At 41.4% G+C, this 144,179-nt stretch overlaps 1 protein-coding gene and 1 long non-coding RNA gene across 5 annotated transcripts; one reads left to right on the top strand and one right to left on the bottom strand.

Moving 5' to 3' along the window:
* The first annotated feature begins 48,951 nt into the window (after positions 1-48,951).
* On the top strand, positions 48,952-84,997 carry faap100 (FA core complex associated protein 100). 4 transcript variants are annotated; one of them, XR_011954842.1, is made up of 10 exons: positions 48,952-49,174; positions 51,337-51,449; positions 62,632-63,620; positions 64,516-64,672; positions 65,145-65,968; positions 69,070-69,212; positions 69,530-69,646; positions 73,515-73,601; positions 78,664-78,777; positions 84,341-84,448. XR_011954842.1 is itself a non-coding variant. In XM_072558597.1 (9 exons), exons 1-9 carry the CDS (start codon positions 49,010-49,012, stop codon positions 84,470-84,472), a joined length of 2,643 nt encoding a protein of 880 aa, XP_072414698.1. In that variant the 5' UTR covers positions 48,954-49,009; the 3' UTR covers positions 84,473-84,997. The 4 variants fall into 4 exon arrangements, 3 of the variants coding, with proteins under 3 accessions (XP_072414698.1, XP_072414697.1, XP_072414699.1); XM_072558597.1 differs by lacking the exon at positions 78,664-78,777 and having other exon boundaries at positions 48,954-49,174; positions 62,632-63,536; positions 84,341-84,997; XM_072558596.1 differs by lacking the exon at positions 78,664-78,777 and having other exon boundaries at positions 48,956-49,174; positions 84,341-84,997.
* An 849-nt stretch (positions 84,998-85,846) lies between these two features.
* LOC140464230 (uncharacterized) lies at positions 85,847-120,107 on the bottom strand. Its single transcript, XR_011954888.1, has 3 exons — positions 120,005-120,107; positions 107,378-107,462; positions 85,847-86,711 (listed from the first exon to the last, which is right to left on the bottom strand). It is a non-coding gene; the product is annotated as an uncharacterized lncRNA (long non-coding RNA).
* Between the last annotated feature and the right edge of the window lie 24,072 nt (positions 120,108-144,179).

Raw genomic sequence — 144,179 nt, 5'->3', positions numbered from 1 at the left:
ACCACAGGACTTGATAGAACGTAGAAGAAATGGACAGTTTTGGTGACAGGAATTTGATGTATTGGGACACCATTAATATGCAGAATTTGATTCAGCCAAAGTGTGAACCTCAGTATTCCACTATAAAGATTGTTCCATCACTGGGTAAATCCTCCTGCTTAATTTAAACCAGCCACAGAAAAGATTTATCCAGTGCAGTAATCTGTGAATATTTGAGAGTCCAAGAACTATTTAAAGTAAAAGTTTAACAACTTTATTTAAAGTATAACAGAATAATTAAGTAACAACTATTTACAACTCCTTCCTCTAACCTATCTTTTACCTTCCCCTTCTGCAATACAAGTCCAATTAAACCCCACCCCCATTAAGATTTACCAAAATGTCCAGTTTTCAAAACCAGCCAGATGTTTAATATTCTCTTCCTCTGTCATCTTTTCTTCTTAGGGATTTCTGTTTCACAGGTCACTGATCGATAAAGGTACCTTTGAGAGCGCTATTCTCCAGGTGGTATGCAGATGCTGGTGACTTGGCAGTTCTCTCAACTGTTCAATTTCCCCCCATCTTATACCCTCAAAGCATCTGATTGTGTCATTGGCATTTAAGATTGTCAATATACTAAATTCAAACTTGATTGGAGTTTGGTATTTTTCGGGGTATAACTTAAATTGATTGGCCTAATTCGAATCTGTTTTGTCAATTCCAGAAAACCAACTACTGAACAAGAAGATACATTATATCTTGTTCAGAACACTTGGCGATGTGTCAGGTAGTTCTGCTAACATTTAACTCCAAAGGGTACAATACACCCACATCTTCATAACACTTCCCCATTAAGAAAAAATGAACCATCATAATGAAAAGATGGCTTCATTGTTTTTTCCTGTTCTTCAAACACATTACTCTAACATACCTATGTTCACCTTAACTTCTTCCCAGATAACTATATATATATATACAAATCTCATCTAAACTTTAAATCCGGGATAATGCATCTGTGATTACATTCTTATGACCCACAATATGTACAATTTTTAAATTAAAAGTCTATAACATAAGACTCCAATGATATAGTCTCATATTCTTGTCCTTAAAGTGTTCTAAGAATGTAAGCGGATTGTGATCAGTGTACACCACCATCTCTGACACATTGTTCGTGACACACACAGTAAAATATTGTACGGCCAGTATCAAACTCAATAGTTCTTTTTCAGTCATGAAGTATTTCCACAGGTGGATGTAGATCTTCTTTGAAAAGTAACCAACTGGCAGTTCAATCCTATCCTCATCTTTCTATTGGAGTACAGCTCCAACTCCTATGTCACTAGTGTCGATGGTGACTTTAAAAGGTTTTGAAAAGTTTGTAGCTAAAACTGGTTTGATGGTTAATATAGATTTCAAATGGTCAGGTGCCTCCTGGCAATGTTCTATCCACCAAAACTTTGTGTTGTTCTTCTTCAATCAATTGGTTAATGGTGTCACTACACTGCTAAGTTTGTGATGAAGGGCTTATGCCCGAAACGTCAATTATCCTGCTCCTCGGATCCTGCCTGACCTGTGCTTTTCCGCACCATATTCTTGACTCTGAAGTTTGGAACAAACCTCTGACAGAATCCATTGAGTCCGAAGAGAGAGGTGCTTCAATTCTTCGAGGTTGATTGTGGGAATTCCTCGATGGTCTTTGCCTTTGTATTCGTGGAGGTCAACCTTCTATGACCGATTTTATATCCCAAGAATGTCACCTCTGCTTTCACGAATTCAGGTTTGTTTAAGTTTGTAACTAGTTTTGCATCTTGTCATTCAAAGGGCTGTGCCAACTGTATCATGTGATCTTTCCAGGACTTGCTCAAGATCACTACATCGTCCAAATAGACTACACAGTTTGTTAACCCAGCCACAACTCTATTCATGAGTCTTTTGAATATGGCGGGAGCATTCATCATTCCAAAGGGCATCATCACTTTGAACTGATACAGCCCATTTGGGGTTGTGGAGTCACAGGTAGATAGGATAGTGAAGAAGGCGTTTGGTATGCTTTCCTTTATTGGTCAGAGTATTGAGTACAGGAGTTGGGAGGTCATGTTGTGGCTGTACACGACATTGGTTAGGCCACTGTTGGAATATTGCATGCAATTCTGGTCTCCTTCCTATTGGAAAGATGTTATGAAACTTGAAAGGATTCAGAAAAGATTTACAAGGATGTCGCCAGGGTTGGAGGATTTGGTAGGGAGAGGCTGAACAGGCTGGGGCTGTTTTCCCTGGAGCGTCGGAGGTTGAGGGGTGACCGTATAGAGGTTTACAAAATCATGAGGGGCATGGATAGGATAAATAGACAAAGTCTTTTCCCTGGGGTGGGGGAGTCCAGAATTAGAGGGCATAGGTTTAGGGAGAGAGGGTGTTTTCACACAGAGGGAGGTACGTGTAAGGAATGAGCTGCCAGAGGAAGTGGTGGAGGCTGGTACAATTGCAACATTTAAAATTGAATAGGAAGGGTTTGGAGGGGTATGGGTCGGGTGCTAGCAGGTGGGACTACATTGGGTTGGGATATCTGGTCGGCATGGACGGGTTGGACCAAAGGGTTTGTTTTCATGCTGTACATCTCTATGACTCTATAAATGTCTTTCACCATCTCTGATAAAGGTACCTACCAGTAACCATGCATTAAGTCCAACTTGGTGATGTAACTGGCGTGTTCAACTTTCTTCATACAGTCCTTCAATCTCGGAATTGGATATGAGTCCAATTTTGTAACTGCATTGACCTGATCATCCATGCAGAATCGTTGAGTCTCGTCCAGTTTGGGAACTAAGACGAGTGCCGAACTCCACTCACTCTGGCTTGGTTCAATGATATCCTCGTCGAGCATGGCCTCCACCTCCATCTGGACCTGTCTGGCTTTGAAAGAATTAAGCCGATAGGGGTGTTGTTTTTTGGAGCAGTATTCCCTATATCTACTTCATGTACAATACCATTAGTCCTCCCCATCTGATTCTTACATATGTCTTCATACTGCAGTAACAAATCTTTTAACTGTGTTCTAAACCCCTGAGCCAGATAGCTCATAATCTATCCCACTCCTCAAGGACTTTATTTTTTATTCTATATTGAGGCACCTCAAAATCCACATGTGGATTTGATTCCTCACTCGGGGCAGTAACTAACACTAACTAACTAACTAAATCATTGGATTAACCTGTTGCAAATCCTGTCACCTTATTACATTTGATTGGTCTTTTCTTGTAATTAAGGCTGTACTGTCTCGTAAAACATATAAATAATGTATAATTTTTTAATGTAATTGCGCAATTTTGACACAGAAGCTTTAACCTCTGTGTTGCTGGACAGAATTGCGTCAAGGTGCCTTACTTTAATAAACTGATAACCTTGTTTTGTATAGCCCGCATTCCGTTGATTCTTTTGACCGATCTCGAACCAAAAGACCCCTTAAGAGGGGTCTAGATCTTCATTAACTTCATGTACAATACCATTAGTCATTAGACAGTAACTAACACCTGTTTCTCCAATTCTTTCTCTCTAGTATAATGCGGTTTCAACACGTTCACATGACATACTTTTTTTTCCACATCTGGAATTTTCACTAGATAGTTCATCTGACTCAACTTTTTCTCAATTTGATAGGGACCAGTAAACCTGGCTTTGAAGGGATCTCCTATCACTGCTAACAATAATAACACATCAGCCCCTCAGGAAAACAATCCTTTATCTGCCATGTGCTTCATTCTACACTGTGCCCTCCTTAGCTGCTGTTTAGCTAACTCACCTACTTGATTTAGTCTCTCCCTCATCTCTGATACATAATCTAGTTGTGAGATCTCCCACTTTGGTCCTGTCAATTTTTCTTTAATTAATTTCAATGAACCTCTCACTTCACGACCAAATATTAACTCAAAGGGAGTGAACTGAGTAGATTCATTTGAGCATCTCCCATGGCAAACCATATGAATAGGATACCTTTATCCAATCATTCAGGTAATCCTGACAGTATACTCTAAACGTGGTCTTCAAGGTTTGATGCCACCTTTCTACATTTCCCTGGGATTCAGGATGGTACGCACTGAAGTTTAAGTGCTGTATACCTAAGCTATCCATAACCTCCTTAAACAGCCTAGCAGTAAACTCCGACCCTTGGTCAGACTGAATCTCTCTGGGTAGTCCATACCATGTGAAGAAACCTACTAACTCCTCTACCACCCGTTTTGCCTTGATACGCTGTAATGTAATTGCCTTCGGAAATCTGAAGACACATCCATTATGGTTAACAAGTACTGGTTCCCAGTTTTAGGTCTCGGGAGGGGACCTACACAATCAATTATAACCTGTGTCAAAGGTTCTTCAATTGTTGGAATTGGCAACAAAGATGCTGATTTTATTACCGCCTGTGGCTTCCCTACCATTTGGCACGTATGACATGTACGGCACAAATTAACCACAACCTTTTGCATTCCAGGCCAATAAAAATATTTTTGTACCTTAGCCTGAATCTTTCGTACCCTTAGGTGACCTCCTACAGGTAGGTCGTGTGCTACCCGTAACACCACCTGTCTGTATCCTACCTGCAACACAATCTGGTGCTCTTTGGCCCATTTCTCCTCTGCACTAACTTGCCTTAGGATTTTATCTTTTAGATAATAACCCTTCAGAATATTCTCTGCCTCCTTTACAAAGGATACACACATATATATTTTTTATCACCTTGTCTTGCTGTTGCATTCTAGTATTGTAGTCTTTCAGGACTAAACACCTCTGTCTGACCCTCTGCCTGTTCAGGTGTTTCCTGCACCATTATATCAAGCATATCTGCTAATTGAACCTCACCTCCTTCATCTTTCTCTTTAATTTTAGTTTGGTGTTATGACTTATAATAGTGGGATCTGGTTACCACACAGTCAGGGAAACAACCAGGATATTTGTTTTAATTTCTCCATTTCTTGGTCTTCCTTGGGCTTCTCCACAAGGGGAGTCATTCCCACCTTGGATCCTGTCAAATCTTTCCCAAGAACAAACTGGATTCCTGGAACTGACACTCTGTGAATCACTCCCACTATAACTTCCCCAGTCTTGAGTTGGCACTCCAACCTGATCTTACATAGATGAGCGCTAAATTTGTGTCCATCTCTCCCACAAATTACCACACTCTCGAATAACAGATTAGAAAAAGTGCATATTCGCTCATCCCTTAATATCAGCAGCTGGTTAGATCCTGTATCTCTCAAAATTATAACTTCTTGTCTTTCTCCCCCTGTTCTTTCTGAGTACACTTCACCCACAGAGGCAAATTCTTTGTAGAGATCAGGTACTAACTCCATACCCAGCCCCTGCCTAGGCTGTGCACTCTTATGCAGCTCCTCAGCTCTTCTTGGGGTCTCCTTTACTACTTTCACTAGTGCCACTGGCTTAGCTTCTTTTACCACATCTTTTCCCACAGTGCCTTTCTTTAACAACCAGCACTGTGACTTTACGTGTCCCATGTTACCACAGTGGAAACACCTGAGGCCTTTCACCTTCTTTCCACCCTCTTGGGTTTCTTTTTTATCCTGTGGTAAATTCTTACCCATGCTCTCTACTCTTGGTTTCATAGTGTAAGATCTCCCCTTCTCCCAACTTCTATCCATTACAGGACAAAATTCTGGCTAGAAGCATGTCTTATGCACCAACGTATATTCATCTGCTAATTCTGCTGCCCTTTGCACATTCCTGAACTTTCTGTTCCTCCAGGTGAATTCTTACCATCTCTGGAAGTGAGTTTTTGTACTCCTCCAGCACATTAATCTCTCTTAGAGCCTGAAAGGTCCTATCTATTTTCAATGCATGCACCCATCAATCAAAATGACTGTTGAGTTCAAAAGAATTAAACATAAGTCTGACCTGGTTCCCTCTTGTGTTTCTGAACCGCTGTCTATATGCTCCTGGTACCAATTCATAAGCACTTAAAATAGCATTTTTAACCACTTCATAATCTCTTGACCTTTCATCTGACAGTGTAGCAAATACCTCACTAGCTCTGCCTACCAGTTTAGTCTGAACTAGCATTCCCTATAAATTCTCAGACCACTCCATCTGCCTAGCCAGTTTTTCAAATGAAATAAAGAAAGCTTCAACATCTTTCTCATCAAAATGTGGCAGAGTTTTGACATTTATATCTATCACTACCTTCTCTTTTAATCTCCATCCTGTTAACTTGACTTTGCTGACTAAGTCTCAACTTCTCAAGTGCAAATTCTCTCTTTCCCTCACCCTTTCTTCTCTCTCTTTGCTCAGTCAAGAACCTTCTCTCTCTCTCTCTTTTCTCTATCTCTTCTCTCTTTCTTCTTTCTCTCTTTCCCTTTCTCTCTCCCTTTTGTTTATCTTCTAACTCCATTTTCCTCAATTGTAATTTAAGTTTTTCTACCTCAACTGCACTGTCTGTCTGGTCCACTTAGGTGTTTGAGTAATTCCCTTACAATTTCAGCTTTACTTCTGTCCTTGGTTGAACCCAAATCTAACTTATTTACTAATTCTAAAAGTATAGCCTTTTTCGTTTCTTCTAAACTTTCTTGGCAAATTTGCAAATCATCTTCAAATCCCAGAACCTCTTTAGCAATTTTAAGAGTCATTTCTCTCACGTTTAATTTAATCAATTAGTAGTCACTGAAATTTAAAAAATTGTCTCACCTACATTGTATTCAAAGGTCTAGGATACTAACCTGCAAGTGTTTAAATCTGCTGGGATTTTCTTATACCCCCAAATCTATTCAAATCTGTCTAAACCAGTTCAATTTACAAATCTAAGACCTAAACTGTTCAAATCATTGACAAAAGCTCCCTAACCATTCAAATCCTAGTGACTAGCCCCCAAACTGTTATGTCATGGGCTAAACTCTCCTGCTTAATTTAAACCAGCCACAGAAAAGATTTATCCCATGCAGTAATCTGTGAAAATTCAAACGGACAACGACAATTTAAAGTAATAATAACTTTATTTCTTAAGGTATAACAGAGAACAATTAACTAACAACTATTTACAACTTCTTCCTCTAACCTATCTTTTACCTTCCTCTTCTACAATATTAGTTCGATAAAACCCCCCGCTTAAGATTTGCCAAAAAGTCAAGTTTTCAAAGCAAGCCATATATCGAATATTCTCTTCCTCGGTGGTCTTTTCTTCTTCTTATGGATTTCTGTTTCACAGGTCACTGATCGATTAAAGGTATCTTTGAGAGAGCTATTCTCCAGGCAGTCTGCAGATGCTAGTGGCTTGGCAGTTCTCCTCTCAACTGTTTAATTTTCCCCAGTCTTATACCCTCAAATCATTGGATTGTGTCATTAGTTTTTAAGATTGTCAATGTACTAAATTCAAACTTGATTGGAGTTTGGCATTTTCCAGCATATAATTCAAATTGATTAACATAATTTTAATCTGTTTTGTCATTTCCAGGCAACCAGCTACCCTAGCTACTGGATAAAAAGGTTATATTATGTCTTGTTCAGAACATTTTGTACTGTGTTAGATAATTCTGCTAGCTTTTAACTATCTTAAAGGTGGAGTACACCCACATCTTCATAACAAGACGATAATATGGGGTGAACTGTAGACTTGCCAATGCTTAGTCAAAGAAGGTTCTAGCTTATTCACAACAATCAGAATGGAGCATGTCGGAGAAGAGCTAATATTGAAAGCACATTTAGGAATAACACTTGCTTCTTGGCAACGTTGTCATTAAGCTCTGTACAGATGAGCAGCAATAAGGGACCAAGGATAGTACCTCAGAACACAGCAAAGCAAGGAGAAACTATTGTTTTTTTTTAATGGAAAATCAAAAGTAAATGAAACTAAAAATTAATGTGATCATTGAGCTACAAATGCACTGATATCATTTGATGTCACCTCTTTTGGCAAAATGAACATTTAGCTGTTATGTCCTGGGTTGAAAACTTGATCAGTTCTTCATTTCTTTGTAATCCAGCTGAATTGGTATTTGCTTAAGGTGGCCATTAAACTGTAATATTCAAAGGAACTTTGCTCAGTATAGCATTCAAGTGTCAGTGTTAGATTATTTTCCCAAATCCTGGGATGGGTTGCAAAATACAAAACCTCTGATTCAGGGAATAAATACTACCAACTTAGCTAAATAGATTATATAACTGACCAAACTCCAGAGGTATGGAGATCATGCAACCACCATATGGGTGACGATTGAGTTCAGGAATGTGTTATTCATCACAGGAAACAGATGCATTACATTACAATAACATGTACAACTATTATTCATTTATTTTTAACTTCAGTGCATTTTGCAAAATTTTCTTCAATGATCAACATCTTATTTTAATTTTGGAGTTACTAGAGCACTTCAGCTTTATTAACCTTTGTAGCCAAGGGTCAAAAACAATATAAGATTCTAACCCTTTAGCAGATCAACTATTTTATGAAGTTTGCACCTTTTGTTCATAGTGTACACAGCGCAGCAACAGCATTTGCCCAAACTGCATGGCTGGTCAGGGAATTGGTAATAATTGCACTGTACCATTAAACCATGTTCAGGAAATGTACCTCCCACTGTCAGGAACGTGAACACTGAGTTACTTATTTCTAGCAGCTGCAATCTGGCCACAATTTTAGGTCAGCAGAGAGCAACAAGTTAGGTCTAGGAATATAGGAACTGGAATAGGCCATTCAGCCCTTTGAGACTGTTCCACTGAGACTGATGAATATCACATTCCTGAACTCAGTCGTCACCTATATGGTTGTTGCATGATCTCCATACCACTGGAGTTTGGTCAGTCGTATACTCTATTCAGCTAAATTGGTAGTATTTATTCCCTGAATCAGAGGTTTTGCATTTTGCAACCCATCCCACGATTTGGGAAAATAATCTGATACTGACACTTCAGTGCTATACTGAGTAAAGTTCCTTTGAATATTACAGTTTAATGGCCACCTTAAGCAAATACCAATTCAGCTGGATTACAAAGAAATGAAGAACTGATCAAGTTTTCAACCCAGGACATAACAGCTAAATGTTCATTTTGCCAAAAGAGATGACACCAAATGACATTCAATGAGCTCATGGCTGATCTGTGGCCCATATTTCTTAATAACTTTTTTAAGCAAAGGTATCTACTTCAGATTTAAAACTGTCAACTGGCACTTGTGGAAGAGAGTTCCAAATTTCTAGCCCCTTTATGTTTAGAAGTGCTTCCTAACATCTTTTGGAGCTGACCAAGTCAACACCTCTGTTTCAACCTCTCTTTATAAAAGAAAGGACAAAATACACCACTTAAAGCTGTAGTGTACAAACACAAAAGTCACAAGTACAAAGGCTACAAAACGTCCTATCTTCCTGTGCACAACTGAGTTGTCATGTTATGGCGAAAATAATCCTGAATTATGGTCCCAGTTTCAATTTAGTGGTATTCTGCTAAAACATAATTTGTGAGTACACTTAGTGAAAACAGGATTGGGTTGAAATACTTTGCCTGCATGAAAAACATCTTGCATATTGTAAAGTGTCACTTGGGAAAAGCACTTGAGAGCAAAATGGTGCCTATGGAGCCATAACAGCAAGAGATCAGGCTTTCCAGTAGAAGAATGGAAAAAAAATTTGGTATCAGTCTTTCTGCTCAGGTCAGGATGCCAAACACTTTTCAAGTTTTACCTCAACATCAAACATGCTATGGCTCTATACCCATACCCAAACCCTAAGGAACATAATGCCACAGATGTTAAATCAGTCTTGTGTTTCCACTAAATCATGTACATCGTGAATCATGTGGAATGCTTAATGATTTCCCATTTTGCATGTTTTTAAAAGTGTTTTAATTGCATAAGTCCAGTCTGGCTTTCTGCATTCTGCTGCTATGTTTCTGAGCTGTGTGAATTGACCTGACATCTTTTAAACACATTTCCACAAAGTACAATATTATTGTGTGTTCTCAGAAAGGACATAACATTAACATTTTACTGGATTCAGAAAAGCCCCTTGTCCATTTTGTGGGTGAGAGAAAACTGTCAGCAAAATTTGTGCAATAATAAAATAGTTTAAAAATAGCAGCATGCCAGCTCAATAATGTAGTGCATAAAAGTAGATGCAATGAGTCACATAGATCAGAATGTCCCAGATTCAATCCCTAATCTGTGCTAATTCAGTTAATCCTAACTAAAGTAATAGTTGGGAACTGCAATTAACATCAAAACATCCTTGAGTACGTTCATTTTTTTATTCATTCATGTGAGATAGGTTTTGTTGTGAAGGTGACGTATTTATGTTCATATCAATTGAATTTATGAAATCTCACTCACTGGCAACTGAGTTAACAAAAAAAAAGAGATGTTTTTCACTCTGTTACTTGATCATCTGCCTTTGCTTTCTAGGTTTGTCATTTCCTGTAATTAAATACATTGTGTAAAGACGGAGGTGTTTTTGATAAATTCAGTATTCCAAAGCAACAGCAGATCAAATTATCAATGCATGATTCCATTATCCTGAAATATTGAATACCTAGTCAGGTCTGTGTGTTGGCAAAGATTCTCACTGGTTGGACTGACTTCAGAAATAAATTAAAATTTTGGACTTGACCTGCCTGATATTGAGATTTAAATGGTGCCTAAAATTTGGCTTGTTGAAACTCACTCTCCTGCAGTCATCTCAGGTCTACAGATTGGTTTTACCTCACTGTTACTAACTAACTAGCTAACTTACTAGCTAAAGATTTCAAAAATAGATATTTGAGCATCACTCTCAAGTACACTTTAAAGGCAACAATGCAAACATCCCAATTAGAATTTGAAGAGGACACTCAGCCCCTCAAGCCTGTTCTGCTATTCAATGAGATCATGGCTGATCTGATTACTCCTCATTGCCATCTGCCCCCATTAATCTTTCATCCTTTCTTTAACAAATAACTTAAAAATATTTAAAGACAGCTGTGTTTTCATAGTTTTTGAAGAAGAAAATTACAACACTCACCACCTTCAGTGAGAATTTGTTTCCTCCTCATCTCTGCATTAAATGGGCAGTCCCTCATTTTTAAATAGTGAGCCTCCTGGTTCTAGGTTGACCCACAAGAGAAAGCATCCTTTCCTCATCCACCCTCTCAAGACCCCTTAGGATAGTATATATTTCAGTCAGATCACCTCTTATTCCTGTGAATACCTCCCGGATTCAAGTCTAACCTGTCCAACATTTCCTCATTAGACAAACGCCCATTCCAGGCAGAATTCCTCTCACCTTCTTTCTGGCTGTGTAGGCCTCCACTGTACATGAGATGAAGACTTTCAGAACAGGAAGTCAATGCTGCAGGTGGCATGCCAACGCCAATCATTGTGCGCAGAACCTTGAAGTGGCTGTACACATGTATAGTTGCACAACTTAAAGGGAATGTTGATTCCAGATATTGTCTTATAAAAAACCTTCTCTGAACTGCTTCCAATGCATCTGCATTCTTTCTTAAATAAGAAGACCAACACGGTACTGCAGCTGTGATCTCCCTAATGCTTCATCCAACTGAAGGATAGCCTCTATACTTTTGTACTCAATTCCCCTTGCAGCAAGTCTTAATATTATAGAGTCAGAGAGTCACAGAGTCATAGAGATGTACAGCACAGAAGCAGACCCTTTGGTCCAACTCATCCATGTTGACCAGATATCCCAACCTAATCTAGTCCCATTTGCCAGCACTTAGCCCATATCCCTCTAAACCATATTCATATACCCATCCAGATGCCTTTTAAATGTTGCAATTGTACCAGCCTCCACCACTTCCTCTGGTAGCTCATTCCATTACATGCATCACCCTCTGTGTAAAAAATTGCCCCTTAGGTCCCTTTTATATCTTTCCCCTTTCACCATAAACCTATGCCCTCTAGTTTTGGACTCCCCCACCATAGGGAAAAGATTTTCTCTATTTATCCTATCCATGATTTTATAAAGGTCACCCCTCAGTGATCGACATTTCAGGGAAAATAGCCCCAGCCTATTCAGCCTCTGCCTCTTGGTCAAATCCTCCCCCCCGGCAACATCCTTGTAAATCTTTTCTGAACTGTTTCAAGTTTCACAACATCCTTCTGATAGGATGCAATATTCCAAAAGTGGCCTAACCAATGTCCTATATAGCCACAATGTGACCTCCCAATTCCTATACTCAATGCTCTGACCAATAAAGGAAAGCATACCAAACACCTTCTTCACTACCAAAAGAGAAAATGCTGGAAAATCTCAGCAGGTCTGGCAGCATCTGTAAGGAGAGAAAAGAGCTGACGTTTCGAGTCTAACTGACCCTTTGTCAAAGCTAAAAAAAGGGGAGAAATAGGGAGGTATTTATATTAGGCTGAGAGAAAATGCTGGAAAATCTCAGCAGGTCTGGCAGCATCTGTAAGGAGAGAAAAGAGATGACATTTCAAGTTTAACTGACCCTTTGTCAAAGCTAAAAAAAGGGGAGAAATAGGGAGGTATTTATACTAGGCTGAGAGAAGGTGAGTCATGGCTCCAGAAGCAAAGGTAGCAATAAAGAAATGATAATGACAGTGCATAGAGAGATTATCGGGAGATTAGGAGCTGTGAATGACCAAGGCTGAAGCCAGTGCTATGTGACAAAATACATGAGGGATGGGGGGAAGGGTGAAGCAGAGGCAAAATTGAAAACAGGGGAGAAGGGTAGCAAAGGGGGAAGAGGTGAGGAAAAAGGTGATGAAACTGGGGAGCGAGGGAAAGAGAGACAATCAAGAAATAAGAGGTACAGAACAGTGAAACAAAAATATTTTTAAAAATACAATAAATGAAATAAAATTATCTGAAGTTGTTGGATTCAGTGTTGAGACCGGCAGGCTGTAATGTGCCTAGTCGGAAGATGAGATGCTGTTCCTCCAGTTTGCATTGAACTTCACTGGAACATTGCAGCAGGCCAAGGACAGACATGTGGGGATGGGAGCAGGATTGGGTGTTGAAGTGGCAAACCACGGGAAGGTCCGCGACCTGATTGCGTACAGACTGAAGGTGCTCAGCAAAGCGATCACCCAGTTGGCATTTTGTCTCTCCGATATAGAGGAGACCACATTGGGAGCAACGAATGCAATAGACCAAATTGAAAGAGGTACAAGTGAAATGCTGCTTAATCTGAAATGAGTGTTTGGGGCCTTGGATGGTGAGCATGGAAGAGGTAAAGGGGCAGGTGTTGCACCTTCTGCAATTGCATGGGAAGGTGCCGTGCGTGATGGGAGAGGTGTTAGGTGTGATGAGAAGGTGCCGTGTGTGATGGAAGAGACGTTAGTTGTGATGGGGAGGTGCTGTGTGTGATGGAAGAGACGTTAGGTGTGATGGGGAAGTGCTGTGTGTGATGGGAGAGGTGTTAGGTAAAATGGAGGAGTGGACTAGGTTGTCCCGGAGGGAACGATCTCTGCGGAATGCATACGGGGAGGGAAGGGAAGATGTGTTTAGTGGTGGCATTGTGTTGGAGTTGGTGAAAATGGCGGAGGATTATTCTTTGCGTGTGAAGGCTGGTGGGGTGAAAGGTGAGAACAAGAGGGAACCTATCTTTGTTCTGGGAGGGGAGGGAGGGGGTGAGGGTCGTGGCGCAGGAGATGGACTGCACGTTATCGAGAGCCCTGTCAACAACTGTAGGTGGGAAGCCATGGTTGGAGAAGAAGGAGCACATATTAAGAGCACTACTTTGGAAAGTGGCCTCATCAGAACAAATACGGCAGAGGCAAAGGAGCTGAGAGAAAGGGATAGAGTCCTTACAGGACATAGGGTGAGAAGAGCTGTAGTCCAGATAGCTGTGGGAGTCAGTGGGCTTGTAATGGATATTAGTGGATAGACTATTGCCAGAAATGGAGACAGAAAGGTCAAAGAAAGGAAGGCAAGTGTTGGAGATGGACCAGGTGAAGGTGATGGAGGGATGGAAACTGGAAGCGAAGTTTATGATTTTTTCCAGGTCAGGATGAGAACATGAAGCCGCACCAAAATAGTCATCGATATATCGATAAAGCAGTTGTGGGAGGGGAACCGGGTAGGCCTGGACCAAGAAATGTTCCACATACCCCATGAAAAGGTAGGCATAGCTAGGACCCATGCGGGTACCCATTGCTACAACTTTTATTTGGAAAAAATGGGATGAGTTGAAGGAGAAGTTGTTGAGAGAGAGAAAACTATCCTATCTATCTGCGATTCTACTTTCAAAGAGCTATGAACCTGCATTCCAAGGTCTCTTTGTTCAGCAATACTCCCTAGGACCTTACCATTAAGTGTATAAGTCCTGCTAAGATTTACTTTCCCAAAATGCAGCACCTCACATTTATCTTAATTAAACTCCATCTACCACTCCTCAGCCCATTGGCCCATCTGATCAAGTTCCCATTGTAATCTGAGGTAACCTTCTTCACTGTCCGCTACATGTCCAATTTTGGTGTTATCTGTAAACTTACTAAATATACCTCCTGTGTTCACATCCAAATCATTTATATAAATGACGAAAAGTAGTGGACCCAGCACTGATCCTTGTGGCATTCTACTGGTCACAGGCCTCCAGTCTGAAAAAACAACCCCCTATCACCATCTTCTGTCTTCTACCTTCAAGCCGCTTCTGTATCCAAATGGCTAGTTCTCCCTGTATTCCATGAGATCTAACCTTGCTTACCAGTCTCCCATGGAGTACCTTGTCGAATGCCTTACTGATATAGATCACATTCACTGTTCTGTCCTTATCAATCCACTTTGTTACTTTTTCAAAAAACTCAATCAAGTTCATGAGACATGATTTCCCATGCACAAAGCCATGCTGACTATCCCTAATCAGTCCTTGCCTTTCCAAAAACATGTAAATCCTGTGCCTCAGGATTCTCTCCAACAACTTGCCCACCACCGATGTCAGGCTTACTGGTCTATAGTTCCCTGGCTTGTCCTTACCACCATTCTTAAAAAATAGTGCCATGTTAGCCAACCTCCAGTCTTCTGCCACCTCACCTGTGACTATCAATGATACAAATATCTCAGCAAGGGGCCAAACAATAACTTCCCTAGCTTCCCGCAGAGTTCTAGGGTGTACCCGATCAGGTCACTGGGGATTTATCCACCTTTAGGCATTTCAAGACATCGAGCACTTCCTCCTCTTTAATATGGACATTTTTCAAGATGTCACCATCTATTTCCCCACTTAGCTTTCCTAATTACTTGCTGTACCTGCAGAATAACGTTTAATGCTTCATGCATTCAAACATCTAATCCCTCTGTATCTCTGAAATATCTCACCCTTCAGATAACATGCTTTTCCTTTATTCTTCCTGCCAGAATGGACAATTTAACATTTTTCCGCAATGAATTCCATTTTCCAAATCTTTGTCGACTCACTTAACTTATCTCTGTCCCTTTGTAACAACCTTACTCTCTTACCTATCTTTGTGTTGTCAGCAAATTTAGCAACAATCCCTTTGGTCCCTTCAGTCAAGTGATGTATGTAACTGATGAGGACCCCAGCACTAATCCCTGTTGTACACCACTTGTTACATCTTGCCAACAAGAAAATGTCTGATTTCTGCATACTCAAGTTTCTTGTTATCTATCTGGAAGGCAAGAAGACCAAGTCTAGGGTGCCACAATATTCACAAACCATAGTAAATGAAGCATCGATGGTGTGATTTATTAAATGTATTTAGGATTATGAAAATACTTGACAGAATCAACACTTAAACACTTGTGGGAAAACCAGAATTGGAGGCCATAAACATAAGTCTAAAATTGTCTTCTATTTGTTGCATTTTGTGTTTCTTTCCATAATGAAAGTAAATCATCACACAAACTCGATAACAGAATATTATCTTTTGAAGGAGGTGATCAGGCAGTTTCCTTTAGGGAAATCATTCCATATGCTCACACATTAATTACTTCACAAAACATGCTCTACATTTTGAAATTATAGAAGAATGAAAACTTTCAGGTATCTAGGTTCAAGCATTCAAGGTTCATTATTAGATCAAATTATTCGGCATTCAAAGTACATGGTGGGAAACCAGGTGAACTTCCAGAGCTCAGCACTAGAGAACAAGGCATAGTAGCTTGCTGCACATGGCAAAGGTGAGGACTGCAGATGCTGGAAATCAGAGTCAAGATTAGAGTGGTGCTGGAAAAGCACAGCAGATCAGGCAGCATCTGAGGAGCAGGAAAATTGACATTTCAGGCAAAACCCCTTCATCAGAATCAGTGTTGATTCTGTCAAGTATTTTCATAATCCTAAATACATTTAGTAAATCACACCTTCTCATTTCTGATGAAGGGCTTTTGCCCGGAATGTCAATCTTCCTGCCCCTTGGATGCTGCCTGGCTTGCTGTGCTTTTCCAGCACCACTCTAACCTTGAGCTTGCTGCACAAGTCAAATTCAAAAGGTCACTGAATGAAGAGTCATGACTCAAAATATTAATTCTGTTTTTATCTCTATGGATTCTGCCAGATCTGCTAAGTTACTCCAGCACATTCTGTTGATGTCTTAGATTTCTAACATCTACATGCCCTCATTTTAAACAAGAGGTAATAAGTTTTCAAATGCAAGAGATATGGATGGGCTTTTCATTGTGAATTGAAAGAAAATGCATTGGTGGCAAGTGGTATCTTCAGATATGATATCTTTAAATGCATTTTTTTCTTAAATCAATATTTCTGAAAGGCATGAGGATTATTCATAATGTTCCCCAATGATATGAGAATCATGGAGCTAAATTGTGCAAAATCAATTATAAATTAAAAAAAGATTTCCAACAAGTAATTTCAGAAGATTCTCCCCAACTTCTCCAGGATCACCATTAACAACAACAACTTGAAATTTAAGCCTTTAATGGATCACTATTTGACACCATAAGGTGATATTACAGCAAATGATCTTAGGGTTGGACATGGAGATGGGACTTTCGGAGGAAAGCGAGATCAGGGAGAGAATTCCAGAATTTAGGATATTGGCAGCTCAACCTCCAGGATAACATGATTATCTCAAATTGGGCTCTTGGCAGTGGATTATTGGAGTAGAGTGCTTCTAATAATACCCTCTCTATCCTGATGTCTAAGGACTTTTTGAATTGTTGAGAATAGACCACTCAAGAGTCCCAACACAATGACTTGTCTTGAGGAGCTTGTCTTGAATAACAAAGTATGTTTTATTGCTTGCGAGCAATATGTGAGCAATATGTACAATTAACATTGTATCTGATTAATCCAGGACAACCGCAATGATCTGAGCCAAGTATGCTGTGTCTGTCTCTATTGGGACCTTGTGCATGATAGTTTCTCCATGCAAAGACATTGTCAGATTGGGCATAGCTTCAACAGCCTTTCAGAATGATTACCTTATACAACAGGTTAAAATCAAGGAGGAGAACCAGAATAGGAGAAACCTCAGTGGGTTGTGCATTTGGAAGGGATTATGATGATAGGAAGGATAAGAATGTCGAGGGTTTGGAAAACAATGTTGATCATTCTAAATCCAAGACGTCTCTTAATCAGAAACTTGTCAATGAGCACAGGAGGGATCTATGAAGGGGTGTGGTTGAGACCTAAGGACAGCTGGTAGCAGAGTTAAAGGTCACCTCAATCTTGCAGGAGGGCAGAAAGTGAAAGCCAGCTAGAGGTATGTTTTGTTTTTCTCAAGTGGCCAGTCACAACTCCAGGGTGTTGGTGGACACCGCGTGCTCCTTCTCCAAGGACACACCCGGGCCCTAACGTAAATCTCCTGTTAATTTTTTTTTTTACAAAAAACAGTTAACATTTACAGCTGTACACAACAGCAATTTTACAAGGGAGAGGAGCAGCAAAACCAGGCCCCAAACCCTACCGTTCAACCAGTTTACAGGTAGATGAGGAATCTCCTGTTAATTTTTTTTTTAAATCCTCTGTTTATATATTTTTTTTTCCCTTAACCCCCACACTACCACCTAAGTGCGGTAGTGCTTATTTTTTCCCCTGCACCCATGGTGTGTGTGTGTGCGCAGGTGTGAAACACAGTGAAAGACACAAGGTGCATGAATCTTTATTCAATTTCCACCACCAGGAGGGTAGGAAAACACCCGAGTGGCCAGTGACAAGCACTGCCCTTCAAACCACAGGACAATGCTGTGTGATCAAAAAGGTGAAGGGGAGGGTAGGGACTAAATCAAAATAGAGTTGGACGGGGAAATAATGCACTCCACTCCCTGCGGCGCCCACCTCTCCCTGAACGACTCCAGGGTGTCGGTGGACACCGCGTGCTCCTTCTCCAAGGACACCCGGGCTCTAACGTAACCCCGGAAGAGGGGCAGGCAGTCGGCCCTAATGACCCCCTCCACGGCCCGCTGCCTGGACCTGTTGATGGCCAGTTTGGCCAGGCCCAGGAGCAGACCCACGAGGAGGTCTTCGGACCTGCCCTCCCTCCTCCGTACTGGGTGCCCGAAGATCAGGAGCGTGGGACTGAAGTGCAACCAAAAGCAGAGGAGGAGGTTTTTAAGAAAATCAAAAACGCCCACAAAGGTTCCTTTTATTCTACGTGGTCATAATAATGTGTTCACGTTGGAACTAATTTCTAAAGAACTGCAAGAAACATTGCCTGGGTCTTTACACCGTAGTTCCCTAGAGACACGTGTTTCATCTGAAGAGAGTTGTGCACATTTTCCACGGGTATATTTACATTGGCGGCTCTCCGCCTGAATAAATGAAGCGGAACGGGGAACTCGAGCTGAGAGAAGCCGGGACTTGTACAGCTCACAGAAACCTGAGGGTAGAAGGTCAGCAATTCCTTCCTCAACAATGACCTTTCACTCAACGCAAACCGGGGCTTTGTACTTCAGCTGAAGGAGGGGGGAGGGTGTCATAACTGGGCTAACATTTTTTTTAAAAAAGGCTTTGAAGTAGTGAAACAGCAATTACAGGCGAGCGAGAATTGTTCAAACGACCTCTTTTTTTTGTAAATCAAAGCTGATATAATTAGAGAGCAGACTTTGGGGGTAGGTGAGTGTAGTGTGAATGAAAGGTCACTTGAGACCGGCTGTGTGTCTGGGAGGGATGTTGGTGGGCTCTGTCTGCAGCTCTGAACTCGATGTCAGCTCACTAGCGACTCCGTGTCAGTGGGTGAAGCGCTTCGGAAAGATTGGGTCCAAAATCCGCTTGATCCGGACTGTTCCTCTTGCAGGGTCAGATGGAAAAATTGGTGTTGGTGCTGCTGCTGGCTATGGCCAGCTCGGCGCGGAGGAGCCGAGAGTGGGATTACAGATCGGAAGGTAAGGGGAGATCGGAATTCTCAGAGCGGCGGCTTCTTTCACCGCAAGGTATCCTTTTGAAATGTCATTCCCAGAACAAAACAAACCTACCCAACTGATTAGGTTTGCGGTCACGCCACTGAATTGGGCTGTTTCACTGCAGGGAACTTGAATCTGAAAACTGGAATCGCCAATTGTTAATGTAAGAATTCTGCATCAAGGGTTAATGAAAGTGGTGAAAAGAGGGTCGTCGGAATTGTATTAACTACATCTCTCTTGGACCACAGATATATTAATTTAAAATGTAACTTATTTTGTTGCAGGCCATACGCACGGTTTAATAATAAGCGGCAATTGAGTAGGATTCACTCAACTCTGACTGATTTGGGTGTTGATCAGCGGGAGACACACGGCAGAAGTGACAAAGCAGGCTCTTCCCCATGTCATGTGAATTGGCGGTTATGTTAGAAATGACTAGCATGAAAAGGAATTCTTTGTTTTTAACATTTCAGTTTCCATATCCGTGCGTTTGTAACAAATGTTAGGTCACAATTAGTAAGGAAACACTGTGACTGCCCATTTATTTCTTTGGGGTGAATTCTAATCTTATTGCCAACTGGGGTGCTAACTAGAAGTGAAAAAAAATAATTTACAGTTCCAATTTCCTACATATTTAGGATTTAATAGAGTATACCTCAGGTCTGCTATACATGGACTATTACAACATCAGCTCATGTGGGATAAGCAGGGGATCAGGCTGGCAAACTCTGCCTTCTCGTCTGGGATTGCCAACAAGACAAATTCTGCTTTTTTGGGGGGGGGGGGTGGAATAAGGAGCTTGAACTAGACAGTAAGGGGGTCGTCAAAGTTTAAAAAAAATCACAACACCAAGTCATAGTCTGACAAGTTTATTTGGAAGCACTAGCTTTCGGAGTGCAGCTCCCAGACAGCTACCTGACAAAGAAGCAGCGCTCCGAAAGCTTAGTGTTTCCAAATAAACTTGTTGGACTATGACTTGGTGTTGTGTGATTTGTTTTTTTTTAAACTTTGTCCACCCCAGTCCCACACTGGCACCTCCACATGATGGACAGGGAGGGTACATTTGTCGGACTTGTCTTCCAGCAAGTTGCGTTAGGCATAGAATTCATTTCTAAATAAATCATTACAATCACTTCATGGTAAATTACACGGAATTTGAGTGCACTCAAGCTGTTGTGCTTAACAATATTTTGATCCACGTGATATTTTGGTCTTGAACAAAACCTTGCAACGGGCTTTGGTAACACTCAGTCATGTTTACATCAACTTTATTTTCAGTTGATCCTAATAAAACACCATTCATTATGAATGCTCCAATTTCTATGGTTTGCCTTCAGTTACCAGCTAATTAGTGACATCTACATTTGTTTCACACTGACTTGTTACAGTTACATAATTTGTTTATCCTGTTTACTTGCTCAGTATTGTGTAGAGGGTTGAGACACAGCAACAAGAAGTTGTCTAACATGTACAAAAGTTATCCTAGCTTTATATATTCATTCAGAGCAACAGATTTTGTCTTCAATGGAAATGATTGATCTGAATTTTTTGCAACTAAGAGTTATTCAGTACAGTCTGAATTTGTGAGATAGGATTGCATTCATTCCTAATCTGATGTTCTAGTTTTCTGGCAACATAAAGATTCAATCCTAATTTTGCACCAATCCAGCTCTTGCCTCTAGGAAGTTTTTCCCAATTAAATACAATATTCAATTTCAATTTGCTCCCTGTCTGAAGTTCAATATTAGTAAAAATTAATTGAAACAACAGTGATCTTCCATCATATTGACTCCAGTTCAATAGATGCATTTTTGTCCCACTATCTATTTATCTCAGACCTGAGCAATTTCTGTGTTTTTTTTTATTTAGTTCTCCAGCATCCAGTTTTTTATTTATTTATCAACTTGTTCATCCAAGCTTTGAATAACTGTTGTCACTTCAGCAATCTACCAGCCCGTAGGAAAGTGCCAACAACAATTTATTTATATAAGGCAGCACACAATGTATATGTAGGGAGTTCTTAACTATTTAACACAGTTTAACCAGTTAGGAGTAATAGTCTTCTTGCAGTGCATTGGAACTTAACCATAACACTTCCATTTACAATGAATACAATCTGGATTGTGGGCCAGCAACAGAAATTCCTAACAAACTGCAACTACTACGAATTCAGGAGAGGAGCCAAGTGCTTGGTCTCATTGTGGGTTCATTTTACAGCTCAGGAAGTGGGAATGACAAATATGTTTAATGGGGATAATGTGTGTGAGCTGAAAATGTGTTGCTGGAAAAGCGCAGCAGGTCAGGCAGCATCCAAGGAGCAGGAGATTTGACGTTTCGGGCATGAGCCCTTCTTCAGGATTGCTTTTCCAGCAACACATTTTCAGCTCTGATCTTCAGTAGCTGCAGTCCTCACTTTCTCCTATAATGTGTGTGAGATTGGTTATATTGTTAGACATGTAAGAGCACTTAATATGAGCTGAACATTTCCTACTTAAAAGCGTGCTATCTTGCTTTTATACATTCAAATATACAGCTGATAGCTGACATTGGGTCTGGTACCACCCTTGTTCTTCCCTCCCCCACCCCCAACGTGCACACATGCACATACAGGCACGACACACACACACACAGACACACCCACGCACGCACACACAGTTTTATACAGTGAAACAACCAAAAATTGGACGAGCAGACAGTGAGGCAGGTCTACTCAAATCTGAATCGGTGAATGCAGAGACTATGCTGCTCCATGTGTTTTCTCTCCAGGTTTATATATCCACACAAAAGAAAAAATAACTAAGTGCTGAAAATACTCAGTCCATTGAGAGAATGCACCAAGAAACTGGAAGCTTTGACATTTCCATAATAAAGTCTTTTCTTTGAACTATGTCACTTAGTTGCACTTCTCAAGCAGACTCTCAAATCTGAGTGATATACTCCCACAAAGGTCAATGAAATAAATGACTGGAGTTATCTGTGTTAGGTGTTGGTTTGGCAATAGATGTTCATCAAGTCAATTCCCTTGCTCTTCAAGTTGTGCCACACAAATCTTTCACATTTAGCTCACAGTCATTTTGGCAGCTGAAGAGAGTACAGTACTCCTTCAATCCTGCAGTGTCTTGTCCGCATCATTCATACACTTTGATTTTGGAAGTCTGGCTTGAACCCTTGACCTACCAACTCAAAGGTACAAATCACACAACACCAGGTTATAGTCCAACAGGTATAATTGGAAGCACTAGCTTTCGGAGCGCTGCTCCTTCATCAGGTAGTTGTGTGTGAGCCTAAGGCTGTTCAACAAGGCATAGAAACAGACTCTGTGCACACTCACTGTTCCTTATGTGGTACCAGCTAGGGAGAAATGCTGGGATAAAAATACATGGAAAAAATGTTAGTACACAGGAATAATTAATCTATGGTTCACTGACTTTGTTTCGTTGTGTATTGACAAATACAAGAAAATGTATAAATGTGGAAAAGTTGTTTTCTCTTGTGGGAGAGTCAAGGACCAAAGGGCATAATTTCAGAATAAGTAGCCAGAAAAGGTCATCAAGATGTTACAAGTGCTATGCCACAGGGATAACTGCTGGAGCCTTAGCCATTTACAAATTATGCAAATAACTTGGTTGAGAGGAATCGAGAGTCAATAGCCAGAGACTTTTCCCCAGGGCAGGATTGACTGGTACAATGGGTCATAGTTTTAAGATATTAGGAGAAAGGTATAGGGGAGACATCAGAGGTAGGTTCTTTACGCAGAGAGTTGTGAATGCATGGAATGCGTTGCCAGCGGTGGTGGTGGAAGTAGAGTCTTTCGGGATATTTAAGTGACTGCTGGACATACACATGGAAAGCAGTGAGGGGTGCATAGGTTAAGTTACTATATTTTACATTAGGATTAAACCTCGGCACAACATCGAGGGCCAAAGGACTTGTTCTGTGCTGTACTTTTCTATGTTCTATGAAAGGAACTGAAGGTTTGGGAGGTAAGTTTGCTGATTACACAAAAATGGGTAGGAAAGTAAGTTGTAGATAGGATATAAGGAGAATACTAAGGGCTATAAACACTTTAAGTGAGCAGGTAAAGATCTTGCAAATCGTGTGTAATGTAGGAAAATGTGAAATTTCCATTTTAGAAGGAAGAATGAAAAGAAGCGTGTCATGTGAGAGGTTAAAGAACTCTAAGATACAGGAGGAACTGTGTGTCCTAGCACAGAAATTGCAAAAGATTACCATTTAGGTATAACCTTAAGGAATGTTAATAAAAATTATATTGTGAGGGGACCAGAATACAAAAGGAGGGAGGTTATTTCTCAGTTATACATGATATGGATGGGACGACCCTAGAGTACTGTGTATAGTATTTTATTTTAAGGGAGGATGTAAATGCATTGAGAGCAGTTCAAAGAAGGTTTACTGGATTAGAATTTGGAATGGATGTGTTGCCTGAGGAGAGGTTAGATAGGTTGCTATGATATTTCCTGTAGTTTAGAAGAGCCAGAGATAACTTGATTCAAGTGAAAAATCTTGACAGGGTGGATGTGGAAAGGATGCATGATCTGATGGATAAGTCTAGAACTAGGGTTACTGCTTACAGATATTGGCCTGCTCATTTTAGACAGAGAAAAGAGAATTTTCTTTGTCCAAGAGGATAGGGATTGGTGGGCATGTGGAGTAATCAGATCAACACAATTATATCAAATGGTGAAACAGGTTCAAAGGGATGAGTGGCCCATTCATCCTCCTAATTCCCATGTTCATTTGCAGATAAAATCTGGGCTAATGAAACACCAACTTGAATGATGCTATTGATTACATTGTCACTCTATTTGTACCTGTGCCCTACCACTTCCATTTTGTACTTTCGTTTACAAAGCATTGGTATTGAATGATGTACCCTGACTAAAAACTTCATCCTTTAAGCCAATGTCATCATTATGAAAAGAACAAAGAAAATTTACAGCCCAGGAACAGGCCCTTCAGCCCTCCCAGCCTGAGCCAATCCAAATCTAATGTCTAAACCTGTTGCCCAATTCCTAGGCATCTGTATCCCTCTGCTCCCCACCTACTCATGCATCTGTCCAGATGCATCTTAAATTAATCTACCATGCCTGCCTCTACCAGCTCTGCTAGCAACGCGTTCCAGACACCCACTACCCTCTGTGTAAAGTACTTGCCGCATGTATCCCCCTTAAACTTTTCACATCTCACCTTGAAAGCGAGACCTCTCGTTATTGAATCCTTCACCCTGGGAAAAAGCTTATCTCTTTCTACCCTGTCTATAAACCTTCAGATTTTGTAAACCTCAATCAAGTCCCCCCTCAATCTCCTTTTTTCTTATGTAAATAATCCTAACCTACTCAACCTCTCTTCATTGCTAGCATCTTCCATACCAGGCATCATCCTCGTAAACCTTCTCTGCACCCTCTCCAAAGTGTCCACATCCTTTTGGTAATGTGGCGACCACAACTGTACACAGTATTCTAAATGCGGCCAAACCAATGTCCTGTACAATTTTAACATGACCTGCCAGCTCTTCTATTCAATACCCCCGTCCAATGAAGGCAAGCATAACATATGCCTTCTTGACCAGGCAAAAGTGAGAACTGAAGATGCTGGAAACCAGAGTCTAGATTAGAGTGTTGCTGGAAAAGTACAGCAGGTCTGGCAGCATCCGAGGAGCAGGAAAATCAATGTTTTGGGCAAAAGCCCTTTGTCAGGAATCAGTGCCTTCTTGACCACTTGTGCAGCAATCTTCAGGGTACAATGGACCTGCACTCCCAGATATCTCTGCTCATCAACTTTTCTCAAGGCTCTTCCATTCATTGTATAATTCACTCCAGAATTAAACTTGCCTAAATGCATCACCTCACATTTGTCTGGATTGAACTCCATCTGCAACATTTCTGCCAACTCTCCAGTCTATCTATTTTCTCCTGTATTCTTTGACAGTCCCTTATGCTTTCTGCTACTCCACCAATGTTCGTGTCATCTGCAAACGTGCTGATCATACCAACAGTGCCCTCTTCAGATCATTCATTTATATCACAAACAACAGTGGCCCCAACACCGATCCCTGTGGAACATCACTGGTCATCTTACTCCATTTTGAGAAACTCCCTCTCACTGATAAGCTCATTCTTTTTAAAATATAAATAGATCCTATCCCTCAGTACCTTCTCTAGCAACTTTCCCACCACTGACGTCAGGCTCACTGGTCTGTAGTTACTGAATATCCCTACTACCCTCGTACAAGCGACAACATGAGCAACCTTCCAGTCCTCCGGCACCTCGCCTGAATTTAAGGATGCCACAAAGATATCTATCAGGGCCTCAGCTATTTCCTCTCTCGCCTCCCTCAGCAACCTGGGATAGATCCCATCTGGTCCTGGGGATTTGTCCACTTTAATAACCTCTAGCCAACCCAACACATCTTCCCTACTTATGTCAACATGATCCAGACTAATCAAACGTCTATCGCTAATCTCAAGATTCATCATGTTTTTCTCCTCCATAAACACTGACGCAAAATAATCATTCAGAATCTCACCCATTCTCTCAGGTTTGACACACAGCCTTCCTTCATTATCCTTTAGTGGACCAATCCTTTCTCTAGTTACCCATTTGCTTCTTATATAAGAATAAAATGCTTTGGGATTCTCCTTAATTCTGCTCGCTAAAGCTATTTCATGACCCCTTTTAGCCCGCTTGATTCCTCATTTAAGACTGTTCCTACTCTTCCGATATTCATCCAGGACCCATTCTGTTCTTAGCTGCCTGGACCTTATGTATGCTTCCCTTTTCCTCTTGGCTAGCCGTATGATTTATCCTGTCATCTACGGTTCACGAATCTTGCCTTTCCTATCCTTTAACGGGACATGCCTATCCTGCACTATCTTTAACCTATTTTTGAAAGCCTCCCACATCAAATGTGGATTTCTCTTCAAATAGCTGTGTCCAATCCACATTTCCCAGCTCCTACCTAATTTTGATATAACTGGCCTTGGCCCAGTTTTGTATTCTTCCCTCAGGATCACTCTCATCTTTGTCTACGAGTATTCTAAAACTTACAGAATTGTGGTCACTGTTCCTAAGGAAATCCCCCACCACAACTTCTGCCACCTGTCCTGGCTCATTCCCCAATACCAGGTCCAATATGGCCCCTTCCCTCGTCGGACTATTGATATACTGCTCTAGAAAACCCTCCAGGACGCTTCTTACAAATCCTATCCCATCCAGATCTCTGATGCTATGTGTATCCCAGTCAATGTTGGGAAAATTAAAATCTCCCATCACCACTACACTATTACCTCTACATCTTCCATAATCTGTTTACCTATTTGTTCTTTTACCTCATGGTCACTGTTGGGAAGCCTGTAAGACAGTCCCAACAATGTAACTGCACCCTTCTTATTTCTCAGCTCCACCCATAATGCCTCACTACCCAAGCCCTCCATATTGTCCTCCTTTAGCACAGCTGTGACATCATCCCTGACCAGGAATACAACTCCCTTTTACTTCCCTCCCTGTCCTGTCTGAAACATCTATATCCTGGAACATTTAGTTGCCAGTCATGCCCTTCCTTCAACCAAGTCTCTGTGATTGCAATAACATCATACTCCCAGGCACCAATCGAAGCCCTAGGTTCATCTGCCTAACACACAATACTCCTTACTCCTTGCATTAAAGTAGATGCATTTCAGGCCACCAGTTCTTTTGCATTCATCTGCTCTCTGCCTACTCTTCCCCTTATTAATGCTATCTTCATGTTTCTTACAGTCTCCAGTTTCCACCTTGCTGTCTACTTGTCTTCTCTTCTGGTTCCCAGCCCCTGCCACAAAATGCTGAGAAGTTTTCCTCTCTGCATGTGTTCTATAGGAGGTTGCAGGAGAAAATAGTGTTGTGTTGAAGTTAAATTGCCCATCGTATCCAGGGATGTGCAGGTTAAGCTGGTTAGCCATGGGAAATGCAGGATTATAGGGAAACTGTAAAGGGATAGGCCTGGGTGGGATGCTCTGGGTGCTGACTCAATGGGTCAAATGGCCTGATTTCATACTAAGTGATTCTGTGTTATTCTGTTATTCTCTGTATGTGTTTTTAACCTGAATAAATGGTTTTAAATGTTTTTGTGTGGGTTACACACGCTGTTCAAGCCATCCTGTTGATGCCTCCATTCAAGAAGGGAGGGAGGCAGATCTACTTGCCTACCATTTGTCATTGGGAATAATGTTAATGTCAGTTATCAAGGAGGAAATAACAGGACATTTAGAAAAATGCAATACAATCAAACACAATCAAGAATCAACATGGTTTTGCTAAAGGGAAATTATGTTTGACAAATTTGCTAGAATTCTTTAAGGAAACAGAGTTGATAAAGGGAAACTGATAGATGTGTGGATTTCAGAAGGCATTCGATAAGGTACTGCATAACGAATTATTGCACAAGGTAAGAGCTCATCGAATTCCGTAATCTATTAGAATGCACTGAGGAATGGTGAACACATAGGATACAGGATTGGTAGGTCTTTTACAGCTTGGAATAATGTAACTGGTGAAGTGCTACAAAGATCAGCCCTGGGGCTTCAGTTATTTATTATGTATGTTAATAGTCTGGAGGAGGAGGAGGAGGCAAAGTGTAATGTATCCAAATTTGTTGATGAAAAGAAAAAGTGCAAGGTCATATGAGGGACACTCATTTAAAACTGAGATGCAAAGAAATTTCCTCTCCAAGATGATAGTGAATGTATGGAATTCTCTACCCCCGAGGGTTGGGTTGGTTTGAGCGCACTTAAATGGGAGGTGGCTGAAGTTTTGAAATTTTGGGCTTTGAGGGCTATAGTTGAGCTGGCAGAAAGGAGTTGAAACCTCTGAGAGATCAGCCATGAGCTTGTTGAAAGGTGGAACAGGCTTGAGGAGCTGAATGGCCTACTGCTGTTCCTATTTCTTATGTAATACACTGCAAACCGCTTACAATATTAGCAGACTGCAAGAGACCCCTAAAGGCACTATAATTTAATTGTTATCCTGTTCTAAGTTAACAAATTACTCTGGTTCCCTATGGTGCAAAGATGTAAACAGGATTCCCTGTGCCACCATTTAATTAGTGTACTGTGCTATTATGTAAACAAATACAAAAATTGACCTTCAGTCCCCTTGGGTGCAAGAATTGTAATTGGAAAATCTATACGCTTAGTGTACACAACGATCATTTTTTATAACTACTTATATCTCCCAGTCCTCTGTTTGCGTACGTTTTTTTCTTTGCTTAAAACTGACTCTTAGGACAAAATTAAGAGCACATTATGTGTAGAACACACTCTTCTGTATGACAATAGTGGATTGTGTCTAGCATTCTTATTTAATATCTTTCCAAGAACTAATCAGAGTCATTTTCAGGAATAAATATACTGCTAATAAACAGCCATGAAAACAAGTGATTTCTTAAGTGACCTGGATTTGCGTGGAAATGAAGGGAATGGTGCTGCGACCTTGTACTTAGTTGGAAGTAGCCTTAAGCAAGCGATTCCTCATAAATAGCCAAGAAATAGTTGGTCTTTGAAAGATACCAAAGACACCTTAGCCTGCTTGGCACACCGTCCTCATTCCTGAAGAAGGGCTTATGCCCGAAACGTCGATTCTCCTGCTCCTTTGATGCTGCCTGACCTGCTGCGCTTTTCCAGCAACACATTTTTCAGATCTTTTGTAGGGTCACTATTGCGATAATTCCAATGATAGCCATTAATGATCAGCTATGATGTTATCAGGGCAGGTCAACTTGGCTTTAATAGGACAACCTCCAGTTCTTGGGAATGAAAGGAATTTTGTGGACATTTTCCTTTAGATTTCAGCAAGCACTTTGAAACTGGAGAGTGGTGTATTAGAGTGAATGTACAAAATAGATAATTTAGATCAGTTATTGAAGTGGGTTGAGAACTGACTGCCTGAAGGGAGACAGAGTGATTATACATGCTGCTGCATTAGAGCTTCAGGGATTGGCTAATGGGATGCCTAAGGTCCAGTGCTGGGATCTTTGCTCCGAAAACATTTCAGCAATTTGAAAGTGGATGCGGAGACAAACTTTACTGATTATACTGAGGTGGAAAGGGAGAATTCTGAAGGAATTTAATTAGTTTGAAAAGTTAGGTTTGGAAATGTCAAGCTCAACAGTGTTGATGTAGTTCAGGGGACATAATTTTGACTTTTGCCACTGGTTGAAAAACAGATGACAGCAATTTGTTAGCTCGCTTCACATCCCATCCAATTCATCCTATCCACTGAAAATCACTGGAGAACAAACTGAGCTAGGTGCAAAATGTCCAGCATCTGCATCTCACTCAGTAACAAGTGACTGTTGATCCCACTACAGAAATAGGGGGAGGCTATTTAGTCCCTCCAGCTTGCTGTACCCTTCAATGAGATTTTGTCTGATCTGTGATCTCATTCCATATCTTAGCCTTTGCCCTATACCCTTTAGGAAAACTGAGTTTCTGATTTAAAATTATCAATTGTAATTTGTGGAATGGAGTTCCAAACTTCGAGCATGTGTGTCGGCATGTTTCTTAATTGAGTTCTAAAAGGTCTGGTTGTAATTTTTAGGCTACATCCCCTAGTCATAGACTCCCTAATACATGGAAATACTTTCTCTGTATCCATACAATATCCCCATTATTGCATTTCAATGATTTTGGTTGATTAATCGTTTAACTCTCTAAATTACTAGAAATACAATGTTGTATTATCTTGCCTGGTAATTAACTCATGGTGTACAGGTATAATGTATGTAAATCTGTGCTGTACTCCCTCCAAGGCTAAAACAGCACTCTTAGAGGTGTAAGTTTAATGTAGTGAAAATAGAAGAATTAGTGGTTTCAGCCAATGGAATACAGTATGTGTTTTGACTGAATAGGAAGTATGAACTGGTTCCTTTCTTTGTCCTACTTCACTGACCACAACAAAATTAAAATTTTAGAAAAGGAGGTCACATCATCAATTAGCTATGTGTACATTATATAACACATATAGGGAATGAAACTTATTTCAGTATCAGAAACAAGGCAGCCCTTCAAGAGTTGAAAAATTTTTAAGAAATATTATGACCCCAAGCCTCCTGTAATTCTGAGATGCTATCATCTTTACTTGTCAATTCGAGAACCAGGGGAATCTATGTTGGGATTTTTGACTAGGTTAAGACGACTGGCAGAGGCATGTGCCTTTGGTTTAACCCTTACTAAGATGTGGAGAGACCGTTTGGTATGTGGGATTAATGATGTAACCATGCAAAAGCACCTACTGGCTGAAGTCTGATTGGACTTGAGCAGACACTAAAACTGGCTTTATGACTGGAAAATGTGACAAATGGAGCATATGAGTTGCAGGGTATTCTGATGGAAGTGGATATCCTCACCTGTTGGGAACACCACTTGAGTGAAAGCAAATCCATAGCCTCACTCAGGACATTTCCTGAACAGAGGAACTCTAGGTCACCCCACAGCAAAACCCCAAAACAAAGCCAAGTTTCAACGAAACTGTTAAATTTTCTTCAAGACCTGAGATGGCAAGCCATTGTAGTTGCTGCTGATATGTGGACCTGAGATAGCAAATGAGTCCCCCTAGATCTAAAGTGACTAAGAAAACTCATAGGGTGGTATCCAGGAGAGTGGACACCCTTGTAAGTCCACCTACACATGGTTTGGGACAGTTAAATTCCTGAGCAACATCCAAATCAGAATCAAGCAAAATAACCATCTGGTTAAACGATCTCCTGCTTCTGATGAAGATAGATACCAGCGGGGCCATTTCAGTGACTGCAAAACCAGTCTTTAACAAAATTCACTCTTGACTCCAACCCTTTTGCTCAAGCTTATGCAAGATCTTGGCTAGACTGAGGACCTATACCAGGGAATCTTTACAGATTTAGGATACAACTTCAGTTGTGCTCTCTTATGAAAAGCAGGTTTAGTTATCATTGATTTGTAGTAAACAGCCTGGGCCTAGGCTTGCTGAGGTGAAATTGGTTGAGAAAGATTCACCTCGACTGGTTCAACATTTTTCAATTAACAAATGGCTGCCTGAGGGAAGTCCCAATTAAATACCTGGAATTTTTTAGGAGGATCTAGGGAACTATCAAGGGCACTGAGGTCACCTTGCATGTTAAGCTGGAAGTGTTTCCACAATTCTGCAAGGTCTGCCAGTGCCGTTTATCTTACAGGCAAAAGTAGAGGCAGAAATCAAAAGGCTGGAAAGCTAAGGAATCATCAAACCAGCCCAGTTTGTGGAATGGGCAGCACCAATCATACCGATTGTGAGGCCTGACAGGTTTTGTGGGGATTTTAAACAGCTGGATAAATACACAATCCCCTGCATAGAGGATTTATACACTAAGCTGGGCAGGGGGGTTTGGGGTGGGAGGTGGGACTGTCCTTCATGAAGCTGGACATGAGCCAGGCATACATGCAATTGCGATTAGGTGAGGATTCCCAGCAGGATGCTACAGTGAATACCCATAAGGGTCAGTACCAATATTTGAGAACCATATCACCTGAACTATAAGAAAGGTTACAAAGCTAGATACGTTTACAATAGAGAAGAAAAGTTCAGAGACAGTCTTAGCAAGATGCAAAACATATTAGCAAATTGAAATCTGAGAACCAATTTATCGTGTTTCACAGAATGACCCAGAAAAGGGAACTGGGCTCAAACTTAGAAGATGGTTAATCAGTAGATTGAACCCTTTAATTATTTTGAATAAGAACAATGTTTGGAGTAGATGATCAAGAGAGGCCAATAACATGAAAGAGTTAGACAAGCATTTAAGGAGACAATCATCTGAGGGATTCTGCAAAGTGCTTCCTCAGTGAGACAAAGGTGGCATCTATAAGTTCCTACTAACCAACCAGCCAAAGATGAGAGCAGGTAACCAACCTGGCAGGTCAGGTAAGAGAATGATATAGGAGGAGGCTAAAGAGAGTAAATAAAGAAATTTATTACTTTGTTTTTTGTTGGCAAGACCGTGTTTGAATTTGATTATAAATATGTGAGTCTGTTTTTCTTATTTTTATTTTTAAAAAATATACGATAATGAGCTTTGAATTAAAGATTCAAGACTGATTCTGTGTGAAATGAATGACAATCTAGATTATACTGCTACGATTTAACTGCAATAGTGACCTTATGAGGAAGATTACATTCCTTTGAAACATGAATTATGTTGTGCCTTTAATCTCTAGCAAAGAAGGTGAATATGCGAGGCTGTGCAAACCTTACCAATGTTCTGGACAACTGGAAATTTGCCATCACGACTCAGATTAAAGATATGCTACTGTACGATCATCAGACTGTGCTACCAGACTACGGACGGTAAGTATTCGGTAAAGGAAGAACTCACATTTTTGTAGCATTTCTTTTACAACCGTGGCTGCAAAAGGTCTCAAGGTCAATGCAATACTTTTGAAGTGTAGCCAGAAAAACCGGGCAGCCATTTTTTTTTTGCATTATGGACAATCCATGTTCTTGGGGTGGCAAACAAAACACTCCAATGGTATGGGATGCCTCTAAGTGAAAGAACAAGGAATGCATTTGATTCTATCTGGGCCACTTTCACTGTTTCAAGTGAAGGTTCAGCAAACTCCACTTTAGCTGGGGAAACAAAATCAAAAGAGGCAGAAGCAGCACAATAAGTATGAAAGGGAAAAGCAAGATAAAAGGTCAGGCTTTTGGGAATTGAAGCATTTTTAAGTTGGACTATTTTCAGTCTGGTATTTTAAATGTATATTTATCCATATTTAGGCCTACATATTGATTTAATATTCTTTATTTTGTTAATTTCTCTAAACTTTTGACTTTTATCAGTAGATCCTGTTAATCACAGCTACAACTTAGCAGGAAGAACAATGTAACTGCAGCATCATTTAGACACAAGAACATATACTGTATATTAAAATGCTTTTATATTCAATCATTTTTACATCTCCTAGTTTTATCTAATTCATTTGCCAGACATGGCCATTTGAAAGAAAGGATAAGTAAAACCAATTCTTTGGCAATGTTTATAAACAGGCAGTTCCCTGCTCTCAAATCTGAATCCTTTCATTATTATACAATCTATTCATGCTTTTGGACAATATTTACAATGCTGCACTGCCTCTGTGATGCTGCTAGTTGATTAGGAAAAAGATGGATTTGCTCAGGCCTATTCCTCACCAGGTTACATTGTGAGCGATTGTGACCTCAATCCATTTGCCATTTCAGCTCCATTTCTCACGTTTCCTCTCGATATGAAGTTTTGATTCAACAGTTGTGCACCCATTCATCATATGGTGCAGACACATCTGAGCTTTTTTAGACATGGTGACAATCATTGTCAGACATGTACTGTATGAGGGAGCACTGTGCTTGACTTATCATTCCAGGCAAAGCCTCTTTGAACTACAGAAGAGATACATTTTTGGTTGGAAATTTAAATGTTTTTAAAAGGTCTCATTAACTGAATTATGTAACCATTGTTAAATGGTCACATTTTTCCCTCCTTTCACTGAAGCTACTGTTGACATGGTTGCCCCAAATTATGGCAGTATGTTTGACCATTCTGTGCACTTGTGAGCCCAGGATCCAGAATGAGCTGGTTACTCAATAGGGGCTGAGACAATAGCAGGAGACAAAGCATGATCCTGGTCTAATTGAACACCCACCCACCTTGACCTTCCACTAGTCAAAGGACAACCAGGAGCATGTCATCAGCTAATCCTTGTTGTGTTGCTCATTCAAGTGCATGGAAACAATTTGACCAACTGAGTCCAAAGCTGGGACTGAATCTGGGATTGTCCAGGTCTGTTTAACTTAGTAACACATCATTTCTCCATTAATCTGTTCAAGGAATATTGATCATATCCTTTATTTTGTTTGAAAATGAAATTCCTGCCAACATCTTCAGCCAAGTGTAGAGATCACCCAAGCCATAGTTAATGGTGTCCAGTCTCAGTGGGTCTATTTGCAATTTTTATGCATACTTGCTCCATTCCATCCAGTGATGGTATAACTGATAGGTTGAGGGGCAAAATAAAACACTGATATATTATAAGAAAAATTGCTTCAAGTTCATTTTGATAAAGATTAACAAATTGACTTAATCCAGAGTTGTGTTGCAGAATATGAACAACAGTGTTTCCTCTTTTCCTTTGCTTCCATGCAGGATTCATACACTCTCTGAAGCACTTGATGATCTCTATAAAGAGTTTAATGCTTTGAAGGAGAGATTGATTGAGCTGACCAACAAGTTTGAGGGAGTCGAGTTATTTGTGGATGAGCTAAAGGCTGCCCGACATGCCACCCGAATTGGTGAGAGGCGGGTGCAATCCACCCATGAGAAGCCGGGCAATGATGGGCCCCGCAGAACGCGAGTTGTTGTCCGTAAAGTGAAGAAGCCAGTTTCCAGACCTAGTACCTAAACCCAGTTGAAATGAAATCACACTCTGCTGATTCTCTACAAATAACCATTAGGACTTCTGAAGTTTCTTTATGTTCTGTCATGTGCCAGTATATTTGGTGCATGTTAGCGGAAACTTGGTTAATGGGGACATTCCTCTAAATGAGGCATTTTTATGTCTATTGTTTAATGCATTCAAACCAGCATGAATTTATTGTTAGGTATGCTTTGCTAGATGGATGATATTTCTGTCAGACTATTCCCATTTAAGTGGCTTCAGATGTATTCACTTAAAGCGAGAATGCCTATGACACTCCTAAGAAGTATTGTGCTTCTTTGCCAATGTCTGTTCTACCAATTTACTTTCATTGTATGATATACAGCTAATAAATCTGCTGTCATTGCTGTTTTAATAGATACCTGCTGTTGGTTTCCATAATTACTTCTACTTCTGATTTCCCCAACTCTTAATCCTGCAGTGTTAACCCTTTGTATGTTGACATGAACAAGTCAATGTTTTGAGCAGTATAGGAAGATTTCTGTCATTAATATTGCAACTATATGATTTCCCAAGAGTCAGGGCTCTGTACTTTAGAAAATGTTAATCATAAATCCCTGCTCCTTATTAATATGGTTTATACAATTATGCTCCTGAATTTAATAGTTCTCTGTTTTGGGGCAGATGAATTTGATACTAATCCAAATTTCACCCACTGGACTAAAGATAAGACTTGGCAGATTTCAACACCCACGCTTCTGTTAAATGTGGTCTGTTGACTTCTAATCTATTTACGTTGTGAAATGGTGACAATTCACTCGGCTCAAAGGCCAACTGTGAAAAGCAGGTGAATCAGTGGCTCGGCCATTACTGTGGGGATCCACATGATTACGGCAAGTTTCTGGAAGCCTTTTACTTCTATGATAGTGGAAACTTGGTTAATTAGGCTCCTACCTCTCCTGGTCGTGAAAAAGCCATCAAAATTAAAACCATCAACTTATTTTTTTTTGGGGGGTTGTTTCTGTCTTTAGTCTGATTCTCTCTTCGGCAGCCAAGCTGGGAATCTCACTTTTGTTAAGAAATGAAAGAACTGTGGTCTGGCAGCATCTGTGGTGAGAAATCCGAGTTAACATTTCACGTTCAGTGATCCTTCCCCAGAACTGATGATAGCTTAGAAAATGTCAGCTTATATGCAGAAAATAGGGTAGGGGGATAAGGAGTAAACAATAGAGCCCAAAAAGAAGGAAGGCTCAGGGTTGGAGGATTTGAGCTTTAGGGAGAGGCTGAATAGGCTGGAGCTGTTTTCCCTGGAGCGTCAGAGGCTTAGGGATGATCTTATAAAATCTTGAGGGGCATAGATACAGTAATTGGACAAGGTCTTTTTCATGGGGTGGTGGGGTCCAGAACTAGAGGGCATAGGTTTTGGGTAAGAGGGTAAAACTTTAAAAGGGACCTAAGGGGCAACTTTTTCATGCAGAGTGTGGTGCATGCATAGAATGAGCTGCCAGAGGAAGTGGTTGAGGCTGGTACAATTAAAACATTTAAAAGGCATCTGGATGGGTATATGAATAGGAAGGGATTAAAGTGATATGGGCCAAGTGTTGGCAAATGTGACTAGATTAGGTTAGGATATCTGGTCGGCTGTGCATCTCTATGACTCTATGAACAGTTAAACAGATAAGGGAGTGATAACGATCAGCTTTGGAGAGTGAATTAGTGGAAAATTAGTGGCTAATGATGTGTGGTGTTTAAGAGCAGACCATGTGATAATAAGGCCTGGTGTGTGGGGACTGGGGTAAGGAGATGAGAGAAGGTGCTTCAAGCCCTAAAATTGTTGCACTCGATATTGAGTCCAGAAGGCTGTCGAGTTCCCAAAAGTGGAAAACTCACTTTTGTTTCCTGCTCAGACCGGCCTGGCTGATGAGACTGTCATGCAAATGTTGAAAAAAGACTTTGCTTTGGGTAGATGGCCTTGCTCCCTGAACTGGAAATTGATCAGGTCAACTCCTAGTGCCAACATGACCTGACCATCTACAGCAACACTCTAGTATGAGGAGTAATATGTCTGAATCTTTATAGGAACTATTTATTTATACAAGTAATGTTAACAATCTGAGGAGAATTAATTGGGACCGAAATGCAGGGCATTTTCAATTGCATTAAGTGGAAAATCAGTCCTAAATTTCTTTGTTGGGATCTAATCAATCAAAAACATAGTGAGTGTTACAGGGAGTAACTTAAATTAAAAATACACAAAACTCAAAAATCATTATCTTCCAGTTTGATTCTCATTTTCTAAAGCTCAATCCCAATTAAAAAGCAAAGTAGGAGAATTTGGGGTTCACTTACATTAAAAACTTAAGTAAAAATGAGTAAATAAAATACAGTCGGTTCTGCTATAACACACGTTTCTTCAATGTGAATTGATTTTAACACAATTGAAGAGTTTAGACTGTTATTGTAGAACATGAACTTTCCTTACCTGTATTGGCTATAATGCGATTCTGGCCCCATTAGTTTAAATGGTGTGGCTATTGCACGATTTTCTTATAACGTGAGATCACACAAGAACGGAACTATCACGTTACATCAGAACTGACTGTAGTTAGATAATCCAAATTGCATAATCTAAGGTCACCAAATGAATCAGAAATGATATATTTGCAGGTTTTTTAGTCCAATGAGCACAAAAGGATAGAATTTCTAGTGAGGTGTCATATTTTAGTTGAATGGACCACCATTTCATTTCCTTCTGACAATGTTCTGTCTTCATTGTCCTGGTTTCAGAAGAATAGTCTGCCATTACTTTACAGAAACCATATACAGCAGCATGGAGTTATTTGAAATGATCAAACAAACTAATAGAAAAAAGCAATGCAAAAATTGGGAAAAAATATAAATTATTTTTCAACACAGAAGGCACTGTGACTCTGTAATTTATTCATATTCCATCCTGACCCTTCTAAGTGTCTGAATCCCAATGAAGATCAGAATCTTCTGTTTTTGGACTAAGTCTAGAAATATGAGAGATTAGCAGGAAGGAAAATCATGTAATCTAAACAAAATCTGCCTGATATTCCAGCAATTAGCCATCTGGTTGGCCGCTGCTAGGTGACCAACTGGGAATAAGACCCCAATTGAGAAAGTCTCATCCATTGAGAGCTGCCAGCCTGAGGAGGCCAGAGCTGTTGCCAGTACAACACTCCTAAACTCCCAGAGTGGAGAAGCAATCCAGGGATAAAGTTGCAGGGGGGGTGGAATAGGGAGCATTACAGGGAGAATGGAGTCATGGGGCTTGAAAGCAAGAGCAGGTGTGATACTCTGAGCTGCCATTCTCCTGCCCCTTGACCATGACCTTCATCAGGCCCACATGAGTTCAAATTGAGGGACTACCTACTCCACTCTTCTCCCAGCCCTCTGAGCTGACCCATCTCAGCTACCTGGAGCCGAGATTATTGCAGCAATAATTGATGGAAAATTGGCACTAGGTAAGAAAGACATAGTTTGAGCCTTCCTGTCTAGAACTGAATTCAACTTCAAACATTCTTTATAACTTTAATTTTATCCCAGTTAACACTAACCGGTAATTAATAATCTATGCATTAACTGCTGAAAATGCCATTAATAAGCAAAATGTCTCAAAATGTGCATGTTGTCAAATCCAATATGCTGAAAGATTTAATCTTTTGGTTATTTACACACTAACACTTAACAACATCACCTTCTTATGTTGGAATCTATTTTTTCATGAGCTCATGTTGTTAGTATATCCTTCAGAACTTTTTTTAAATTGATGAAGGTTTTTATTTTTTACAAAATTATAAAAATACAAATGATAGTATAACAATTCTATATTACAAAAAAACACTAACAAACTACTTACTCCTCTACACACAAGCCAAAACTATCACAAAAGTATGAACAATCTTTCCATGTTATAATTCGATAAATAATTGAACTTAGCAAATCAGTTTAAATTAGCTTAATTTATAATTAACTATCCTAACTTATCCTAGATTAAGTCCAACTCGACAAAATCAATTAAAATTAACTCAAACCAAATGAAATTAAATTTAATTAAGTGAAATTAAATTAAATTATACCACCTGGTGCACCTCCAGCAAAGCTCCCATCCATGGAAGCATCAAGTGTTATATTATTTATTCAAGTCTCCTCCCTGCAAGGTCCCCGACCGCCAAACCCAGTCCTCACGGCTATATAAAGGTTGTAGTCAATATGGCTGACAGGTACACGTCTATGTAATTTAAAAAGGGCTACCATGTATTATAGAATACTTCCGTTTTCTGGTGCACTGCATTCGTAAGAAAATCAGGGAACGTGCTCCATCATGAATCTATGCGACCACATGAGACTTGAGGTTTTCTGAGGTCCAGCTCATTAAAATGTTCTTCCTTACACAATACATGAGAATGTTGAACAATCTCTTCCCGTGCTTATCTTGTGAAGGCAGATTTGGCAATCCCAAAAGAAGGGATTCCGGATTCGTCCTAACTTCCATTCCGAGGATCTCTTCCATCTCATTCACTATGGCATCCCAGAACGTACGAATCTTATGGCACAACCACAGACAATGTGTCAGGCCGCCAGTACTTATCTTACATTTAGGGCATGTAAGATAAGGTAGGGCATCCTGGAGATGCTCCTTTCTTGAATTTTGCTAATCACTCCAGGGCCATATGAGGTCTGTGGAGAATCTTCAATTGCATAGCCTGCTCTTTATTGCATAGTGAGATCTTCTTCACATTCTCCCATATGTCCTCCCATGTTTCAGATGGTATTTCTACCCCCAGCTCCTGACTCCAGACTCCGTAGAGTCTTTCCATATTTTCCAAGGTCCCCCTCTCTGTAAATGACCGAGAGAATGTCCACACACCAGAGCACTCTTCTCTCCATGTCGAACTTGTAGGGCTGAGTTAAAAGTGTGGTCCTTCTCTGAATATAATCCCTAATCTGAATATAATGAAAGAGGTTCCTACTGGGTAGCCCAAACTTGTGATTTAACTGGTCATAAGACACCAGGACCTCACCCTCAAATAGATCTCCCAGATAGGAAACTCCCTTGACCTCCCACGTTTTAAAGCCAGAATGCATGGACCCCGGCCTGAAACCTGGGGCTCCAATTATGCAGGTAACCCCTGTCTTGCCGCATCATCCTCCATGCTTTAACCATGTTGATGACAATCGGGCTTCTACAGATTCCATTTCTATCCATAAACAGCAAGCTAAGGAGAGGATATCTTGCCTGGGAGGTCTTGATGTCAAGCCATATTGACCTTGGATCAGTCACTCACATAGGACAGTACAGTGCTTATTTGATATTGCTTAAAATCTGGGAGATCTACCTACGTCTTCCTCATTCACTGCCTCAAAGTTAGCGGCAACCCCAGCTCTCCCAGCCATAGCAGCCCTAGTTTACTTTTGCATTGACAAGCCAATTTACTTGCTGCAACAGTGGCCTCATTCTTCTTAGAAAGAATGTCAAATACAGCCCAAAAAGGTACAAGCCGGTCAGTGAGCCGCTCTTCAATCCCAGCACTGCTGGCACTAGCCACCTCTTGAACGGTCTTCAGTCAGCAGCTACCGTAAGGAGGTTTAAGCTCAAGGTAAATGGCTTCAGGGCTCACTGCGGCCAATCAGGTGAGCCACATTGAAGGGAGACATTTGTATGGCGTGGTTCTTTCAGCAAGGACACAACTAGGAGATCAGGTTTGCTCCCCTCCACCTGTACCTGCAGGGAGGCCACCAGATAATACCTGGCAGTTTTGCCACATGGGAGGTTGGCCATTCACCACTAACAAAATACCAGCAACAGTGGGATGACGCACTTTAGTTTAAGGCTAGGTGAACCACCCACCTCTGGTAAACTCCCAATAACTGCAAGAAGGTAATGGGTATGGCATCTCTGCCATTCCATCTTATTTTATCCCATCCTCCACCTCCTTCCTCCCAGGCTCACCCTTTTTAACCTCTTTTAGCCCATAAATTACGCACCACTGTTTCCCTGCTTTCAGGAACTATCTCCTCAAATCTCTTCTGTTGGTCTTAGTCTTCAAAAGCCTCGGTGAAATCTTTCACTTGGACCATGGCTAATGTCTCACAATGTTTTTAACGACTTGATGCTTATTTTGTTGGTTTTTCTAAACTGGGTTCTTTCATGGACAAAGTGTTTTATTAATGCAATAAATTAATCATGACAAAAATTAAATATTGTTGCATTTTGCTGCTCTTCTGAGTACCTGAGAGAACTGGTATTGTGCATCAGACAATACAAAGCAGCTTTCAAAATGTATGTTCGCAATGAAAGAAGTATTACATCTTCCTTGTCATTTTGTGAAATCATGTAATGGTAAATACAAGGGAATACACAGCACTAGCACTGGAGTTATTTAGTATCCACACATTCTGACAGAACCATTGATCCATTAATCATGGGTTCGAGAAGATACAATAATTTCTGCTCCGTCATTGCAATGCTCCTGAATTTCCCCTCACTGAGTCCATTTCTTAACTGCTTTGTTGTGATTATCCCCTCCCTTACCAATGCCAACTGCTGCAATGTGAAAATTTGCGAAACATTCTACACCAGTCCCAAATTGGAATAATCATCATTCCAGATCTCAGTATTAATTAGCTTTGGGACCATGCAAACTCAGCACAGTGAGGGGGATTTGTCACTGCAATGCACCATCTGTGATGTCTGAATCTAAACAAGGGGAATTTGTGATGAAAGTAAGTGTAGGATCAATTCACATTATTCCATCTGATCAGGCATTGCTTTTTCCTCAGTTCCCTGCATCAAGTGCTGTAAAGTTCTTGTTGTGTGAGTAATCAACCCTTTTACAATTAAATTAATACTTTTGGGTGTCAGCTTGAAATATAGGTACATTTTGGCAAGAATAGCAATTGGCATTCCTTGGTAATATAGCTACATCCTAAAGCTGGATAGCAATGAATATTGTTCATGACCTTTCATCATTTATGTATGTACATTTATTTTCATATGGTTTTATCTGTACAGAACAGTAATTCCATTCACTGGAAGGTATATAATGTTATTTTTGCAGTATGAATGTAGTAGAAGGCCACTTTTTTTTTCCTAATGATGATAAATTCTCTCGCTTTCAACATCCAAGACCTGCTGCTTTCATGATTTTTAAATGGTTTTGCAAATCATACTTTGCAAAAAAAACTTACTCTAATGCCCAGTAACCTGACAGTAAAATACTGCACATTCAGTTAGGAGAGTCAATACTTTCTCCCAGCCTTGGCTCTCATTCAAGAAATAAAGAAGAATGTGCAAGTACAGGAACATTGAAATAAAGGCAAAGTACTGGAAATATGCAGCAACTTGGATCTGTAAAGAGAGAGTTTCATGTTTCATTTGGGAAATGTAATCCTACACGCTCTCAATGTGAAACAATAAACTCTCTTTTCAGACATGATGGTCCTATTGCATTTTTGTTACTATGCTTCACATTTCCCTCTGGCAGTTTTTATTGTACAATCCTTCTGTGGGAAAAAGTAGGATGCAGTGGGAATGAATTAATTTTTGTTTGTCATTGTTGAGCCCACTCACATAAATTGTTGGGAATATTCTATTCACTCAATTGCCTTGGTTAATTCCGTTGTGCCTCCTAGTTTGATGTCTCTACAAATTTGACTAATTTGCAGACCTTTCACCTACCTCAAGTATCCTCCCTCCTCTTGAACCTCTCTCTCTGCCCTCTAAAACCCAGTCCTGGTCCTGAAGAAGGGTTACACCTGAAACATTGACTTCTTCACCTCCTGATGCTGCCTGGCTTGCTGTGTTCTCCCAGCCTCCTGCTTGTCCATCTTGGATTCAATCATCTGCAATTTTTTTGTCTCTAACCCACTACCGGCTTTTTTTTTCATTAACATATTTTTATTCATGAACCTAGTTTTCTAAACAACCTGATCAGAGATGTTATTACACACCTCTGGATTAGGTGGGCCTAGGAGTAGCAACACTACCACTGTGCCACAAGACCCCTCATTCTTAATCTTTAAATTGAAAACATTAGGTGTGACATCTGCTGTCTATTTTCTCCACTCCCCTCATTTAGCTCCTGAACTTGCTGCAGCCTGTTCTCAGATCTAACCTTAATACAGTCACCAAACTGGCTGACAAGGATAGTGTTGTTCTGATTATTGGGACAATGAGGGGTAATTAGGGTTCAAAGATGGGAGCCTAGAGATCTACTGTTCTCACATTGAGGTTGGGTGGGAACAGGAGCAGCACCCAATGCCTGTGATTTCAGTCCTATCCTCTGATGCTGTTGCTGTCTGGCATACTGACCATTTTGCAAAGACTGATCACCAACTCTCAGATGCTTCTTCCTACCTCCTCTTGGACTACACACCATCACTGAACATCACAACACCGTTTCTAGACTGTCATTGATCTCCTCCGGAGATTTACTTCTGCAGTCTCCTAACTCATTATTCTCGAACCACACCTTGCCCACTTTTACACTCTTCCTGAAATCCACAAACAGGACTCTCCTAATGGACTGATTCCCTCAGCCTCCTCCTGCCCTACTGATTGTATTTCTTGCTATCTTCACATTCTTTTTTTCTCCTATTGTCCAGTCGTTTATCAAATACATCTGTAAATTTATAATCACCATTTCAACGATTTCTAGTTTCTTCATTCTAATTGCCGACTCTTTACCACCAACATCTTTTCACCACCAGGACAGACTGAAGGCTAGAAAGACAATCAGTCTCCATCCACCACTGCCCTCCTCCTAATGGCTGAACTGTTCTTTTGATTGTTGAATTTCCTTTTTAACTTACTTCACTTCCTCCAAATAAAAGGTGTTGCTGTGGGTATCTGCATGAGCCACAGTTATGCTGGTCTCCTCTTGGGTTATGTAGAAAATTCCTTGTTCCAGTTCTACTCAGGACTCCTCTTCCCCACATTAATTTTCGGATACATTGATGACTGTATTGGTGCCACTTTCTGTACTCATCCAGAACTTGAATATCAGAAAAGACAGGAAGAAGGATTCTAGGAAGAGGATAAGCAACCCTTGGTTAACCGGGGAGGTTAAGTTTAGCAAGTCTTAAGAAGATTTGAGTTCAGGTTGAGATTCTGGATGTAAGTTTGCTTGCTGAGCTGGAAGGGTTGTTTTCAGATGTTTCGTCACCATACTAAGTAACATCAACAGTGAGCCTCCAATGAAGCACTGTGGTATGGTCTGCCTTTTATTTATGTGTTAAGGCTTCTTTGGGTTGGTGATGTCATTTCCTGTGATGATGTCATTTCCTGTTCATTTTCTCACAGGGTGGAAAATGGGATCCAAATCAATGTGTTTGTTGATAGAGTTCTTGCACATATCCCTGCTTGGCTTGTCTTAGGATGGATGGGTTGTCCCAGTCGAACTGGTGTTGAAGTAAAAACGAAACAAATTAGAGGAAACGTTCAAGATCATCAATAATATTCTTACTGGCATAAAATTCACTAAAGAAGAGGAAAACAACAACAAACTGCCATTCCTAGATGTCACAGTAGAGTTAACAGTCAATGTGGAACTTCAAACCAGCATCCACAGGAAAACAACACATACGGACCAAATACTGAACTACAGAAGCAATCAATACAACACCCACAAATGGAGCTGCATTAGAACATTATTTCAACTAGCCACCACACACTGCAGCACAGAGGAACTACGAAGAGCAGAGGAAAATCACCTATACAGTGTATTTGAAAAGAATGAACACAGTCTCCCGATTTCTCAGCAACAAAACCAAACAAGCAGACAAACGCGTCCAGAAACCCTAGCCACTCTCCCCTACATCAAGGATATCTCGGAAATGACTGCCAGACGACTCAGACCTCTTGGCATCGTGGTAGCCCACAAACCCATCAACACACTTAACCAGCAGCTAATGAATTTCAAAGACCCCATACAGACAACAAGCAAAACTAATGTCAGTTACAAAATACTGTGCAAGAACTGTAACAAACACTACATTGGACAAGTAGGTAGAAAACTAGCCACCAAGATACATGAATATCAACTAGCCACAAAAAGACATGACCCACTCTCACTAGTATCCTTACATACAGATGAGAAAGGACACCACTTCGACTGGGATAACACATCCATCCTAGGACAAGCCAAACAGGCACATGCATGAGAATTCCCAGAAGCATGGCACTCCAATAGGAACTCTATCAACAAACACATTGACTGGATTCCATTAACCACCCCCTGAGAAATAGAACAGGAAATGACATCACCACAGAAAATGACATCATCAACCCAACAAAACCCAAATACATAAATAGAAAGCAGGCCATTCCACCAGTGCTTCATCTGGAAGCTCACTGATGATGCTACCTAGCATGGTGACGAACCTTCTGAAAACAAACCTTCCAGCATAGCGAGCAAACTTACATCCAGTTAAGTTTAGCATTAGATTGAAAAAAAATATACAATGTGAAAAAGATTAGTGGTAAGCTAGAAAACTGAGAATGTTTAAAATCCAACAAAAAACAACTGATAACTAATGGAGAAAATAAATTTTGAGGGTATACTTGCAAGTAGTATCAATACTATAAGAAATAGGAACAGAAGAAGGCCTGCTCCACCATTCAATAGGATCAAGGCTGATCTGACAATCTTCTTGTCCACTCTCCTGCTCTTTCACCGTAACCCTTAATTTTCCTACTGATCAAGCATCTATCGCAGCCTTTAATATACACAAGGAATCTGCCCTCACAGCTCTCTGTGGCAAGGAGTTCCAAAGGTTCACCACCCTCTGAGAGAAGAAATTGCTTCTCTTCTCAGTACACATCAAGGCACATGGCAAGAGCTTCTTTAAATACAAATAACAAGGAAGAGAGAAGCTAAAGTGAACATAGACCCCTTTGAGAATAAAGCAGGGGAAATAAAAATGGGGTACCATAAAGTGACAAATGAATTAAACAAATACTTTAAATCAGTCTTTACAGTAGAAGATGTCAATTGCATTCCAAAATTACTAATTGTTCAAGGGACAAAAGGGCATAAAATAAATACAATAACTATCACTACAGAAAAAGTGCTAGGGAATGTAATGGAACTCAAGGCTGCTAAGTCCACAGGACCTGATGCATTCTAGGATTTTAAAGGAAGTAGCTACAGAAGTAATGGATGAATTAGTAGTAATCTTCCACAAATCCTTAGTTTCTGGAAAAGTTCCACAGGATTGGAAAACTGCCAATGTAACAACTTTATTTGATTTGCCATGATTTATTTCATTTGATTTACTTATTATCACGTGTATTTGTTACAAGTACAGTAAAAAGTGTTGTTCAGTGTCACCATTCTCCAGCACTATCCCAAAACACAGACTATAAAGCCATAAAATAAACCAATAAAGTTCATCTTATAGGCTTACCTCAATAAGGTTAGGTGGTCTTTGGAACAGCTCCCGCTCCTAGCTCAGCCACTGCCCTGGATCTGGGCTCCACCATCCCTTATGCTTCGAATCCCTGCTGTTAAACTGATGGCACTGCTGCAATCATGTTTCACTGTGCCACTGTCACTAGAACAAAGAGTTGCCACTTTCCTTTACCACCTCACCCTCACCAATGCCGCTGTCGCCATGAGCTCACCAAGGGTTGCCTCCACCAGTGTCGCAGGGTCCTGCACTGGGACCAGACTCGCCGCTGTGACAGCCTTTGTTGTCAGGATCCTGGCCCTAGCCGCAGACCTGGACAGACAGCTGTGAGTCTGGATCGGGTTTAAACCTGGGGTCTGCTCCTCACTCGGTGGGAGACCACAGGCTGGTGTACAGCTGCGTCTACCTCAACCTGGTATTGCTGCTGCCACTGCTGAACACCCCTTTTGTCTGCTATTCTGTTCAGGGCCAAGGGAAAATGGTCTTTTATTGGGAAAATGTTAGGGACTATCATAAGAGCATTTAGCATTGCATAACATGATCAGAGTTAGCATGGCCTCATGAAGGGAGATTCATGCCTGATAAATTTACTACAATTCTTTAAGGAGGTAGTAAGCAGTATAGTTAAAAGGGAAACAGTAGATGTAATATATTTTGATTTTCAGAAGGCATTTGCAAGGTAGCACACATTATCCTACTTAATAAAAGACCATGGTGTTGGAGGTAGTATATTAGTGTGCATCGAGGATTGGCTAATAGAAGGTAGAGAGTTGGCATTAGGGGGCATTTTCAGGCTGACAACTTGTAACTAGTGGAGTACCACAGAGATTAATGCAGGCGCCACAATTAAGTGAATGTTTGATACCCAAGTTTGTGGATGACATAAAAATATGTAGGAAGGCAAGTGGTGAGGAATACACAAAGAGTTGACAAAGGGATATAGGCAGAATAAGTGAGCAGGCAAAAACTTGACAGATGGGATATGATGTGGAAAAATATGAGCTCATGCATTTTAGAAAGAAGAATAGAGGAGCTGAATATTACTAAAATAGTGAAAGGCTGCAGAAGGCTACGGAACAGAGGGATTTGGGAGTCGTCATGCATGAATCACAAAAAGCTAGTATTCAAAAAAGTGGAATTTTGGCCTTTATTTCAAATAGAATGGAATATGAGAGGTAAGGAGGTTTTGCTACAGCTGTAAAGGTCACGAGTCAGACCACTCCTAGAACACTGTGAACAGTTTTGGGCCCTTCTCTAAGAAAAGATACAGTGGCAGTAGAGGTGATTACACTTCTCCACACCCTCCCTGCTGTAAGGTCTTAATTCTGTTGTCTCAGCTTCTCCATCTCCATCTCCGTCACATTTGTTCTGATGAGGCAACCACATGCTGTTCTGATATGTCTTTTTTTCATCAAAACTGAAGGTTCTACCTGTTCCCCTAAATGTGCTGGACCCATTTGTGCACTCTCATTTTGACTACATCCCCACCCTCCCAGAATGCTGGGAGGTTCCCTTTGTCTTTGCATTCTAACCCACCAGGCTCCACATTCAAAGATAAAACAAAGAACTGGAGGTACTGGAAATCTGAACCAAAAAAAATCCCAGAAATTGCTATCACTGGACTCAAATATTAAATCTGTTTTCTCTCCACAGATGCTGCCAGAGCTACTGAGTTTCTCCAGCAATTTCTGTTTTGTTCCATATTGGAAGGATCATCCTCTACCATTTCTGCCACTACCTCTCCCTGTCAGCACATCAAAGGAGGTTGTCACCATGACATTCTGGTCCACTCCTATGTTATCTAACTTCCCTCCTACTGCACCTTTCCATGCAATTCCCTGTCGAGAAGGATTTGGAAAACAGGATCCAGCAAATTCAGAGGGAAAAGCACTGGGACCTTCTTACTGCTGCACTTTGCAACTAATTGTGCATTGCTGTTTGAATTTATGAAACTCGACTGTCTAAATTCATACAGGTTCACCACTCTAACCAATCACGCTTCTGTTGTTTGAAAATAGCTCAGTGATGAATCAAATGGACCATTTCATCCTGAAATTGAGTGGAAGAAAATTACAAAAAATGAAATTCTCTGACACAAAAAACGTTTTTGTCTTCTTGTGAGTTTTGCCCCTGGCTGCCAAGGTATACTTTCATTACATTGCTCATTCCTGATGAACGGCTTTTGCCCGAAACATCGATTTTCCTGCTCCTTGGACGCTGTCTGACCTGCTGTGCTTTTCCAGCACCACTCTAATCTTGACTCTAATCTCTAGCATGTGCAATACCCACTTTCGCCTATACTTTCATCACAGTCAGCCCTCCACGATTAAACAATCACTTTTAAAGAATAAACTTTTAAATTTATTTGGAGGAAGAAAAATGAGAAAAACAACTTTGTGGGGGGTGGGGACGGGTTTAATTGGCACCACTTTAGGCTGTCACTTATTCGCAAGATTTTGTTTTCAAACAGCCATACATTAAAAATACCTTTACGAAATTCTGGAGTCTTGTAATTTACGAGTTATGGTTACACTCCCTAAATGTGTTTCTTCTATTTCCTTTTTTAAAAATAAGCAATAAAAAATGGAAAATGCCCAAAATCTATCCACTACAGGCGGTTAAGAACTGTGAAAAGGGAGAAGTTTAAGTTAAAGTCAAAAGTTATTTCTGCAGAACTGACAAATTCCACACCCGTGACATTATTTCCACTAGGTTTTTTTTAGCAGTTTCTGCTGTTCAAATCGATACTGCAGTTTATTTTAGGGAGTAGCAGGAATGGTTCCCATTCTTTTTCATACTTGGATCGACTGCCCTTGGGTTTTGTGGGGAGGCGGCCTGTTTTGATCTTCGTGGCGCTCCGTAGAGCGTCTCCCTCGGATTGGCTGCAGCGCTCGGATTCCGGGAGCTTTTGCAGAGATGGCGGGATGTCGGGCGAAAGCTGTCAGCTACCTGGAGCCCGTGAAGCTGGGTCCGGGGCTCGCCAGTGGAGGTGTGCGGCTGCTGGGCTCTCCGGGCCGCCCGTGCGTGTGGAGCCGATCGGAGTTTGTCTTCGTTTATCAGAGGGACAGCGGCTTGTTACAGGCGAGTGACAGCTGCCAATCACCGGCGTTCATTTCCTTTGTGACGTTACAGGCCGGTCCAAGCCGCTACATTGTTTCCGACTACTGTATCTTTTTCAAGCCATCACTGGGACATGGACTGGAGCCCATCTTTTATCCATTGCCATTCCCAAATACTTTATGGTTTCTGTTTTGGACCTTGTGCAACCCCTTAGGAGACCAGCTTGACAAATCCATGCTATGAGAATGAGTGGAATCTTCTGCCCTGTATTCTAGGCGAGCTTGATGGAGTGTCAGCAAACGTTGCTTCCAGAACTTCCCAAATAAAGTCCATGTTATTATGAAGGCTCTTGGGCTACTTTCTTGCCCTGATGCCAGTTGAGTGAAGGGGTGTTAGCAGCGCGTGGGAGTCTCACCATGAGGGAGCATGACAACCAACCTTAATGGATTTGCTTGCAGCTTCCTGTAGGGGTGGGTAAGTGTCTGGTTGAGGGAATGCAGCACTGAGTTTGAGGGACCCATGAATGCCAAAAAGACCTGATGTGGGACATGAACCTAGGGTCTTCTGGCTGAGAGATGACTGCCCACTGAGTCACTCCAGCTCCTTTTCACTAACGTATTATCAAATACAAATTTTCATTATGTCCAGAAGATGACATTAGGTGGTGGCCCAAGTTTTGCTCCAGGATGTGGATTGTATTGGATGCTGAAGGGATGATTGACAGGTTGAGATTCTTGGACAAGTAACAGTGACCAATCTAGCAGTGAGGCAATCTGCACCCAATCTATGCGAGTCTGGGCTACTGCTAAATTCATGGGGATTTTCTTTTTGCGAGTTATCAGTGACAGTCTAAAACTATCGTGTAAGCTCATTATGTATTGAAACCAGTGGCCTAAATTTAGTTTTAGTTTCTTTGCTGACATCGGCAACAATTGGAGTAGGATTCAGGCCTTCTCCACCCAGGATTCCTCTGGGTGGAGAAGGCCTGAATCCTACTCCAATTGTTGCTAATGTCAGCAAAGATACTAAAACTAAATTTAGGCCACTGGTTTCAATACATAATATGCTCTGGGACTGTCAAAGTACACTACAGTTGGAAATTCAAGATTGCCCTTGTAACTCTACAGTTCTTGTAATTCTCACCACCTGCCACTTACTCCCCTTTCTCTTCTGCCACAGACCCCTCTGAGATTTGTCTTTGGTGCTCAAGACTACCAGTCACTTCAGTAAAATGCAGAACTGCCTGGGAATGTGCAATGGATATCAGTGGACCATGCAAAATGAAATCTACAGTTGTTATTCTTGATAGTCATATCTGAACATGTACTCTTATAGACATTGAGCGAGAATGGAATTCTGAGTGGCTGTGATATCTACCATGGGCAATACTTTACTGACTGTCAATGTTTGGGTTTAGGATGAAGAATTAAGTCCTATCTGCTTCAATTGAAATAATTCTCACCTTTGAGTCAGGCAGTCCTATGGTCAAGTCCCACTTCAGAAATGTAAGCACATATATCTAGATTGACACCTCAGTACAATACTGAGTGACTGCTGGTTTGTTGGAAATGATGTCTTTGAGATGACACAGTAAACTGACTCCCCTCTGTCGTCTGAATTAAAAATAAGAGTTTCTGTTCACAATTTTGGAAACAAAAACACAAATTTTTCTTGGCAATTGTTTATTCCTCAACCAGCACTAAGAACAGATTATCTGCTATTTGAGGGAGTTTGCTGTGTACAAATTGGTTGCTCTGCTTCCTACGTCAGTTTAGATTAGATTCCCTACAATATGGAAACAGGCCCTTCAGCCCAACAAGTCCATACCGACCCTCCGAAGAGTAACCCACCCAGACCCAGTCCCCTATATTTACCCCTGACAAAATGCACCTACCACTATGGGCAATTTAGCATAGCCAATTCACCTGAACTGCACATCTTTGGATTGTGGGAGGAAACCAGAGCAACTGGAGGAAACCCACACTGACACGGGTTCCATAACCAGACTGCATAAAATACTGAGATTGTGAAATGTCTTACACAAATACAAGCTCTTGGATAAAATGGTGGAGGAGATGCTAATCCTTCATGAACTGTCACACTGTTGTAACCAGCAGCTAGAAGAAATTGGTGGGGAAAATGGAAAGGTTTAAAAATCTTCACTTTGTTTTTTGCATTACTAGATTGTGTACAGGTTCCCCAGCTCTGTATGGCACGTGGAAGTGGACAGTAGAAATGAGCGGTTGTTCGTGCTTTGTGCCGGAAGTGGAATATACAGCATATCGTTGAACCATAGGTAGGATATATTCAGTGTAATATTGTACTACTTAATCAAGAATAGATATAAATAAATACAGTAATATATTGCCTAATAGTGGTGCTGAATAAGGCAGAGTACACTGTTAATTGAACAGAACTCAATATTGCTATATTGTGATTGTTGCATGATTATAATAAATTTAAAATTTTCATCATTCTAGACCTAAAAATGCTTGTAAACTCACTCAGAAGCAATGAAATAATTGTATAATTTCATAAATTGTAGATTTTTCATTATAAGTTCAATATTTCAAGGATTTTATTCAAGACAGTCCTAACAATGAAACAAGGTTGAAAAGTTAAGAAGCTTTAGGTTTTTGAATATTTACTGATTAATATCTACATTGCTGCCATAATTTGCAACAGCATAACTCATTACTTAGTGCGCTAGCATTTGTTAGCATCTTTGGGTCTTAACCAATGTCACCAATATGCAGTATGTTATTGTTTTCTGCTACTGATAAAAATCCTTTAAAAATAGTTTTGCTATGATGATATTTAGAACTTAAGTGATTGTGCCAAAAATATCAATAAACACAGCCAAAGGTATTGTGAAAATGTATGCAATGGTCTTTATATGTTGAGAAACAAGATACAATAGGGTAGAAATCATGTTTCAGTTATCAAAAAATCTGCTTTGATCTATTGTGAGGATTTTTGGCATCATACCTGAGGAACCCCAGAGGGAATTTAGCACAGATTTACCGGAATAATAACTTGGACGCCAACGATTAAGCTTTGAAGATTAGGGTTATGTTCTCCTGAATTTAGAAGGTAAAGGAGATTTGATTCACATTTTCAAGATACTAAGGGAAACAGATGGTATTTATTGGGAGAAACCAATTCCGCTGGCTGAGGAATCTAGGACAAGGGGCCTTGGTCTAAAACATTGAGGCAAACCTTTTCAAAAGTGAAGATAGTGAACACTTCTACAAAGACACAGGGTGTTTGGAGTTTGGAACTCTTTTCCACAAATAGCAATTGGTGCTTAATCGATTGTTAATTTTAAAACAGAAATTGATCTTTTTTTTGTTAACAAAGAACAGTACAGCATAGGAACAGGCCCTTTGGCCCTCCAAGCCTGCGCCCACACATTCTGCCCTTCCATTCTAAGTCTGCCTTCACTTACACGATCTGTGTCCCTCTATTCCCTTCCTATTCTTGTATTTGTCCAGGTGCTTCTTGAATGACACGATTGTATCCATTTCCATCATCTCCTCTGGCAGCATGTTTCAGGCACTCACCACCTGGAAAGACTTGCCTTGCACAACACTTTTAAACTCCCCCCACTGCACCTTGAACCTGTGTCCCCGAGTAATTGACCCCTCCATTCTGGGAAAAAGCTTCATACTTTCCACTCTATCCGTGCTATTCACAATCTTATAAACTTTCGTCAGGTCGCCCCTCAACTTCCAGCGTTCCAGAGAAAACGAACCCAGTCTGTCCAACCTTTCTTCATAACTAAAATCCCCCATACCAGGCAACATCCTAGTAAACCTTTTCTGTACCCTCTCCAAAGTATTCACATCCTTCTGATAATTGGTGACAAGAACTGTATGCAATATTCCAGGTGTGGCCTAACTAAAATTCTATGAAGCCACAGCATAACTTGCCTATCCTTATACTCAATGTCTCTTCCAATGAAGACAAGCATGCCATTGGCCTTTTTTAGTACATTATCTACCTGCACTGCCACCTTCAGTGACCTGTGGATCTGCACACCCAGATCCCTCTGCATATCAATACTCCTAACAAATCTGTTATTCACTGTATAATTTCCACCTGTACTTGACCTTCCAAAATGCTTCATCTCACATTTGTCCAGATTAAACTCCATCTGCCATTTTTCTGCCCATGCCTTCAACTGATCTATATCCTGCTGTATCCTCTGACAATCCTCCTCACTATCTGCAACTTCTCTAATCTTTGTATCGTTCTCAAACTTACTGACTTGACCAGTAGTAGGCTGCATGGTAAGGGATATGGGGTAATGGTGGATTTATGGAGTTAAGTCACAGACAAATCATGATCTCATTGAATTGCAAACAGGCAGAACCCCCATTGGATGTTCTTCCAACTCAGAATACCGTCATGCAATTAAATGTCCTAAATGGAACAACAAGGTTTTCAAAATTATGCACGACATGGAATGATTGGAAGGAAAAGATGGAGATACTGAATTGGCAGGGGTAATTGTTCAGCTTAGTAATGAGTTAATATTTTAGTCATAGACTCATTCAGTGGGGCTGCGTTGGACAGTGAATGCATATCCAGTGTTTAATGTGGTTTGGTTAGTTTTTTTTTCATAATAATGATTGAAGTAAGGTTAAGGAACTTGAAAAATTTTCCTGCTTCAGGTTGTGCTTGACAAATGCTGATGCCACCAAAATGAGTGGTGATTCCCTGTAACCTAGCTGGGAATTTTATCAGCACAAACATATTGTCAATGGAAATACTCTTATAGTTGAGCAGGCATCTATGAAAAAGGCTCAAATGAAACTGACCAAGGAACACAATGGTGCAATTGTTTTGCATAAATCACTGGATTGGCAGTTTACACAATGCTGACATTTCAGAAGTTAGATATTATTAAATAAATCAAAATATTAAGCAGATGTTATTGGCGTCAGGAAGTAGGATTTTAAAGGAACAAAGGCTCATTATCTTAAAACTACATCAGCAGTTTGCCTATCATCTAAAGAATGCAAGAGTATCAGTATATTAAACCAATAGAAAAGATTAGCGAAAAATGTTATATATGTTAAAAAAAACCGTCATGGCCTATGATGAATCTCCCATTAACAAGATTGAAGTAACGGACTTGAAGATATGGCCGTAGAATATTTTCATCTTGCATTTCATAGACAATGGCAACTAGATTTAGTCAGTTTACAGTAATGTAGAAATGAAGAATATTAGAAGAGGCAATGAGGAAATGGATAGGGGCCAGATAGAGGCACTGGCTAAATTCCCAACTGACATTGGAGGGAATTTGCCAATCATAAATTTCAGAATTTGTATGAAAATGTGAACATTGGAGTATCAAGGAAAACGGCAGTAAAATAAAGTCTCCTCAGTAGTAGTGTGCATGAAAGAAATCACATAGCAACAGGTGAGGTGATTCATAAAATCCTAGCGATAAATCAAGTTTGAAATTAATATCTGTTCCAGTATGGGCAATGCCCACAAAGAAAATGGAAAATAGTTGGCGTCCATAATTTATATCAGTTAGCTTTAGGAAGAAGTAGGGGCGGCACAGTGGTTAGCACTGCTGCCTCACAGCGCCAGAGACCCGGGTTCAATTCACGCCTCGGGTGACTGAATGTGTGGAGTTTGCACATTCTCCCCGTGTCTGCGTGGGTTTCCTCCGGGCGCTCCGGTTTCCTCCCACAGTCCAAAGATGTGCAGGTCAGGTGAATTGGCCATGCTAAATTGCCCATAGTGTTAGGTAAGGGGTAAATGTAGGGGTATGGATGGGTTGCACTTCGGTGGGTCAGTGTGGACTTGTTGGGCCGAAGGGCCTGTTTCCACACTGTAATGTAATCTAATCTAATCTAGAGAAATTTCTTTGTTATTGGATGATTATCCACTAGTTTGGGAAGGGACTACACTCGGCTCAATATTGTTTCTGAGAACTCGAATGCCCTACATATTTGGAGAAAGCTTACTTGGAAAAGATCACTTACATCGTGAGAAAATAAAGCCTGCTCTTCAAAGGAAGATGACTTTGTACCCATGGAAGATCAGTTGCGTTTGACTGGACAGTTAACTCTGTTGTATAGTCAGACTAGACCCAGTGCCAGTTATGACGGATTGGAACTCAGTGCTGTGATGAAGCGTGCTACTATTAAGGAAGTCTTGAGAGTAAAAACATTTGTGAAATCTAATTCAGAAAAGTACAGGCTCAATTTGTCAGCCTTGGATAAGACAGAAAATAGATTAATTAACAGCATAGCATTTACAGAAGAAAAAAGAAATCCACTCTTTGCAATGAGCATCTGTGAGTTTTATAGATCAACTATTGTACATATGAAGTGACAAAATAGTAAATATCTAGTTGCTGTTTTATTGGGTTACTATGTGAAGCGTATGTCCTCAGTACTCAAGTTCTTGTTGATTTGAAGTACACAAAGATTGTTAAAATTGTGTGCATCTGAGAAGTCTATTCCATTCCAGTCTTGGGTTCATGAGCTCAGGTAATGGTAGCTTCAAATGTATAAGTAAAGCAAAAATCTCCAATTCTTTCCAGAATTCGTCTCCTCTCCACTTGATAGCCTAAGACATAGAAGATAAAGCGGTTATTTAGAATAAATGTGAATTATTATATAGGAATCAGACTATTCATGTGAAAGGTGAGCAGCTTTTAACCAAGTGCAAAGCTAACAAAATATGTGTTGTGATGGGGTGAGAAGGAGTTGTAGAATGTGATGTTGCTCATTGAATGGTTGAAAAAGACTTCTTCAATATTGCTTCATACCTATCATTTTAGGCTAGCAATGCTTGAAATATCGCAATGAAAGAAACATAAGGATGAACTATAGGGAGAGGCTGAATAGGCTGGGGCCGTTTTCCCTGGAGCGTCAGAGGCTGTGGGGTGACCTTATAGAGGTTTATAAAATTATAAGGGGCATGGATAGGGTAAATAGACAGGATCTTTTCCCTGGGTTGGGGGAGTCTGGAACTAGGGGGCACAAGTTTAGGGTGAGAGGGGAAAGATTTAAAAAGGACCTAAGGGGCAACTTTTTCACGCAGAGAGAGGGTGGTGCGTGTATGGAATGAGCCGCCAGAGGAAGTGGTGGAGGCTGGTACAATTACAGCATTTAAAAGACATTTAGATGGGCATATGAATAGTTAGGGTTTACAGGTATATGGGCCAAGTACTGGCAAATGGGACTAGATTAGTTTAGGATATCTGATTGGCATGAACGAATTGGACCGAAGGGTCTGTTTCCGTGCTGTATATCTCTAAGACTGTATATGAAGCATCACATGCTCTTCTCTGGGATGACTATTTCTGTGCAGCAGAGTTTGTCATGTTTTTGTTGGAAAAGAACAGTTTATGTGGTCAGTTGGCCTAGGAAGTCAAGAGAATAGCAAAGACAGTTAAAAGTAACTTTGCTGCTGAAATCTTGGCACTAATGTAAGCTATTGGTATAGGGGTATGTTTATACAATAATCTAAAACAAATGCTATACAAGGGACAATTTGAGAAACACAATTTAGGAGCAAATTACTACAGATGCTGGAATCTGTACTAAAAACAAAAAGTGCTGGAGATCACAGTGGGTTGGGCAGCATCCGTGGAGATAGAGCAAACTAATGTTTCTAGATGACTTTTCATTAGAGCTGCTCTGGTGAAGAGTAATCTGGACACGAAACATTAACTTACTGTCTATCCATAGATGCTGCCTGATAGATGCGATTCTCAGCATTTTTTGTTTCTGTACAATCTGAGAGATATTTAAAACCCGAAAGGACTGTGGATGCTGTAAATCAGAAATAAAAAAAACAAGTTGCTAGAAAAGCTCAGCAGATCTGGAAGCATCTGTGCAGAGAATTCAGAGTTAACGTTTTGGGTCCGGTGACCCTTCCTCAGAATGCTGAGTTCTAAGGAAGGGTCACCGAACCCAAAACGTTAACTCTGATTTCTCTGCACAGATGCTGCCAGACCTGCTGAGCTTTTCCAGCAATTTCTGCTTTTATTTCTGAGAAATGTTTACCCACAAAATTTCATGTGGGTAATTGTTCACTTTGGGGTAATGTATGTTCACTGAGTAAAGGTTGAGCATCGACCTTACCAACATAAAGGAAATCCTAGAAAGAAAATAAATTTCCAAAGCAAGTTACCAATTGTCAGAGATTTTCATTTTAAAAAAGGGTCTTTGCTTCAATAAATTGCTGGAGACCTTTGAAGAGGGAGGTTGATGTTATGAGGAATGATAAAAATACAAACAAATACTATTTCTGTCAATCTGTAATTAAGCAGTATTTTTTGGTTAAGGTAAGAAATGGGAACGTGGAAGGTTAATTGAATTATAAGTTATGAAATATGAAGAAAAAAATTGTTTAATATTTTCACTAGTTTTTGTTTAAAATTGGTTGTCTTCAATTGTTTGTTTAAGGGAACAAAGGGAAATCTTTTGTTATAACAAGTATGTAAGTGGGGTAAATTGATTAATTGATTGGGTGAATCCAAAGGGCAAATAGGAGGTTCTTGTATGTGGGAGGATCCATAGGATTGAAAATTCAGTAAGCTCTACTGAGTCTTGGCTTCCTTAATAAGTTGGCTGTGATTTTACATTGGTCCCTAACCACCAGCAGTTTGACATAGTTTCTATGGCAGTGTGATGATGATGTGGCATTACAAGGTGTGTTTTATCTGGGTTTCTTTTAGAGAGAGATTGGGGGACAGGTGCCTAGTAGTCTATGAGAAGATAAACAACGTAGGAGGTCCTGGGATTTTTTTAAAGTTGGAACAATAGAAGCAGCCTGAGTGGGTCAAGTTTCCCACAGATCCAGGATTTCTAGTTAGCTTTTGGCAGTTGTTGCTGTTGGTGAATTAATCATTTTGCTTCATCTTTCACAGGAGGTCGGTGCTGACAGACAAGTTGTTAGTCTATCAGCAAGGGTAGTATTACAGCGCTTGAAATGTACTAGGGGTCGGTTAGCCTAGTTGGCTGGGCAGTTAGTCCCTGATGCAGAGTGAAGTCAGCAGTGTGTGTTCAATTCCCATACCAGTTGAGGTTACTATGATGGTCCCTTCTTCTCAATCTCTCTCCTTGCCTGAGACATGGTGACCCCTAGGTTAAACGCCACCAGTCGTCTCTTTAATGAGAGGGCAGCCCCATAGACCTCTGAGCCATGGTGACTTTTGATATGTATCACTGTTGACTGCTACAACAAATTCTTGTAGCAAAAATCTCTATGGACCAAGTTGAATGTGATGTACAACATGGTTTTCATCTATAAAAATAATTGTTGGCCAAAATTATTGAATTTTTGCCAGTGATGAAAGGTAGGGTTACCATTCTATAAAGTTAGAACAGAAAATATGGTTTAGATTTGAAATAAGGCAAGACTGTAAGTAAAATTATTAAAGTGACATTGGTCATTACACTACAGCCAGGTATGGAATGGCCACAGTATCAGATGAAACTCTGTTTATTAATGCATAACATTTCTGATGTTGGGAAATGTGCGAGAAGGGAGAAGAATTATACTTTTTTAACATGTAAGTGGAGTAAAAATTGTAAGGGCTGAAAAAGTAAAAAATATAATGCTCTTTGAACACAAACTTTGAGAGGAAAATGGACATTGGTTTCATTAAAACATTCAATCAGTAGAATGAGCTTGGAATAATGAAATAAAGTGACATACAAAACTAAAATGTCCTGTGGATATAGTGTTCTGTTTTACATTGGAAGAATATTTTCTGCTCTTCATAAAACCTGCACCATAAAACATTTAACAGCTGTAGCCTGATAGCTGTAACACAGCAGCTGCCTTCAAACAGGAATCTCAGTCTAGACTGTCATTTAATGCCCAGACCTTCCCGAGGGGGTATGTTTCTCTGCATCAGCTCAATCACCTCAGGGAGGAAACAGAAAATGGGGAGGGGAATGTATTTCATCTATTGAGCACACCTCCCAGCTGGTTGATAAAGGATCCGCATCTGCTTGAAACCTGACTGGTAATGAAAAGAAAATGCAAGTAAGCACCTGAATTTGCAACTTCGAACCTCAGCTGATTTTTCATGTTTTTGACTTGTTGCTGGGTTCCAAATCTGCTTGGATTGTGTAAGTAGGGTAGAGGCATAGTCTGAAACCTTTGCTTTGCTGATTATAGCATTTCATGGATGTTTAAGTACACCCTGAGTAGGACAGGCAATTGGTTAACTATTGAGAGTTGTACATTGTCTTGGACTACATAACCCCAATTGTTTGTCATTTTAATTATTGACCTGAACCTAGGAGCAATATTGAAGAACATTTGTCTCCCTTTTGTTCTTCCCAGATCCATTCTCATTAGTTTCCTCCCCCACTTGTTACCCATTAATATCATTTTTCATTTCTCTAGTGAGAGATAAATAGTTCTTCTGGTCTTTTATCAAAATTAGTGTAATTGGAGAGTACGTCAGGTTATACATGTCAAGTGTGAAACTTTGCAGAATTCTGTTATTAAATGCTAGGTTATGTTCTATAATCCACAGAGATAGAAAAAAAAAATAGGCCTGCATTCAAAGTTAGGAAAGAAGAAATGTATCTTTGCCATGGCTAGTCCTTCCCTACTGTCTGCATACGTTGCTCTCTGTTGTCCTCCCAGCCTCTTTCTCAAAGTCCCAGTAAGAAGCAGCATTCCTCTCCTCTTGCCAAAGTATCACCGAGTTGGTCCTGCCAAACTTCCCATCCTGCTCAGCCCTTTCTGTATCACCTCTTCAACTCTCTCTGTGAATTGCTCATTGTCCCTCTCCCATTTCCTTCCAAACTGTTGATTCATTCATTAATAAGCCCCTGATGTCCACAACTATAGGGCAGTTCTTTAGGGAAGGAAATCTGCAATTTTTACCAGGTCTAGCTACAGGCCCACAGCAATGTGATTGACTCTTAACTGCCCTCTGAAATGGTCCAAGCTACTTAGTTCAAGAGCAGTTAGGGTTGGGCGATAAATGCTGGCCTTCAGGTGATGCCCACATCATGTAAGATTAAAAGCAAAATCATTCATTTGTCTGTAACTTCTCTCTTACTGAAACTGCCTTGGGTAATGTTCTACCACACACTCACCTGAACTATAATGATGTGCAGTCCTTTTCGGCAAATTACATACAGATCTTTCATTCACTGGACTTTCCCCTTCTTTGAGCTCCTCACTTTGTTCTGACCCATTCTTGTAAAGCACATTTTGCCTCCTATAGTTAAGGCCATCCATTCTGTTGACTACTGGTTCTTTTCTTCTAAATCTAGCCACTTGTGCAAAGCCCTCCTTCCTCTTCCTCACCATCAGTGTCACCCAGGCCTCAAACTCTGGAATTCTCTTTGGGTCCATCTGCCTCTAACTTTCCTTCTCCAAGATCTTCCTTAAATCTCACCCAGTTTTGGCTCAACCTGCCCAGTATGTCCTTTAATTCAGTATCCACTTTGTTTGTTCAGCCTCTTTGAAGGGCATTGGGACAATTTTACCTCCCTTAAGAACATTAGATAAGTTGTTGCTGTGATAGTTTATTAAAATTAAGACAACTGGAGAATAGATTAAGCCAAGCAGAGCTAGTGTAAAAAAATAGTTGCATCTGTTATATTGTGCAAAATATTTCCACAGAGGTGGAAAAGCATTGGGCCTGTATTCAAAGTAAATATATAGCTTGGTCTAGCGTTTGTGTACTCATGGTTGTCTAATCCTTGTCTGTGTAACTGCTTCCTTTGCACAATTGAAGCCACTTTTGAAATTGTCGAGTCATTTGATGGATTCCACGCCTTGTCAGATGCAATATCTCACAATCCAAAGATGAGCAGGTTAGGTGAATTGGCTATGCTAAATTGCCCATAGTATTAGGTGCATTAGTTGGAGGGAAATGGATCAGGGTGGGTTACTCTTTGGAGGGTCGGTGTGAACTGGTTGGGCCGAAGGGCCTGTTTCCACACTGTAGAGAATCTAATTTAATCTAAAAAAAATCAGAGGAATATGCACTATTCAGGGGAGATGATAGCCTTGTGATATCATCGCTGACTGTTAATCCAGAGTGTGGTGCTGGAAAAGCACAGCAGGTCAGGCAGCATCCGAGGAGCAGGCGAATCGGCATTTTGGGCTGGAGCCCTTCATCAGGAATGAGGCAGGGAGCCTCAGGGTGGAGAGATAAATGGGAGGGAGGACAGAGCTAGGAAGAAGGTAGCTAAGAGTGCAGTAGGTGAATGGAGGTGTGGGTAAAGGTGATAGGTCAGAGGTGAGGATGGAGTGGATAGGTGGGAAGGAAGATGGACAGTTGGAACAGGTTATGAGGACGGTGTTGAGCTGGAAGTTTGGAACTGGGGTATGGTGGGGAAGCGGAAATGAGGAAACCGGTGAAGTCCACATTGATGCCGTATGGTTGAAGGGTCCTGAGGCCGAAGATAAAGTGTTCTTCCTCCAGGCATCAGGTGGTGAGGGAGTGGCGATGGAGGAGGCCCAGGACCTTCATGTTCTTGGCAGAGTGGGAGGGGAGATTGAAATGTTTGGCCACGGGGTTGATTGGTGTGAGTGTCCCAGAGATGTTTTCTAAAGCGCTCTACGAGAAGGCATCTAGTCTCCCCAGTGTAGAGGAGACTGCATCGAGAGCAACCGATACATTAAATGACGTGTGGAAGTGCAGGTTATACTTTGATAGATGTGGAAGGCTCCTTTTAGAAATTGGATGGGAGTGGGGGTGATGGTGGGGGGGTGGGCGAGGTGTGGGCACAGGTTTTGCAATTCCTGTGATGGCAGGGGAAGTTGCCAGGAGGGAAGGGTGGTTTGTTAGGGGACATGGATCTGACCAGGTAGTCGCAGAAGGAACGGTATTTGTGGAAAGCGGATGGGGTGGGGAGGGAAATATATCCCTGGTGGTGGGGTCCATTTGTGTGTGGTGGAAATGTCGGTGGATGATGCAATTTATAATCCAGACAACCCAGGTAAAGTTCTGGGAAGCCAAGTTTGAATCCTGCCATGTCAGATGGTGGAATTTAAATTCACTAAAAATCTGGCATTAAGAGTCTAATGATAACCACGAATCTATTGTCGATTGTTGGAAAACCCCATCCTGGTTCACTAATGTCCTTTAGGGAAGGAAACTACCATCCTTACCTGGCCTGGCCTCCATGTCATTCCAGACCCACAATAATGTGGTTGATTCTAAACAATTAGGGAGGGGCTATAAATGCTGATCTAGCCAGCGATGCCCTTGACTCGTGAAGGAAATTTTTTTAAAAAAAGTGAACCTCCATTTCCTTGTAATTGCTTCACTATCTGTAGTGTTTAAGTGAATGTTTATCTAGTAATTCGAACAGGAAAGCACTTGATAGTTGGATTCATTTTCCAGATTCTGTCACTTCCCAAATTTTTAGTATATCATAATGTGTTCAAGGTTTATTTTATTGCCACGTATCCCTATATAAAAAGTTATGCGGTTTGCTTTATTCTTCCTTTTTTTTCAGCCTCGTAGAAGAGACAGAAGCTGGGGAATCGCTTCTTGCTGCTTCCCAGTCGGAATGTAACCGTGGGAGCAGTATGCCTCGTGTCTGTGCTATCAGTGCTGAGAGATGCATCATCAGGGATCCTGCCATCTGCTCCTTCATTGTGTCAGATGACATCGTTGTAACAGTGATAAAGGAGGCTCAGAAATGGAGGGTGACCTTCCTCAGACTCCCACCTGCAGGCTGCGAGCTTCAGTCATGCAGAAAAATTGAAGACATGGACTTTGCTTTTCATCCCAATTTCCCAACTTGTGAAAAATCACCCAAAATGATTTCCCAACCAGTGTTACGTTGCATTTACCCTCAGCCAGTGAAGGATTCTGAGAAGCAATTGAGGGACGATGATCACATGTCTCTTGAGCCATCGCTTTTTAGCTTGCTCTTTAGTGTGGATGCGAACATGCTGAATTCTCCCATCGTCCTCTTTGGGTTGCCAGATGGCCAACTTTGCTTTGTGCCAATCAAATGCATGAGCTCTGAGGTCAGAGGTCACGCATCACGAGTAACAGTGCTGCACCATCTCGAACAGCCAGTAGTTTTTATTGGGGCTCTGTCAATAAAACAGGATGGGAATAATGATCCTGGACACCAGCCACCATTGGACAAGCCGTCGATTCCTGATGGTGTTGTGGTAATCGGGAAAGGTGGCAAAATAGTGATTATCAAGGCCAGCCTTCAAATGGAGATATGGTTTCCCAACTTCATTGAGTATCACGTTCGAGGGCCGGTCACCAGTGCCTGTTGCTGTGCTAGTACCCTTTACTACAGCACTTGCTGGGATTTCTTCAGCATTGAGTTTGTCCAAAGAAAAACATCCTGTGGAGTATCTGGAAGGACAGCAGATGAGAGGATGAGCCAATCAGATGGTATTTTGCCATCCATCCTTACACCCATTAGTCTGAACATCTGTGGAATTGTTGCTGTTTCCACCCCGTCTTTGACACCCAATGGTAATAATATCTTAGCTAGGGATCTGGTTCTGATGAAACGTCATCATCCTGAAGCGTCGACTCTATTTCTCTCTCCACTGCTGCAAGACCTGCTGAGTATTTTCAGCACTTTCCTGCTTCTGATTTCATTGTATTCCTTACTCACTCATTGTTTCCAACATTCTCCGATGGGTAACATAAGTTCAGAGAATCTAAAGTAAGGAGTATGCATTGGAAGAAACTGACTGGAGTGTGGGATAGGAACAAAACTAAGTAACAGTCTGCGAGGATATGCCAGTGATGTAGATTCTGGAGTAGAATAGGCAAATGCTTAGCAGCAAATCTGTTATTCCCAAATCTCTCTCTTTAAAAAATAGTCTGGAATCCCTCAAAATCCTTTCCATTAAAGTTTTCCCAATTTGGCATTTTTGTTGCTATTAACCACAATCACAGTCTCGTGAAGGCCCCATTGTCATGTTTAGTATCATTCATGTAAGAGCCAGCAGATTGCTTGCTGACCATCAGTCACTATTTCTTTGCTGCGGATCTCCCTCACTGCAAGAGCTGCTACTGATTCTGTGGGAGGATAGTATCTGGAATTCATTCTACTAAGCGTTGTTCTAATTTACTTGCACAAGGATCTCACATCTCTTGGGAGTGGAAATATTTTCTGTTCTGTGTCATATTATTGCATTAACACTAACCACGAACTCATGTGTTTTAGATGAAGAGCATTCTGTGCTTGACAAAGGCACCTTCACTTTCTGTCTGCTTGAATGTTCTGGCTCTGATTCTGACACGGGTGGCAAGGATTTAAGCTGCCGAGTCACCTCTTGGGTTCTAAGACTGGGGTGCAGGTTTGCTGAAGTGGGTGGTGTAAGGTTTCTCTCTGTTCACAATTTGTGTCTTTAACCAGGTGACCTCAACTTTGTAGCACTGACTGAGAAAGGCAAGGTGATGACGTGTACTTTACCTTCCAGTTCAAGTGCAGTCGAAAGCATGAACTTCAAAGCACTTAGCGCAGGGCAACGCATTAAGGATCTCCTCGCTGGGATTGGCAGTGTCACTGACAGGTAGGAGGATAATATGAGTTAAAGTTTTTCTATGGATGCTCTGCCTGGTTAGTGCCAAGTCAGGTAGACCACTCATACAGGACAGTTTATAATGGCCAACAGTGGCCCTTGTTTACAGTGGGGTTGCTATTCCTGATCAGAAAATGAATGGTGAGTGACACCACTTTGGGTTTTGTTATGGCACCTTGTTGGGTTGCTTTCTCCTAACTCTTTTTTGAAGTTTTAGGAAGAATGGCAGCATAGAGACAGAGAGCCTGTGTCGATTCACCGCTTTCTCTATTATAACTTGAACAGTATTTTGACAGGAAATACCAATGAATGCCCCTTCCCTCACAGTTCCTTGCTGGCTCCTGGATGTTCTGATAATAATGGAATTTGTTTGTGGAACTCTCTCCCAGCAACCTCTGAAGAAGAGCGGATCAGGACAATAGTAAAATCAAAATTCACTTGTCATTTTTTTTCTCATCCCCAGAATCACATCCCTGAAGCATATCATGCAGCAAAAAGACAAAGCTTTAAAGGGGCTGAACCAGGACTTCAACATATGCTGTGGGCTGCTATCCAGTCAGGAAGACCAGGAGAAGGGAACGGTGTCTTCGAAACAACTAATCAGCTGTTGTGTCACTGCAAAGTGGAACCGCTTACTGCTGCAGGATTCACTAGTTGTTTCTTGCATTTTGGAGAACTTCAGTGATTGGCCACTGGAACACAAGTGGTCTCTTTGTGTAAAGGTCATTAAGCAGACATCTGCTTTGACCAAAAGCTCGGACAGCACAGCCTTTACTTACAATTTTCCCATCACTGAACTTGTACCTGGAAAGAAGATGGAGGTCACTGTCCCTTTGAACTCTGCGAGTGATGATTTTATTGCATTTCCTGTGTCGATTCACTGCTTTCTTTATTATAACTTGAACAGTATTTTGACAGGAAATATCAATGAATGCCCCTTCCCTCACAGTTCCTTGCTGGCTCCTGGATGTTCTGATAATAATGGAATTTGTTTGCCTTTAAACACTCATGTGATTGATTTGTTAGATTGCCTGCACATTAATGGAGGAGGAGCAGCTGAAGTGATACCAGCTCTGAACATCAACCGCAAATCCAGAACATCAGACCCGTTAAAAATATTTCTGCAGTCCTTGATGTGCTTTGAAGCTGACAACGTTAAAAACAGTGAAAAGTTAAAAGGCTCTTTCAGTGTTCCGGCTAGTGAGAGTATTGCTAAAGAACCTTTCTCAGCTTCCATCAAGTTGTCACCTGAACTGCTGAAGGCTGTTCTGAAAGATTTGGGCACAGGTAGGGAAGTTTGATTTATGAATGATGGACTGAGATCTGATCTGTCAACATGTATATCTGAGATTGTCTACCTGCTTTGATTTCAGGCACACTTACCTGTGGAGTGACAGCACCACCAATCTGTATCTAAGGCCTCTAACCATGGCTGTTCTAAGCTTGTGACCAGGTAGCACTGAGCAAGGAACTTGTGCACAGAATTTCCCTGGGACACTTTCTGGCCATTGTCAGTGTCTCTTTCAAAGACTCAGCCAAGCTTGGTCATTCCCACAAAACAACCCAGTGTACTAACCCACTGAAATGTTGGGAGGCTTTCTGAGATCGATTTTGACTGTGTGACAGTGCAAAATGGGCGATGACAAGTTGGCAGCCTCTCCTGACTTATTAAAATAGTTCATGATTTAATCAAAATCTTATGAGTTACCCTGCATTGGTTTGCTTTGTTCTGCATCTATTTTTCTTTCTCTTGGAGATACTGAGGTTAGTTCCACATTTAGCTGTTGACCTCTGGTATCTCACTGTTCATGTGTTGCCAGGTTATTCATTGGGAATCCAGCCTCACACTGCAGCTTGACATGTAGACTCTGCCCCAGGGTACGATTGGGAGTTGGCATTTTCTCAGGGTCAGGAATGAATTGTTGTTTCGCTAGAGGTGCCGTATATAAAACGGACAGTTGGGATTGGTGGACGATACTGTTGCAGTTTGTTCTCACTGGCATTGTGGTCACGAAAAATTCAAAACTGAATAGCTTGCAATCTTCTTGGATCTGCTGTGTGTCCCTCCTGGCAGTCTTCTATATGGAATTTTCTAGAACTCTCTCTGGCTGAAGCATCAGATTTTAAAAACCCATGAATGTTTTGACTAAGTTCAGCCCGTAACATATGCTACAGCTGATTTTATCATTAAAAGGTTTTTCTTTTGAGGGGCTGTTTTGTCACTAGGGTTTCATATGGCCCACTTAAACTGGAAAAACAAGCAGCAGGACCATCTCAAATTTTGGCTTTTTACATTCAAGTTGTGACTGAAGAGCACACAAAGTTGCCAGCTATGGTTGGATGCATGCCTGGAGGCTAATCACATGACCTTCTTGTGGCCCACCCAGTCAAACAGCCTGTTTTTCCATCTCCCAGTGTTTAAAGAAAACAGGGGAAAAAATGTACAATTTCCTCTCAGCTTACATTCAGAAGGAACATCTAGGTAATTATCCTTAATTCCAGGATGATCAAATGGAGCTGATAATGTAAAGGAATATTTGAGTGTTATGAAACCAGGGTAAAGTAAAAAAAAACTAAAAGTAAAGCTGTAGCGGTCATGAGTTCAGTGAATTTCATATGAAAAGTAGTCACTTAAAGAGGCTTCCTGTTTAATGGTACCAATGCGTTAAATTAGCCTGGTGTGGATTATTTGAGTTTAGGGTATCTTTATTTCTTCTGGGCCACAGTTTTCTTGATACTGAGTGGTGAGCTGGCAGGAGATGGTGGGCTTTGAGCCATTTGTACTTGGCCTCACTGATAAAGGTGAGCACGACTCACTGAGCATAGGGCTCGCTGTGGCAATGGTTACACAGATGAATTCTGTGGGGAAAGTGTCTCGTTTTGCTCTGCCGTAATAAATGTGGTGAAGCTGGTATCTAATTAAAGTACTTGCTTCTCATTTCAACATTTATGGGCTTGGTTTGGGAAAGGGTAGCTTGTTTAGTTTGGCAGGTTTGTTAACAGTGTGATTCAGAAGATACTGTCTAGCAGAGACAGGCCCTTTTTTACTTAAGGCCAGCTATTTCTTACTGTTTAGTATGTGACGTTGTATCTTCCTCCCATCAATACTTCCAAGTGGATTTTGAAAAACAAAATGATTTCAGGAAATAGGACAGTGCATTGTGCCCCTGTGTTTATAAGTTAAGTCAAAAATAGATAAGATTGAGCAAATGTGACGGAGAGATCGTTAGTCTGTATTTGGCATAAAATGTGCTTGATGCAGATCCCAATTTTTATTGACAGAGAGTCTCCACTGTTTCCAAGTCCTGCAGCTCCAATTCTGCCCATGGATTTATTCAAGATTAATGTTCAGCACTTTATTGTTCCAGTGCTGAAATTGTTGCTAAGTCAGGGAATGTGCTAGAGGCATCTAACAGCAGGCTTTGTTTACTGACTCCCTTGTCAGTTCAGTCTCAGACTGGTACTGCTGCAGGTACTAATTTAAAATAGAAGACTGTGTCCAAATCGAGAGATGTTCCATTGTCCTGAAAACACTGACTTCTCTGCCTGTAGCTAGATGATTAGAGCCTGGATTGGACAATGTGGGTTATGTGGGAAGATTGGCTAGCTTGGGGTTATTTTCCTTTTACAACAGAGGAGAGAGACTTGATTTAAGACCTGATTTGAAACAACATAGTGTCTAGTTAGAGTGGATAGGAAAATCCTATACTCTGTAGATGTGGTGACCAGAACAAGGGCCATAGACTTAACGCAAGCGGTAGCAATGTTTTTTTTGCTGTAATTTGAAGGAAATGCTTTCACCCAGACAGTGGTCGGAAACTGGAAGGTGCCGCATGAAAGGGGCTAGAGGCAGAACCCTTCCTAACATTTAAAAAGTACATGCATATGTTCAGAATTGCTGTAACCTGCAAAGTTACAGATCAAAGGCTGGAAAATAGGATTATGCTGGATGGTTGTTAACTAGTATGGATGTGATGGGCCGAATGGTTTTTGATATCCCTGCTATTACTCACTCAGATGAACTGCACTACCATTTTTTCAATTAAGTTACCTCAAAGTGGCCCCCTGTGATTTCCCGGGGACAGCTCCAGGAAAGCTAACTTCTAGTTTTCCGTTCATTGTTTTTTTCTACAGCTTCCTCTGGTGAGGACACAGCAGCGTCTCTATACAAGTAAACAATTCCGAAACTTCAACAAAATTCTATCTAATCTATTGTTTTACTCCAGTAATCAGTAGATTGCTGTGGAATCAGTAGATGAATTGCAAGGGGTTTTCAGTTATTCTGCTTTAACATTTTAATTGAGTGTCCTTTCCACGATTGACCCATAGAGCATTTCCACTGAGTTGGTGTTTTCCCTCTTTTTTTTTCTTTCCCCACCTCCCCCCAGGAAATGGTGCAATAACTGGATCTGATGTCCTTCAGTGGCTGTTCTCTGGCAATCCTGAGGTGGCAACAGTAAGGATGCAGCCTCTACCAATGGTGCACTGTACTGCACCGGACGACAGCAGGGTCCGGATACTTTCAAAGCAGGTGAATGGTTAATGCTTGTTCTGTCGGAGATTGTCAGTTAGTTAATGCTGGGTTTTGTGAACCCTGCCCACTGTTATGAAGGCCTATCTAGTGAGAAACAAGAATTTTCAAGAGCAGAAGTGACATTTGATAAAGTGGCGAGGGAGCTGGACCTTTAAATTTTAGTGTGAAATTAGAAAAAGATTGCAATATTGCTTATTTCCATTAATTGTACTACTTAATTCAAAATGGATAATTTCCCTCTTGTAGACAGCATTTAGGTGCATGAACCTTGACCCAGCCTTGCAGACACACTGATTCTGCTGTTACCCCTACAGGTTGCCATTGCCGATTTCTTTGTTGATGGACCACTCAGTGTCATGGAAATTGTGATGGAGTGTTCTTCGCTAACCACGCTTTGTTTCTTGCATCAGGCAATTACACGGCGTGTCCAGGTATGATGTGGACAGTTGTGTACTTTCTCCTTGTTTTCATTGGGGCAGTAGAGCTGTTAAATGGAGCTGATAAAGCCAGACTAATCTGAGTCATGTTTCCATCCAGCCATCAATGTCTTGCTCTTCTCATGGCTGATGCATGGCCCAACCACAGCACTGCTTTAAATGGCTTTACTGGAGATACAATCTGCAAAGAGGCGATCTTGTGTTCAGAATCTTTGTGCTGATAAGAATAAAAAAATGTTTCCCTTTAACTGCTTGTACCTTTTGATAGATGAGAGGACAATGTTTCGACCGTGTATCTGAATGTTGTGGTTCTGTTTGCCGAGCTGGGAATTTGTCTTGCAAACGTTTCGTCCCCTGTCTAGGTGACATCCTCAGTGCTTGGGAGCCTCCTGTGTGTTCTTCACAAGAGGCTCCCAAGCACTGTGGATGTCACCTAGACAGGGGACGAAACGTTTGCAAGACAAATTTCCAGCTCGGCGAACAGAACCACAACAACGAGCACCCGAGCTACAAATCTTCTCCCAAACTGTGTATCTGAATCTTCACTTTATCTTTGTTGTTCCTCAATTGTTTATGAATAGAATTAAGTTGTTCTGTTATATAAACAGTAAGGGTGGTGGGAGGATCAAGGGTGACAAAAGCATACTGTCTATGAAGCCCATCCCTGTAAAAGCCTGTGGATATTCTATCTTAATATCATGCTCTTGTTCTCTCCCCATATCCCCTTAATACCTTCTGTATCTAGAAATCCATTTCTCTCATTTTTAGTGATTTAGCTTCCACAGCCCTTCTGTAGTAGAGAATTCCATAGGCTCACCTTTTCATAGAATTCCTACAGTGTGACCCAACAAGTCCACACCGACCTTCCATAGAGTAACCCACCCAGACCTATTCCCCTACCCTATTGCTCTACGTATACCCTGACTAATCCACATGTCCTTGAACACTAATTTAGCATGGACAGTTCACCTAACCTGCACATCTTTTGGATTGTGGGAGGAAATCGGAGCACCTGGAGGAGACCCATGCAGACACTGGGAGAATGTGCAAACTCCACACAGACAGTTTGGAATTGAAGCCGGTCCCTGGCGCTGTGAGGCAGCAGTGCTCACCCCTGAGCCACCTGCCTTCACCAGGTGAAGAAATTTCTCTTCACTTCAGTCCAAAATGACCCATTGTGTATCTTGAGGTAATGACCATTTTCTCTGGACACCCTGATTAGGGGGATTATTATCACTGCCTCCAATCTCTCCAATTCTGTTAGAATTTAATACATTTCAATTTTCTATCTTCTCATTCTTCGAAACTCCCGTTTAATACAGGCTCAGTCGATGCTATCTGTCTTCATATGACAGACCTGCTATCACAGGAATCAGTCTGGTGAACCTTCACTGTGTTCCCTCTATGCCATGCATATTTTCCCTTGGGTAAGGAGACCAAAACTGCATACACTATCCTGGCTATGTTCTCATCAAGACCTTGTATACATGCTTCCTTGTTTACAAGCCCAGTAAGACTTCCTTGCTGCTGTCGTCAACTCTCGTGCAGTGAAAGACAACATACTGTTTGCCTTCCTGACTGCTCGCTGAACTTGTATGCCTGCTTTCTAGTCTGTGATGACACCAGATTCCTTTGAACGTTAGCATTTCCCAATCTATTGCCATTTAAACAATACTCTGCCTTTCTGTTTTGCACTCTGAGGTGTAAAATGCCACATTTATCCATGTTGTACTGCACGTGCTATGCATTTTCCCACTCATTCAACTTGTGTAAATCGCCCTTCAGCCTCTCTATGTCCTCCTCCTCACTCACAATCTGACCCAATTTTGTAACATCAGCAAAATATGCTGGAAATATGACATTTTGTTCATCATTCTAAATCATTAATGTATGTGCTGATTGGTGGATCCCAGGCACTGATCTCTGCAGCATCCAGTTGTCACCGCCTTTCCCTCTAAAAGCAAATCATTTATTCCGATTCTGTTTTCTGACTGTTAACTAATTCTCAAACCATGGCAAAGTGAGGACTGCAGATGCTGGAAACCAGAGTTTAGATCAGAGTGGTGCTGGAAAAGCACAGCAGGTCAGGCAGCATCCGAGGGGCAGGAAAATCAATGTTTCAGGTAAAAGCCCTTTTGCCCGAAAGGTCGATTTTCCTGCTCCTCGGAAGCTGCCTGACCTGCGGTGCTTCTCCAGCACCACTCTGATCTAATTGTTAAACCATGCCAATATATTACCATCAATCCTGTGTGCTTTGAGTTTGCACACTAATTTCTTTGAAGGATTTTATTTAAAAATCTTTTCTAAAACCTAAATATACCATGTTCACTGATCCTCCCTCCTCTAATAGTTATGCCCATTAAACAAAAATCAGTAGGTTTTTAAACATGATTTCCCTTTCATAAATCCATGTTGACTTGTGTAATCCTGTTGGTATTTTATAAGTGTCCTGATACCACATCCTTTACAGTATACTCCAACATTTTCCCTCCTACTGATATTAGGTCTTTAATTTACAGTTTTCTCTCTCATTTTTTAAAAATACTGGTGTACATTTGCCACTCCCCACTCTACTGGGACAGTTCCAGAATTTATAGAATTTTGGAAGTTGCCAACAGTGCGTCCAATATTTCCATGACCACCTCCTTTTGTGTCTTGACATGTCGATTATCAGACCCTGAGGATTGATCTGTTTTCTGCTCTGTTCATTTCTATTCTTGCACTCCTTTTTTTAAAACACTAATATCCTACAATTCTTCCTTCCCAACAGACCCTTACTTGAGGGGTATGGGCCAGGAGCAGGCAGGTGGGACTAGTAATTTTGGGATTAAGTTTGGCATGGACTGGTGGTCTGAAGGGTCTATCTCTATGCTGTATGACTATGACTCTGTCTTCTTCTATGAAGGAGAGCCAAATGTAGCTGTTTAATTGCTCTGCCATTTCTTTGTTCTCCGTTATCAGTTTTCCCATTTCAGACTGTAAGTGGCCTATGTTTGTCTTTACTAATCTCTTTCTTTTTAAATACCAATAGAACCTCTTACAGTCTACTTTGTGCCTTGCAAGTTTACACTCAATCTGTTTTTCCTCTCTTAATCAACTTCTTGATCCTCTTTTGCTGAATTCTAAACTACTTCCAGTCCTGAGATTTGCTACATTTTGTGCAAATTAATATGCCTCCTCTTTGGATCTAACATAGTAAATAAGAGAAGTTAAGATTATGTTCTTTCATTGGATTTTCTGTTATTATAGCTGTGGAACACTTGGCAAAGTGACACTGCAGTGCCGTGTTAGTGGATATGTACAGTGTAGGTCTATTTGGCTGTCCCAATACTGTGGGACCCTCACTGGTTCCTGCCATTGCAAGTCAAAATGATCTCCAAGGTGGAGGGCTGGTCGGTGGGGAGAGGAAATGAAGGCATATAGAAGCTTGCTATCTCCACATGGGAAAGGTGGCAAGATCCAGGGGAGTGTTGGCTCCATGAGGCCTGTCTTCACCACCGCATCCTCAAAAATCAGGCCTTCACTGTGGGCTACCGGCGTACCTCATTGGTTGAGAATTGGTCTCCTGCCTGGGGTTTTAGAGAGGAACAGGGTGAATCAGGAAAGAAGAAATAATAGCACATTTTTACCAGGGAAAAACACCAGCTAAAGCACTGGCATGGATGGACAAATCTTTACAGTTAAAGTAATGCTTAGTTGTAGAGTAACTGCTATTTCTCATTCAGTCACTGTTTGTAAACAGTAATGAAGTGTGAGGGATGTACAATGTAACCAGATGTTTGAGACCTTCATAGCAAACCTGTCATTTGACCAATCTTCTCAAATTGATTAATTGTACTTATGTTTCTTTTACACTGAACAGATGCTGTTGGAGCAGAGTTCTCCCAGCAGTGACTCATTGCCTGGCTTTCGAGTACAGTGTCTAAGACAGCTGATACACAATGCAGAGGTAAGGGGAGTGTAAAATGAACTTGGGAACTCTGCTGAGACTTGAGTGAGGGGCTCGGCAGATGCGGGGAAGGCAGATTGTGCTCTTGATTCGCTAATTGAAAACCTAAAGCCCAAGATGTATACCACATATATATTCCCCTCCCTCCGATCCCTCCATCATTCTTATAGTCCCTGAAGTCTGGCAAATTACGTGATAGCACAGTGTTGACTCTTGGAAAAGGTTACATCTTCAAAGTCGATCCTAGGATTATGTTTAAACCTGGATCAATAACCTGTCTGAATTATAACTGAGCATCTCCTGGATGCTCTCTCAGGCAGGAATAGCTGGGAGAAGGTAAAAATAAACCAGTGTGCATCCGATCGAAATATTTCAGTTACCAAAGGTAGAAATCATTTAGATGAGTCCTGGAGGCAGCTCCCTAAAAGGCACTCATTTATTCTGGCAACATTCTGTACAACCAGCCACATTGGGACTGGGCACCACTGGTCTTACTGGTTTGCTGTAATGTGTGTGTGTGTATATTCTAAGACAGGGATGAGAACATTAGTAACACCATCTGGCCTTGTTTCCTGAGCACCCGGCTACGGCTTCTCAGTTGCCAGCAAGTCTGTGCTATGTCTTTAACATTGTTAACCTATTTGAGCCTATGTCAAGGTTTATGAATGAGCTGTTTTCTTATTGTGCTCAGCAATATCTTAGGTCAGTATGATACTTCCTGCTAGACTGGAGGAATGTTTGTTAGAGAGGCTGGCACTGACAAAGTTGTCACGCAGTCAACAGGGTCCCAGGTTTGATTCTCAGCACTTTTTTTTTATTTCAAAAGTTTATTCAGAAGAAAATCTTAAATACATACAAACACAGCTTGGTTCTGTACAGTAGCATATGAAGGAACAAGCAAACATTGGAGTTTGACTTTGTACAACAAACAAGATTATGGCATTTCTTACTGGTGTAAGATTATATTTACATTTATTTGAGGCACTGGAAGGGTCCAATAAGTGAACAAACCTCCATTTAACTTCAGCAGGAAGACCTCATACAGTGGTCTTCCTCCTCTGTGCCTTGCCAGCTGCCCCAGGCTTTCATGCATCCCCCAGCAAGTAGTCCTGGACCTTGGAATGTGCTAGTCTGCGACACTCAGTCAGGGTCAACTCCTTGTTGTGGAAGACCCACAAATTTTGGACACACCAAAGAGTCTTTCACTGAGTTGATGGCTCTCCAGGTGCAGTCAATGTTTCTCTTGGTGTGCATCAGTACTTTTTCTTAACTTCAGAAATATACTTTATTCATAAAAGAAATATTTGTTTACATAGTCACAAATGCACTTCAGTTCCGTACAGAAGCATATCAAGGAAACAAACATTGGAGGTTGACACTATCCAGCAAACTAAAGGCATTTCTTACTTGAACCAGACTAAATTTACATGCGTTTGAGGCAACAGGGAGGGTCTGTTAGCTGAACAGACCCCCATTTACCTTCAGCAGGAAGATCTCAGACAGTAGTCTTCCTCCTCTGTGCCTTGCCAGCAGCTGCCCCAAGCTTTAGTGCGTTCCTCAGCGTGCAGATCTGAACCTTGGAATATGCCAGTCTGCAACACTCAGTCGAGGTCTGGAAGACCAACCTGTTTCAGGCAGACCGAAGAATGTCTTTTACCAAGTTGATGGTCCTCCAGGCATAAGTACTCACCAGTTGGCTGATACCTATTAGAATAACAGGAGAGCCATTCCAGTTCAGTATCCCTGTGTTCAGGAGGGGAAATGCTCGGTCAGGTTCTGATGACTATCCATTGACTTCTTTTGGAGACTGGTCTTGGGTTTCAGATGGAAACAGAATTTAAATTTGGTTGTGCTGCTCACATAGAGTCACACAGCACAGAAACAGATTGTTTGATCCAACCATGCCGAACATAATCCCAAACTGAACTAATCCCACCTGCCTACCCCTGGTCCATATGCCTCCAAACCTTTTCTATTCATGGATCTATCCAAATGTCTTTTAAATGTTGTAATTATACCCACATCCACCACTTCCTCAGGAAGTTAATTCCACATGTGAATCCCACTCTGTGTAAAAAATATTGCCTCGTGTCTTTTTTAAATCTCTGTTCTTTCACCTGAAAAATGTGCCCCCCTAGTCTTGAAATTACCCATCCTAGGGAAAAGACAGCTACTATTCACTCTATCTATACCTCTCATTATTTTATAAACTTCTGTCAGATTGCCTCTCAACCTCCAATGCTCCAGTGAAAAATATCTCCACCTTTATTTATGACACAAACTTTCCATACCCTGGTAAATCTCTTCTGAACCCTCTCCAGCGTAATATTCTGCTTGTAACTGGGCGACCAGAACTGGATACAGTATTCCAGAAGAAGCCTCACCAATGTCCTGTGCAACCTCAACATGACTTCCCAACTCCAATACTCAAAGGTATGAGCAATGAAGGCAAGTGTGCCAAACAATTTTTTAACCGCCCTGTATATGTTATGCACAAGAATTATGTACTTGCACCCCTAGGTCCCTCTGTTCTATAACATTACCCACAACCCCCACTAGAAATTGTGTAAGCCAACATACAGGATTTCCTCTACAGGGTGACACAAACCATGAGATGGGTCAGAGAACACATATATGCATGATGTTTTTCACATCGGATGCTATATAAATGATCACCATTGGGGCTATTGTTTAAATGAACAAGAATGTCAAGCAATTAGTAAATAAAATACAGACAGCCAAATTTTGAAAGTACTGTTCAGGCTTGATGAGAAGTTCTGATTCAAAGTTTTAAATGAAAGGAAATTGATTTAATCAGAGATTTTTCCCATCACTTATTCTTGTTGCTGAACCTGCTGAAAAAGGGTGAAAATTAATCTTTATTTTGATCCTGACTATAAGAATCTACATCATAAACCAAAGGGCAGTGCAACTCAAGAGAACCTGCCAGTGAATCTGTTAAGGCATGTAGAGACCTATTTAGGTAACAGTAGTATGCAATGAGAACAATTGACTTAGCTACCTCCAGTTGGTGAAGAGCACAGTGAATATTATTTTCTGGAACTGAATAAAAATTCTATCACTTGGGATGTGCTGTCATCTCTCAATTCTACACTCTGCCATTCAACAGTAATTTTCTTACTGAGAGGTTTCTCAGTCGGGCATAAATTCAAAAATGCAGTGCATGTTCAGTTAAGACTAGGTGCTGATGTTATTATGATCTAACACACTATACATGGCAACAAAGGGCAGAGAGTATCTGATGTTGGCTGTTGCATCCAAATAGGCATCTCCACAGGGACACTTGGAAAATCAAAGGTCATGTGAAAAATTCGGAGATGATTTTGCATTGGATGCTAAATGGTTTAGGACTTTAGAATTGGGGGCAACATTTTCAGGAATGAAAAGGCGAGGATGAATTTCTTCCCACAGAGGGCTGTGTATCTTTGGAATCTGCTGCCTCCAAGAACTGTGGCTACTCAATTGAGTAATTTCAGGGTTGAGATCAACAGACTTTGGGACAACAGGGAATCAAAGGTTATTGTGAACAGGCAAGAAAGTGAGGTTGCATGAGTGGTTAAGTAGCTAGTCAATGCACACTGTTTCTGCATCTGTTTGATGACTAGTATGTGACGTAGTGAGGGGCTACCATCACCAATGCAAATCTAATTTACTATCCGTTTCAGTGCTTAATTATCCAGATCAGTTAGTGGTATTGTATTGTGAGCTTTTTGCTGGGATGTTGTTAACGATAGCTCTTGATCTCTTCCTGACCAGTGAACCTCAGCTAATACAGGTGCAGAATACAATTTCCTGCTTTATTTGATTCAAGCACTTTAATTTGTAAAGATTCCTCTTCGTTCTTGATTACTTCTGCAGAAAGAGGCTTCAGGCCAACATGTATGTTCAATTTTGTATCTATTATATGCTCAATCTGCAAAAATAAATTTATTCTGATCAGAGCTGAAGTTGGTTGGTTAGCAAAATTGGTCAAATTGTACACCTGGATCTTACATCTTAAAAAGGAAATCTGGAATTGAATTTGACTAAGTAAAACAAATCCGATGAGTTGATGCTTAAGGAATTTCTAACTTAACCACATTTTATTTGGGACACCGATTTTGTTTGTGGAATTGAATCTGCCTTCTAGTCAGATTCTGTAGGCCAAATTATGCTAAGACTGTTTTTAAAAATGACCTAAATATTAGTGTCAACTATAAGAAAAATGCCTGCTGCAGTAAGGATTTTTTTAATGGAGAATTTTCTTGGCATGCTAGAGGCCTCTGGTGGCAGTAGATGATAATACACAAAGCTTTCCATTTTGCTCCAAAGAAGAGTGCACTGTAGCTGGTATAGGACTCCAGTTCCACACTACATTGAAGACTGTAAATATCTCAGGGCAGCTAAGGGTGGGAATTAACACTGTGCCCACAACTCAAGAATAAAGAAAAGTTTGCGACTTCTGAGAAGATGTCCTTATACTGCAGTAACAAATCTTTCATCTGCATTTTATGCTCCTGAGATAGATAGCTTCCTAATTCCTCAAGGACTTCTTCATTTTTAAATCTATTTTGAGGCACATCAAAATCCACATCATCTGCATTTGATTCCTCACTCTGTGGGGCAGTAACTAACACCTGTTACTCCAGTTCTTTCTCTCTAATGTAATTTGGTTTCAATATGTTCACATGACATACTCAATACTTTTATTTTCTGTCTGGCATCTTTACTAAGTAGTTCACCTGACTCAACTTTTTCTCAATTTGATAGGGACCACTAAACCTGGCTTTGAAGGGATCTCCTATCACTGCTAACAGTACTAACACATCAGCCCCTCAGGAAAACATCAGAGTCTCAGAGCTTTGATCTATCACCTGCTTCATTCTACATCTGTGCCCTCTTTAGCTGCTGTTTGGCTAACTCAACTACTCTATTTAATCTCTACCTCACCTCCGATATATAATCCAAGTGTGAGAACTTCTCTCCCTCATCTCCAATACATAATCTAAGTGTGAGATCTCCGATTTTGATCCTGTCAATTTTTCTATAATTAATTTCAAAGGGCCTCTTACTTCATGACCGAATATTAACTCAAAGGGAGTGAACTGAGTAGATTCGTTTGGGCATCTCTAATGGCAGACAATATGAATGGGATACCTTTATCCCAATCACTCGGGTAAGTCTGACAGTATGCTTTCAACATGGTCTTCAAGGTCTGATGCCACCTTTCTAAAGCTCCCTGGGAATCAGGATGATACAAACTAGATTTAAAGTGCTGTATATCTAAGCTATCCATAACAGCCTAGCAGTAAAATTAGACCCTTGGCCAGACTGACTCTCTCTGAGTAGCCCATACTGTGTGAAGAAACCTACTAACTCCTCTCCTACTCTTTTTGCATTGATACTCCGTAATGGAGCCTTCGGAAATCTGGTAGATACATCCATTATGGTTAACAACTAGTGATTCCCACTTTTAGTTCTCGGGAGGGGACCTACACAATCAATTATAACCTGTGTAAAAGGTTCTTCAAACGTGGGAATTGGAAACAAAGGTGCTGGTTTTATTACTGCCTGTGGCTTACCTACAATTTGGCACGTACGACACATTCAGCAAAAGTTAATGACATCCTGGTCCATTCCAGGCCAATAAAAATGCTTTTGTACCTGAACCTGAGTCTTTCGTACCTGTAGGTGACCTCCTACAGGTAGTTCATGTACTACCCATAACACCTCCTGTCTGTATGCTACTGGCAATACAATCTGGTGCACTTTGGCCCATTTCTCTTCTGCACTAATCTGCCGTGGTCTCCATTTTTTTCAGATAATAACCCTCCGGAATAATCTCTGCCTCCTTTTCAGAGGACACATCCACATATATATCTTTTATTGTCTTGTCCCGCTGTTGCAAGTCCCTTAGCCGTTCAGGAGTAAACACTTCTGTCTGACCCCCTGCTTGTTCAGGTCTTTACTGCACCATTACATCAAACAGGGTATCCGCTAACTGAACCTCAACTCCTTCATCTTTCTCTTTACTTTTCACTTCATGCTGTGACTTATGATAGTGGGATCTGGTTACCACACAGTCTGGGAAAATATCAGGATATTTCTGTTTTAACTCCTCCATTTCTTGGTCTTCCTTGGGCTTCTCCACAACAAGGGGAGTCATTCCCAGCTTGGACCCTGCTAAATCATTCTCAAGAACAAACTGAATTCCTGGAACTGACACTCTGTCAAACACTCCCACTGTAACTTCCCCATTCTTAAGTTAGCACTCCAACCTGATCTTACACAGATCTTTCTGAACATCTATCCCACAAATTACCACACTCTCGGGTAACAGATCAGAAAGGGTGCCTATTTGTTCATCCCTTACTATCAGCAACTGGTTAGATCCTCTATCTCTCAAACTTATAACTTCTTGTCCTTCTCCCCTGTTCTTTCTGAGTAAACTTTACCCATGGAGGTGAATTATTTGTAGAGATCAGATACTAACCCCATCCCTAGCCCCTGCCTAGGCTGTGCACTTGCCTGCAGCTCCTTGACTCTTCTTGGGGTTTCCTTACTACCTTTACTAATGTCACTGGCTTAGCTTCTTTTACTCCATCTTTTCCCACAGTGCTTTTCTTTAATGACCAGCACTGTGACTTTACATGTCCCACCTTCTGGCAGTGAAAACACCTTTTCCCACTGCCCTTCTGAAACCACTGGCACTGTAATTTACTGTGCCCCACTCCATAACAGTGGAAACACCTGAGGCCTTTCACCTGCTTTCCACCCCCCTGAGCTTCTTTTTTATCCTATGGTAAATTCTTAGCAGTGCTGTCTACTCTTGGTTTTGTAGTGTAGGATCTCCCTTTCTCCCAACTTCTGTCCCTCACAGGATGAAATTCTGGCTGAAAGCTTGGCTTATGCATCAACATGTCCTCATCTGCTAATTCTGCTGCCCTTCTCATTTCCTGAACTTTCTGTTCCTCCACATGAATTCTTACCATCTCTGGAAGTGAGTTTTTAAATTCCTCCAGCAGAATAATCTCTCTTCGAGCCTCAACTGTCTTATCTATTTTCAAAACACGCACCCATCAGTCAAAATGACTATGTTTCATTCTTTCAAACTCAACGTAAGTCTGACCAGATTCCCCCTTTGTGTTTCTGAACTGCTGTCTATGTGCTTCTGGTAACAATTCATAAGTACTTAAAATAGCCTACTTAACCTCTTTATAATCTCTTGTCACCTTGTCTGACAGTGTGGCAAACATCTCACAAGCTCTGCCTACCAGTTTAGTCTGAACTAGTATTACCCATAAATCCTCTGACCACCCCTCTGCCTAGCCAATTTTTTGAATGAAATAACAAAGGCTTCAACTTCTTTCTCATCAAAATGTGACAGAGTTTTGACATATTTGTATATATTACTACCTTCTCTTTTAATCTCTATCCTGTTACCTTAACTTTGCTGGTTAAGTCGCAACTTCTCAAGTTCAAATTCTCTTTTTGTCTCTCCCTTTCTTCTTTTTCCCTTTGCTCAGCTAAAAGCCTCTCTCTCTCTCTCTTTTTCCTCTCTCCCTTCTCTCTTTCTCTTTCTCACTCCCTTTGTTTATCTTCTAACTCCATTTTCCTCAGTTGTAATTTAAGGGTTTTTTTTTACCTCTACTGCACTTGTCTGTTTCTTTGACACATCTAAGTGAGTAATTCCCTTACAATTTCAGCTTTACTTTTGTCCTTAGTTAAACCCAAATCTAACTTATTTACTAATTCTAAAAGTAAAGCTTTTTTCTTTTCTTCTAAACTTTCTTGGCAAATTTGAGAATCATCTTCAAATCTCAGAACCTCTTTAGCAATTTTAAGAGCCATTTCTCTCTCTTCTAATTTAATCACCGAAATTAAACAAATTGTCTCACCTACGTTTTAGTTAAAGATCTAGGACACTAACCTGCAAGTTTGCCTGACGTCGGTGGTAGGCAAGTTGTTGGAGGTAATCCAGAGGTACACTGTTTACAAGTATTTGGAAAGGCAAGGACTGATTAGGGATAGTCAATATGGCTTTGTGCATGGGAAATCATGTCTCACAAACTTGATTGAGTTTTTTGAAAAAGTAGCAGGGACGATTGATGAGGGCAGAGCGGTGAACGTTATCTGTGTTGGCTTCGGTGGGGAGTTCAATGGGGTTCCCTGTGGGAGACTGGCTGGCGGGGTTGGATCTCATGGAGTGCAGGGAGATTTGGCCATTTGGATGCAGGGCCGGCTGAAGGGTGGAGAACAGAGGGTGGTGGTGGAGGGTTGTTTTTCAGGCTGGAGGCCTGTGACTGATGGAGAGCTGCGGGGATTGGTGCTGTGTTCACTGCTTTTCATCATTTGTGTGGATGATTTGCATGTGAACTTGGGAGGTATATTTGGTGGGTTTTTGCAGGGTTGGTGGGTGTGGTGGACGGCGAGGAAGTTGCCTCAGATTATGGCGAGGTCTTGATCGGATGGGCCAGTGGGCTGCGGAGTGGCAGATGGGGTTCAATTTGGGTGGATACGGGGTGCTGCATTTGTGAAAGCAGGTCTTAGCTGGACTTATACACTTGGTGGTGGGGTTCTGGGGAGTGTTGCTGAACGGGGAGACCTTGGAGTGCAGGTTCACAGCTCCTTGAAAGTAGATTCACAGGTAGATAGGATAGCGAAGGCAGCATTTGGTGTTCTTTCTTTTATTGGTCAGACCATTGAGTATTGGAGTTGGGAGGTATATTGCAGCAGTACAGGACATTGGTTAGGCCACTTTTGGAATATTGCTTTTACTTCTAATCTCCTTCCTATTGGAGGGATGTTGTGAAACTCGAAAGGATTCAGAAAAGATTTACAAGGATGTTGCCAGGGTTGGAGGATTTGAGTTATAGGCAGAGGCTGAATAGACTGGGGCTGCTTTCCCTGGAGCGTCGAAGGCTGAGGGGTGACCTAATAGAGGTTTATAAAATCAATGAGGAGCATGGATAGGGTAAATAGACAAAGTCTTTTCCCTAGGCTGGGGAAGTCCAGAACTAGAGGGTTTGAGGTGAGAGGGGAAAGATATAAAAGGGACCTAAAGGGCAAGGTTTTCACACAAAAGGTGATGCATGCATGGAATGAGCTGCCAGAGGAAGTGGTGGAGGCTGGTACCATTACTGCATTTTAAAGGCATCTGGATGGATATGTGAATAGGAAAGGTTTAGAGAGATATGGGCCAAGTGCTGGCAAATGGGACTAGATTAGGTTCGGATATCTGGTCAGCATGGACGAGTTGGACTGAGAAGTCTGTTTCCATGCTATATGACTCTATGACTCTATTTGTAGCTCAGGTTGAGATTCAGGTTGTAAGTTTGCGCGCTGAGCTGGTAGGTTTGTTCTCAGACGTTTTGTCACCATGCTGGGTAACATCATCAGTCAGCCTCCAGTGAAGCACTGGTCTGCAGTTCTCCATTGACTGTTCGTTCCACTGTGACATCTAGAAAGGGGAGTGTGCTGTCACAGTCAACAGTCAATGGAGAATTGCAAACCAGCGTCTACAGGAAAGCAGCACACACCGACCAGATACTTAACTACAGGAGCAATCACCCCAACACCCACAAATGGAGCTGCATCAGGAAATTACTTAAATGGGCTACAACACACTGCAGCCCCCAGGAACTATGAGCAGAAGAAAAATATCTATTGAGCGTATTTAAGAACAAAGGATAGCCGATAAACACAGTCCGTCATTTCTTAAAACAACAAACCCAAACAAGGAGACACAACACTCCCAGAGAGTCTCGCCACATTACTGTACCTCAAAGGCATTTCAGAGATAACTACCAGACAACTTCAACCCCTTGGCATCATGGTAGCCCACCAACCTACCAATACAGTGAAACAGCTACTGATGAACCTAAAGGACCCTATACCAACACCTAGCAAAATGAATGTCATTTACAAAATACCCTGTAAGGACTGCAACAAACACTGCATCAGACAGAAAGGCAGGAAATGTGCCACCAGGATACATGAACACCAACTAGCCACCAAAAGACATGACCAGCTATCACTAGTATCCTTACACACAGACGAAGAAGGACACCACTTCAACCGGGACAACACATCCATCCTAGGACAGGCTAAACAGCAACACACACAGGAATTCCAAGAGAGCTGGCTTTCAAACCTCAACTCCATCAATAAATACATTTGATTTAGACCCCATTTACCAACCTCTGAGAAGAAGTCCTGGAAATGATATCACCCACCTTAACAGAGTAAGGAGCACAAATAGAAAGCGGGACAGAATGGTCACGCTTCATCGGAGGCTCACTGATGATGTTACCTGGTATTGTGACGAAACATCTGAAAACAAACCTTCCAGCTCGGTGAGCAAACTTACAACCTGAATAAAAACAAGTTTTTTTTAAAATTCTCTACTTTTGGGGACTTAATTCCATGAACAGAATTCCCATCCCAACAAAAATGCAATAAAGTTTGAAATTCATAAAGCAACAAATTAAAGGATTGCCTTTACTTGGTCAAATTCAACTCCACTTTTACTCTTGAAGGCATGTGATCCAGGTCGACAATTTGACCAATTTTCCAAATGTTGGGAGCAGGTGGGAGGATGCAGCAGTTCAAAATGCTCTCTTCAGACGGTCCAGTATCACATTCCAGATGGTAGTCAGTTTGTGTTGCAGAAAGAGCAAGAGATCTCTCTGGGATTGTTCACACTGTAATTTCTTCTTTTGGATTTTGTTTTACTTCAGGGCCTGCTTAAAGAGGTGCAGTCGTTGCGCGACCAGTTGTGTGTTGGGGTGGAAATCAATATGAGTGATACTGCGGCCAAACTTCTGCAGCTATACGGGCAGCTGAGGAACACTGATTTGGTTATCGTATAACAACTGGAACTGTTCAAACTACTCAGTCTTCTGATTGTGAGACAAGAATTCTGGTCTTGAGCCAACTGGACACTCTGTAATTCATAAATGTTGTAATAGCAGCCCCCTTGGCCAAAGAGCTGGGGTAGTTTGCTTTAGCAGAGTCATTGTACTCTGAAAATAATTTGTAATGGAAAGCACTTTGTCGCATCATTGAAACACCTCAGAGTTTTATAAAAACATAAGGAATGACATTGATGGTCACAGTGAAATAATGGATCAGTGCAGGTTGGAGGATGTGGACTGATGTGTTTCTGTGATACTTATGGTCTTTGTACCATTTGCATGAACCTCATTGTTAAATAAGAGCTTGCAATTCCTGATATTTCACTGTGATAAATGGCCCAACAATGTAAATGGTATTGTTGCCACACTCATGTGAGAGTTAAGATGGGAAACTGCTTTTATCAGATGGGAGATACATAAATGTAACTTGATAACAAATGCAGTGTTGAAAAACTTGAAATAAAATTGTTTGTCAATAAATGCTGACTGATATCTGTAACTATTTATTTAATTTCATTAAAATACTAGTTTAAAGGTTTATACTGTATTGGAAAAATTGGAGTTAAATTGACTGTCCACAAGTCATTCAGATTGTGAAAGCTCTCTTTGATCCCTACTGACCTGTAACAACCACAGTGGTCATGGAATAACAACTAGCCTCAGTGCCTTAGGGTTAGGGATGATGAATTCGATGATCGGTCTGCTTTCAATAAATTGACACTCACTGTTGAGGTTGATACATGAGGTTGATACCCTTGTTACCCCAAATCCTTGTGGAAATACTTTTGTTGACAGAGTTGATACCTTCAGAAGAGGAGGATGGAAGAAAATTGAAAATAGAGACTGACGAAGGTGTAGCACATAGATAACAAGGTCAGAAGCAGAGTTCTTAGTTGGTGGTTACATAGTGTTACACTTTAATCAAGTTTCCCAAGGTAATGAAGAAGTCAGTGCCTGCACACAGCAAGTCTTAGATCCAGATTCGGGCTGATGAGTGCCAAATAACATTGCCGCTTGTGGGATGTCAATGCCATCTAGAACAAGAACCCAACAACCCCATCTTGCTGTTCAACGTCCAAACCAGATTACCATGAACCTGGAACCCAGTTGAAGCAGCCACATTAATTCTGTTGCAGCGAGAGCAGGCCAGAAGCTGGATTTTTTGCTATGAGCGGCTGACATTCAGACCCAGTGAAAGCTTTCCTCCAGTTACAATTGAGGAATATGATTGAACTGTCTACAATTGCCTGGGTGAGCATAGAAACAGCAACACTAGCCAGGACAATGCAGCTAGTTTGACCAGTATTCCATCACTGGCTCAAACACCCACTCTCACTAGCCATGTTTGCAGTGTGTGCAAGTGACAGGATGCTGACAATGATGATGGGACAAATGCCTCAATTTCCTACACTTACCCTCCAGTCATGTGTGTGCTGCCCAGATACTGTGATCCTGGAGGTACTTAAAATGGCAGTTTCTGATTGGATCTATATGAAGTTCTAGGGATAGATGGACAAGTTTTACAGCCCTCTGGTCAGACTCAGGTAATATTTCCAATTGTTTGTACCAAGAATCCAGATATATTCATGCATTGCAACTGTGCTAGGGATCAACAATAAAAGACTGGAACGACATGACATAGAAACTTCTCTCCAAGATAAATAAATGTGATCTTACAGAGTTATACAAGATTACAAATAGTAAAGAACACATTAAGCTGTGGAAGCTGAATAAAGGGACACAGGTTTGATCTAATAAGGAGACAGTTTAGGGCTGATATTCATGAAATGGATTTTGAAATACAGTCGAGGTGGGGGCAACGTTTTAAAAGACAAGTGCAACAATGAGAAGACTACAGACTTTATGGATGGACAAATTAAGATGGGCCAAATGGTCTTCCATGCCTGCTAGCATCTTGTGATAAACCAAATGATTCACTTTAATGAGAGTTAGAACTTTCAAACACACTTCTGACAGAGTTGAATGGGTGAGTGAGATTTGATCTAGGTTCTTGCTGTCCAGCAGTAGCCTGCAAGCAGAAGAATCTTGTCAAAATGTAGCTCTTTCCATCTAAGGTTGAGTGCAGATTGGTCGCAAGTTGAAGCATTTTCATCCTGCCGGAATCATCAAGAGCTGTTACTCCTTAATTCAGTATTTCTGAACTCAAATGTACGTTTCTGAAAGGCTGGCTTCACTGGAAAATAAAAAAATGCATTATTTTGACACTGTGCTTCATCAGGTCTCGATTTTCCTTTATTTAATTACTCATTACAGACTATGTTTATGTATAAAAACATTTTAAGCATTGAATTGTGTCTGACAAACTATTTGATTCAACTTAATTATGTTGCTGAGAAACAAACAGATCATAAGAAATCAGGTTTGAGCAATGAGTGCTGAAAGACTGAGGACAACAAAAGCAAAAGTGAATAATTGTGTTTTTGACAACGTAGCTTAAAATGTTGTGAAACACTTCATAAAAGGCCCATGTAACGAAACACAGGAGGTATCCTGCACCAGTTGGAAATCTGTAATCAGCAGAAAATGCTTTCAGTCACAGTGTGTCTTCCTTCTGCAATTTCTCCACATAACTTGCACTAACTCTCTCCCCAAGTTCAAGAGCCTCCCTTAGTTGTTTTAGGACTCAAAGCTCCCCCCAGGGAAAGGACATTTTCTGGTCTACTTTTGGATTCACTGAACAGGCCTGTGTATTTGGACCACATCATACACCTAGCATTGAACAGCCTGTTTTATTCGGTTGTGGTTAAAAGATTTCTAATCTGAGTTCCTGACGTGCTTTCTGATGTCTGGTCTTCTTGGGAGATGTCCATATGGTCAGTTCTGTTCAAAACAACTAAATATATTTATCTTTTAAAGAAGCAGAAGAAAGTTTATAATGATGATTTCTGATGCTGTTGAAAGCTTAACAGAAATAAATCTTAAATATTGAATTTAATATTTGTTTCTGGGCACGGACCCACAGCGATGAAGGGCTTATGCCCGAAACATCGATTCTCCTGCTCCTCTGATGCTGCCTGACCTGCTGTGCTTTTCCAGCACCGCACTCTCGACGATGAACCCACAGCGGCCTGTCCTAAAGAAATTAATGGAAGCATTTGGTCATTAAGCTAGGAATGATGAGCAAATCTGTTATTAAATGCTGTACTTTTTGGTCAGTTGGTAAAGGCAACATTTAGCTCAACCATATCCACCTAAAGGTCCCAGATTCAATTCCTGAATTATTTATTCTCTGCTGGATTGCCAGCAGGGATGCTGTTATTGGCTTTATTGACCTTGAGAAAGGGAATCAAAGCACCACACTTTTTGACTCTGACTCTTCAGCATCTGCACTCACTTTCTCCTTGTATTAGGACAGGTATCAGGGTAAAGCAAACAAAGATCTTTCTGCTGAGGTGAACCAAAGAGCAAAATTGGTGGAGGAGGAGCTGGTGTAATGAACCCTGTCAAATGCAGCAGAGAGTTAATTGAGGAGTAAATTGCCACGGTTGCAATCAGAGGTGATAATGTGGTAACTTTGACAAGTGTAGCCTTGGTGTTTTGGTTAGTGTGGAGTGCAGGCTGGTAGCATTCAAAGAGCGAATTTTGGAAGAGCTGCAAACACAACAGGACGGTGTTGGCATGTTCAAAGGACCTTGGAAAAGAAAGTGGAGGTTAGAGATTGGACAGGAGTTGACCGAGACAAGCAAGGCTTGGCAAATCTGTCAACACTCACAGTCAAGCCTTTCCAATGAGGAATGGTTCCTCGTGTGAGGCAGCAGAGGGCATCTGGTGCCAAAACAAAATTGTCTCAGTCACTAGCATCAGCAGAGGATGGACCAAAGGTGCAGAAAAGCACTATTAAAATGGATGCTTTTAATGCACCACTTGGTCTGATACTAATGAGCACAGATTCAGAGGATCCTGTGAGTGCTGATTCCTGGCTTGTGTTTAATTAGAGGATCACATTTACAGGAAAATAGGAAAAGAAAATCTGCTAAAATGTTAAGAATATGAAATTAAAATGAGAATTTGAATTACATGCTTTTTCTTTTTAAAAATGCACTTTCTAAAATCTCTGTATTGATGGTGTAACAGGGAACAGTCAATACCTAGCATATTCTGATAGCATGGCAAATTGTGTCTCCTTTCAACAGATTGGATTGTGATTAACCAGTTTCAGATGACTCCAACGTACCATATCAATGCATCAAGTCTGGGAATCAAGTTGCACTCTTGCTATTCTGCAAACAGATGAATGTGATGGATGGATGCTTTCCAAACCTTGCTGGGTTTTTTTGTCTCTCGCTGCTTTGTGTTGTAATGGCATTGAGAGTCAGTAGGTGGTGCTATGCCTTTGTTCAAACACAATCTCTTTCTTTCATAGTTGGCCAGCTTATTATCAAAAAATGGCCCCTCAGCAGAGCCATGTGTTATTAATTTTCAGGAAAATGAAGGGAACTGTGGGATGTGATCCCAATAGACCAGTATACAAATACTCGTTTCCCTGGCCATAAAATGGACTTTAGCTTGCTCCCTCACAGCTGAATACAGATCCTGTGCAACAGGTTTGCACCAGTCATTGTGGGGCAGCTCAGGTTGTCACCTTGGGGTTCTTCTGATCCTGGTCAGTCCTACATCTGGGGAACCAGCACCCTCTGAGAAAGGACTATATTACTCTTGTGAAGCTCACTCCACTCAGCCCACAACCTGACCTCAAGCTTCCAGTGGCCTCTCATTTTAATGCTTCCCCATTGTTCTCATATGGACATATCTGTCCTTGGCCTGCTGCACTGTTCTAATGATGCTGAATGGAAATTTGAGGAGCAGCACCTCCTCTTTCAATTAGGCACTTCACAGCCTTCCAGACTCAAGGTTGACTTCAACAATTTCAGACAATGAATTCCATTTCACACCACCCCCTAACTTTGTTCCCTTCCTTTGCATGCTTTGGTTTGCTCTTGCTTTCAGATAGCAAAATATCTGATATGATGCAAAACCTTTCCCCCTACTGCTCTCAGCCCACTATTCCTTTTGGCCCGATAAGACTAACTCACTTGTCCCATTCAACATTTCCAGCTTTCCACCCTGTCACAGACCATCCTTCCTCAAAATCTTTCATCCAAATCTTCTTCAAAATCTTTTGCGTATCTGACTTTTCTCAGGTCTGGTGTAGGTTGTCAACCAGTGCAATAGAGATGACTTTAACCTAAATACTGGGATCAAGCAATCACTCCAACTGTATGCTTGACCATGGCCAATCCCCAGACTGGTACTGGAGACTGCCCTTGACTTACTGTTCCAGGTACCCCTTGACTGATGGGTATCTCCATGGATGTCAATAAGAACTGCTCACCTAGAGGTTTGTGACATGTCTGCTTGCTGTGTACGCTGCTGGCATTTGGAGCAGATGAAATTGATGTCACACATTGCCCTAGAGTAAGATATATTCCAACTTGACTGAGGACCGCTGACCAGGAAGACAAGCTGCGAGGTTATGTGACTGCGCTAATTGGCACAGTATGGCAAGGCAGGTAGGCACTAAGTGAACAAGTGCCTTAAGTTAAAAGCTTGATCCTAAAGCATGATAATCTTATAAACCTTATAATTGGTATCTGAGTTCCAGGGAAGATATAGAACAGTGAACAAAAGCAGGAATGATGTTCACTGCTTGTGCAATTACGCTCTAATGTGCCCAAACTTGCTGAGGCCAATAGGCTTGTGTGTCTCTTCTACAGCCCTAACTGTCATAAGGTAATATTGCCCAGTCAGGAGGTGCAGTCCTAACCAACCTGTTCAGATGTTATAATGCAGCTGGGACTTGAACCAGAGGTGGGGACACTACCACTACATTACAAGAACCCTCCCACATTCTGCCTTATGATGAGCAATGGGATAGGATTCATCAGGACCTTAATGTTAAAGGCAGTTCCCTGAGACTGGACACTCTGCTGGTAACTGGCAGTTTGTTGAAGGGACTTGAGTTCCAGGATTTGATCTTCTGATGTTGACTTCAGCTACTATGGGAATTGAACCTCTACTGTGCATGCTACTCTGTATCAGAAAGCAACTGAACTAACCAAGCCCCAGCTAAATCTAGAAGAAGTCTGAAGGAAAGGTTGCAAGCTTCTTCACCTGTTTTAACAGATTTAAGTGAATGATTCCAATTTAGAATTTTGATATGCTAGTGGCTGGGCAGGGTTAAGACAGACCACCTACACCAAGGAGAGACAACAGTGGAATTTGGAATTCTTCCCGACCACGGTCAGACATTGAAGGTCATTTGCTTGGTTTTCAGGAAGATTAATTAAAACAGAACAATGACTTTCTACTGGAAATGCTCAGCGTTATCATGATGTCCTATCCAACTGTCCATCTCATGAAGCCAGCTTTAGGATCAGACATAGGACTGTTGGCTGTGAACACAACACCAGCCAACACAACAGGCTGCTTTCCGTTGATATAAACGGCCCCTTGGTTGCAGTGGGAATAATATGGTCCAGTTAGCTGACTTTTGTTCAGTTACGTTCTCCTTCTCCCTCCGTGTGTTTGTTTCTCCCACACACCTGCTCAACTTGCTTCAGGCCCTGACCATTGGGAATCCTGCAAGCTTTGAAAATACAAACACCCGTCGCCAGGACTATTCATAAAATCCAAATTCTGATAAGTTGTGCCTGATCGATGTCTATTTAAAATGTTATAAATCTCGCTGTGCAGGCCCACAAACTACTTAACAGGGTGGACTGATCAATTAGCTGGATGAGTATTGACAAACTGACAGCTTGCTCCATGCATTATTCTGCAAGCTGACCTTTCCCTGTCAGTGTGATGATTCGATTAAACAAATCCCCATCCCCCGCCGACCCAGTCACATTCCCCAGTGGCTCCGGCATTGCCTTCATCTGTGTAAAATCGAGAATGAGATGTGAGGATTTAGAGTGACAGTGCATCTAGGTACGACGCGCACACACACACACACACAAAAAATCACTTCTAAATTTAGGACTGAAACCACTTGGGTGGACAGTGAAGGTTTCTTTAATAACTGTGTTACATACCCAGCACATTTCCCAGAGACCAGACATCATCCTGAGTCTGATACCCCTTCCTTGATCACTGCCCCCACTATGGTCTTGCATGGCCCAACACCGGCCACTCCCCTCCAGGGCTAACCACATCTGCAGAGAGAAGGCGGGCTGCTGTCGCTTGCTGCTTTGTGAAGTTCCAACTGCAATCCTGTCGAGTCTGTTCGCCCAAACATTGCCACCAACTTCGGCAAGGCAACTATCCAGAGACTAAAATGCACTAAAATGGGCGGCACGGTGGCACAGTGGTTAGCACTGCTGCCTCACAGTGCCTGAGACCCGGGTTCAATTCCCGCCTCAGGCGACTGACTATGTGGAGTTTGCACATTCTCCCCGTGTCTGCGTGGGTTTCCTCTGGGTGCTCTGGTTTCCTCCCACAGTCACAAAGATGTGCAGGCCAGGTGAATTGGCCATGCTAAATTGCCCATAGTGTTAGGTAAGGGGTAAATGTAGAGGTAGGGGTATGGGTGGGTTACGCTTCGGCGGGGCGGTGTGGACTTGTTGGGCCGAAGGGCCTGTTTCCACACTGTAAGTAATCTAATCACTCTTGACAGCTGGAGTTTGGTTCAGTCGCACAAAGCATTCAGTTCCTGACTCCCCCACCTGGGCCAGCCAGCTGCTGCAGTTCTTTAAGGGTTAATGGAAATAGTGCGAGGGATCCATATCTGCCCTACAGCGCAGGGTCGGTGCAATACGTTGCCATGTCTTTGAGGCACTGTATAAATATTGCATAACCTCCCCGTGTCAGCGTTCATTAGTCCTTGTCAAACACAACCGCGTGATGTGAATGATAAAAGAAAATCCACAACGTGCCCCCACAGAGTGGCCCTGTGGGAATTTTCAGACAGCGTTCTGACAGTGCTCTGGGTAGCCCCTCTCTATCTGCGTTTTGCAGATTGTCTCTGTTCACATTAGTTCAGCTCCCCAGGGAGGAAACGCGCTCTGTTGCAAGGCTGATACAGGAGCTGTCAGGGATTCCAACAGAGACAACTGTCTGCCCCTCGTCTATTGTCAAATGAGATGGGGAAGAAAAAAAAAATACCCGAATAAAGTTCCATTTCCAGTTCAGGTTGAAAATTGGCTGAAATTGTGCTGATCACTACAAACCAAAACCCCTTCAATCGGAGCTCATCCATTATTCTCTCATATATGAGTGGGGGGTGGGAGCAGACTGAAACCATCTGCAGCTTCACACAAAGAGGGGGCCTACAAAACTCACTGGTGAATGGTGAAGCTGTAGCTAAGTGCAGTTAAATTATTATAATTCTCTGACTGTTGCAGACACTTAGTAAAGTCTCCACATTACGGTAGCAATTATCATTTCACCACTTCAGCATTTTGCTCCCAGGTTAACCCCTACAGCTTTCCAGTCATAGAAATGTGCAGCACGAAAACAGACCCTTCGGTCCAACCCGTCCACGCCGACCAGATATCCCAACCCAATCTAGTCCCACCTGCCAGCACCTGGCCCATATCCCTCCAAACCCTTCCTATTCATATACCCATCTAGATGCCGTTTAAATGTTGCAATTGTACCAGCCTCCACCACTTCCTCTGGCAGCACATTCCATACATGTACCACCCTCTACGTGAAAAAGTTGCCCCTTGGGTCTCTTTTATATCTGTCCCCTCTCACCCTAAAACTGTGCCCTCTAGTTCTGGACTACCTCAACCCAGGGAAAAGACTTTGTCTATTTACCCTATCCATGCCCCTCATGATTTTATAAACTTCTATAAAGTCACTCCTCAGCCTTCAACACTCCAGGGAAAACAGCCCCAGCCTGTTCAACCCTTCCTTATAGCTCAACTCCTCCAACCCTGGCAACATCCTTGTAAATCTTTGCTAAACCCTTTCAAGTTTCACAACATCTTTCCGATAGGAAGGAAAACAGAATTGCATGCAATATTCCAACAGTGGCCTAACCAGTGTACAGTACAGCTACGACATGACCTCCCAACTCCTGTACTCAATATTCTGACCAATAAAGGAAAGCTTACCAAATTCCTTCTTCACTAAACTGAGACTCCACTTTCAAGGAGGTATTAACCTGCACTCCAAGGTCTCTTTGTTCAGCAGTACTCCCTAGGACCTTACCATTAAATGTATAAGCCCTGCTAAGATTTGCTTTCCCAAAATGCAGCACCTCGCATTTATCTAAATTAAGCTCTACCTGCCATTTCTCAACCTATTGGCCCATCTGGTCATGATCCTGTAATCTTTGGCCCTGACAAGGCTACTTCATTCCCCAACTTTAACTTGAACATCCCCTGCCGTGCAAATCTTTTCCTCTCTCTCAGAGATCCCAGGGTACAGTTCAATGGATGTCCACTACCTTCCAATAAACTGATCCAAGTGGCCATTCTACTTGCACATGCTTAAATACTGTGTTTGAACACCATGCCAGTATAGGATTCCTGCCTGATGTCCAACTGGGTAGTGTTCAGGGTAGAGCTCGATTGAGGTTGTCCTTTAGTTTGAGGAGTTGTCGCTTGTGGAGTAGGGATTCTGAGCCAAGTGTTCATTAGCTCCATTCGCTTTTCTATCCCTCTTCTCTCCTGCTTTTTTTGCTCAGTGTTATTTTCCTTACCTCTTGGTGAAGAGCTCAGTCGCAGCAGTGTTGAGTGGCCCTCAGCGGCAGTGTTGGAGATGAGGTTGGGTTCCCAGCAGCTTCTGCCTCACCCAGGCGGCCCTCGCACCAAAACATGGCCCCTGCTGCTGCTGCCACAAAGGTGAGGTTAGGTTGGGTTCCCGGCGACGTCTGCATCCAGCGCAGACTCGTGGACGTGAGAGTCGACCCAGGACCCGGCTGCATTGGCGAGGTAGCCCTGAAGCGGACTCACGGCAGCAAGAGGATGGTGCTTGGGCCCGGTTCAGTACCTGGCAGCATCGATGGGGTCTGCATTGGCGAGGTCCGGTGAGGACTCGGCGAGGGCATCAGTGAAGGCAAAATGGTGCTCAAGAGTGATGACTTGCATTCAGCAGTGGCCCAGCGAAGAGGATCCATGCCTGGTCACTAGACCCATGGCCCGTGAAGAAGTACTTAACAAGAAGGACTGTAAAGTTTGACACTTTTTATTTCTTCATTTTCCTGCCTTTATATTCCAGTGTTTTGATTCAGTTTTCTGTTTTTTAAGATGGCGCCAGAGAGTGGCAACTCTACACCAATATTTCTCACTGTATTTTATAACAAGACATACATGACAACAAATTAATCAAACTCAGGCCTGTCAGTTACTGTTGTAGGTCTGATGTGACTGAACATGCAGATTCTCGATTGGTGATGCTTTGGGCACATGGAGTCATATGGCAGGACATCCCACAAGATAAAGGAATCTGACTTTTCTTTCTCTTCTTTTCTTTTCTGCCTCATTATTAAAGGTTTTCAGACTTTAATCATGACGGGGCTCGATGGACGTTGTCACCATTTTGAATGATTTAGCTTCTCCCGGCAGTTCATGTCAATGCTGCTGCACTTCCAAGAGGAGCCTCCAAGTATCTTTGCAGCATTTTGTTTGTCCTCCCCTGGAGAGATAGCCATTTGATGATTAAGGAAGCAGAATCTGTTGGAGATGGAATTTTTCAGCCATCCAGGCACAATGTCCAGTCTGTCATAATTGGTTTTACAAGTGTTTTGCCGAACATTGAAGGAATTGTCTTCAAGATGGACACTGGTATTTGCTCAACAATCCTCCTATTGAACTTGGACAGTGCAGCAGAGGCGTTGCTGTGGGATTTCTCTGGTGCTCCTATGTATGACTGATACACAGTTCAGGCCTCACTGCACTACAGGAGTGCGGTGTGATGACAATTACTCATTACAGCAGGACTTTTGTTATCTTGTGGAGGTCTTTTTGATGTCAAACACTTGCCGCTGTAGCTTGTAGAAGGCTGGCTCAGCTCATCCAGTGTTTCATCTCCTTATTAATGGTGGCCGTTTGAGATAAGTGGCTGCCAAGACATGGGGAAGTGCTTAACATGTTGCAGAGATATATATAGGAAGTGGAACGTTCGACTGACCAGGTGGAGCACACAGGCCTCTCTACTACATCAAGGTGGTGATTCACAGAAAGCTTTCTGTAGCATGATTGTCCAGGTGAACTCAAGCTTGCAGATTCATGGTGTGTTTTGGGGTCTACCCTTAGGCTTCACCTTGTTTTTATTTATTTACCCTGTCCCTCGACAACTGCCTCTTCAAAAAGGAGGTCACCTTCCATAGCTAATAACTCCAAATATATATCCCATTTCCACGCTTAAGTGAAAGAATAGCTTGGTGTTATTTGTCAATATGATGCCATGCCCTGAATTAACCAACACTTTCTTCAACACAACATTGATAAACTCTCCTGTTGCTGTTTACCAGAAATCTTTTGCTTGAGTCCTATATTTGTTCTTGGCTATTCACTCAGTCTTAACAGTACCCACACAACATCTAATTTGGCCATGAACTCAGTCTCAAATCTCGTATCAACTTTGTTGACAAAACAGAGCTGACTAGTATCTCTGCCTCACTATCTGTCCTTGCAATGAAACACTGATCCGCATATTTATCACTTAATTCCTTCAGCCTTCTCTCTGCCAGTTCCCCAGTTCTACCCCAAATCCTAATGCTAGCCTAAATCAAAATGCAAGCATCCACTACTCTTATCCTCATCAATTTTATTTGCTTCATAACCTATTAAATCTACTTCAAAGTCCTTGTCCTTTTCTTTAACTCTTCCTTTTAGCTCCACTAGATCCTGCAGATCTCTCCCATTCTGTGTCCTAACAGGAACCCTCTCCATATCCTTTTCATTTTTATGGTCACCATTCCAACTTCCTGTATATGTTCAATCTTTTGTTTCTCTGTTTGGAGTTACCATTCTTTTGGATTCTTGAATTGTAGAAAACATGGCAACCATTTTGTGCACTTCATGTCCCTACAAACAGGGGGACAATGCAAAAATAACCTTCATTAACAATCTTGATTCAATGATGCATATTTGCAAGTAAACTGGAAGAATGTGGTATTGTGGCATAGTAGGTAATGTCCCTGTCTCAGAGTCAAAAGCCTCAGTTTCAATAATTTCGCGTCCTACTCCAGAACTTGATGGCCAAGGTTGACGCATTCCTAATGTCGCCAAACTGGTTTACTATTAACACGTAAGTCCTTCTAACACATGCCAGTGGCAATGGTAAGAGTAGGACAGGTTCCTGGTAAGCCTTATGAGGGAAAGAATATTGAAACCTCTACCATTGCTTTCCATAGCTCCAGGCTACAACATGCAAGTAAAAATGCATGTCGCCACAGCAACTCAGACTCCCTGAGAAAACTGTAACAAACTGTTGCCACAGTGTTTTCCCCATCCTCCTTCAAAACATTGCATTTGTTTTTACATTCAACTGAAGGCACACAGACCTCCAGAATCGTACATGATTCAAAAGGCAGCATCAATGGCAGTGCAGTACTCTGGCACCGAACTCACTCACAACCTCCTAACTCAGGCAAGAGTACGACCATGAAGCCAAAGCTGACCAGGCTGTTGTGGAATAATTTCCAAAATTGGCAGACCTATAGCTGCTGCATTTAGACATGTTGCTGAAACAGCAGATATCCAGCAATTTTCTAAACACGCGTGGTTTTAATCTAATTTGTAAAATTGTGAACAGGGTAAAATTTGTGATGCGTGCAAAAGGGTATTTAATTTACAAATGGACATTTAAACCATGGGTCAGTATAATAATTGCAGAAAGAAAAAAATGGTTTTTGATCTTTTCAAAATCTGATTGGGCTACAGATAGTTACCGATTGTAAAGTAGGAACGGGCAGAGATTCTACCAGCCCGTACAATATACTGAATCCTTAATTACAAATATAGACTTGTAATTTACTCTAATTCTTAAGTATTTGTTAAAGTAGCATTTTTACGATGGTTTAATCTATCAGAACATCTGTTTGGTCGTTTATCTGCTCCAATATTCAATTAGCAAATTAATCACTTGACAACACCCCGGTGCCAAACTTCTGGAGCCACTCAGTGTGTTTCACCTCTTTGCAACCTGTCAACAACAGCTGGAGATCGTGTAGATGAATGGAAGAGAATTGAGGGAAAAGCTCATTAATAAAGCTGAGATCCAACACGTCACCACTTTTCCCATCTGGGGAGTGTACACAATGTTTCTAACATAGCATTTCTAAATCTGCGACGGTACTGTAAATTGCGAGCACCCCTTGGAGCAAATACATTTCTGTTCCCATGTGTACAGATCCTCATCCTTTAGGACAACAGGAATTCTAAGCAGCCTGGTGATGAATGGTTTGTAAATTCCAGCTGATGCTTTGCAAATCCTCAGTGTGACCTTTGACATTTTATAAACAGTTAGGAACAAAAAAAACAGGCTATTCACAGGGGGGGAAAAAATGGGAAAGAAAGCTCAGCCTGGATTCCAATGAAAGGTTGGCACAAGTCACAGTTTCATTGTGTTTGTAATCCGGGATTCTCGAATAATACAACAAACACCTGTTCCTTATCTGAAGCTAGTTCCCTCCACCTTCTTAGCATAAAATAATACAGCTGAGTTCAGCAGTGTGAAATTGTGGAAACTGTACCTTTCCTTTGAACTGAACCCAAAATATATATTTATGTTTAGCATAGAGTTATGAAAACTGATGATTTCCAGTTTGTATGTACTCTGAGAGCCAAATGTTTATTGGCAGCCTGTTAGATAAAGTTCAGGCCCTTCCACTTCAGAAATATTGGATTTCATAAAGGCTTAAAGAACCTGGTTCACTCTCCTGGTCTGTACTGTGTGAGCTGCTAATGAAATGGTAAGAGAGCTACAATTCACCTCAGTCCTCAAATTAGTTGGTGGTAAAATATCACCAAGAGCTGCTATTTCCAAGTTTATTTTTTTAATGTGGCAGCCTGGGAGGAAAGGATTCAATTTAGTTCTGTCATATGCAAGCACATGCCGTGTCAGGTCCTACCAAAAAAGCATTAGTTCCCTCTGTAAACCTTTCCATTGCTTTACCTTGTTTTCAACAATAGCTTGCATTTATACAGAGACTTTAACTTAATAAAGTATCCTTTGTTGCCTGTGATACTGGACCAAATTTGACAATGAACCACATAAAGGGGTATAGGACAAGGAGCCAAAAACTTGATTCGTATGGTTTTAGAGTGTCTTAAAGACTTTCATCTATCATCAAAGACGACCTAATGCAAATTTACAGATGTTTTCACAGAAATGTTATTTTTAGAGACTATTTCCAGGATTTTCTATAACTTTAAAGTTGTACTTGTAAAACCGATTGAATTGCTAAACATTTTGAACAGAGATCTGCTCTTTAACTTCCAGTAGATTAATGGTTTTCACCTTTATCCGTAATCTTCAATTCCACTTTGCGGATGTGGTTATGCGGAAGCTTCCAAGTGTTGACAGTGAGCAAACAGGATATCTTTTGAACTTCTTCCATCTTTGGCCATGATCCATCTATACAGGCCCAACTGGATGATTGAAATAAATAATAGTCCAACAAATTTTACACATGGATCTGTGAATCAAGCATCACTTGCTGAATGTAAGGATGTTCTGCTTTTTTATTAACACTCATGATCTCAGGATTGGACTGATAGAAGTGCAGTAATTTTTGCTTTATACAGTAGCTAAATTAGACAACATTAGACCTTGAACCTATTACGCATACCTCCCAATATTAAAGTTAATGAAACTAAAATTGCTAAGATGTACAATGGGCATCTGAAATAATACTGTCTATTTTGCACAACTGCACAAGTCAGAGTGCATGACAGCTTCTTTCTTCACCAAAAGACGGTTCTCCCAACCATTCATCTTTTGCTTTAAGTAAATGCAGACTTCCCTTTTTTTCCCCGAGTTTCCTTTTCTACTCTCCCCTATGGCTGTAAGTATGCAAGGTATACTTAATGGTCATGGGTGGCATGGTGACTCAGTGGTTAGCACTGCTGCCTCACAGCACCAGGGACCCAAGTTTGATTCTAGCCTCGAGCGGCTGTCTGTGTGGAGTTTGTACATTCTCGCTGTATCTGCGAGGGTTTCCTCCCACAGCCCAAAGATGTGCAGGTCAGGTAAGTTGACTATGCTAAATTGCCCATAGTGTTAGGTGTGTCATTCAGAGGGAAATGGGTCTGGGTGGGTTACGCTTCAGAGGGTTAGTATGGACTTGTTGGGCCAAAGGGCCTGTTTCCACACTGTAGGGAATCTTAAAAAAAAGAGACTGGAGAATCTCTGGCTTCTTCTTTCCCATCCTATCCCAGATGTCAGTTACAGCTTCCCCACTTCCAACTGAAGGTGTCTAACACCAGCAGTGAACGAAACTGGAATCTTTTACAGCAATATATAATATATCCATTGAACTATTAGGGGAGCTAACTCCTACCCATTCAAACAGCTTGGATGTAACAAATACAATTTTTTTAATATTTTAAAATCAGAACAAAATTACACAGATAAATAAAAATGTCATTACACCATTTACTGCTCAAACATTATGCTAGTAGTGTATCTGAACAGAGAAATGTATATTGACATTATCAATAGTGTGGTATTATAGTTTTGCCAAACTATTTATTTATGAAATACTTGCATTTGTTCTATAATTATGAAGCATTCATCTCCATTTTGTTTTAATCACTTTCATTGTGATAGCCCTGCATCTTCTCCACATCTACCACTATAATCAAACAAATGGACCAAAGCATTCTAAAATGCTGCAATCTATAGTCAGTGGCAATAAAGAGAAGATCCTGATCCTTACTCTTTGTTCTGAATTGTCAACTAGGCAAAGATCCACAAGCCTGAGCACCCTGGCCGACCCATTGCCTCAGCATGCTCCTGCCCCACTGAACTCATTTCTACCAACCTCGACACTGTCCTATCCCCCCTAGTCCAGGAACTCCTCACATATATTTGAGACACCACCCAAACCCTCCACCTCCTCCAAGACTTCCGTTTCCCCGGCCCCCAACGCCTCATCTTCACCATGGATATCCAATCCCTCTACACCTCCATTCGCCATGACCAGGGCCTCCAAGCCCTCCGTTTTTTCCTCTCCAGATGTCCCCGACAATACCCTTCCACCGACACTCTCATTCGTTTGGCCAAACTGGTCCTCACCCTTAACAGTTTCTCCTTCGAATCCTACCACTTCCTCCAGACCAAAGGGGTAGCCATGGGCACACGTATGGGCCCCAGCTATGCCTGTCTCTTTGTTGGCTATGTAGAACAGTCGATCTTCCATAATTACATCGGCACCACTCCCCACCTCTTCCTCCGCTACATTGATGACTGCATTGACACCACCTCGTGCTCCCGCGAGGAGGTTGAGCAATTCATCAACTTCACCAACACATTCCACCCTGACCTTAAATTTACCTGGACCATCTCTGACACCTCCCTCCCCTTCCTGGACCTCTCCATCTCCATTAATGATGACCGACTTGACACTGACATTTTTTACAAACCCACTGACTCCCACAGCTACCTGGATTACACCTCTTCCCACCCTATCTCTTGCAAAAATGCCAATCCGTATTCCCAATTCCTCTGCCTCTGCCGTATCTGCTGCCAGGAGGACCAGTTCCACCACAGAACACACCAGATGGCCTCCTTCTTTAGAGACCGCAAATTCCCTTCCCACGTGGTTAAAGATGCCCTTCAAAGCATCTTGTCCACATCCCGCACCTCTGCTTTCAGACCCCACTCCTCCAACCATAACAAAGACAGAATGCCCCTGGTGCTCACCTTCCACCCTACCAACCTTCACATAAACCAAATCATCTGCCGACATTTCCGCCACCTCCAAAAAGACCCCACCACCAGGAATATATTTCCTTCCCCATCCCTTTCCGCCTTCCGCAAAGACCGTTCCCTCCGTCACTACCTGGTCAGATCCACGCCTCCCTACAACCCACCCTCCCATCCTGGCACTTTCCCCTGCCACCGCAGGAACTGTAAAACCTGTGCCCACACCTCCTCCCTCACCTCTATCTAAGGCCCTAAAGGAGTCTTCCACATCCATCAAAGTTTTACCTGCACATCCACTAATATCATTTATTGTATCCGTTGCTCCCGACGTGGTCTCCTCTACATTGGGGAGACTGGGCGCCTCTTAGCAGAGTGCTTTAGGGAACATCTCCGAGACACCCGCACCAATCAACCAAACCGCCCCGTTGCCCAACATTTCAACTCCCCCTCCCACTCTGCCGAGGACATGGAGGTCCTGGTCCTCCTTCACCGCCGCTCCCTCACCACCAGCTGCCTGGAGGAAGAACGCCTCATCTTCTGCCTCAGAACACTTCAACCCAGGGCATCAATGTGGACTTCAACAGTTTCCTCATTTCCCCTTCCCCCACCTCACCCTAGTTCCAAACTTGCAGCTCAGCACTGTTCCCATGACTTGTCCTACCTGCCTATCTTCTTTTCCACCTATCCACTCCACCCTCCTCCCTGACCTATCACCTTCATCCCCTCCCCCACCTATTGTACTCTATGCTACTTTCTCCCCACCCCCACCCTCCTCTAGATTATCTCTCCACCCTTCAGGCTCTCTGCCTGTATTCCTGATGAAGGGCTTTTGCCCGAAACATCGATTTTACTGCTCCTTGGATGCTGTGTGAACTGCTGTGCTCTTCCAGCACCTTTAATCCAGAATTAAAGATGAAAGGTGAACACAGATTCTTGATAGGTCATGGTTTCTTTCATATGCTGAGGATATGTACTTTGCCTCTGTAACAGTCATACTGCAAACTGACAAGAAAACTCATCAACATATTGTCATGGGCAGAATTTGTGTTCACTTTGGTGCCTTTAATCAGTATGTTTTGTGTAAAGGAGGTGTGAATTTTCCAATCCTCAGTAAGTGTATCTGTCCTTAAAAAAGAACAGGAGTGAGCTTTTGTGAGTTTTAAAATAAAGCACTTAACCCAAATTTTAAAACACAATGCTCCACACACCTGTTCAGACGTATACATTAACACATTCCTGATGAAGGGCTTCTCCCTGAAACATCGAATTTCCTGCTCCTCAGATGCTGCCTGACCTGCTGCGCTTTTCCAGCACCACTCTAATCTTGACTGTGATCTCCAGTATCTGCAGTCCTCACTTCCGCCTAGTATATATTAACACACACAAAGTCTGGTTTCAGATAAAGGTAGTAAAGCTGTTGCTCTATAGGTTATGGTAAATGTCTCCCATGTGATAGGCCTGGTCTCTTGATTGAAGTTGATTTTTTAATGTTGAAGTCTCGTAAAGTGAAGGATTCTTAGCAAGCTGTCAGGATTCTTCTAGTTCTATCTCTATGAAGCTAGTTCTCAGGTGAACCTGAAATTGGAACAGGCCTTTCACTTTGTTGGTGTCTCCAGCTTACAAGATTTTGCTGTTAACTATCTTGGCTGTTTGGATGACTTGCAGCTGACTCAATTACTTTTGGTAAAACTCTTTCTGCAAGCAATGTTTGCTGATTCTAAAGGTAGACAGAAAACATGGCTGTCTCACATTGTGACTGTTACAAGTTGACAGTCTATTTCCAAATAAATTGGGTGGTAAGGTTGCTTACATGTCATATGTTGTTTAGCACCTTAAGCGTCTGAGATGTTAAGGCCTTTTTGAATGAACAAATCAATTTGATGACAATACCTTTCTGGATTGGTTCCAGGGAAGACCTTGATCCAGCAGCAGTCTGGAAGGATCCTTTTGATCCCTCTTGAGACTGCGCAGTGATTTCAATTCCGAAAAGTCAGCTGACACCTCTGCAAATTTTGTGTCCAATTTCCAAATATAAAGTATAATTTGAATTTCAGAGTAGGGCTTGCCAATGCTAGACATGACAAAACATTCCACATTTCTGAGTGTAGGGCAGGGACTTCAGCTCAGGGCATCATTGGGTTGATAAGTGTTCACATGTTGGCTTGGCTGAACATGGTGTTTGAACCTCAGGGATTTGCTGTTCTGTCAAGACAATGATTATTAGTTGCAAAGTTCAAACAGTTGCCAAGCATCAAATCCATTGGCTACCAACCAGATCCATTGTTGATCCACCAGCCACTAACTCAATGCTTCATTAGCTGGCAGTTTTATCCCTTAGAGACCAGAATGAATTATGAAGCTTCAAACATTTGGCATTAGCAAAATGCTAACTTCATATGCCAGGAAGGTTCATTACAATGCAATTTGATATAAGACAGGTTTGTGAGCAGCATGCTGTCTTCAGACTGAATAAATATTGATTCAGGGGTGTGCCAGCATCTTTTAAGTCACATTAGTACATCAGTTAATTCTTTATTAAAATGATATTTGCACAGGATTGCCTCTTAAGCATGGGGATTTCAAGTATAATAAAGGGTACATCAGGAGAGGAGATCCTGGAGTGATGAAGACTATTAACTGTGCAATGACAGGATTTTCTCTGTCACTCATATGAACCTGTAGATTATATTATTTTAATATATTTTTGAATCAATTCCATCCTCCAATATTCTTTTCTCTTCATCTGTAGCAGCTAAACAATTTCACAGATGTTGACACCCTTCAGTGCCTTGCCCAAGTGTCTATTTATAAGCCTAGGCAGCTAGAATTAATGATTCGTTCAATAACATAAGGCACTGCAGTGAAGGTCAGTTGTCAATCAACTGAACAGAGCATTGAAAGCAAGTTTGCATGTGTCCTTAAACAGCATCCACACACATGCTGCTTTAATCAGGAAACACGAAGTTGGGTACAAGTGTGGGAACCCTGTTCTCCTGACAATTCATTGAGACCCAGAAGTTATTATTTGATCCATCATTGGCACCGAATTGCCTGATCTCAGTTTGAGTGGTCTGCTGAATGCTACAACTGGCCTTAGTGACTCCAGTCCGGGGAAATTTGACCAGAATTGCTTTTATATTGTTGTCAAGATCTCCGAAAGCCATCATGTCTTGAAGACAGCACCAACACCTGTACAAGTGACACTCTGATACAATCTTTCTGTCTATACATTCAGCTGGTTGCCAGATTACTAGTCAGATAGTTAGCCAGGTAGCTATGTATATAATGTAATAGTAATCTAAGAAAACATATAACCCAGCCTGAACGGCAGTGGTGGTGCAGTGCTACCTCTGGGTCAGAAAGTCTGTGTTTAAACCTGTGCCACTCCAGATGTGTGCAATAACATGTCTGAACAGATGAATTAGTAATATCCATAACCCAGGATGTATTAGAATCATGTGGTGTAATAGTAGTGACCTTTCCCCCTGGGAGATTTGGGTTTAAGTTCCAACTGCCCCGGAGATGTGTCTTAACATGTCAAAGAGGCATACAGCACGGAAACAGACCCTTCGGTCCAATCAGTCCACGCTGAGCATAATCTCAAACTAAACTAGTCCCACCTGCCTGCGCTTGGCCCTTTTCCCTTATTCATGTACTCATCCAAATGTCTTTTAAATGTTGTAACTGTGTCCGCATTCCCCACTTCCTCTAAACATTCATTCCATGCATGAGCCATTCTCTAATGAAAAAGGAAGTTGCCCCTCATGTATTTTTAAAATCAGTCTCCTCTCATCTTAAAAATATATCCCAATGTCTCGAAATGCTTCCCCTCGGGAAAAGGCATCTGCCTTAGCCCCTCGTGATTTTATAAACCACTAGGGTCACCCCTCAACCTCCTAAGTTCCAGTGAAAAAAGTTAGCAAGTTTTGAGAAGATTTGTAGGTCAGGTTGAGGTTCTGGATGTAGATTTGCTCACTGAGCTGGAAGGTTCATTTTCAGAAGTTTCGTCACCATACTGGGTAGCATCTTTAGTGAGCCTCTGGACAAAGCACTGCTGGTGTTTCCTGCTTTCTATTTATATGTTTGCATTTCCATGGGTTGGTGATGCCATTTCCTGTGGTGACATCATTTCATATAGTGATGTAATTTCCTGTTCTTTTTTCTCAGGAGATGGTAAGTGGGATCCAAGTCAATGTGTTTGTTGATAGAGTTAGTATAAATTCCATATCATGATGATAGTAGTGGCAGCTGGTGGACAGTGAACAGTGGAACTGGTGAGAGTATTTTGGTGACAAACCGAAAGAATTATTTCAGCAGTGGCAGTTGAGAAATGTTCCTTTCCTAACAGTCACCTTTCATCTGTTGAAGACTAAAGTGTTCCAGTGAAGTTTGAAGGCTATAACTTTGTTGAAGGCAGAAACATCTGTGAGTTCACTCTCTCTCTCTTAAAAAAAAAGAGGCCACTGCTATCAGATTTTAATAACAGGGGTTTTAAGAGGGGCAGAAAGCACAGTCTCAACCGACTTAAACACTCCTAGAACATAATATAGAGTAAAATCACACACAAATAAAGTTTTGTCTTACAAGTGTCCAGATGTCAAATCAAATCTGCCACCTTACTTTTCATAAACAATAAAAAGTCACCTTTTTTTGGCATGAACACCACCTACAAGTACCCGTCCACAATTTTTAAAGCTACAAGCACTAAAGCAGCAATAAGGCGAGAGAAAAAAAGAAAAATTAATTGCATCTCTACATGGATTGGTCAGAGTATTGAGTACAGGAGTTGGGAGGTCATGTGGCAGCTGTACAGGACATAGGTTAGGCCACTGTTAGAAATTTGCATGAAATACAATGGGTGCAGGCAATCTGAAACAAGCAGAGAAAATTGTTTCAGGTCCAATATGATATTCCTTCAAAACTGTACAGGTTCTGTAGAAGAATCATACCAGAAATGAAACATTAACTCAATTTCTGTCCCCACAGGTGCTATCAGATCTGCTGAATTTCTCAGCATTCTGTGTTTGTTCCACATTGATCTGATTCAGTTTTAGTTATAGTGAAGAGAAAGATTCAAGAAGCTGCAACAACTCAACAAGATCTCAACAGCAGGTCCCTGAGAAAGCACATTCTTTCTGCTCAGAGTCAAGTTAGAGCTCAGAATGGCTCCTACCCCAGGCTCCAGCCCGTGACTCACTTCTGGGACTTGTCTCCCAGGCCAGCCTGGGTTTGGACTCCCTCCCACTCTGGTTTTCAGCCCATGACTCGCTCCTGGGACTCAGCTGAATAGCAAAAGCACATGGTGTCATTTCAAAGACTTGATTACCTAAACTGTAAGCATATCCAGGATAATGGAGCAATTGTAGATAGGTGGAGCTGAGGTACAGATCAGCCAACATTTGCTTTTTTGGCAGAACAAGCTTAAGGGTCTTCATGTCATATTCCTGTTTTAATGTAAATGACAGGATTGATTTTTGCCTGTGACTGCAGCTAGTGACTCAAGTAAGCAATTAACCCCATACATTGTATTGGGACAATCTGGTCATTTTCTAGTTTAATCTTTATATTAGTAATAGCAGTATTATTCATACAATGTTTCTGTTATTGCACACAGCTAAGTTCTGCTCCAATGCCAGATCCGGACTGAGCTTCTACCTGCCACTCTGTTCTGGTCTCAATTTTGACTCAAACCATGAACAATTTATGCCATAGATTAGATATTAGCCTTTCCATGGACTGTGACTGTCAGAGCTGCTGCCCTCTCTGGGGACCATTGCCATTCCAGCCGGAGTCAATTAATAAAAAAGATTTCTCGGTCTCCACATTTTGCCATTGGTTACCGTAGCAAAATAGGCAACATACATCAATCACCCTGATAAGATAAATGTGATGGCCAAGAGAAGTTGGAACTTGTTGGTGTCATCCCACCATTTCCAATACTGAACGAAGCCACACAGGAGTTGTTGATGTAGTCTAACCAGGTGCCACCACATTTCATCTCCCTTCTGCTCTTACCAGGCCACAACTAAGTCTTTCTCCTCCCGAGCCAGGTTCAGGAATTTAAGGTCCTTTTAGTTTAGACACAGCTCTCTCTGTCTGACTGAAAAAAAAATAGAGATTGCCACTGTTAGTACAACTCATTGCAAAATCACATACTGGTTTCAATTTGAGGATCACATCATTGCATATACTGTACCACAAACACAAATGATGAAAACCTTAAATAATTTAACTTTAGAGGGGCAAAATGTTAGTAGCCTCGCATTCTTTCTGAACAAACCTTAGATTATGCAAAGATCACCTCTGTTTTTCTTTCAGCAACTTTTGGACATCAATGCAGAATTGTCTCTAGTCATTTGCTGTTGTCTTGCATTTATTCTTGATCAGTAATTTTAAAATATGTGACATTATGATAACAGTAATTGTTCAGCTGGCCACCCAGGGTGCAAGAGGAAGAGAACAGAAGTGGTTAATCAGCAATCAGTGATTAGGTGAAGACAACAACAGTATGTGGAAGTGAGATATGACCATTAAGTAAAAATAATCAGCTACCTGAGGGTACTGAACATCCTGTGGGACTTAGATCTATCTGGGAGAGTCTCCTCCAGAAGGGTTAGCTTTACACAGTAACGTGATGCCTTGGGCCACTGTATCACCATCTCCAACGTCAGCCTTCGATTTTTCTGTGGTTTGTGAGCCTTCCTTTGTTCATGTGTCTCGCACTGTCGATCAGTAATCAGCAGTGATGGATAGTGCTGTCAGCACCGTCTTACTGTGTGACAGGAAGATATGTGATATGGAGTGACCTAAACCTCCTCTTCCTTAACCAAAATATTTCACAGGATGCAGAGGACATTCCATGAAATCCAACCTTTTGTGTCTTTGGGGCACAAGAAGCTACAAATGAGGTGCTTTTTAATATTCACTGTCTTGGGATTCTGATTTAATTTTGAAATTTACTGTCAAATGGGTGATTAGAATTCATCTCCATTTATCTACCCTGTAATATTACTGCCTAGTGCAGCTCTTTGTATTTAAACTTCTGTATTAGCTTAAGCTATATAGAAAGATTAATGGACGATTTAGTTTCACTACAGCTTCCACTACAATGGGTGCTGGCATTGGTGTGATTTGCCCACATTAGGTAGTAGACAGTAAAACTGTATTGAACATAATCTGTGTTAGTGCCAGCTTGGCTTCTGGATCTATACCAGCTCAAGTAGAAGTCATCAGCATTCATCAAAGAAGAGGGAATGCTTCGAATGACAATGGAATCTTACAGCCTGGATGATGGTCAGTCAGCACATTTAGTCCTATCACTCAGCCACTGGTTTTTCCAGACTCCCATGCTAGTAGTGATGCTCAGTTTCTTAGAAGTGGAGTCAACTGTGCTATCTAAAAGACACTTAATAAGTACATCAATTTGCCTGAAATTAACAGAGCTTTTAAACTGTAAAGTTGAGAGGATTATGGTCTTAAGGGCTTTAATTGAAACATTAATGAAATAGCTAGTCTGCTTAACTTGTTAAAAATGGTGCCTTTGTAACTGACTGATGTTTAGTGCCATATGCCTGATTAAGCCATGTAACAGGTGAAATGTGCTTAATTGCTGTCAATTCTACACAAAGTCACTTATAGCAGAAGTTGAGGAAACATGTTTATGGCCAGCCAGCCAGAACACTGAGTATAGTTGCATTTCACCAAACACCCCTTTTTCCATAAAAGAAACAAAAAGAGTTTGACTAAGTTATCATTTGCAATTACAAACTGTATAAAAGTTACCAAATATATGGTCAGAAATAAAATTGCCATTCATTAACAAAATAGTTTTTTTAACTCTGGTCAGTTCCAATTTAATCAGTTTCTGCACATACATGCCATAAATAGACTTTAATTCATACAGATCGCCTAACGATATCTGTGCATGTTGGCATTGCCTGTTCCTGTGGTAGCTACACATTACTTGGATAAAGCGCTTTCTCCAGAGAGTATAATTTCCTTTGTGAGTGCTATGGTCATGACAATGATGGCTTATCTATTTCTGTTGCTTAGAATGATGGACTTCTTGGATTAATGGTCATTCTATACTCTTTACATTTTGAGATCACTTCTTCCAGATCCCTTGCCTACAACGAAGCTGTACAGAAAGATTAACGGACGTTTTATTTTCAAATACAGCTTCCATTGTAGTCAAGCATAGATGCCTGCAGTTGCAATGATATATCTAGTAATTCATATTTACCACAAAGATTTGAAGTAACATCTTCTCTATGCAGGCCCCAACTTACTGTGTGGGCTGAACTTTGTCAAGAGTGTTGAATGTTTGCAATACAACTGGCTCTCCAATGCTTGAATTTGACTATGACTTTGCAGTTATGTCAAAGTGAAATGCGTCTTTCTGTATTTTCACCTTGACCTTGCCACTCATGCCTGATACCACTTCATGCTCTGGCTTTAGTTTTTTTTTGCTTTTGGAACAGCAACATGGATTAGTTTTTATACTGGACTACTTTCCATAGTTTCAGGATGTGTATTTTTTCCTTTAGGAGTTGCCTTCTACAAGCCTGTGCTAATTTTGCTTGGATTTCTTTGTGATCCATTTGGCAATTTTCAGCAAGGAGACATCCAAGAAGTGAAAATATTTTTATAATCTTCTAGGATCTGTTCAGCAGTCAATCGATCGGTGAACCACAAATGCTGTAAAACCCTCGAGTTCATTTAGACTTTGTCCAAGCTTTAGACTTACTTCAGCTCAGGTGAGTGGATTTATCTTGATGTCTATCTGGAACTTCATATGTTCACACTTCTCATTGAGTTGCACTTGCAGCTTTATATGTCCTCTTGCATAAGTACGATGTCATCATAAAGTCTGAAACGTATCTTCTGCAGCTTTATTTTTGGGTCACTGTGTTGAGTGAATTTGCACATGTCTATGAAGTTCATGATGTTGTATGGTGTCTTTCTGGCACTTTTTTTCAGTCAGCATTCTAACATTCACAAACCCTTTATTATGCTTGGACCTAAGGATGACAACCTGTTGTATGTCATACGATGATTTGTCAGAATCATCAGTTAGTATCTCTCTAGCAGTCATCTTTATAGGCTCACTTTTAATTAATTACACACTTATTGCATAGTTTTATCACAGAGTAGGTACAAAAAAGCTCTTGTTCTGTTTCGTATCTCCCCTTTCATTTCCACAGCAGCAGAGTGGAATATTCACTGCCTTTTGATTCACCCAGTAATTTAAAGTTGCAAACTCTTGTTTTAAATTTACTTCCTTGCTGTTGCTTTTCAGTAGCTCTCTCTTTCAACTTTAAAAATCCACAGTTTCAGCTGCACCACTCTGGCACAATGCATCAAGTGGTTTGTGTTTAACAGTTAACATCAGCTGCACAAAAGGGCCCTCGCAGCAGGACTATGGCAAGCCAACCAGTACACTAAGGGTACGATTTTACTTCTCCAAACTGGGATGGGACCATTCGCCACAGCAGATTTGCCGCCGCCGATTAGCCACTGCCCTTTGACCGCCGAGCATATCTAAACGATATAAAATTGTCATTATATTGGTTAAGGTAGTGTTTGTGTTGTTTCAGTAACAGCTTATTTTCATTACAGGAGAGTTTTTTTTAAGCTTGTATTTTTTTTTTCCATTTACCTTCAAGTCTTCAAAATGGAAACAGAAATTATTAGTAAACGTTGAAATAAGAAGTTTTACCATGATGGTTTTATATATGTTTTTGATAAACTATCCAAGCGTGATTCAAGTATTAAGTTTTGGCGATGTGAACAAAGGGGCTGATGTAATGGATGGATCCACACCAAGAGTGGCACTATGATAAAAACAATTAATGGACACACACATTCCCCTTCCGCAGCAAGTGTCCAAGTTGCGAAAGTGAAAACAAGTTTAAAACGTCGTGCAGAAGAATCACTGGAAGTACCTCGTGTTCTTATTAATGAATATGCAGCTGATGTCCCTCAGTCAGTCTTTACCAACTTTACCAACCAGCATCTTTACCAACGACAAGCAGCTTAAAGAAATTCATTTGGCGAAAAAGGAATGGTATTAGTTTAGTGCCACCAAACCCTACTAGATTAGATTAGATTACTTACAGTGTGGAAACAGGCCCTTCGGCCCAACAAGTCCGCACCGCCCCGCCGAAGCGTAACCCACCCATACCCCTACATCTACATTTACCCCTTACCTAACACTATGGGCAATTTAGCATGGCCAATTCACCTGGCCTGCACATCTTTGGACTGTGGGAGGAAACCGGAGCACCCGGAGGAAACCCACGCAGACACGGGGAGAACGTGCAAACTCCACACAGTCAGTCGCCTGAGGCGGGAATTGAACCCGGGTCTCAGGCGCTGTGAGGCAGCAGTGCTAACCACTGTGCCACCGTGCCGCCCACCTGATCTTCAGCATTGGGTGATTCCAATTACATACAAAGTATATAAGCTGGATGACGGAGCAGAAAAAGAATTTCTTTTGGCGGATAGTGGTCAATGAAGTAATCGTATAATCATATTTGGTAGGGAATCTTAGATATATCATTTAGTAGAATCAAAGTGGTTTGTGGATGGTACGTTCAACATAGCCCCTATTTTGTTCTCTCAGGTATACTGTACTTTAGCAAAAAGACTTGATGGGGTTCATCTAATATTGTTGCTGAAAATGTGTTGCTGGAAAAGCGCAGTAGGTCAGGCAGCATTCAAGGAGCAGGAGAATCGACGTTTTGGGCATGAGCCCTTCTTCAGGAATCTAATATTGTATATACTTCTACCAAATAAGCAGCATTCAACATATGTATGCATGTTTGAAATGGTGAAGTCCTTGATACCTTGGTGAAGTCCAAGGTGAAGTCCATTGTGACTTTGAGCAGGCAGCTATCAGTGCTATGAGAGAATGTTTTCCTGAAGTTAGAATCAGGGGCTGTTTCTTTCATTTGGCACTAATTATGCATAGACATATTGCTGTAGTTGGAGCAACTCGTCAATACAACACTGATCCTGATTATGCTTTAAAAGCAAAAATGATAATTGCTTTGGCTTTTGTGCCACTTACTGACCTTGATACCTATGTAGAAGCACTCGCAGATTTTTTGCTTCAAGAACTACAACCAATACTAGATTGGTTTGAATTTAATTATATTGGACTCTACAATAGACGTGGCAGTAGCCGAAGGGCACCTTTGTTTCCCCATGATATGTGGTCGGCCTATGAGAGAACAATAAATGATGAAGTTCGCACAAATAATCATGCTGAAGCTGCTCATTGGAGAATCAGCAAGATTTCTATATGGAACAGCTGATAGCAGATTACCCACCACAAATAAAGCTAAAAAAAATCAAGACACAGACAATAGAATTTAAAAAAAATTGCTCTTGAGTATGGTGAAAGAGATTGTTTGGAATATCTTAGAGGAATAGCACATAACTATCAAATGAACTAAAAAATTTCATTGTTTAATATTAATGTGAGATTTTACTGCCATTATAAAGGTTTTTAAAATATATTTCCTTTTTCTGGTTAAAGTTTGTAACTCATTTTTATATGTAAACCAATAAAATGGTATTTATTTTACCTTTTTTTATCAATATGTATTATGTAGTTGTATAAATAAAGGGGATTGAGAGGTATGAAAGAACAAGTGGGAGGGAAGACAATCAGCACATATATATATTTCTCGTGGTGAATAGTCTCCAGAGGTCAAACGACCCCAGTGGAGAAACGCTGGTGGAGAACTGGCAGTGGCTAATCAGCGGCAGCGAATGTGCTGCGGCGAATCGTCACCAACCCCTCCAAACAAACCAGCTGCCCACAATAAACATTGGTGGCATAAGCAGCCGGGGCTGTATTACCAGTTTTTCCAGACTGGTTTGATGCTAAAACGTTATTAAAGTTCATATGGAGGGGGATGTGGCGTTTGATTTCCAAATTTAGTTGATCCCAGCAGCAAGAACTTCGTCCAGTGTCTGTATCTCTAGCTCACAGATGGACTCTGCTTCTTAACTATTGTCCAGCATCCCTGGTTGAAAGTGTACATTTTGTTTGTTGGATGAGAGAAGGATCTGGCCCTATTGTAATACTGACATGGTCAAATGTCTGCCAACAGTCAGGCTTGGAATTTCCTGAAATGGTGTAAGTTTTGCCAAAATGTGAGCAGGAACTTTCTGAGAATCTCATCACCATTGGTTAGAAGAAAAAAACCATTATTCATGCACATTCCACACAGCATATTTAAATCATAGAAGAATAAAAGCTTTTGAATCTTTAGCACAAATCATTCCCAAGTCTTGAAGATACATTTGCAACTATAGAAAATTCGAAGGCACAGTTTGTTTTGGTCAGTGTTGAGTAGGTGGTACTTGCTATCCATTAGGCTGACAGCTCTCACAGGCTGGCTGCGGATATTTGAATGGTAACATGTGGTCATTGGGCATCATAAACAGTGTGAGACCTTTGTAGTCAGAAAAGGCAATACAGGGTGACCCCTGGATCCTCGGGTCCAGTTTACGTAGTTTCAGTTACCCCTGGTTTACCGCGGCCTGAACATATTACAGGGAACCTTCCAGAACCAGGGACTGGGCATCTGCCGGGAAGGTACGTTTTCCCATTTTATTGAATGGGTTCACACCTATCTGCAGTTTTGGGCGTCCGCGGTAGGTCTTGGAATGGATCCCCTGCGGTTGGGTGGGGTGGGGGAGCTACTGTACTGCAAACTGAATTTTCCCTCAGGTGATGTGTGAGGAATGGAAGGCAATGGCTTCACTAGTATTGCTAGAGCAAAATTTGGACCACTGTAGCCTTCTATGAAGAGAATCTAAAGAATTCTTTTAAAGTACCAGGAATATGATGTTGGCCCTGGTTTAAATTCAGGAAAGCAACAATGGGCTGGCCTTTGCATGGAGTGAATCTATGTTGATGATCAGCAAGGATTTAGTGGGATCGAAGAAATTTGAATGCTGTATGAAACAGGCCTAATTCAATCATGCCCAAATTTGCATAATCTTTTATGTCAAAACTAGCATTGCACCAGGGTTACACCATTGCTTCTATATATAATAGTGTCCATACTTCCATACCGCGACTGTAAGGCTATATAGCGTGTGTTATGATGTAAGAGGCATGAGATAAAGACTTTTCATTGTTTCAGCATTCGTCCCCAGGCAATTGCAGGGTGAAGCACAAAGAATCACCCCTGGTTGATGTGCCAAAAATGTGCTGATTTTAAAAAAATGTTAAGATAACAAATGTTTACATGATCTCAGGGAGTACTGCTTGGAAGGAATTATGAAGCCAATATAAAAGAACGGTATTAAACTCAGACACATAGTCCTTAACAGATAGTGCATCAATGATCCTAATAACATTTAGTTGTATTGGTTCAGTTTCTCAGTCATGAGGATCAATGAATGTCTCTAAAGCAGGTTGCAGAATAGATATTTGGAGCAAAACAGTCAAAACTTGGATGACACATTTTTCTCATTATGACATGGTGATCTTCCAAAGATGAGCAGTTTTGTGATTCTTTGACAAAAATGTGTTTTATTCTAAATGTTTGGACTCACGGCAAAGCACTTTATCGGTAAAGAAGTCTTTTGTCCAAAGAGGTAGTGCAGCAAGTCAAACTGGGGTGGATTTTCAGCTTTCCTACTTGCAAGAAAGACTTGCATTTATATACAGCTTCAGTGTGATGAGATGTTCTGAGGCACTTCACAAGAGTGTCACCAACAACATTTAGCACAAAGCCAGAGAAGGAGATGTTAGGCAAGTGAAATCAGGTTTTCCAAGAGCCTTAAAGGAGAAAAGAGTTGGAGAGGTAGGGAGGTGGAGGCAATTCCAAAGCTTTTATCCTAGAATTCTGGAGTGACTGATTTTAAAACACAATATAAGATGCGCAAGAAAACAGGAATGAAGAATTGCAAATATCTTGTAGGTTTGTAAAGCTGGCATAGGTTACTGAGACAGAGGCTTGCAGCAGTCCTGTACTGCTTGGCTGAGAGTGGAGAGTATATTAGGCAGGAGAGGATTAGAAACCTATAACAAAGCATACCCGTTTTCCATATGTTAATTCCAAGAGAAATAAAATCAGATATTGGCTTCTCTGAATGGCACCATTCACTGTTCTACCAAACCACAAGATCCATTCCCCTTTACAGTGTTACCAAACTGCAGACAGGCTCGCCAGCTATAGCACGAGAATCTGCTTGATAATGTGAAAAATTGCCTGGACACGTACTACCCACTAAAAGCAAGACAAGTCCAATTGGGCCAACAACCAATACATCCGTCTGCAATTTATCATCAGTGAAACGATAAAAGATACCACTGATGGTGCTCTCAAGCAGCACTCATGCAGCAATAACTAGTGCTCAGTTTGGATTTGGTCCAGGCTTTTCAAAAAATTCATTTTCAGGATGAGAGTGTCGCTGGATAGGCCTGCATTTATTACCCAAAGGCCTGTTTTGAGTCAACCACATTGCTGTGGGTCTGGAGTCACATATAGTCCAGATCAGGTAAAGAAGGCAGTTTCCTTCCCTAAAGGACATTAGTGAGCCAGGTGGTTTTTATTTGACAATCGACAACACTTTCATGGTTATCAATAGACTCTTAATTCCAGATTTTTTATTGAATTCAAATTCTACCATATGCCATGGTGGGAATCAAATCAGGTTTCCAGAACGTTACCTGGGGTCTCTCAATTAACAGTGCAGCGATAATTGCCTGCTCTAGGAGGCTATTTGGCTACTGACCTCATTAAGGGCTTGGTCCATACATGGACAAAAGAGCTGAATTCCAGAGGTAAGCGACTATCTGACTGGTGATAGTAAGGACTGCGGGTGGAGAGTCAGTTGGGCAGGAGAGGGTTAGAAACCTATAACAACCTAACCCTAACCTGAACCCTATCACAATGGAACTTAAAAAAAGAGATTAGAAAGGAAAAAGAGTGCTTGAAAAAGCATGAAAAAGTAGAATAAGGGAAAACACAAGGATGGTTATTAAATATAAAAAGAACAAGATAATAACTAAGGAAAGAGTAGGAGGTGTGAGGGACAATCTATGTGTGGCTCTGAGTGTGTGGCACAGTCCTCAATGAATACCTTGTGTTATTCTTCAGTTGGAAGACTCTGAAATATTAGAAGAAATTAACATAGAAGAGGAGGTCCAAAACAGTTTAGCATGAGATGAGATATATCCCAGGCTGTTGAGGGATGCAAGAGATATCAGTCATTTTCAAATCTCTGTGGCCACAATTGAGGTGCCACAGAACATAAGGACTGCTAACATTGACACATTATTAAAAACAGAAGGAAGGGACAGACTAGAAAATTATAGACTAGTCATTGGTGAGGAAGCTATTAGAAAAGATTCTGGAGGGACAGAATCTGCACTTGGATAGAGTTAATCAGGAGTAGTCAGCATACATTTGTTCAGGGAAGGTCGCAATTGAGAAGTTTGATATAAGTTTTTGAGGATTTATCCAGGGATATTGACAAGAGTGATGCATTTGAATAGGCCTACATGGACTTTAGCAAAGCCTTTCACAGGTCCCGCATGATAAAATGGTCAAGAAAGTAAGAGGGCATGGGATCCAAGGCAAAGTGGCACAACTAATTGAAAATTGGCTGAGAGGCAGGGAGCAGAGCGTGATGGTAGAGTGATGTTTCTGCATCTGGATGTCTGTCTCCAGTGGGGTTGTGTAGGGCCCAATACTGGGCCATTGCTGCTTGAGGAGTACATTAATGATTTGAACTTAAAGATTGGAGCATGATAAAGGAGTTTCTGATGACATAAAAATTGGTTAAGATGCCATATAGTGAGGAGGATAATTGTAAACTGCAGGAATTGAATTGAATTTATTGTCACGTGTACCGAGGCACAGTGAAAAACTTTGTTTTGCGAGCAACACAGGCAGATCACAGAGTTAAGTAGCATAGATAGTAAATAATAGGTAATCAGCGGCAAAGACAAAAACACAGGTACAGGCTAATGCTAAGAGTTTTTGAGTCCATTCAGTATTCTAACAACAGTAGGGTAGAAACTGTTGCGAAACCAGCTGGTGCATGTGTTCAGGCTTTTGTACCTTCCCTCCAATGGTAGAGGTTGTAGAAAAACATTGCCAGGGTGTGGTGGATTTTTGAGAATGCTGGCAGCCTTTCCTTGACAGCGGGCCTGGGAGATAAATTTTATAGATGGGAGGTTGGCCTTTGTGAACAGGGCCGAGTTCACCACTCTCTGTTACCCTTTCCGATCTTGAATGGTACAATTGCCAATGCTCTTGATGGAGCACTATAAAAGTTGGCAAGGGTATTCACCATCATGCCAAATTCCCTCAGCTGCCTGAGGAAGAAGAGACTTTGTTGGGCCTTTGTAAGCAATGGGTCCACATGAAGAGTCCAAGAAAGCTTGTTATGGATGACCACTCCCAGGAACTTGACACTCTCCACCTGTTCCACCTCTGTGTTGTTGATATGCAGAGGGGGCATGAGTAACATCCCACTGAAAGTCAATAATGAATTCCTTGGTTTTGCTGGCATTGAGAGTTAGGTTGTTCTCAGTGCACCATTTTTCCAGGTCTTCCACCTCACATCTGTAGTCTGTTTCATTGCCATATGAGATTTGACCGACTATGGTGGTGTCATCAGCCAACTTGTAAATGGCATTGGTCTGGTATTTGGCGACGCAGTCATGGGTATACAGTGAATACAGTAGGGGGCTGAATACGCACCCCTGAGGGGCTCCAGTGTTGACTGTTAGTGATGATGGAATATAAGGATATCAATGGACTGGACATGTGGGCAGAGCACGGCAAATAGAATTCAACCCAGAAAAGTGAGAGATACATTTGAAGAAGGCTAAGAAGGCAGGGATTTTTGTCTATGATCCTCGAAAGTACTGAAGATTATGCACATATTCCTAAAGGTAGCAGGATAGGTATATAATGTGATTAATGAGGTCTATGGTATGCTTGCCTTTATAGCCAATGCATAGAATATAAGATCAAGGAAGTTATGCTGGGACTATACAAAATGCTGGTTAGGCTGAAAATGGAGTACTGAGTGCAGTTCTCATCATCACATTGTAGTGATTGTGATTGCATGAGAGAGGGTGTAGAGAAGATTTACCAGGATGCTGCTTGAGCTGGAGGTCTGAGCTATGAGGAAAAATTGGTTCGGCTGGTGCTATTTTCTTTGGAGCTGCAACGATTAAGAGGGAGCTGTTGAGAGCCCTCAGATAATGAGGGCTTAGTTAGAATTCATAAGAAGGAACATTTTCCATAAATAGACATGATGGAGTTTCATTTAGATAAATGTGAGGTGCTGCATTTTGGAAAGGCAAAAAAAGGGCAGGACTTACGCACTTAATTGGCAAGGTCCTGGAGAGTGTTGCTGAATGCAGAGACCTTGGAATGCAGGATCATAATTCCTTGAAAATGGAGTTGCAGGTAGATAGGATAGTGAAGAAGGCATTGGTATGCTTGACATTATCAGTCAGTGCACTGAGTGTAGGAATTGGGAATTCATGTTGTGGAAGACATTGGTTAGGCCACACTTGAAGTATTGTGTGCAATTCTGGTCTCTCTGCCATAGGAAGGATGTTGTGAAACTTGTAAGGGTTCAGATAAGACACCTGTATTTCATTGATAAATAAAAATAAAAACTAAACTATTAAAACCACCTCTCCAGAATTTGCACAAATGCATCAATAAAGATTGAATGCAATTACCTGTTTCAAGCAGTAAAATAAAATATCCATTGATTCAGTTAACTGTGTGAACCCAGGCTTTGTAGCTGTTAACACATGTGTTTCATTGACTTTTACATGTACATTGACTTTGAGGCATAGAAAGGAATTTGCAGTCTCCTGTGTGGATGAGTGAATGATAGATTATTCACAAATATCCTGAAGACATCCACTGAAAATACAGCAACTTGCCCCTTAGTACATGTTACGATGAAAATGTATCTACAAGTAAAAGTTCTGGTATGAAAATTAACAACAACAGCACTCACATGAAGTCAATGAACTTTTTCTTCGATTTTATTATTGTCTGTACTCCAGGAGTGTACTTTTAAACACTTTAACTAAGATAGTTAAAAATGCAGCTAGTTTTTGTTTTAATTTTTGAAATGTTAAAGACATAGTCCACATATGACAATAAATATCTCTCTCCATTACTGGTTGTATATAGATTGAGGGAAAGCACTCCACAGGCATGGAGGAGGCATGGCCTCCATGAATTACCACAGTCAATAAAGGAACTGAACCTATGTTGCTGGCTTTACTCTGCACCACACTCTAGCTAACCAAGTGCTCTGGTAAAGGCATTGAACCATGGAAGAGTTACAGTACAAGAAGATGCAACTCAACCTTTCATGTCCATATCACAACTAGATACAAACCACTCACCAGTCAAGAGTGGGGCGCTGTAAAAGCACTGCACGTTGGGCAGGATCCAAGGAGCAGGAGAATCGACATTTCAGACAACAGCCCTTCATCAGGAATGTGGACTATTTCTTTAACTTTTCAAAAAATTAAAACAAAAACTAGCTGCATTTTTAACTATCTAAGTTAAAGTGCTTAAAAGTGCACTCTTGGAGTGCAGACAATTACTTAATAAAGCCACTCACCATCCAGACGTGAGAATGTATCGCTATTTCTTCTTCAAAGTTGCTGGATCAAAATCACAGAACTGCCTCCCTAACGTCACTAGGGATTGCACCTACACCAAAGGGACTGCAGTGGTTCAAGAAGGCAGCTGGAAAACATCTTCTCAAGTCCAGTTCAGCATGGACTAGCCAGTGATATCTACATCCCACATGTGAATAAAAATAAAATGATACAGGTCTTACTGTCACTGTATACAACCATACAAATGACACCATTTTCCCACCCCTCCTCATTTACCTAGATTCGCTGGGATACCAAAAGGTTTTTATTGCACAGGGATGTAAGAATAAGTTGTATTGATTAGGGTTTAGTTGGAATGGATGCAGGGAATACAGGCTGAAAACTGAGGTCCATAGATTTTTTTGGGGGGGTATGGAGAGGTGTGCTGGAAGGTGCAAAGATATCCCAGGCTTTAAAATCAAGGCGTATGAGGAGGGATGGAAACATGGAGTCAAAGCCAATGATCAACCATGGTCATATTAAACAGCAGAGCAGGCCTGAAGGACTGAATATGTTTTTGATGTTTTATAAAAGTAAGTGCAGTAGCTGGATTTATGATAATAATTAGCCATGATTCACTTGAATGGTGGAACAGACAGAATGGATTGAATGGCCTTCTCTTCCCTTTTCAAGCAATGGGGGGTTCTCTCACTCTCCATCTCTTGCCAAAGTGATACTTGTCTGAAATCACTTGTATTTGTTTGTTTTTTTTGTTGCAGCACATGGAAAAGATTGGTTTGTGGAAGACTGGATACAGGAATCAGGATATTTTTTAAATTGGGGGGGAGGGGGGAGTTTTATTCTCCCTGTGGTGAGGGTTGTTTTTGCTGAAAAGTGGTAGATTTACTTTTGGCACCCAATTCACTCACTGTTAGCTGTAATAAAACCTTTACACAGCGTCAGGCACCGAGGATAGTAGACTCTTGTTTTAATCAGCTCTGTCCATGGTCCCTAAGGATTTAATCACTGAATTCCACACAAATTAGGAACAGGATGAGTCCACTTGGTGCTTCAAACATTCTCCACCATTTAATAAGATGATGGCTGATATGATCATTCCATGTTTCTCCTTCCCCTAATAACCTTTCACCCACTTGCATATCAGTCTACCTCTGCCTTAAAAATATTCAAAGACTCACCTTCCACCAACTTTGAAGGAGAGTTCCAAAGACTGTCAGCTTTCTGTGGGAAAAAAAATTCTCTTGATCTTTGTCTTGAATAAGGAACCTCTTATTTTTGAGCATTAACTCCCAGTTCTAGATTCTCCCACAAGAGGAAAGATTCTCCCAGATCCACACTATCGAGAACCCTTCAAATCTTATATGTTTCAATCAAGTTGTCTCTTAGCTTTTAAACTATGGTGGTTACAAGCAAAGCCTGTCCAACCATTCCTCATATGGTAACCCGTGCATAAAAAGTATTAATCCAGCAATCCTTTTCTGTACTAATTCCAATGTTTTTATATATTTATTTACATTGAGGACCAATACTGTGCATAGAACTGCAGATGCAGGCTCATCAATGCCTTGTATAACTGAAGCATAACTTCCCTCGTCTTATATTCAATTCTCATTGAAATAAATGATCACATTATATTTGCTATCCCAATTATTTGCTGTTTACACATGCACCTTTTGTGATTCAAGAACCAGGACACCTGGGTCTCACTGCAACTCAGAGCTACACGATTCCTCACTATTTGCCAGATCTTTGCTCATTCACATAATCCTGCTATATCCTTGTACATGCCCTCTTCATAATTACTTTGCTATCTTTTCTGTCATCAGCAAATTTAGCCTTTGGTCCCTTCAAATCATTTATATAATGTGTATGAAGGTTGGTCCCTGTGGCAGACCTGTCATTATATCTTAACAATTGAGAAATGGCTTATTTATATGGGCTTTCTGTTTTCTGTTAGCTAGCCAATCTTCTGTAATGCCAATATACTATTCACTGCATCATGAGCTTGTATTTTCACAACTTTGATGTGGGTTGTTATGGAATGCATTAATCCAACCACAGTTTCCCTTTATCCACAGCACATATTACTTCTTCAGAGAGCACCAATAACTTGGTTAAACATAATTTCCCTTCCACAAAACCTGCTGATTGCTTTGGAATTTTCCTTAATGCCCTGCTATAATGTATTGTCCTCGTCAGTTTTTGTTTTGTGGACCGGTTTAATGTCATGTTTCTAGATTTATTTCCGTTTTTGCTCAGTTTATTTTTCTTACAATCTTCCAGATTTTTAACACTTGTGTCCCCTCCTGTCCTGAAGTTATAAACTGACATTCGATAATGGTATTCAAGTGTTGATTACCATTAGGTACAATTGTAAAAAGGCTGTGGTGGCTTTCTAGTGTTTGTCCAAGTGGCGATTATTACCTCTCGACAGTGACATTGAAAAGGTTATTCGCATCCAGCTCTGATCTTTTTCCTGACCTCACTTGAAGAATCGAATACATTTCAGGAGGAAAAATTCAGTTGGATTTCTGCTTTTTTTTATAAAAAACAGTATTGTCTTTTTCACATTTTATGTTTACTATCATATTATTGTCTGTTCCTGCTTATTCCATCAATGCTTTTAATGTCAGTGTATTCAGAGGCGAGGAAGGAAAATTGGAAGTTAAAGAGAGCCAGAAGGACAGAAAATCATATTTCAGGCAAATCGCTGTTGTTGGTGCTGAGGGAGAGAGATTAAACTTTGTGTTTCCACCTGCAGGTGTCAGTAACTGCGGTAAGGACGCTCTGCATGGGTAACCAAAATTTAATTAAGTCCTATTGAAAGCTCGTTTTTTTTTCATACTTAAACCTTTTAGCCCAATGTTATCATGTTTTCTATAGAAACTAATCAATTCTTAATTTAAAAGGTTTTTTGTAAAGTGTAGAAGGAAAATTATTTCCGGTAAAAATAGCCTCTGCTTTAAAGAGCTTAAACGGAATGGATTCTAGCAATGAAGGTTTTAAATTGCTTTGTCTGTTCCCCCGCTATTGAGGCAGATTACTGATTTATAATCCGCTTGAGTGACTCATTAATGTTTAAATGGCAGCCATTTGTGTTCTGCCGGGTTAATTAGCCTCCATTTGCACAGCTTTTTCAGTGTTCAGTTTTTTTTAGATCTGTAGTCGGGTTTAGTTGCTCCCAGACAGAGCGAGAGGATATTTCCCTCAGCACTTAAGATAGAAATATAGCCTTGGGGATTATTGCTGTCTCATTTCCCCATATTTCTGGGTTTCAGTAGCAGCAACTAGTGAGGAAAGCATATATTGCATAAATTTCCCTATGTATATGTGTACACTTCTACAGGAACACAGGCAAAGAGATACGTACACATAGGTAAATAAGCTTTGCCACTTCATTTATTTTAAAATGAATGTTGATCTTGTTAACATTGATCTTGCATAATGCATGCCCTGTGCAATGTGACCTGTATGCCTCTAAATCTTTTTAATCTGTTCATCCTTGTTTACTATGATTTACCTGAACTACTCATAAACAAAGCTTTTCACTGTACTTCAGTACATGTGACAATAAATCAATCAATAAAAATATCTTATGCTGCTCTATTGAAATTGCTCAGTTCAAACAAGTGAAATAATTTAATATTTTACAAGCAAAGCATTACTTCAGTTTAATGGATGGTCTGTACATGCACACCACATACACAGGCACACAACAGACACACTACCGTGTACAAATGGTGCATGCAGCCACTGCACCACACACACGATTCACACTCCATTAACAGACATATTCCACCACACATGATGTTTGTGTTTGACATGTAGCACAAGTCCAGCCATATGAGTACATTCCCTCATATACCTATGACTGAGATGGAACCAGTACACTGTGTTTTTCTAAACATACCATCCATGCATCACAACATAAATGCAATTGTTTTATCTTGGTCTTGATATAGACAATCATATACCTTGTCTACTTTTGACTTAAAGTGAAAATATTCATTCACCAAGTTTGTTCAATAAACATAAAACATATAACACACTTAGTTTGTAATATAAAAATATATATGTTTACCCCTCTAAATAACTCAAAACAAAACATGCCACGTAAAAATAGTGTTCCTATCTGCAGAGATTTTTAAAATAAACTTTAGCCATTTTGTCTTCATTTTTAAGGCAAGGACAAAATTTGCAATGCTCAAATAGCTGTTGGTTTGATAAGGATCAATAGCCTGAATTCAATAAAAAATTGAAATTAACAGCACAATGATAATCATGAATCCATTGTCAGTTGTCAGAACAATCTATCTGGTTCACTAATGTACTTTACGGAAGGAAACTACCATCATTACCTGGTCTGGAATACATGTAGCTCTAGATGTGGAGCAATGTGGTTGACTCTTAACTTTCCTCTGAGATGGGCCATAAATACTGACCTCGCCAGCAATGCCCTCAACCTATGCATGAATGAATAATTAATAAAAAGCCATAGAAGCATGAACATAGATGTTGCTCGACACATACAGTTGCTGCTGGGGCCCTTTATAGACACAGGAAATATTGACAAACTTTTTCAGATGCTTTTCATGTGAGAGTTGTTGGACCAGGCTTCCAGGTACCACACAGCATCAACAACAACAATGTTTCCACAAACAGGAAATAATCTGGGAAATTCCCTTCCTTCAGTCAACTGATCACCAACTATGCCAAAATGAAATCACCAAAAGCAACTACTGCAACCTGACAGTCATAAAACCAGGCATGGAACAAGCAGCAAAAAAACAAGAATCACAAAACATTGGACTACCACCAAATGTCTTTTGAAAAACAAAACTTCCACTGTCCTTTCATTGTTCCATCTTTTAGAAGAGCAGTCCAGGTTTCCATAATCTCTCAAATGCGGCTTAGTGTTTAGCACTGCTGCCTCACACAACCAGGAGACACAGATTCAATTCCAGCTTTGGACGACTGTCAGTGTGGAGTTTGACCATTCTCCCCATGTCTGCGTGGATTGTGTCCGGTTTCCCTCCACAGTCCAAAGATATGTAGATTAGGTGTGTTGACCATGCCAAATTGCTCATAGTCTCCAGGGATGTATTGATTAGGTCGATTAGCCTTGGGAAATGCAGGGTTACAGGAATAGAGTAAGGGGTGAGTCTGAGTGGGATGGTCTTTGGAGAGGCATTGTGGATTTGTTCATGGGAGTCTTACCAAGCCAACCTCCTTTAGGAAAAATGTTAGGAAACTTGAAAGGGTTCAGTCAAGATTTACAAGGATGTTGCCAGGGTTGGAGGACTTGAGCTATAGGGAGAGGCTGAATTTGCTGGGGCTGTTTTCTCTGTAGCGTCGGAGGCTAAGGGACGACCTTATAGAGTCATCTTTTATAAAACCTTTTATAAAATCATGAGGGACATGGATAGTTAAATAGACAAGGTCTTTTCCCCGTGGTGGGGGAGTCCAGAACTAGAGGGCAGAGAATTATGTTGAGAGGAGAAAGATTTTGAAAGGACCTAAGGGGCAACTTTTTCACGCAAAGGGTAGTGTGTGTATGGAACAAGCTGCAAGAGGAAGGGGTGGAGACTGATACAATTACAACATTTAAAAGGCATCTGGTTGGGTATATGAATAGGAAGGTTTTAAGGGATACAGGCCAAGTGCTGGCAAATGGGACTAGATTAGGTTAGGATATCTGGTCTGCATTGAAGAGTTGGACCGCAGGGTCTGTTTCCATGCTATACATCTCTATAACACTATGACTCTAAATATGACACTGAATTGCATTTGGAGAGATTAGGACAGCTGACACATTGATTTTAAGGAGTGTCTAAAAGAAAGACAAGATGTAGATAAGAAGTGAATTTAGGGCAGGTACCATAGTGTTTGGAGCATGGGCAGCTGAATACCTGGTTGCCAGAAGAAAAGTAAATGAAATTGGGCTCCACAAGAACCCAGAAGTAGAGAAATGCTGAAATTTTAGAGGATTGGAGCAGTGAACAGACAGTGGGAGCAGACAAGCCCCTGGAGTCATTTGAATGCAAGGATGAAACTTGCAAATCTGAGGTATTGCTGGTTGAGGAGCCAGTGTAGGTCAGCAAGCACAGGATAGATGAATGATAATTGGTACAAACCAGGTTACAGGCAGCAGAGTTTTCAATAGGTATTCTACACACACACACATTCATGTCACACATTCATCACAGCTGTATCTCTCAGCAATTGACCTGACTGAAATATTCTATAGCAAGTTAATAGGATGAGTTCTTTCAAGCATAAAACCTCTTGATTACCTGGAAATCAGAGCTGACATTCCTTCCTGGAGTATTGAAATGAATGTTAGCTCATGTGATCTTTGAAAATAATGAAGGAGAGCAGGCGAAAGACCGATTTTGTCTAGTTGTTTGAGTTACATGTTCTAGTTTGATTTTGGAGTTTCCGTTAGCCAAAGCAAAAGTGAGTGTTGTTACTGCCAGGTGTGGAGGAGTCAAATGGCTCTTCTCCATCTCCTTGTTTGGGTACAACAGTTCAATTCTCTCCCTTTTTAAAAAAGGCAACATGCTTGCTTGTTTTGAGTGTTTCACTGTTTCCCTGCTGTGACTTTATAAGATACAAACAGATACAAGCAGGTAGTTCCTTGAGATTCTTTTAAAGAAGAAATAGCATTTATTATACTTAATACAGTCTACTGAAAAAAAATACTCCAACTTTCAAATAGACGCTCAAAGTTCTCAAGCACACAATTAACTTACAGAATGGAAGGATAGGTTAAATAATTTTAAAAATCCAGGAAAATAAAAGCGCATATAACTCCTGAACTTTAGAGACAAGGTGGAGTTCCAGCAGAGTTGCCGGTCCCCCTGAGTTCAGCATCAAGGCAGTTGAAAAGTGTGGATGGAAAATTTCTCAGTGCTTACGATGAGAGCAGTTGCTGGGTTGAGCACATTTGAAAAATCTCTGTCAGCAGCACTCAGAGAGGGATGAAGGGCAGCAGTCGGAGCTCAAAATGCGTGTGGAGAAAGAGACCCCCACCCCGGGGAATCTTCCTTCTCTAGCATCTCATCACCTTCTCATGGTCTACAGGGAAGATAGGTGTGTAAACAGACAAAGGGGAGTTGGTGTGTCACATGACTCTGACTAGCTACATAGTTACATCAATTATAGTTGTGGTATTATGGATTTCAAGTTCATATCTTATGTTATTAAATTATGTCTGGGCAAATTCCTTTAATCGACAGAGTCCCATTGTCCAAGTGATTACGTGTACCCAGTTGGGTATCCAGGTGATTGTCTGAGTGCTTTGTTAATCGGTAGAAGTTGGACCCATTCATATTTCTTCAATGCAATTATTCCTGTTGCAACTTTACAGACGGATTGCTTCCATTTCAATGGTTTTGCAATAGAGTCTTACAATGATTCGAATGACAGTCATCCTTTACTGTGACTGAAATGTGGTTTCAGTCTTTTTAAAACATTCAGTTAGTGGCTTCTGGTAGGTAAATTAATAAAGTCATGTTTTTTTATAAAGCACATTTTCACCACAACAGAAAAAATGCTGGTGGGATGAATGATGCAGTATTTGTGTCATCCTGTGAGGGCAGCAAAGATTGTGTATACAAAACAAGCAGTCTCATTGTTACATTCCTCAATGTTTTTTTTCCATACAAATGAATGATTCACACCAGGAGTGGAGCACAGAGTAATATTTCTGGGTTGGATGGAATATATGTGTGTGTGCTTGCTGGGGGTGGGGAACCTTATTATCTCACTGCTGTTACGGTACACATTGACCTTCGAGCTTTTAATCTGACAGTCAGCGCTTTAACATATATGTATCCATTTGTTAGCATTTCTTAAGGAAAATCAGATTCTTCTTGCTATGCATGAGGATTTCCTGTATTAAGCAAGTTAATTAGTTCAAACCCAGGAGTGAAGGATGGCAGAAAGAAAGTGATTGCACTTGTATGTTTTCTGTAGGCACAGCAATAGTAAAAGAGTGGTAAAAAAACGAATAGGGTTGACGAGGGATCAAGAAGGCGAATACACATGGAGCTGTGAATGTGGCTGAGGGGTGAAGTGCATAGTTTGAATCTATCTTTACTGGGAAACATGATGTTATTGAGGCCATGGTGACAATGTGGAAACTCTATAAACTACAAGGGTTCAAAATTAAAATACATAGAATTCCTACAATGTAGAAATAGGCCCTTCGGCCCAACAAGTCCACACTGACCCTCCAAACTGTAACCCATCCAGACCCATTCCCCTACTATTTGACATTTACTCCAGACTAATGCATCTAACCTACACATCCTTGAATACTATGGGCAACTTAGCACAGCCAATTCACCTAACCTGCACATCTTTAGGATCATGGGAGGAAACTGGAGCACCTGGAGGAAACCTGCACCGGGAGAATGTGCAAACTCCATGCAGACAGTTGCCTGAGGTGGGGATTGAACCTGGGTTCCTAGCACTGTGAGGCAACAGTGCTAACCGCTGAGCCACTGTTCCTCCCATTATAGAAGAAACAGCAGATAAATAGTTGGTACTTAAAGTTGACGAAGCACCAGGACCAATGAGATGCATCCAATGGTATTGACGGAAGTGAGAATAGAAATTACAGAGCACTGGCCACAATCTTTCAGTCGTCCTTAGACTCAGGTAAGTGCCAGAGGGCTGGAAAATTGCATGTAATGTGGTCTTGTTCAAAAAGAATTATAAGAATAAGCCCAGCAATTACAAATCAGTCAGCATAACTTCAGTGCTGGGGAAGATTCTAGAAACAACTATTTTGGATAGAATTACCACACGTTGAAAAGGCATGCTTGATTAGTAAGAGCCAGCTTGGATTTTTAAAGAGAAAATCATATTTAACTAACTTGCTAGAGTTGAAAAGATAATAGAGAGGGTTAATGAGGGTTACATTGTTGATGTAGTACATGGAACTTCCAGAAGGTGATTGCTACAGTGCCACACAACTCGCTTGTGAAAAAGTTATGCCTCATGGAATGAAAGGGACCATGGCAACATGGGTACATAATTGACTGAGTATTAGGAAACTGAGAGTAGTGATCAATGGATATAGGAATGTTTGCAGTGGAGTTCCCCATTCGGCCCATTGAGTGCATACTGACCCTCTGAAGAACTTCTCATCCAGATCCACACCTTCTTCCCATAACCCTATATTTCCCATAGCTAATCCACATAGCCTGCACATCCTTGGACACTGTGGGCAATTTAGCATGGCCAGACCATCCGACCTGCATATCTTTGGACTATTCAAGAAATCTGGAGCTCCCAGAGGAAACCTACGCAGGCACAGGAAGAATGCACAAACTCTGCACAGACAATCACCCGAAGGTGGAATGGATCTTGGTTTCCTGGTACTGTGGGCAGCAGTACTAACTACTGAGCCACCATGCCACCCTATTGGGACCATTGCTTTTCCTGTTATATATTAATGATCTAACCTTGGCGCACATGGAACTATTTCAAAGTTTGTAGTTGATACAAAACTTGGAAGTATTCAAAGACATCCAAATTGTGAATGAATTACCTACCAAGACAATGTCAAGCATTTCATGAAACACACCCGCTATATCATACAAGAAGGTCTTGGGCTAAAATGTCCAAGAAATCCAATTCACCAAAGGAACTCATCATGTGAAGGTGAGTCAATCGAAAAACAATGTTCCAACCATTACATGCAAACACATTAACAAAATCCCAGCAATGTCACAGCTTACAGATCCCACTCAGACAGGACATGTGGTTCACTGAACACACCATGTGGACTGTCAGAAAACAGAAGCCTTTACCTCAACCCAAGTGATTTACCAAAAATGGAATGGACAGCATGCATTAAATACCAAGATTGGCACAGGTGCAAGTGCATATGTCATTCCTTTATGTATTTTCAGCGTGAGCACCTGAAACCTTTTATATCATTGATAAGCAAGCCCAGCTATGATTGGTCTACCAGTATACACAGACCTATGTATTAATATGATCCATGAGGTTACAAACCTGCCATTTACAACACAAGTGATTGCAGATCTTCAAACTGACCTTATGCATTTTGGTCCCAGTCATTGGCAGATCAGATTTTGTGAGCTGCATCTGTTGGTGACCAGTTGCAACAGCTCAAAAAGATCATCACCACAAGGTGACCTGAACACATTCAACAGGACCCCCACCTAGTGTGTTCACTTTGGTCATTCAGAAACAAGCTAGGACTCCGGAGGAATGTAATCTTCAAAGACAAACAAGTGGTAATCCCACAAACTCTACGATCAAAACATGCTAGACCATACACGCAGAAAATATTAAGGGATTGGCATGTGAACCATTATATTGGCCTGACATTAGTAAGGACATCAATGGAGTAATCTAATCATGTGAAGCATACCAATTCCATCAGCCTCAATAATCAGGAGGACCACTTCCTCCACAAGAAATTCCTCTAAGTCTGTGGTGTAAGATTGCCATTGATATTATCCATGTCCAAGGAATGAAAGCCTCCTGGCAACTGACTACTTCACTAAATTCTCTTTTGTGTGACAGATCAAAGGAACTACTAATGCAATGGTTGTTGTCTCTTTGCGATATTTAGCATGTTTGGTGTTCCTAAGCAAATTGATTCTGACACCAGTCTGCAATACACAAGTTCATCCTTCCAAGTCATGTGCTGGTAATGTGGTATATAATGTGGTTGTTATGGGGGACTTGGTGGTTGTTATGGGGGACTTTAACTTCCCAGATATTGACTGGGAAAACTATAGCTCGAGTTCGTTAGATGGGTCAGTGTTTGTCCAATGTGTGCAGGAGGGTTTCCTGACACAATATGTAGACAGGCCAACAAGAGGTGAGGCTATACTGGATTTGGTTCTAGGTAATGAACCAGGCCAGGTGTTAGACTTGGAGATAGGTGAGCACTTTGGGGGCAGTGACCACAACTCGGTGACTTTTACTCTAGAGATGGAGAGGGATAAGTGTGCACTGCAGGGCAACAGTTATAGCTGGGGGCAGGGAAATTATGATGCGGTGAGGCATGACTTAGGATGCGTGGATTGGAAAAGTAGGCTTCGAGGGAAGAACACAAATGATATGTGGAGATTGTTCAAGGAACAGCTAATGGGTGTCCTTGATAAGTATGTACCAGTCAGGCAGGGAGTAAAGGGTCTTGTGAGGGAGCCGTGGTTTAATAAGGAATTGGAATCCCTTGTGAAAGGGAAGAGGGCGGCCTATGTAAAGATGAGGCGTGAAGGTTCAGTTGGGGCGATTGAGAGTTATAAGGTAGCCAGGAAGGATCTAAAGAGAGAGCTAAGAGCAGCAAGAAGGGGACATGAAAAGTCCTTAGTTGGTAGGATTAGGGAAAACCCAAAGGCTTTCTATAGGTATGTCAGGAATAAAAGGATGACTAGGGTAGGTATCGGTCCAGTCAAGGATAGTAGTGGGAAGTTGTGTGTGGAGGCAGAGGAGATTGGTGAGACACTAAATCAATACTTTTCGTCAGTATTCACTCAGGAACAGGACACTGTTGCTGATGTGAATATTGAGTCACAAGTGATTAGAATGGATGGCCTTGAGGTACGTAGGGAAGAGGTCTGGGGAATACTGGAAAGGATGAAAATAGATAAGTCCCCTGGGCCTGATGGCATTTATCCTAGGATCCTCTGGGAAGCTAGGGAGGAGATAGCGGAGCCATTGGCCTTGATTTTTATGTCGTCGTTGTCTACGGGAATAGTGCCAGAAGACTGGAGGATAGCGAATGTGGTCCCCTTGTTCAAGAAGGGGAGCAGGGATAGCCTGAGTAACTATAGGCCAGTGAGTCTCACTTCTGTTGTCTTAGAGAGAATTGTAAGGGATAGGATTTATGAACATTTGGATAGGAATAATGTGATCAAGGATAGTCAGCATGGTTTTGTGAAGGGCAGGTTGTGCCTCACAAACCTTATTGAATTCTTTGAGAAGGTGACCAAGGAAGTGGACGAGGGTAAAGCAGTAGATGTGGTGTATATGGATTTTAGCAAGGTGTTCGATAAGGTACCCCATGGCAGGCTAATGCAAAAACTACGGAGGTATGGCATTGAGGGTGCATTAGAGGTTTGGATTAGGAATTGGCTGGCTGGAAGGAGACAGAGGGTAGTAGTTGATGGTATAGGTTTATCTTGGAGCGCAGTTACTAGCGGTGTTCCACAAGGATCTGTTTTGGGACCATTGCTGTTTGTCATTTTTATAAATGACCTGGAGGAGGGGCTTGAAGGCTGGGTGAGCAAGTTTGCGGATGACACGAAAGTCGGTGGAGTTGTGGACAGGGAAGAAGGATGTGGCAGGTTACAGCGCGATATAGATAAGTTGAAAAGCTGGGCAGTAAGGTGGCAAAAGGAGTTCAATGTAGCTAAATGTGAAGTCATTCACTTTGGTAGGAGTAACAAGAAGATGGATTACTGGGCTAATGGTAGACTACTTGGTAGTGTGGATGAGCAGAGGGATCTTGGTGTCCATGTACACAGATCTTTGAAAGTTGCCACCCAGGTAAATAGTGCTGTGAAGAAGGCATATGGTGTACTGGGCTTTATTGGTAGAGGAATTGAGTTCTGGAGTCCTGAGGTCATGTTGCAGTTGTATGAGACTCTGGTGCGGCCTCATCTGGAGTATTGTGTGCAGTTTTGGTCGCCATACTATAGGAAGGATGTGGAGGCATTGGAACGAGTGCAGAGGAGGTTTACCAGGATGTTGCCTGGCATGGTAGGAAGATCGTATGAGGAAAGGCTGAGGCACTTGGGACTTTTCTCATTGTAGAAAAGAAGGTTTAGGGGAGATTTGATAGAGGTGTACAAGATGATTAGGGGTTTAGATAGGGTTGACAGTGAGAACCTTTTTCCACGTATAGAGTCAGCTGTTACTAGGGGACACAGCTTTAAATTAAGGGGTGGTAGGTATAGGACAGATGTTAGGGGTAGATTTTTTACTCAGCGGGTTGTGAGTTCATGGAATGCCCTGCCAGTAGCAGTGGTGGACTCTCCCTCTTTATGGTCATTTAAGCGGGCATTGGACAAGCATATGGAGGTTTTTGGGCTAGTGTAGGTTAGGTAGGCTTCGGTCGGCGCAACATCGAGGGCCGAAGGGCCTGTACTGCGCTGTATTTTTCTATGTTCTATGTTCTATAAAACACCGTCTCTTTTCCTCTCTACCCTCAGTCTCATGGTTTTACAAAATGCAATGTTCATACAATAAAAACCAAGATAGTCAAAGGTAGAGAGACTTTATATGTTATATCTATATGCTATTCCATAAATTGACCCTCACTGACAACTTTCATGTTTGGAAGGTAGTTCCACGCAGTTTTGTCCTCCCACACTGACACCTTCTAACTATATGCATGATGTATTGTTGCCAATAGGCATGCAGACTGTTATCTCAACATCAACCAGGACAAAGCATAACAGAGCGAGACTTTCAAGTGAACACATGGGTTTGTTGAATGCTCCTACATTGTGGCTACCCTAGGTCATTTCACATTGAAATGAGCAATAGTCAAATTCTGTAAAGAAATAGGAAACATATCCAAATTGCAGTCACCATGGCCATCACGTAGGATGAGGACTTGGATACTGACTAATCATGCACATCCATCTGTGGTGACAGATAGCACACTGTGAGTGTAGTTAGAGAGTCGAGTTGTGATCATTGTGTAAGGACTAGATCTAGTTATATTGTAAGTTCAGCAAAGCATTATCTAAAGCTAAGGGAGGTGATGGGGGAGCGGGAGGGGGGGAGCTGGTAAAGAGAAAATTGTGTTGTTACATAGATTCCAGACCAGACAGGCCTTGTACCTTTAAGGTAGTTATATGACATCACCACAAGTGACATTCCAGTATAAAGCTATGCAACTCGCCTTCTGTCCCTCTGTGTATAATGGAATTGGTACAATACATTCAATTAATCAGTTATGGTATTTGTAAAGTAAAATTACATCAGTCAGCACAGAGCCCAGTCCCCCAGAGTATGTAGTAAAAATGTAAATAATGTTGCTAATAAACCTCAAGACATCTGGTTCAACTAAAACCTGATCATTTTGGTATGCGTTACATGAACTAACATATAGAGCAGCACTCCATACATATTACAATGGTGCTTGACCCAAGAAACTGTAATCCCTGAAGTTTTAGTTTCCAAACATTTGATGAGCTTTAACATTTTTTGGGCCTTTCACAAGACTCAATCTGAGTTTGTAGTAAAATCTGCCCTCTCTGATAAAATGTTGCTGGTACTGGGGATTTGGATCATAGCAAAAATATTGCCTTATTGTCCTTCAGTTGGCCAACTATGCACAATCTTAGAGACGACATAACTCTGTTCTCCACGTGTATAAGGAGAAAGTGAAGCCTACAGACGCAGAGGAGTCAGAGTCGAAAAGTGGCGCTGTGAAGGCACAGCAGGTCAGGCAGCATCCAAGGATCAGGAGAATCGACGTTTCGGGCATAAGCCCTTCACCATCCACATGTATTCGATTATCAAGCAATGAACTTTCACTCTGTTAACCGCTACTGGAGGAAACGTAATACGATATTTTACAATGCTGTATTGTTAAATATGGGAGAAAGGTTCATGATTCCCTAAGAGGTAAGATATTTTCATACTGATACCTCTCCCCCTTCCTCCTTGGTTAAAAATTGAATGTCCTCTGGGCTTCTAAACCTTTCTGTCAGGCTCAGATGGAGTTCACAGCCTGAATGTCAAGAAAGACTCACTCATTGTGATTTTACCCAGAGCTGCCCATGATTGACCGGAGCTGGGCACACTGTCCAATCAGAGATGGCGGGTGGGCCCTCGAAGCTGATGACCCAATCAGAGGCCTTCTAATTCAAAAGTGTTGCAGGTTGCTTTGGAAATGAAGGCGAGCATGTTTTATAATGGAGGTATTCTGTCTGCAAAGTTTTGAACTTTAATTAAAAAGTTGGTATTTCCAGCTGGGCCAGCGCTGTTTTGAGGGCAAGAAGGGAGAATCTCCTCCATGGGGCAGGCTAGAGTTCATGCTGCCTTCAGGCAGGATGGGAGGTCCTTTCTAGTACTGTCTGAGACATTGCTGCCCAGCCTGGGCAAAGGGGTGCCACCTGCAGGCAGTTAAACAAGTCCCAGATTGTGTAATGTCAGCCAGCCTCTGTGAACAGGCCCTTAATTAGTTGGAATCATGGAATCACTACAGTGTGGGATCAGGCCTTGCAGCCCACCAACCCTCCGAACAGCATCCCACCCAATCCTTGTGACCCTACATTTCCCATGGTTAATCCACCCAGCCTGCACACTACAGGCAATTTAGCATGGCCAATACACCTGACATGCACATCATTGGACTGCGGGAGGAAACTGGAACATCCAGAGGAAACAGGGAGAATGTTCAAACTCCACACAGACAAATGTCCAAGGCTGGAATCGAACCTGGGTCCCTGGCATTGTGAGGCAGCAGTACGAGCCGCTGTGCCACCTTAGTGTTACGCACTATGTTTATTAGTGGATAACTGCCACACCAGATCCCACCTCTGGGAAAATGGATCCGGGGAAAAGAATAAAGACTATGGTGCTATTTTTAACACTCATGCAATTCTGTTCCCAACCTCACTGGAGTCTAAAAATCAGTTCCTGCATGTGTGATCATCTATTCTCATGTTTGTCTCTTTGGTTCAGTGCAATTTTGCCCGATTACATCCACTGGAACTTTATGACACATTTTATCACTTAAAGGCACAATATAAATGCAATTCATTGTTGTTGCTTTGTGTTCCTGAATGTTACTTCGGGATTAAACTGCCAATACAGCGGCCACCGGTATCTGTACATATTTCTGTCCACCAACCTGCAGTTGGTGAAATATGACTAAATGTGGGTTTCTTGCGTCTCAGACAGAAATACTGATTAAAAAAAAACATGTTGTTGAATGAAGATGGGCACTCCCTGTTTTAGTTTGAAATTCACGATTGATTTGACATCTGAAATAATTGTGTTTTCAGATAGTAAATGTAACTTGATAGCAATGAAAAGCTCCATTTCTGCAGATATTCCAATAACTTACATTGCTTTGACAATTTGAACGACATTGCTAACCTTGAAACTCCATTTGATGCATTTAATCAGATGTCAGCAACTGGAAAAAGGCTTAAAGTTTCATCTTGAATTTTGTTTTAAACAGTAAATTCACATCAACAAAGAATAGAGACATTCAGATGATATATTAATTTACGTAAATATTGCATGCAGTTTTGGTCTCCTTATCTAAGGAAGTATGAACTTGATATTGAGAGAGTACAGCAAAGGTTCACTAGATTGATTTCTGGGATGGCAGGACTGATATATGAGGACAGATTGTGTCTTTTAGAACTATATTCACTGGAGCTCAGAAGAATGAGGGTGAATCTCATAGAAATCTATGAAATTCTAGCAGGACTAGACAAGTAAGTGCATGGCAGCGGAGTCCAGAACCAGGGGTCATGTCTAACAACACAGCTATAAACCATTTAGGACTGAGATGAGGAGAAATTTCTTCACTCAGAATGGTCAGCCTGTGGAACCTGCTACCATAGAAAGAAGTCGAGGCCAAAGCACTGTGTGATTTCAAGAAGGAGTTGGATTTTGCACTTAGGGCTAAAGGGATCAATGGATATGGGGAAAAAGCAAGATCAGGCCATTGAGTTGGATGAGCAGCCATGATCATAATGAATGAAGGGCTGAATGGCCTACTCCTGCTCCTATTTCCTATATTTCTAAGATTAATTGAATTTATAATTATTCACAATAAAATTAGATAGCATACAGTGTTAGTCTCAACTCCAGTTTTGGAATCTCACTTGTTCTCTTCCAGATTGAAGCAGGGCGAAACTTTATGGAATGATAGAGGTTCATCCAAGAAACCATTTGGTTTCAACTGATACTTTGCAGGACAATCACGTTTTGGCAAGTAAGGTCACAACAGCAAGTAAGTTTTATCAGTCGATCCCAGACTCTCGTTAGAGAGAGATAACTGGTAGTTGCTTAACCTGAGGGTCACCACGTCTCTGGCAAGGAGAGAGGTTGAAAAGAAGAGTCCTTCATAGCAGCCATTAAGTTAAATGCTTCTTCTATTTATTCACAGGATGTGACATCGCTGACTATGCCAAAAGTGGACGTGGTGGACATAGGTACAGTTACAACATTTAAAAGACATTTGGATAAGTACAGGAAAGGTTTGGAGGGATGTGGGCCAAACGCAGGGAAGCAGGCCTAGTTTAGGTTGGGGACATGGTTGGCATGGACTGCTTGGACCAAAAGATCTGTTTTCATGCTGTATGACTCCATGACTCTTTAAATCTAATTTATTACCATCCATAATTGCCTAGAGAGCAGTTAAGAATCAACCGCTGGAGTCACTTTTGACCGGAACAGGTTAGGATGCCAGATTTCCTTTTCTAAAGGGCATCAATGAAACAGTCAGCAGTGGTTGCCATTGGGTTACCTTATTACTGAAATCAAATTTCACCATCTGCCACTGTGCCATTCAAACACATGCTCCCAGGACATTAATCTAGGTCTGTGGATTATGAGTCTAGTGACATTACCACTGCTGCCATTGCCTCCCCAACTTTGTTCTGCTGTTACATGTACTTTATGAGTCCCGGTGTTGAGGTTAACACGTTTTCAGTCGAAACTAAAGGACTGATATTCCTCCATATAATTATGGTGTCATTACATCACTGTTATACTTCATGCAAAAGCCTGGATCTACTTAAATATATTTAATGCACACTGGGGAGGTAGCACAGTAAATTTCCTGTGTAGGCAGGTGTTGGGCAAGTGGCAGTGGTTCTATGCAAATGATGAGAGACTTTGGAGTCCCCTGTGCCCACACAAGGCCTTACAGCCCCTTTTTATCATCTGTCTCCATCTACCAAGTCTCTCAAATCATGCTCCTCAGCCCTTCGCTAGGGTCTTCTTGAAAGGACCCTTGTGTTTAAATTGTTCAGCCTTCATATCCTTCTCCTTTGGTGCAATTCTAGAACCGGCCATTGCTCAAATGTGGCACTGTGGGTCTAGTCTTTCTCTCTCTCTCTCTCTAAACTGGGGCTTCCTCCACAGATGGGGGTGGAAGTCTTGTCCTTAGGCAATTAATCCCGACTGAGCATTAAATGGTTATGGGGTGCCAGTGATCATGATGATATGCTCCCTACCATTCAAATAATCCTGTAGGATTTGCATGTGTGATGCTGTAAATGGGTACAATTAATGATAAATACTCTGATCATGCAGCAGGGGGCATCAACTAAGTTCAGTTCACAATAATGGAAGTGAATCAAATGTCAATTCAGCAACTCACTGCAGAAATGAGACTTGCTTTCAGCAGTCAAATCTCTTCCACTCCAGATTCAATGACATTGGCAATAATCCAGCTGACAACTGACTGGAAGTATAGTTGACCTTTGGGTCCACTTATTTTTTGGATGTACGGACGGTCATTGAAGGCTTTGATGTTTGCAAATTTACTTCAACCTTCCAAAGTTTACCTGTATCCTGGTGATAATTCCTTTCCAAGACCCCCAAAAACATAGAAGCTTATTCTGTCTATGGTCTGCAGTGATTCTCAGGTGGTGAGAAAGTAAAATAAGCAAAGTGCTGGAGAAACTCAGCAGTTTCTGGCAGCATCTATAGAGACAGAAAGAGTTACTGTTTTGAGCCTAGTGACTGTTAATAGATTTGAATTTCTCTTTCACCACCATCTTTTCATTGTAGTTTTCTTCCCTACTCTCCTGAGGGCACTTCGTCATGCTGGGCCATGGTTCTATATGGACCAGGGACAAAATGACAGCTCCTTGTGTGGAATAAAAGACAGTGGATGCTAACAAACTAATTTACCAGGAGAAGCACCACAATGAAATTTACTTTCTCCTCAGTTGATATGCAGGCTCATGTTCCAGCAAAAGCCACCAATAGCAATCAGGACTTGGTCTTTGTGAAGTTTTTCCCTTTGTAATCCATGAGATTTAGACTGGTTATACAAAGTACACTGGCTAAAATTAGCTAGCTCTATCTATGTTTAACCTTCCTGGTCTGTATATACCTCATCACCACATCCAGCAGTGTATTTTATTCAGTCAACATGGGATGCGTTAGTGAGTTCAGTTAAAAATATCACTTCTGGAAAATCAAACAGTTATCTGGTCATTGACTTTAAATGATCTTGCTGTGTGCAAATTGAATGCATTAATGGTGACTATACTTCAGAAACAGTCTGAGACGACCTGAGATGTGATATGATTATAAATTCTTTCATGAATTGAATGAAGGAAGGGAAGGATAGAAAAGGCAGACTGCTGTGAAACCAAGAGCAAGCAAGCAATTCTTTCCGATGAGTAATGAGATGGAAACAAGTTGGTAACTGTTCACCGCAGTAGAGCAATGCATCTTTGTAAACCTTGGAGTTATGTCATATAATTTTGCTTCAGACTTGAGGCTGTGCAGTCTGGAGTTTCCTGCACCTACAGGAGAGAAACGAGGGGTTAAAAGAATCTCTGATATTATGCCAAGAGAGTAGTGGGAGATGACCTTGTGCCTGGTCCTGCACATGTTGTTGCTCTTAGCTGCGTTGTTTTGCGGAAGTGCCTTGCGTGCATTTACAGGCTGCACAGTTAATCCTCAAGGTCAGGCATAACAAGCAGTAAAGGCTGAGGAAAGACACTTTGTGTTACAAAAAACTGTTGTCGTTTACAGATTGGGTTATACTAGCTACAATTGTAATAATGCTGACTCTTTGATGCAGCAACTCTCTCGTTGATGTGCACATTTCTCAACAGGCAGGTTGGGCAGGAAAAGAATTGTGAGCATTTGCATTTTCAAGATGGTATAGGCACCAGTGCTGTAGCACAATATGGAATAACTCAGAAAGTCAGTGTTCAGTATTAATACTTTAATATACAGTTCGTCACAGAGTCTTACAGCACTGAAACAGAACCTTCAGTCCAATCAGTCCATGCCAAACATAATCCAAACTAAACTAGTCCCACCTGCCTGGTCCTATCCCATATCCCTCCAAACCCTGGAAACAAATGGTCAATGTTAGTTTATAGGAAAGCTGTCACAAAAGTGACAGTACTTAATCAGAAAGCACAATACTGTTGGAAATCAGAAATACAAATGGAAAATGCTGGAATTACTCATCATGGCAACAGCCCTGTTTCAGGTCGATGATTGTCGATCACACAGTAGTTATTTTGTGAAGTGAAGCGGGATTCAGAATCCCCAGTGCTGCACTGAAAGACTTGATATGAGCTGAGAGGGTTAAAAGGAAACAGATTCTTCTCCCCTTAAAGCTTTCCTGTTGTGTTTGCCCACTGGTCTGTCCTGAGCTGCCTCCTCCCTCCTCTCTGCTCCACCCGCAGCAGATCAGCTTGGAGTTGTCCTTTTTTGGTTGTACTGGGTGCTGTTGTTTGTTCCCCAGAGTTTGCAGTTAATAAAATGTACACAGGCTCTGAGGCCCCACAGCTGCCTTTATATGGAAATGTGAGCTGCACTGACCCAGAGACTGGCGGAAAATAAAAGGAGGAAGCAGCAATGAGTTCTGTGTTGCTAAGGTCACCCGCAAAACAGACCGAATCATTTATGAATTAGCGTGTGTTTTTTTAACAAAAGCCTCATCTAGAGATTTGTGGCAAAAGACAGTATTTTACAAGATCAATGTGGGTCCACCTTTCAAGCGTTTACTGTCCCAACCCATTAACCTGTAAAGGCCAGCTTCAGATGTTTTGTCTCAGCCCGCAACCCTCAGGCTAACCCGACACCTGCAGTTCTATAGACAGTGGGCAGGAAGATTAAAGAGGAAATGTGCTCACTAAACTTGCTGTCAATTCGTCCAAAGGCAATATCTGTTGTGCCTTTGTCTATTCCTTTGCTGTTGACAGGGTTGTTCCTTGGTACCTGTGCAAAGCTGCAGGTCATAGAGAATTGGAGCTGGCTGGAAAACTGTGTACAAAAGACAGATATGAGCCACTGTGAAGTTTCACTACTCAGGAAAACAGGAAGAGGGAGTGAATGCTGGAGTCTCCAATTCCTCAGATAACTGACTTCACACAGGAGGGGTGTGCTCAGGATTTTAGAATGGGCCATTCATCTGCACAAAGTAATTGAATTCTGGTTTTCTGCCTCTTCTGTGCTTCTCTCCCACTGAATTCCAATGAGAAGGCTCCAGCATTTCAAAGGCAGTTCAAGCCTTCCATGTATTGAGCCCCCATCTGTTCGGAGCTTCCTGCTGTTGTCCGGGCTCTATGCCAGCTAGCCCGCTTGTCCATTGCAGCCAGTTATATTGCAAATTCAAAATTTCCTCTTTCTGCCCTGGACTTGCAGAATTAGATTGAAGATAAGATGAAGAGGGGTGGAATGTGGCTAGTATAGAACAGCTAGGCTGAAAAGCCTATTTCTGTGCCGGAAATTCAGTGTTGATTCACTGGTTTATGGGTGAGTTGATTCATTTGACTGCATGGATGAGTAGTCCATTGTCCAGTAAGGAGCACCTACATTTAAGACTTCAGCTGCTGTGGTGCAATATAGGCCCTGGTGCCCAAGAGACAGTGGCCATGAGACAATAAGACAAAGGAGCATGAATTTGGCCGTTCAGCCCATTGAGTCTGCTCCGCCACTCAATCATGGCTGATAAGTTTCTCAACCCCATTCTCTGGCTTTCTTCCCGTAACCCTTGATCCCCTTTAATATCAAGAATCTATCTCAGTCTTCAATATAGTCAATGACCTGGCCTCCACAACCTTCTGTGGCAGATTCACCACTCTCTGGCTGAAGAAGTTTCTCTTTATCTCTGTTCTAAAAAGGTCTTCCCTTTACTCTAAGGCTGTGCCCTCAGGTCCTAGTCTCTCCTACCAATGGAAACATCTTCCCGTCATCCGCTCTGTTCAGGCCATGTGTCTGCATTTGAATAGACGGATCTCGAGGGGAGAGTGCAACTAAGATTAGGCAATATGATTCTTTCATTTTTGCTCCTCTACCCAACAAGAACATTTTCAAGCCATATCTACACAGTCTACAATTGCTGTACAGTCCTTCTTAAGAAGGCAATACCTGTGAATTTGCTGAATTTAAGGGGAGTTGAATCGATAAAGGGAACTGGGACTGTGTGACCTGAAGAACACTCTAAGTTTAGCAAGTTTAGGGAAACAGACACTTCCTTTGTTATTGGCTGATACAATACGAGAGGTCAGATTGAAACGTGCGCTTGTAGAAGACAGCAACAATGAGTAAGGGACATTTATTATATGTGTGTACACATGGATGTTCATTTACAACATGATTCCTTTTGGAAAAATGTGTTGGCAAACATTTTCTCATTTATTTACGAACATGAGATAATTACATCAATTACATTGGAACACATCACTGCTATGACAGGTGATGTCATTGACAACAGCTGCTTCTTTTGAACCATCTCTTTCTCAAACAAAAGTAAATTTAATTAAATGAAGACAATTCCCCTTTAAGCAATGTACAGTAATTCACCTGAATCATTCTCGCCTTTAGTAGATAATGACACTGAATTTGAAGGTGGCTAAGGCCAGAACTGTTCGGATCATTTTGAAAACTGTTTGAACTTCTGAAACTCTACATGGTGGAGTGATTTTTAAAAATACATCAACTCAGAGAGAAGATTCTGGAAAGCCTCTGGTGGCAAACTCTACAGCCAGCATGAATCAACAACTTCAGGAGGAGGGGTGGGGCGAAACTGTTGGAAGGACCTAAATCAAATGAATCAATTTGATGTACCAAATTAACAGCACATGTTTGACTTTGAGTTACCAAAGGATTTAAAATGGCTTGTGATGTTACTTCTCCCCTCTATCATCAAAACAGCACAAGGTCACAATAACTAGTAGCTTTTCCAAGGGAAGGCTGCAATGTTTCTCTGCTTTTCACATTCCTTCAGTTTGCTGAGTCCTTGACATTCAAGATTATCAACAGCAAGTTCACTCCTTCCTCTTGTCATGACCCGAAAAGCTCACTCTAAATTTGTCAAGTTGGAATGGAGTGACTGGTTGTTTTGGGAAGGTTGTGCTGTCATAATCACCTGGCCTTGGGTCAATCACTTCTGGTATTTACTTTCCTAGCAATTTTCTTTAGCTGCAAGGAAACCTTTACTCCATTCCTTCATCGTCTTGCCCCTGTCCCCACCAAAGATATGTCACCAAAGTGGCCATTGATTACAAAGATGATCTGTGCCTAACCTGCTCCTCCCCTGACATCCACATTTGACCAGAATCTATTGGAGACCATGTCTGGGAATCTTGCCTGACTTCCTGCCTTCCTAATACACGCTACCAATGGCAAAGATCCTGTACAGCTAGCACAGATCATTACAGGTCAGGATTTTAACCTGTGCTCCTTTCTGTTCTGCAGGTCTCAGCTAATCACTGTCTAAATCCATTGGTGTGGATTTTCACAGGAGTGCTTCTATCAGACAAGATGCAGGGCTATCACGGCTGCTCAGTGGGAGTGATGTCAGATCTGAGACCTGGACCATTTTCACAGTTGGGTCTTCTTGCACCTCATGCTTTAGCTGGTCAGTGCAGAAGAGAACCAGTAGGCAGAGCACAATCAGTTTAGGTAAACTAAGGGGTGGGTGAAAAGGCTACAGAAGTTTAGGTCGCGTAAGAGTGGTGGAAGGGGGCATTAGTACCTCTCCTGGCCGCAAAAAGGTTTGCAATATTCTTTGTCTCCCAATATTTTTAAGTGGCAATCCTTTTTGTGGTCTCTGATAAGTTGCTCATTGCCAAGGTAAGGTGTATGCATTGCACATGTCTGCACAGTTGCACTGGGGCTCTGCCGGTCTGTAGGGTCAAGCGAGCTTTCCAGTTGAGCTGTTAGTGCCTTCCACTGCTTGCTGGATTTTCAGAAGTTGCAGTATTCAAGAATGGATATATCGAGGGAAATAAGCCTTTCCAGGGAGTAGCATTTTTACAAGGAAAAAGCCATTCTGCCAACACACTAACAAAGCTGAATTCTTGTATAACAATAAAATGTCACAATAAAAGGAGACCTCAAACCCCTTTACCCAGACAGTGGTTAGAATGCAGAAGTTGCTACTGCTGAGTGTAGCTGAGGTGAATTGCATAAATGCATTTAAAGGAAAGCTAGACAGGCGAG

The sequence above is a fragment of the Chiloscyllium punctatum genome, chromosome 39, assembly GCF_047496795.1.
Source record: "Chiloscyllium punctatum isolate Juve2018m chromosome 39, sChiPun1.3, whole genome shotgun sequence".
In the NCBI taxonomy this organism is placed as follows: domain Eukaryota; kingdom Metazoa; phylum Chordata; class Chondrichthyes; order Orectolobiformes; family Hemiscylliidae; genus Chiloscyllium; species Chiloscyllium punctatum.
Note: the sequence above shows the minus strand (reverse complement) of the source record. Positions and strands in the feature narration are given on the sequence as shown.

Excerpts from the sequence above, each read along its gene's own strand:
- faap100 (XM_072558596.1), top strand. The coding sequence starts at position 49,010 with ATGGCGGGATGTCGGGCGAAAGCTGTCAGCTACCTGGAGCCCGTGAAG. Across the intron at positions 64,673-65,144 it reads ATTGGCAGTGTCACTGACAG|AATCACATCCCTGAAGCATA; the intron begins GTAGGAGGATAA and ends TCTCATCCCCAG. Across the intron at positions 65,969-69,069 it reads TCTGAAAGATTTGGGCACAG|GAAATGGTGCAATAACTGGA; the intron begins GTAGGGAAGTTT and ends ACCTCCCCCCAG.